The sequence below is a fragment of the Haliotis cracherodii genome, unplaced genomic scaffold, assembly GCF_022045235.1.
Source record: "Haliotis cracherodii isolate W230 unplaced genomic scaffold, xgHalCrac1.p SCAF_8, whole genome shotgun sequence".
NCBI classification, from domain to species: domain Eukaryota; kingdom Metazoa; phylum Mollusca; class Gastropoda; order Lepetellida; family Haliotidae; genus Haliotis; species Haliotis cracherodii.
Window position 1 is genome coordinate 8,066,408 of NW_027266341.1, and position 132,340 is coordinate 8,198,747.

Genomic DNA, 132,340 nt, shown 5'->3' on the forward strand with positions numbered 1-132,340 from the left:
TTCATCGTGGGACCTGGGAGGACTGTCTAGACCGGTACACCTACAGTAACATCGTAGGACCTTTGGAGGACTGTCTAGGCCGATACACCTACAGTTTCATCGAGGGACCTCGGAGGACTGTCTAGGCCGATACACCTACATGTACAGTTTCATCGAAGGACCTAGGAGGACTGTCTAGGCCGATACACCTACATGTACAGTTTCATAGAGGGACCTCGGAGGACTGTCTAGACCGGTACACCTACAGTAACATCGTAGGACCTTTGGAGGACTGTCTAGGCCGATACACCTACAGTTTCATCGAGGGACCTCGGAGGACTGTCTAGGCCGATACACCTACATGTACAGTTTCATAGAGGGACTTCGGAGGACTGTCTAGACCGGTACACCTACAGTAACATCGTAGGACCTTTGGAGGACTGTCTAGGCCGATACACCTACAGTTTCATCGAGAGACCTGGGAGGACTGTCTAGGTCGGAACACCTACAGTTTCATCGAGAGACCTGGGATGACTGTCTTGGCCGGAACACCTACAGTTTCATCGAGGGACCTCGGAGGACTGTCTAGATCGATACACTTACATGTACAGTTTCAACGAGGGACCTCGGAGGACAGTCTAGACCAATACACCTACATGTACAGTTTCAACGAGGGACCTAGGAGGACTGTCTAGGACGATATATCTACATATACAGATTCACTGAGGGACCTAGGAGGACTATCTAGATCGATACGCCTACTTGTACAGTTTCACCGACGGACCTGGGAGGACTGTCTAGGCCGATATACCTGCAGTTTAATCGAGGGACCTGGGAGGACTGTCTAGGCCGATACACCTACACCTACAGTTTCATCGAGGGACCTTTGAGGACTAGCTAGATCGATACACCTACATGTACAATTTCATCGAGGGACCTGGGAGGACTGTCTAGACCGATATACCTACATATATAGTTTCATCGAGGGACCTCGGAGGACTGTCTAGGCCGATATACCTACATGTACAGTTTCATCGAGGGACTTCGGAGGACTGTCTAGGCCGATACACCTACATGTATAGTTTCATCGAGGGACCTCGGATGGCTGTCTAGGCCGACACACCGAGTAATGTAACGTGTACCTTCCGGGTATGTAAATCTTGTTTTACCACTGCTATTTAATGTGATGTGTCAGCAGAGCGTAAGGTCGGTGGTTCGAACCCCTGGCCGCGTCAAACCTAAATACGTTAAAAGTTGGTACGTGTTGTCACCATTGCTGTCGCTCGGGATTAAGGGGATAAAACAAGGATGCGCGTCGCTATATAAGTGCACTAATGTTTAACCCATTTCCCATCACTTTTGTATGCTACCATTACCCATCTATCAGTTATTATACTCTTTTCCAAAGCAGGGTTATTTCAGGAATTTTGTTCCTGGCCGTGGGACGTCTTCGAGGGACTCTGTACAAGCAGCCACACACACGTGCATGCACGTCATTATATGAGTACAGCAATCTTGAACGCAACGTTGAACACCATTTCACCTCACCCGATGTGAAACGTTACTGAAACGGACTTAAAATGTTCATAAAAACGTCACGTGAAGACGACCTCGGCTAAATGGCTAGTCCTGGCAAGTTTGATGTACTTTGTTCGTTTGATAATAACCCAATAATATTATGTCTATTGATTTAAACAGTTAATCAACACTCTAAGCACACAGATACAGTGCCCTAGTGTAACACTTTGTACTAAAGACAACATCCAGAGAGTATTTGTTGTTTAGCGTCTCATTCCATATTCCAACTATATGATGGCGTAAATTTACATCTGTCAATAATCTAGATTGGACCCGACAATCCAGTGATTGACATCACGAGCATCGACCCACGCACCTAGTGAGTGTGTGAGTATGGTTTTACGCCGCATTTAGCAATATTCAGCAATATCACGGCCGGGGAACCAGGAATGGGCTTCACACATTGTACCCATGTCGAGAATCGAACCCGGGTCTTCGGCGTGACGAGCGAACGCTTTAAGCACTAGGCTACCCGACCGCCCCCGACGCACCTAGGTAAGATGCCGCACAATATAGCAAGTCACCCAGTCCCATTTCTCGATCCGTCCAGTAGCCAAGCATGGTTGCAGAAGACAAATTAAAAACTCAATCTTTACGGGATGCACCAGTCTAAATACGTGTAGGAAGAGATTACGTAGGTGTTACTTATATGTGTGTTATATACACAGCATTCTATACACTATGCAGATCTACACATGGATGCTAGTCCCAATTTAGTGCGAGGAGATATAAGGGAGGCTGTCAGTGAGTTGATATTTCAACTGGATCATGTATGAAACTAAATGAAATGTTACATGAACAATTGTAAATGTAAACGTTCTCCAGTACTCTCGACGAAGGAAATCTTTTGTTGGCCATGTCGGTGCCTAATCAAAGGCAGCACCGTAAAGACGTTTTTAAAATGATTAATGATGTCATCTTTTAAATCACATGAAATCATCGTCCTTGTAAAGTTTTACTTCTCAGTTTTTGAGAACAAGTTGTGTTTTTGAGTATATACGCTATATACATGTACATTGCGTGGATGTGAGTTGCTCGGAGTATTTCTTGTCACTGCGTTTATTGCATTGTTATTTGTTGTTCCATACGTTTGGAGGTTACATCTGTTCTAGCTGTTGCATGCACTGTTCTGGCCTAGTAATGATCCTGATCAGACAATGTAGTATATCTATAGGATGACATCTGATAGTGTCCCTGACCAGCCTACATGGCAGATCTCCTGTCATACAACATGCCATCTGAGAGTGTATCTGACCAACCTACATGACAGATCTCCTGTCATACAGCATGATATCTGATAGTGCCCCTTACTAGCCTACATGGCAGATCTCCTGTCATACAACATGCCATCTGAGAGTGTATCTGACCAACCTACATGAGAGATCTTCTGTCATACAGCATGATATCTGACAGTGTCCCTGACCAGCCTACATGACAGATCTCCTGTCATACATCATGATATCTGACAGTGTCTCTGACCAGCCTACATGACAGATCTCCTGTCATACAGCATGACATCTGACAGTGTCCCTGACCAGCCCACGTGACAGATCTCCTGTCATACAGCATGATATCTGACAGTGTCCCTGACCAGCCCATATGACAGATCTCCTGTCATACAGCATGATATCTGAGACTGAATCGGAATCGTACAATCGAATCAGCTTTATGAAGAGATTTCTTTTGGATTTGGAAAAGGTTGTGTCGCTTTATCTAAATTCATGAAGTTTATTGATTCCTACCTGGGTGTCCCACCTCTTTCGCAGGAGATCCCGAGTATAACTCTTGATGGTTTGTTTGAAATCACTATTAAGGATACGTAGTGTGGAAAACGATTTGTCAAGAGCTGCTTTGGCTGAAGCTTCGGCTTTTGAGTTACCAGTTATGCCTACATGACTTTGTAACCAGCAAAGGACGATGTCACATTGGCTAGTGGAAAGATCGTTATATAGTTCTAAAATGTCTGGGACAATGACGAGACACTTTTAAGTGCCTGAAGGCAAGACAACGAATCAGAGAAGATGATGAAATGTTTAGATTATTGTTTATGTTTAATACAGGTCAAAGCTGTTAATATAGCTCTGGCCTCAGCAGTGAAGATCGAACTATTATCTGGCATTTTTGAGGAGACAGTTCTGGATCCAATGATGGTGGCACTAGCAAGTCTGCCACCATTCGTGGACCCGTCTGTAAAAATGGATCTGTGAGAATTATATTTTGATCGTAATTGGTTATATGCTTGTTGATATACCAAAATATTTGTTTCATACTTTTTTAGCTTTGTTAGAGTGAGGTCTTACCCTGGCTTCACCATCTTCCAGGGAGACGAAGACAGAAGTCGGGAGGGTAATATTAAGATCTATTTTAGCTGCAGTGCTATGTGGTTGAATTCTAATTCCAAGTGGTTAGACAAATTTCGAAACAGGTTTTCATATTGAGGGTGGAAAACGCAATTGTATGCTGGATTTGATTTATTTGAATGCCTTTAAGTTATGTATTGCATTGAAAATTTGTTCGAGGGAAGGTTCATCAGCCTCCACACAAAAACTGCCCACGTGAGAGGTCCTAAAAGCTCCAAGACAGAGCCTTAGGCCTTGGTGGTATATTGTGTCTTATGTTTCTTAATTGCTTTTGCAGGCTCCACCACAGACAATGGAACCATGGTCTAGTTGTCTGATCCCCTCCCCACTCGGAATTTGAAACGACTTTTAACAAGTCGAGAGCCTTGCGGCACTTTGTCTTTGGATATTTGATGTGTGGTAAGAATGCGAGATGACGGTCAGATATGAGGCCCAGGAATTGTACATAATTTCTACTACCTTGATAGGAGTACCTTCTAAAAATAAATCTGGATCCATATGCGGTTTGTATTTACGACAAAAATGAATGCAGTTTGTTCTGGATTTAGAAAATTTGAAGCCATTCTTATCGGCCCATTTTTATAATTTTGTGAAGACAGAGCTGTAGCTGTCTTGCTGTTGTATGCACATTGTTACCACAACAAGAATACTTTTGTGAAATAATTAATTTTGATGCTGAAAAGTGTGACTGATAGTATGCCGCCTTGAGGGAGCCCTGATCGTGATCGAAATGATCAGACAGAGTTGAGCTCAATCGTACATGAAATTGTCTGAAAAATCAGATACGAACTGAGGTAATCTGCCCCTCAATCCAAATGCCAAATCTTTTAAAATACCATGTTTCCACGTTGTATCATGCGCCTTTTCATAGGTCGAAAAAGATTGATACAGCATGTTGTTTTTTTGACAATGGAAATTTTAATAAATGATAATAAAAGCCACAAAATGGCCAATGGTACTTCTGTTTTCTGGACGTCGCTGGGAGGTTATTGTTTTCCAAGTACCAGACTAACTGATTGTTGACCATGCGCTCCATGGTTTTACAAACACAACTAGTTAATGATGTTGGACGGTAGTTGGATTGACCTGTATGATCCCGTCCAGGCTTTAGTATAGGAATGATAATAGCATTGTGCCACGAAGGAGGAAAATTTCCGGTTCGGTTGTCCATATTTCATCAAATATATTACACAGCGTTTCCAAACATGAATCGGGCAAGTGTTTCAGGAGCTGATAATATATGTTGTCGGCTCCTGTTGTAGTGCCATGAGCTTGCCCTAGGGCAGTGTGCAATTCATGGAGTGAAAAGTTTCGTTGTGGTCACCATTATCAGAGTTAAATTTTACCTTTTTTTTCCTGCTGTTTTTGAAACCTCTGAAATTGAGGGTTTTATAGTTGGAGTGAGTGAGTGGGTATGGTTTATCGCCGCTTTTAGCAATATTCCAGCAATATCACGGCCGGGGACACCAGAAATGGGCTTCACAAATTGTACCCATGTCGGGAATCGAACCCGGGTCATCGGCGTGACGAGCGAACGCTTTAACCACTAAGCTACCCGACCGTCCCCGTTATAGTTGGAAGATGATGATGTTTTGCCAAAGTTTCCCAAAGTTTGTTGGCAATTTCAGATTTAGTTGTTAAAAGTGTAATACCATCTTTGAGATGGTGAACTCCAGATTTGGATCCTTTGCCTTAATCTTTTGAATCATGTTCCACACCTTGAGCATACCTTGAGAATTTATCTTTGATACATAGTTCCTGGGGGATTGGCGTTTATTTTGTTTCCTATTTTTTGTAGCTTGTTTACAATTATTATCGAACAATGGTTTAAGAAGGTGAGGATTCGCAGATGACTTACGAATGCTTTCGTTTTTCTGTACACAATGTTTAGAATAAATACCAGTTGGCCTTTGTTCGACCTGTTTGAAGGTGGTTCGTCAGTATTGTTGGAAAATGGTCACTTGCACAAAGGTCATCATGGACCGGCCATTCAAATTCGTTTAAAATATTTGAATCTGTCAGTGAAAGATCAAGGTCAGGGTATGTGCCAGTGGCAGGATGGTGATAGGTCAAGATGCATAAATCATTATTATGATTTTCCCTGACAAGCATTGGTTGTGTGGCATAGGGCCGAGGGCAGCTGGTGTTTTATTACCCAAACGGAATGTTAGTAATAAATCGCTAGTAACCGATTGTTCTTTAATATTGTAACTGTTCACATTGTCAAGGTCAAAGATCGTTTAACACAATCATCAATGCATGCAATGTGTGTATTTTTGTAGGGTTAATAGAAATAGAAACGTACATGTGTAACGGATTAGAATCACAAAATAGATAAACGCGGCAAACATCTCAGCCAATGAAACCAGTTGTCACCTCTGCGCAAGGTGGCTTCAGGCCACGCCCCGAAATTGGTTTGTTTTGCAAGCCGATTATGGAGAGTGTGATTTCGGGACTTTCAGGTGGACATTTAAATACTTTTTACGAATATTATTAATTTTTCTCCCTCGGAATTTGACCACATGTTTCCGGGAAAATTGATATTCCCAACAAAATTGCAATTTTTTTTCTAACTTTCCTTGCCTTTTACAGAAACAAAAGTAAGTGATTATAAATTCTCTAAATGTATAATGATTTATTCACATCATATTGTGTATACGTTTGTTATCAATTTAATTATTTAAAACAAATCTGTATACCATAATCCAGAAGTAAAGCTACATAATTTAAGGGTATTGCCAAAGTAAATAGCATGACAGAGATGGTATAAAACAAAGAAAACATTTCAAAGAGATATATAAAGGCAGTCATATTAGAACAGCCATATTGAAACGAAGCATTAATGTACATAATTTACATAGTTCGTGATGCCACAAATACAATAAAAGTATGATGCATTTAGCTTCTAGTACATAATACTCACCTGACTATGTCCAGAATGATATTACATGCATCTATAATGCATTTAGAATGCATGCATCCTGAAAAGATGTACATGTTTAAATAGTTCCTCACATACCCCAAGCTCAATCGGATCTAAGTTCTCGCTGCCGCTAAACAAAGATCTGAGGACATCCAATTGCAGGTCACGTCAGAACGACCTTTCGCGAAAAAGAAGTCGACATCAGCCAATTAGAAAGCAGCTTTCCGAGCCTAACGACACTCGTTTCAACCTGGTGACTTCATTTCAGACTACGCTTGAAAAATATATTGACACAGTTCTCGATTAAAATTTTGAATACTGAACAAACAAACATTGTTTATATATGGTTGAGATTGTATGGCAGTGCTTCCCACGTACTATGCAACGTCTCTTCCGTTCAAATGTTTAACCCACGGAAGCGAAAGATAGACGATGATTTTGATGGAATCAGTCGCACGGACGGTAACTGTCGTTCGGAATACCCTGTGTTAACGTTTTCGAGGTTGCATGATTAGAAAACGCATTCCGACTGTCACTTCCATGATCTGGTAAGCGACGCTTTGATTGGTCGGATGAAAGGTAGTTCTGACGTAACCCGTAATGGGATGTCTGCAGATCTTTGTTTAGCGGTTGGTTGGTTTGTTGTTTAACGCCGCACTCAGCAATATTCCAGCTATATGACGGCGGTCTGTAAATAATCAAGACTTGACCAGACAATCCAGTGATTGATATCATGAGCATCGATCCACGCAATTGAGATGGATTACATGCATCAACCAAGTCAGCGAGCCTGACAACCCGAACCCGTTAGTCACCTTTTACGACAAGCATACTCGACTTTTACGGCAAGCATGGGTTGCGGAAGACCTTTTCTACCCCGGAATCTTCACGGGTCTTGTTTAACGGAAACAAGAGCTAAGATCTGATTTTAATGAGATTGTCACATACCCTGGAAAAAAATGTGAGAAACCCCAGAGGATTCTCATAACATTGGTCATTTTAGAATCCCTTTTCATATTCATAAGAAATTGTCCATTGTACGATTCCGACAATATCATAATCATGTGTTTACGAATCACAATCAAATAGTGATGATGGGGTTCGCACAAAAGTGTGCGTATACTGCACCACAAATAAAAGTGTTCACCTGAACATTCAAGGGAGCAGAAATATAAGTAAGGAATTGCATCGGATAACATTTTGGTCACTGGAGCGTCCACCATGGAATTGTCGCCCTCATGTCTACCATGACGAAGTATCGTGATCGTTGACAATGTGTTAATGAGAACTCCCTATTTGGGAGTTGTTCTCCGTAGTTTGCATGGTTTTGGTATATGTGGAACATACATTAACAAAGGGTGCTGAGCCGTACATGATCATTTCACTAAAATATGGTGTGAAGGTTCACAGATTGTACCACTGACATAAAGTGTTGGAAAAATCAGAATGTTGTTTTAGAGATACGCATGTACTGTTCTATTTGACCCACTATTGGCATGCTTGTCACAAACAAAATCACGTCCTCTCCTCTGTTTACAAAAATACTGGAAACATACGACTTTGTAGGGCCTTACGGAAAATGCGCCATGACTATGGTGCAAGTATGTCACCAGCATCGTCAGTACTTCATGTAAGTGTTTATGAGGTGTATATATGTGAATACAGTGGGCGATATTGGGTGTAATCGTGACGGGTGTCTGGGTTTTGTACAGATAATGAACCTGTGTCTAATAAGCCTTCGTGAAGTTTGTGCGCGTTCGACCCTTGTCTGAAACCGAACAATGGGTGCGGCACATGGTTCACGAGAAGTACTGCCCATGTCATCAGAACCTGCAGGTTTCCCCATCGCCGGAATCGTTTCGTAAGAATAGCAAAGCAACCGCACGTATTCAAACACGGGGATTACTGACGATGGATGATGACCAGGTGAGCTTTCATAGCTGGTATCTACACATTAGGTATGGCCAGCTTGTTATACAAGTCTTCCTCAGGCCTAGCCCGTAGTTCCGCCAACACCCGCCTCGTCGTGTCATACTGGTCTGGGTCCGGGCACTCATTCATCCCGCTTGTCATCACCAGATGACTGTACACGCCTTGGGTCTCCGCCACCTTATACCGCTTTGGATTCCACTTCCACAACATGTCATAATCACCTTCATTAACGTCACCACCATGCTGGGGTTGTTTGACATTTGTTTGACGATCTCTATTTACAAATTCGACGTCAGCAGCTGAATAATCGTTCTTGGTGCCCTCAGGCTTCGGGTACACTGGGCGATATCTGGCAACCCTTTCTTTTGGTGAAGCTCTCTTTGCTTTCTTTTTTTTTGTAACTGAAAATAAACACAATTTAACCAATTGCTTGTATTGAAATCAAAGTGTGTTTTTAAAAATTTAAAGATGATCAACAATAAGAAAATATATATAAATTATGTATCGATTGTCATTTAAGATATTTTCTTGAAGGTTCTGCATAACGGAGACACAGGACTATGAAGAAAACTTTTCGATCCTTTGTTTTAAACTGGAAAAGGGAACACTGCTCGATTCTGACTTAAATTAGATGAATTTCCGTCTCAGAGTAGCGGCAGTAATCGTTGAATCCAGTTGAATGAATCGACGTTATCTGAGTCGTTGAATTGGGTTGAATGAAATTGACCTTCATATCTCTGTACTCATTAACACAGTCTGGCAAACTGTTACTAAAACGGATATGGATAAGCTTAGATGGCTATTCTTCCAGATATATCTCAACTTAATGCCGAATAGGAATCTTTTGTTTGTTTGTTTGTTTTTTAACGCCGCACTCAGCACTATTCCAGCTATATGACGCCTTCAGTGAATAATCGAGTCTGGACCAGACAATCCAGTGATTGACATGATTATCGATCTGCACAATTGGGATACGATGACATGCGTCAACCAAGTCAGCGAACCTGACCACCCGATCCCTTTAGTCGCCTCTTACGGCCAGCATGGGTTGCTGAAGACCTATTCTACCCCGGATCTTCACGGGTCTTCAGAGGTATTAAAATAGATAGATTGTTGCTGATCACTAAAGGTGGACCTGTGGTCTTTGGAAAGATACCGGTCAAATGAATGGAAATAAACTTAAAAAATAAGATTGTTTAGAACTTACATTTGTTTGGATGTTTCAGCATATGTACGGTACCATCGCAGTATTCTAGCAAAACTGAGATATGGCACATTTCCACTTTTCACGTCCGAAACCCCGCTTATATTATCCCACTACATGAACAATAATCAAAGCCGTCGGGCCTCAATGACGCACAATAAGCAAGGTGGGGCACAATGGCGAAAAATTAAGCGAGATGGGGCATAATGACGCACAATAAGCGAGGTGGGGCACAATGATGCACAATAAGCGAGGTGGGGCACAATGATGCACAATAAGCAAGGTGGGGGCACAGTGATGCACAATAAGCAAGGTGGGGGCACAATGATGCACAGTAAACGAGGTAGGGCACAATGATGCACAATAAGCGAGGTGGGGCACAATGGCGAACAATAAGTAAATTGGGGCACAATGATGCACAATAAGCGAGGTGGGGCACAATGATATACAGTAAACGAGGTGGGCATAATGATGCACAATAAGCGAGGTGGGGCACTATGGCGAACAATAAGCGAGGTATGGCACAATGATGCACAATAAGCGAGGTGGGGCACAATGACGCCCAATAAGCGAGGTGGGGCACAATGATGCACAATAAGCGAGGTGGGGCACAGTGACGCACAATAAGCGAGGTTGGGCACAATGATGCACAATAAGCAAGGTGGGGCACAATAATGCACAGTAAACGAGGTGGTGCACAATGATGCACAATAAGCGAGGTGGGGCACAATGATGCACAATAAGCGAGGCGGGGCACAATGATGCACAGTAAACGAGGTGGGGCATAATGATGCACAATAAGCGAGGTGGGGCACAATGATGCACAGTAAACGAGGTGGGGCATAATGATGCACAATAAGCGAGGTGGGGCACAATGATGCACAATAAGCGAGGTGGGGCATAATGATGCACAATAAGCGAGGTATGGCACAATGATATACAATAAGCGAGGTGGGGCACAATGATGCACAATAAACGAGTTGGGGCATAATGATGCACAATAAGCGAGGTGGGACACAAGAATGCACAATAAGCGAGGTGGGGCACAAGGATGCACAATAAGCGAGGTGGGGCACAATGATGCACAGTAAACGAGGTGGGCATAATGACGCACAATAAGCGAGGTGGGGCACAATGGCGAACAATAAGCGAGGTGGGGCACAAGGATGCACAATAAGCGAGGTGGCGCACAATGATGCACAGTAAACGTGGTGGGCATAATGATGCACAATAAGCGAGGTGGGGCACAATGGCGAACAATAAGCCAGGTGGGGCACAATGATGCACAAAAAGCGAGGTGGGGCACAATGACGCACAATAAGCGAGGTTGGGCACAATGATGCACAATAAGCGAGGTGGGGCACAATGACGCACAATAAACGAGGTGGGGCACAATGACGCCCAATAAGCGAGGTGGGGCACAATGACGCACAATAAGCGAGGTGGGGCACAATGATGCACAATAAACGAGGTGGGGGCACAATGATGCACAATAAGCGAGGTGGGGCACAATGATGCACAGTAAACGAGGTAGGGCACAATGATGCACAGTAAACGAGGTGGGCATAATGACGCACAATAAGCCAGGTGGGGCACAATGATGCACAATAAGCGAGGTGGGGCACAATGACGCACAATAAGCAAGATGGGGCACAATGACGCGCAATAAGCGAGGTGGGGCACAATGGCGAACAATAAGCCAGGTAGGGCACAATGATGCACAATAAGCGAGGTGGGGCACAATGATGCACAATAAGCAAGGTGGGGCACAATGATGCACAGTAAACGAGGTGGGCATAATGATGCACAATAAGCGAGGTGGGGCACTATGGCGAACAATAAGCGAGGTATGGCACAATGATGCACAATAAGCGAGGTGTGGCACAATGACGCCCAATAAGCGAGGTGGGGCACAATGACGCACAATAAGCGAGGTGGGGCACAATGATGCACAATAAGCGAGGTGGGGCACAGTGACGCACAATAAGCGAGGTTGGGCACAATGATGCACAATAAGCAAGGTGGGGCACAATAATGCACAGTAAACGAGGTGGTGCACAATGATGCACAATAAGCGAGGTATGGCACAATGATGCACAATAAGCGAGGTGGGGCACAATGATGCACAGTAAACGAGGTGGGGCACAATGATGCACAATAAGCTCGTATGGCACAATGATGCACAATAAGCGAGGTGGGGCACAATGATGCACAGTAAACGAGGTGGGGCATAATGATGCACAATAAGCGAGGTGGGGCACAATGATGCACAATAAGCGAGGTATGGCACAATGATGCACAATAAGCGAGGTATGGCACAATGACGCACAATAAGCGTGGTAGGGCACAATGACGCACAATAAGCGAGGTGGGGCACAATGACGCACAATAAGCGAGGTAAGGCACAATGACGCACAATAAGCGAGGTATGGCACAATGACGCACAATAAGCGAGGTATGGCACAATGAGGCACAATATTGCGTTATTTCTACAACCGGCTGATGTACATAAGAGCGGGCAAATGGATGAATAAAGAAACTTATTTTTGTAGCATGACTGCAATTTAGGTAGACAGGACGTGACAAACAAATAAAACAGACTGCCTTGGGTATCAGTGTTGAGGGACACCAGTAATGGGCTTCACACATTGTACCCATGTCGGGAATCGAACCCGGGTCTTCGGCGTGACGAGTGAGCGCTTTAACCACTAGGCTACCCGACCGCCCCAACAAGAAATATACAAGCTGATTAGTTAATCAGCTGTTTTACTGATTAGTTAATCAGCTGTTTTACTGATTAGTTAATCAGCTGTTTTACTGATTAGTTAATCAGCTGTTTTACTGATTAGTTAGTCAACTAGTTTAGTGATTAGTTAATCAGCTGTTTTACTGATTAGTTAATCAACTAGTTTAGTGATAAGTTAATCAGCTGTTTTAATGATAACTTAATCAGCTGTTTTACTGATTAGTTTATCAACTGTTTTACAGATTAGGTATTGAGCTGTTTTACTGATTAGTTAATCGGCTGTTTTACTGATTAGGTAATCAACTGTTTCACTGATTAGTTAATAAGCTGTTTTACTTATTAGGTAATCAACTGTTTGACTGATTAGTTAATGAGCTGTTTTACTGATTAGTTAATCAGCTGTTTAACTGATTAGTTAATGAACGGTTTCTGTGATTAGTCAATCAACTCTTTTACTGATTTGTTTATCAACTGTTTTACAGATTAGGTATTGAGCTGTTTTACTGATTAGTTAATCAGCTGTTTAACTGATTAGTTAATCAACTGTTTTACTGATAAGTTGATTGACTGTTTTACTGATTAGTTAATCAACTGTTTCAGTGATTAGTTAATCAACTATTTCACTGATTAGTTAATCAGCTGGTTTACTGATTAGTTAATCAACTGTTTCAGTGATTAGTTAATCAACTGTTTCACTGATTAGTTAATCAGCTGTTTTACTGATTAGTTAAGCAACATTTTTACTGATTAGTTAATCAACTGGTTTACTGATTAGTTAATCAACTGTTTTACTGATTAGTTAATCAACAGTTTTATTGAATAGTTAATCAGCTGTTTTACTAATTAGTTTATCAGCTGTTTACTGATTAGTTAATCAACTGTTTTACTTATTTGTTAATGAACTGGTTTACTGATTAGTTAATCAGCTGTTTTACTGATTATTTAATCAACTGTTTTACTGATAAGTTAATCAACTGTTTTACTGATTAGTTAATCTGCTGTTTTACTGATCAGTTGATCAACTGTTTTACTGATGAGTTAATCAGCTGCTTTACTGATTAGTTATTCAACTGTTTCAGTGATTAGTTAATCAACTATTTCACTGATTAGTTATTCAGCTGTTTTACTGATTAGTTAATCAACAGTTTTACTGATAAGTTAATCAGCTGTTTTACTTTTTAGATAATCAACTGTTTTACTTATTAGTTAATCAACTCTTTTACTGATTAGTTAATCAACTCTTTTACTGATTAGTTATTCAGCCGTTTTACTGATTATTTAATCAACAGTTTTACTGATTAGTTAATCAACAGTTTTACTGATTAGTTAATCAACAGTTTTACTTTTTAGATAATCAACTGTTTTACTTATTAGTTAATCAACTCTTTTACTGATTAGTTAATCAACTCTTTTACTGATTAGTTAATCAGCTGTTTTACTGATTATTTAATCAACTGTATAACAGATGAGAAATAGTTATATATGAATATATAATTCCGCTCGGTAGGGGTTTTGGAACTGATTCAGATGATGACTGTTCCTGAGATGATTCAGATGATTGTGGGGGAACTTGAGCTAGTATCGGTGCGGTAGGAAGCAGTGCTGCAGTCTGAGTGGACTGTACAGGTGAGAAAACTTGGGGAGAATCTTTGATAACCCATGTCAAGTCTGTTTGGCAGGTAATTGATAAAGTGGTTATAGGTAAAGTACTTTCGTTCGGGGTTGTTTCGGATGGAGACAACCGTAGTTTTATCGAATTAAAAAGGAAAGCATCAATATTGTTCAGTGTACGTCCCATTATCAAAAGGAGGAATTCAACACGACGCCAAAACAATGTTGTACACGTAGGTCGTAAAGATGATTCATTATGAATTGGATCAGATTCGACAATACATTTATCATTGAATGAATTATCATTTTACAAGTATAAAAACATATTACGATCTCTAAATGATAACTTGTAACGTTTGAAAGCATTTCCACGTGTCCTTTAATACTGAGTACTCGAATTGGTAGCGAGATCAGAGTCCAAAACGAAATGCCTTTCGGTGTACAAATGGGTAAACGCAATGGGTAAAAACAGCAGTAGAAATGTGATTTAGAAACTTGATAAATAAGAATTACAATCTTCATCCGAATTAATCAACAACACACTTTAAAGCTTCTACAAAAGGATAACTTCTTGACAATCAAAATATTCTACTAAAGGGGCAGTCGGGTAGCCTGGTGGTAAAGCGTTCGCTCGTCACGCTGAAGACCCGGGTTCGATTCCCGACATGGGTACAATGTGAGAAGCCAATTTCTGGTGTCCCCCGCCGTGATATTGCTGGAATATTGCTAAAAGCGGCGTAGAACCATACTCACTCGCTCAATATTCTAAAACAAGACCATGATCACAGAGTTACATTCAGTATATCTCCTTTGTCATTTGACTGTATTGAATCTTACAATTGTGTTTGAAAAAAACACAGAATGGATCTAACAGTGTTCATTCTTTTTGTATACGTGAAATGAGAACTTGAAACACAAGATATGCACGCTTAAATTAGATGCATTTGGTGTCTATAGATATATATAACAGAGACAAAATGATAATAACAAACGTACCTTCTGGCTTTTGAAAACAGCACCAGGCTGAAATGAAAGCACATTGTGTTACACAGCATGGTGGTGATGATGGTTGCGGGAGGAGATGGGGCAGGTGATGATGGGTGGGGTTGGGGGTGGGGTTGGGGGTAGGGACAGGGGTAGGGGTGAGGCCGGGGTGGGGGTAGGGGTTTGGGGTGGGGTTAGGGGTTAGGGGTAGGGGTTAGGGTTAGGGGTAGGGATAGGGGTAGGGTTGGGAGTGGGGATGATGGGTGGGGGTAAGGGTGGATGTGGGGCTGTTCAGGGAAGAGTCTGACATTTCATCGATGTATACAGATGCATTGATTTCTGACGTTATTTACTCGGTCTGATATTCGCTATTCCTGTGGCCGAACTGGTAGCGGGCTCAACATAAATAACGAAATGCCTTTCGGAAAACAAGGTATTACAGATTACCATGTATGAAGTTGTGTTGTGCAAATACTTAAAAGAGAAGAAACACGTTATTACAACGTTTGTAAAGCCCCATATGCGCGGGTGTCATGATCAGGTTATTATAACATGTTTCAACACCTGCTTCATCAGATTCGGAGGTACAGTTCATTTTCATGTTTTTGAAAAAAACCATAAGAGGCGACAAGCAATACGGATGATCTGCGGTCACCAAACGAATATATGAGCCTCCGAAAACAATAGATGAGTGAGTGAACTCGGTTTAACGACTCTTTGTGCAATATTTCACTTATGCCGTTTACAACTTTGGTGAAACCCACGAGCTTGGGTTTTGAGCTGAAAAACCTAAAAACATACTGAAGGCTAATCTGGGATTCAAACCCGCGGTCATAGGTTTCTGGCACGCCCAAGGGACGCAACTCAGCACAGCCTTAAACGACCATGACGGTTTCAGGAGTAGAACAAAAAATACTTTTACCGGAACTCACGAAAAACATTTTAAAAAACATTACATGTGTTTTATGAAAATATGATTACCGACATTTTGCGTGTAGAAGAGGTTAACACTTTAGAGGTAGCACTTTAGCAATGGCATGCAGCTGGTTTTAGTTGGCATAATCAGGTCATTGCATATTAATTATTTCGGTTACAACGTCGAAACCCGAATTAATTACTTTTTGTACATATTATGTAAGCAAATAAGACTATTTCAACAGGGAACCATGATTCTAATTTTCTCAGTGTCACAAATAATACCGGGAACCACCTTATTCAGATAGGACAAAGAATGTTTGTTTGTTGTTCAACGTCGTAGCCAGCAATATTTTAGCTATATGGCGACTGCATGTAAATAATGAACCTATATACATAGACAACTTTAATATATCGCAAAAAAAGCGAGCCAACCGAAGAACCGGTTATGACGAAACTAAACTCTCCCCATGACACCACCCAAATATAAACCCCTACACACAGAGTTCAATTACCAAACATTCTTTGGCATTTCGTTAACAGTAAATAACATACTTACAACAGCCACTCATCTTGGCCAAGCCAATTGTATAAATGGGTAGTAATATTCACTCATGCGTCATTCTGAAATGCACAGCAGCTCACAACAGAACATGTAGAAACGAATGCTACTTGATTTGATGTGGAAATGAATAAATTATCCATACAACTCAATGTGGACAGGTTTATTTCCTTGATAGCGATTACCGTGTGAATCGCTCAAACACAAGTCATCAGGGTGACACGCTGAGTTTTGTGAATGCATTCAACTGCTATTGCTTCCGGAGCACACGGAACTATTTCTAACAACCCGACTATGTGCTGCCATTGTCGTGCTAATTTCACACCCGGAAATATTTCATCGAGATCATAACTTGAATATTATCATACCTTCAGTCCTGTGTCAGGCTTGATGGTTTAATGATACCGAGGGCCGGGCAATACTCCCTCTGTCTGTATAGGTAACCTCCCAAATTGTCAGACATCCCATTTGTCAGACAGCTTCTACCAGGATTAGTCAAGGTTGGTTAGTCAAGCAATAGTTACCTGTTTACCTTTCATTTAAGTGGAACAGACCAGAAAACAAAAATTTGAGGAATTTACAGGATAGATGTACATGTATTATGCACTCTGAGATGAGGACAGCAGGAAAACGTACCATCCATGTAGACTGATAAACTTCTGCAAGACAAGATAGAGACAATTTTTTTGGATAACAACTTCTTTAATACTGTGAAAAGCGACGTTTCGGTATAGATCCTTATACCGTTGTCGAGCAAGACTGAATGAGGTTACTTACTTACTTACTTACTTTGGAGATTTAACGTGCGCTTTCCGACTGATGCGTATTTCGCACACGGGCCCGGCCAGGCCATTTAATGTGTTTCCGAAAGGGGCGAGGGTGGTCTGTGCAACCCAAGAGGGGGCTTTAGGGGTTGCTTATATAGAATTTGGGAATTTTGAGATTTGGAATAGATGCCGATGGGGTTGGGGAGGAGAACTAAGGGAGCTGGGTATGGTGGATGATTGTTTGTTTATGTGATTTTGATTTGGTAGGTTATTATGGTTTTAGATGCGTTTTATTAGTTCCGTTTTGATTAAGAATACGCCTAAGGCCTTGAAGTTTTCTAGTTTATTTTGTGGGTTTAGTATTGCTTCTAGAGTGAGAGCCTTGTTTAGATTGAGGGTGGTTTGTAATGCGGTTCGATGTGTTAGGTAGTGTGTGCAGTGGATGAGTGCGTGTTCTGGGGTTTCTGGTTGTTTGCAGTGTGGGCAGTTACCTGTAGTGTGTTTTTAAAAAAAAATTAGGTGGTTATTTAGGTTGGTGTGTCCTGTTTGGAGTTTAGTGATTACTCTGTCGATTTTTTTTGATGGATGGAGAATTTTTGGTTTGGTTAGTGGTTTGCTGAGAACTCTTTTGATTTGGCTATTTGAGTTTAGATATAGGTTATGCCATTTTTTTGTGATTTTTTGTTTGTTTACACTTTTAATTTCTGATTTTGAGATGGGTAAGTTTAAGCTTATTTCTGGGATTTTGAGGGATAGTTTAGCTGCTTTATCGGCGTTTTCATTACCGTATATTCCTACGTGGGCGGGTATCCACAAGAAGGTTATTTGTTTGCCTGCTTTTGTTAGGTCGTTGGAACTTTTAAGTATTTGATTTATTAATTTAGGTCGGTTTTTGGTATTTTTGTTTTGGAGGGCTTGTAGTCCACTTAGGGAGTCAGTAAGTATTAGGATTTTTTGGTGGTTTTTGGATTCTTGATTGTGGAGGGCTGAGGCCATGCCCATTAGTTCTGCCGTGAATATTGATTGGTTATTTGGGAGTCGGAAGGATTGTGTGGTTTTAGTTGGTTGTGTGGTATGGACTCCGAAACCCGTGTGTTTGGAGGTCGGATCTGAGGATCCGTCCGTGTAAATGTGACACCAATTTGGCCAATTTTTGTGTATGTATGCTAGTGTGGTAGTTTTAGCTATGTTTGGGTCGGTTTGTTTATTTATTTGGCTAGCTAGTGTTGTGTCTATTTTGGGTATTTTAAGTTTAGGGGTGAAGATATTTGATTGTTTGCAGTTTTGTTTAAGATTTTTAATTTGGTGTTCATTTAGGTAGTTTGTTATTCTTTGGGATATTGGGGTAAGTAAGGGGTGTTTACGAGCTAGAGCTTGGTTTTTAGGGCTGATGTTTTGGTTTATTAAGTTTTGGATGAGAGGGTTTGATTGGGACGCGGCCCAGAAATTTAAGCTTAGCTGTTCCCTGCGTAGACTTAGTGGCATTTCTCCTGTTAAGGCCTGAAGTGAGGTGTAGGAGGTGCCATGTTGGGTGCGTGTAATGAGTTTGAGAGCCTGATATTGTATTGAGTCAAGTTTTTTAGATAGAGAGTTGTTTAGGGTGTTGTATATGGCGCAGCCGTAGTCTAGTTTTGATTTAATTAGGGATATGTAGAGAGAGAGAGGAGAGTATCTTTGGAGGCTCCCCAGTTAGAGCCAGTTAGGCATCTTAGGGTGTTTAGGTCTTTACTGCATTTAGTTGTTAGGTTTTGGATGTGAGCATCCCAGGTGAGATGTTCATCGAAAAAAAGTCCTAAGAATTTGGTTTGTTTTTGAAATTTGATTGTTTGATTGTTTAGCTGGAGGATTGGGGAGGCGGGTTTCATGTTTTTATGTTTGAATACTATTCCTGTTGTTTTTTCTGAGTTAAGGGAGAAGCCCCATTTGTCAGCCCATTGTTGTATTTTATTAAGAGATTTTTGGAGTAGATTTTTGGCCATTTTCATGCTTTTTGTGCGGATCCAGATGGCTCCATCATCCGCGAATTTTGATGTGTTTACTTTAGGGGATAGACCATCGAATAGATCGTTTATCATTATATTGAAGAGGGTGGGGCTGAGGATACTGCCCTGTGGAGTGCCATTTTCTAGGGGACATTGGTCCGATAGAGTTTGGTCTATACCCACGGTTATTTTACGATTGTTTAAGAAGTCCTGGATGTAGTTTATTATCTGACCTTTGAGTCCTATTTTTTTAAGTTTTTGTATTAGCCCATCGTGCCATACCATGTCGAAAGCTTTAGAGAAGTCTAAGAAGATGCCTCTGGTATATTGTTTATTTAGTTGTCCTGTCTTAATATGAATGAGGGACATAGTGCAGAATATATATAGTAGGTGGAGGATTAACAGTAACAACAATAGTATACATGAGTCGGATAACATTGGTAGGTGTGACAACAAAGGGATGGTGCTGTCACAACACGATGGACAGAAAATACATAGCTGGAAGCCAATAGGGTCATGAAGCCAATAAACAGGATAAGTGATTATTGTTTGATGAGTTCATATTAGGCGGGTGGGACGAAATAGCCTTGATCTCTGTTGATTGATGGCTTGTGGCGGCGAATGTGTACTGCTTCTGTTAGTTTTCTTTCAGTGAAATCATGGAGGTTGTTGGCGAGGATTTGGAGGTTGTCCCAGTTGATGATGTGATTGGGACAGTTGCTTATATGGTCCGAGATGGCTGATTTGCTGTCGGATTTGATGGTGGAGGTTTTATGCTCTTTGATTCTGGTGTTGATTGGGCGGGATGTTTCACCTACGTAAGACTGTCCACAGTTGCAGTCAATTTTATAGACTACACCTTTAGCCTCTTTGGGTTTAGATGTGTTCCTGCCGTTGGCTCTTAGCAGGGTGTTGAGGGAGTTGGAGCTGGTGAAGTGGGTGTCGATGTTGGCTTGCTGTTTGAGGAGGCGGCTGATGATGTGGGAGGCTTTTCCTATGAATGGGAGGGCGATGCGGAAGGGCGCTGATTCGGGTTTAAGGGTCGCAGGTCTGGGTGTCGACGAGATTGGCTGGATAATTGCAAGACACCTCAGCTGCTCATCAGTGGAAAAGATCAGGATCTTGTCTTCGTCACCGTCTGCGCAGAGGGGGGATATTCTTCCATCCCTGTTAGTGGTCCACAGCCCCTCAAGGTGAACATCAGCTCTGGTCTGTAGCAGGACAGGTATTGTTGTTCGGCGATGTCGACAGAGGGAACTCTTCAAGCTGGGGAACGAAGGAAGATGTGGACACACCACTAATTGGTATATTGAGCAACATTGCACGCCGATGACTTAATACACCAAGACTGACAACCCAATCCATTGAGTCAGCCGCCTCTTACAATAACCATAGTGTTTTTGTGGACCGTCTTAAACCCGACATCGTCACGGGGGAATATGTAGAGTTGGTCAACATCAACTACGTATACTTGAATTTGTACTTGTCTGTAGTAATTTGGCCAACTATATCATGTCATTCTCATCTCTCTGCTCAAATCATGGATGAGCGCGTAAAAGAAACGATCTTAAGAATTGAAGATTGAACCCAAACTCAAAGTCTGTAGTTATTATATCCAGCCCAAAAGAATTTGTTACTTACATTTACAAAATATATTTACTTACAAGACTGTAATACCACATGCAGTCTTAAAATTATATATATATATATTCTCACTCTCCCACTTCATTTTCTTACTATCCCTGTCCATCTCTCTCACGATCCCACGTAATCTTCTTACTATACCTGTTCATCCTTCTCACCGTCCCTGTTCACCCTTCTCAATATCCCACTTCATCTTACTATCCCTGTCCATCCTTCTCACCGTCCCTGTCCACCCTTCTCACTATCCCACTTCATCTTACTATCCCTGTCCATCCTTCTCACCGTCCCTGTTCATCCTTCTCACTATCCCACTTCATCTTATTATCCCTGTCCATCCTTCTCACTATCCCTGTTCAACCTTCTCACTATCCCACTTCATCTTACTATCCCTGTCCATCCTGCACACCGTCCCTGTTCATCCTTTTCACAGTCCCTGTTCATCCTTCTCCTTATCCCACTTCATCTTACTCTCCCTGTCCATCCTTCTCACAGTCCCTGTTCATCCTTCTCACTATCCCACTTCATCATCTTACTATCCCTGTTCATCCTTCTCACCGTCCCTATCCATCCTTCTCACCGTCCCTGTTCATCCTTCTCACTATCCCATTTCATCTTATCATCCCTGTCCATCCTTCTCACTATCCCTGTTCATCCTTCTCACTATCCCACTTCATCTTACTATCCCTGTCCATCCTGCACACCGTCCCTGTTCATCCTTTTCACAGTCCCTGTTCATCCTTCTCCTTATCCCACTTCATCTTACTATCCCTGTCCATCCTTCTAACAGTCCCTGTTCATCCTTCTCACTATCCCACTTCATCATCTTACTATCCCTGTTCATCCTTCTCACCGTCCCTATCCATCCTTCTCATGGTCCCTGTTCATCCTTCTCACTATCCCACTTCATCTTACTATCCCTGTCCATTCTTCTCATGGTCCCTGTTTATCCTTCTCACTATGCCACGTCTACTTACTATCCTTGTCCATCCTTCTCACAGTCCCTGTTCATCATTCTCATTATCCCACTTCATCTTACTATCCCTGTCCATCCTTCTCACCGTCCCTGTTCATCCTTCTCACTATCCCACTACATCATCTTACTATCCCTGTCCATCTTTCTCACCTTCCCTGTTCATCCTTCTCACTATCCCACTTCATCTTACTATCCCTGTTCATCCTTCTCATGGTCCCTGTCCACCCTTCTCACTATCCCACTTCATCATCTTATTATCCCTGTCCATTCTTCTCATGGTCCCTGTTCATCCTTCTCAATATCCCACTTCATCTTACTATCCCTGTCCATCCTTCTCACCGTCCCTGTTCATCCTTCTCACTATCCCACTACATCATCTTACTACCCCTGTCCATACTTCTCACCTTCCCAGTTCATCCTTCACACTATCCCACTTCATCTTACTATCCCTGTTCATCCTTCTCACTATCCCTGTTCATCCTTCTCACTATCCCTGTTCATCCTTCTCACTATCCCTGTCCACCCTTCTCACCTTCCCTGTTCATCCTTCTCACTATCCCACATCATCTTACTATCCCTGTCCATCCTTCTCACCGTCCCTGTTCATCCTTCTCATTATTCCACATTTTACTATCCCTGTTCATCCTTCTCACTATCTCACTTCATCTTACTATCCCTGTTCATCCTTCTCACCGTCCCTGTTCATCCTTCTCACTATCCCACTTCATCTTACTATCCCTGTCCATCCTTCTCACTTTCCCTGGTCATCCTTCTCACTATCCCGCTACATCATCTAACTTTCCCTGTCCATCCTTCTCACCGTCCCTGTTCATCCTTCTCACTATCCCACTTCATCTTACTACCCCTGTCCATCCTTCTCACTATCCCTGTTCATCCTTCTCAATATACCCTTTCATTCTTCTCACTATCCCTGTTCATCCTTCTCAATATCCCTGTTCATCCTGTGTGAGTGTGTGTGTGTACGTGATATATATATGTACACACACACACACGCACGCACGCACGAACGCACGCACGCACGCACCCACGCACGCACGCACGCACGCACACACACTACATAATTAATAACCGCAAACCATGTCGAAAGGTATCGTTTCAGGATTTGAATAGTTACGTCACAATAAGTGAAAGATTAACTCAGCATCAAGAGAGCTTGACCACTTGGCCACAGAAAAACAACCCACCCACGATCTCATATTACATCCCACGATTTACACTTGCCAGCTTCAATTTCCGTCCGATAATGCGACGCTGGTGTTTCTCATTAACGTATGGACGAAACCTTTCGTTATGGTCCCATTGAAACTTGTTTCCATGAGGAAATATTCATAGAGAATAATATTAACATATTCTAAACATTAAACATGTCATTTTCCTGATATCGAACTATTTCTACCGACGTTTGAACAGTCAGTGTGTTTGATGAGTCATAGAATAATGCTGCTCGTATCACGGTTGGTTGATATTGAACTACTTGAAAATTGCAATTGAGGTCATGGTGACTGTGATGTCAAACGGTTAGTGATAGTGATTGAATGTTATTTTATGCTGTCGTTAGCACTTGGTCAGCCATATTAATTACTGCGGCCTGTGAAGCATATACGCGAGTGATTGTTAACATGAGCAACGACCAGCGCCATCGCGGTACGATAACACATGATGAGCCAAGTCACATATCACGAACACCCGGTAATCAAGTTGGTCGGTTGTTACGACATGGTGTTAAAGAAATTATTCAATAATAGGGACATTCAATGGAAGCTTTTTATGTTTTTATGTTGAGTATTTATGAAAATATTCGTCCTCGATAATAACTTTCGCATGGTATTTTGGAACCTTAATGTTGACAGAGTCAGATAATACCTGTCCCATCTCCTTAATAACCTCATTTTCGACCTGGATGTAAGAAAACTAACTTAGCAAGGTGAACTTTTATGCTGCGTTTAATAATTTTTTTTATATATAATAACTCTAGTATATATATCATCCAATACTTGTAGTCTGGGAATTTTGGACAGTGGATTTGAAATGCACCCTTTATAATGAATACAGCCTATTGTGTCCATAGGGCTAGCCTAGGGCTGTCTAGGCCGATACACCAACATGTACAGTTTCATCGAGGGACCTCGGAGGACTGTCTAGACCGATACACCTACACTTTCATCGAGGGACCTGGGAGGACTACACTTACACTTACACCTACAGCTTCATCGAGGGACCTCGGAGGACTGTCTAGACCGATACACCTACACTTTCATCGAGGGACCTCGGAGGACTGTCTAGGCCGATACACCTACATGTACAGTTTCATCGAGGGACCTCGGAGGACTGTCTAGGCCGATACACCTACATGTACAGTTTCATCGAGGGACCTCGGAGGACTGTCTAGGCCGATACACCTAAATGTATAGTTTCACCGAAGCACCTGGGAAGACTGTCTAGACCGATACACCTACACCATCAGTTTCATCGAGGGACCTCGGAGGACTATCTAGATCGATACACCTACATGTACACTTTCATCGAGGGACCTGGGAGGACTGTCTAGACCGGTACACCTACAGTAACATCGTAGGACCTTTTGAGGACTGTCTAGGCCGATACACCTACAGTTTCATCGAGGGACCTCGGAGGACTGTCTAGACCGATACACCTACATGTACAGTTTCATCGAGGGACTTCGGAGGACTGTCTAGGCCGATACACCTACATGTACAGTTTCATCGAGGGACCTCGGAGGACTGTCTAGGCCGATACACCTACATGTACAGTTTCATCGAGGGACCTCGGAGGACTGTCTAGGCCGATACACCTACATGTACAGTTTCATCGAGGGACCTGGGAGGACTGTCTAGACCGGTACACCTACAGTAACATCGTAGGACCTTTTGAGGACTGTCTAGGCCGATACACCTACAGTTTCATCGAGGGACCTCGGAGGACTGTCTAGGCCGATACACCTACATGTACGGTTTCATCGAGGGACTTCGGAGGACTGTCTAGGCCGATACACCTACATGTACAGTTTCATCGAAGGACCTAGGAGGACTGTCTAGGCCGATACACCTACATGTACAGTTTCATCGAGGGACCTCGGAGGACTGTCTAAGCCGATACACCTACATGTACAGTTTCACCGAAGGACCTGGGAGGACTGTCTAGGCCGATACACCTACATGTACAGTTTCATCGAGGGACTTCGGAGGACTGTCTAGACCGGTACACCTACAGTAACATCGTAGGACCTTTGGAGGACTGTCTAGGCCGATACGCCTACAGTTTCATCGTGGGACCTGGGAGGACTGTCTAGACCGCTACACCTACAGTAACATCGTAGGACCTCGGAGGACTGTCTAGGCCGATACACCTACAGTTTCATCGAAGGACCTCGGAGGACTGTCTAGGCCGATACACCTACATGTACAGTTTCATCGAAGGACCTAGGAGGACTGTCTAGGCCGATACACCTACATGTACAGTTTCATCGAGGGACCTCGGAGGACTGTCTAGGCCGATACACCTAAATGTACAGTTTCACCGAAGGACCTGGGAGGACTGTCTAGGCCGATACACCTACATGTACAGTTTTCATCGAGGGACTTCGGAGGACTGTCTAGGCCGATACACCTACATGTACAGTTTCATCAAGGGACCTAGGAGGACTGTCTAGGCCGATACACCTACATGTACAGTTTCATCGAGGGACCTGGGAGGACTGTCTAGGCCGATACACCTACATGTACAGTTTCACCGAAGGACCTGGGAGGACTGTCTAGGCCGATACACCTACATGTACAGTTTCATCGAGGGACCTCGGAGGACTGTCTAGGCCGATACACCTACATGTACAGTTTCACCGAAGGACCTGGGAGGACTGTCTAGGCCGATACACCTACATGTACAGTTTCATAGAGGGACTTCGGAGGACTGTCTAGACCGGTACACCTACAGTAACATCGTAGGACCTTTGGAGGACTGTCTAGGCCGATACACCTACAGTTTCATCGAGGGACCTCGGAGGACTGTCTAGGCCGATACACCTACATGTACAGTTTCATAGAGGGACTTCGGAGGACTGTCTAGGCCGATACACCTACATGTACAGTTTCATCGAGGGACCTCGGAGGACTGTCTAGGCCGATACACCTACAGTTTCATCGTGGGACCTAGGAGGACTGTCTAGGCCGATACACCTACATGTACAGTTTCATCGAGGGACCTTGGAGGACTGTCTAGGCCGATACACCTACATGTACAGTTTCACCGAAGGACCTGGGAGGACTGTCTAGGCCGATACACCTACATGTACAGTTTCATCGAGGGACCTCGGAGGACTGTCTAGGCCGATACACCTACATGTACAGTTTCATCGAGGGACCTCGGAGGACTGTCTAGGCCGATACACCTACATGTACAGTTTCATCGAGGGACCTGGGAGGACTGTCTAGGCCGATACACCTACATGTACAGTTTCACCGAAGGACCTGGGAGGACTGTCTAGGCCGATACACCTACATGTACAGTTTCATCGAGGGACCTCGGAGGACTGTCTAGGCCGATACACCTACATGTACAGTTTCACCGAAGGACCTGGGAGGACTGTCTAGGCCGATACACCTACATGTACAGTTTCATAGAGGGACTTCGGAGGACTGTCTAGACCGGTACACCTACAGTAACATCGTAGGACCTTTGGAGGACTGTCTAGGCCGATACACCTACAGTTTCATCGAGGGACCTCGGAGGACTGTCTAGGCCGATACACCTACATGTACAGTTTCATAGAGGGACTTCGGAGGACTGTCTAGGCCGATACACCTACATGTACAGTTTCATCGAGGGACCTCGGAGGACTGTCTAGGCCGATACACCTACAGTTTCATCGTGGGACCTAGGAGGACTGTCTAGGCCGATACACCTACATGTACAGTTTCATCGAGGGACCTTGGAGGACTGTCTAGGCCGATACACCTACATGTACAGTTTCACCGAAGGACCTGGGAGGACTGTCTAGGCCGATACACCTACATGTACAGTTTCATCGAGGGACCTCGGAGGACTGTCTAGGCCGATACACCTACATGTACAGTTTCATCGAGGGACCTCGGAGGACTGTCTAGGCCGATATACCTACATGTACAGTTTCACCGAAGGACCTGGGAATACTGTTTAGGCCGATACACCTACATGTACAGTTTCATAGAGGGACTTCGGAGGACTGTCTAGACCGGTACACCTACAGTAACATCGTAGGACCTTTGGAGGACTGTCTAGGCCGATACACCTACAGTTTCATCGAGGGACCTCGGAGGACTGTCTAGGCCGATACACCTACATGTACAGTTTCATAGAGGGACTTCGGAGGACTGTCTAGACCGGTACACCTACAGTAACATCGTAGGACCTTGGAGGACTGTCTAGGCCGATACACCTACAGTTTCATCGAGAGACCTGGGAGGACTGTCTAGGTCGGAACACCTACAGTTTCATCGAAGGACCTTTGGAGGACTGTCTAGGCCGATACACCTACAGTTTCATCGAGAGACCTGGGATGACTGTCTTGGCCGGAACACCTACAGTTTCATCGAGGGACCTCGGAGGACTGTCTAGATCGATACACTTACATGTACAGTTTCAACGAGGGACCTCGGAGGACAGTCTAGACCAATACACCTACATGTACAGTTTCAACGAGGGACCTAGGAGGACTGTCTCGGACGATATATCTACATGTACAGATTCACTGAGGGACCTAGGAGGACTATCTAGATCGATACGCCTACTTGTACAGTTTCACCGACGGACCTGGGAGGACTGTCTAGGCCGATATACCTGCAGTTTAATCGAGGGACCTCGGAGGACTGTCTAGGCCGATACACCTACACCTACAGTTTCATCGAGGGACCTTTGAGGACTAGCTAGATCGATACACCTACATGTACAATTTCATCGAGGGACCTGGGAGGACTGTCTAGACCGATATACCTACATATATAGTTTCATCGAGGGACCTCGGAGGACTGTCTAGGCCGATATACCTACATGTACAGTTTCATCGAGGGACTTCGGAGGACTGTCTAGGCCGATACACCTACATGTATAGTTTCATCGAGGGACCTCGGATGGCTGTCTAGGCCGACACACCGAGTAATGTAACGTGTACCTTCCGGGTATGTAAATCTTGTTTTACCACTGCTATTTAATTATGATGTGTCAGCAGAGCGTAAGGTCGGTGGTTCGAACCCCTGGCCGCGTCAAACCTAAATACGTTAAAAGTTGGTACGTGTTGTCACCATTGCTGTCGCTCGGGATTAAGGGGATAAAACAAGGATGCGCGTCGCTATATAAGTGCACTAATGTTTAACCCATTTCCCATCACTTTTGTATGCTACCATTACCCATCTATCAGTTATTATACTCTTTTCCAAAGCAGGGTTATTTCAGGAATTTTGTTCCTGGCCGTGGGACGTCTTCGAGGGACTCTGTACAAGCAGCCACACACACGTGCATGCACGTCATTATATGAGTACAGCAATCTTGAACGCAACGTTGAACATCATTTCACCTCACCCGATGTGAAACGTTACTGAAACGGACTTAAAATGTTCATAAAAACGTCACGTGAAGACGACCTCGGCTAAATGGCTAGTCCTGGCAAGTTTGATGTACTTTGTTCGTTTGATAATAACCCAATAATATTATGTCTATTGATTTAAACAGTTAATCAACACTCTAAGCACACAGATACAGTGCCCTAGTGTAACACTTTGTACTAAAGACAACATCCAGAGAGTATTTGTTGTTTAGCGTCTCATTCCATATTCCAGCTATATGATGGCGTAAATTTACATCTGTCAATAATCTAGATTGGACCCGACAATCCAGTGATTGACATCACGAGCATCGACCCACGCACCTAGTGAGTGTGTGAGTATGGTTTTACGCCGCATTTAGCAATATTCAGCAATATCACGGCCGGGGAACCAGGAATGGGCTTCACACATTGTACCCATGTCGAGAATCGAACCCGGGTCTTCGGCGTGACGAGCGAACGCTTTAACCACTAGGCTACCCGACCGCCCCCGACGCACCTAGGTAAGATGCCGCACAATATAGCAAGTCACCCAGTCTCATTTCTCGATCCGTCCAGTAGCCAAGCATGGTTGCAGAAGACAAATTAAAAACTCAATCTTTACGGGATGAACCAGTCTAAATACGTGTAGGAAGAGATTACGTAGGTGTTACTTATATGTGTGTTATATACACAGCATTCTATACACTATGCAGATCTACACATGGATGCTAGTCCCAATTTAGTGCGAGGAGATATAAGGGAGGCTGTCAGTGAGTTGATATTTCAACTGGATCATGTATGAAACTAAATGAAATGTTACATGAACAATTGTAAATGTAAACGTTCTCCAGTACTCTCGACGAAGGAAATCTTTTGTTGGCCATGTCGGTGCCTAATCAAAGGCAGCACCGTAAAGACGTTTTTAAAATGATTAATGATGTCATCTTTTAAATCACATGAAATCATCGTCCTTGTAAAGTTTTACTTCTCAGTTTTTGAGAACAAGTTGTGTTTTTGAGTATATACGCTATATACATGTACATTGCGTGGATGTGAGTTGCTCGGAGTATTTCTTGTCACTGCGTTTATTGCATTGTTATTTGTTGTTCCATACGTTTGGAGGTTACATCTGTTCTAGCTGTTGCATGCACTGTTCTGGCCTAGTAATGATCCTGATCAGACAATGTAGTATATCTATAGGATGACATCTGATAGTGTCCCTGACCAGCCTACATGGCAGATCTCCTGTCATACAACATGCCATCTGAGAGTGTATCTGACCAACCTACATGACAGATCTCCTGTCATACAGCATGATATCTGATAGTGCCCCTTACTAGCCTACATGGCAGATCTCCTGTCATACAACATGCCATCTGAGAGTGTATCTGACCAACCTACATGACAGATCTCCTGTCATACAGCATGATATCTGACAGTGTCCCTGACCAGCCTACATGACAGATCTCCTGTCATACATCATGATATCTGACAGTGTCTCTGACCAGCCTACATGACAGATCTCCTGTCATACAGCATGACATCTGACAGTGTCCCTGACCAGCCCACGTGACAGATCTCCTGTCATACAGCATGATATCTGACAGTGTTCCTGACCAGCCCATATGACAGATCTCCTGTCATACAGCATGATATCTGAGACTGAATCGGAATTGTACAATCGACTCAGCTTTATGCAGAGATTTCTTTTGGATATGGAAAGGGTTGTGTCGCTTTATTTAAATTCATGAAGTTTATTGATTCCTACCTGGGTGTCCCACCTCTTTCGCAGGAGATCCCGAGTATAACTCTTGATGGTTTGTTTGAAATCACTATTAAGGATACGTAGTGTGGAAAACGATTTGTCAAGAGCTGCTTTGGCTGAAGCTTCGGCTTTTGAGTTACCTGTTATGCCTACATGACTTGGTAACCAGCAAAGGACGATGTCACATTGGCTAGTGGAAAGATCGTTATATAGTTCTAAAATGTCTGGGACAATGACGAGACACTTTTAAGTGCCTGAAGGCAAGACAACGAATCAGAGAAGATGATGAAATGTTTAGATTATTGTTTATGTTTAATACAGGTCAAAGCTGTTAATATAGCTCTGGCCTCAGCAGTGAAGATCGAACTATTATCTGGCATTCTTGAGGAGACAGTTCTGGATCCAATGATGGTGGCACTAGCAAGTCTGCCACCATTCGTGGACCCGTCTGTAAAAATGGATCTGTGAGAATTATATTTTGATCGTAATTGGTTATATGCTTGTTGATATACCAAAATATTTGTTTCATACTTTTTTAGCTTTGTTAGAGTGAGGTCTTACCCTGGCTTCACCATCTTCCAGGGAGACGAAGACAGAAGTCGGGAGGGTAATATTAAGATCTATTTTAGCTGCAGTGCTATGTGGTTGAATTCTAATTCCAAGTGGTTAGACAAATTTCGAAACAGGTTTTCATATTGAGGGTGGAAAACGCAATTGTATGCTGGATTTGATTTATTTGAATGCCTTTAAGTTATGTATTGCATTGAAAATTTGTTCGAGGGAAGGTTCATCAGCCTCCACACAAAAACTGCCCACGTGAGAGGTCCTAAAAGCTCCAAGACAGAGCCTTAGGCCTTGGTGGTATATTGTGTCTTATGTTTCTTAATTGCTTTTGCAGGCTCCACCACAGACAGTGGAACCATGGTCTAGTTGTCTGATCCCCTCCCCACTCGGAATTTGAAACGACTTTTAACAAGTCGAGAGCCTTGCGGCACTTTGTCTTTGGATATTTGATGTGTGGTAAGAATGCGAGATGACGGTCAGATATGAGGCCCAGGAATTGTACATAATTTCTACTACCTTGATAGGAGTACCTTCTAAAAATAAATCTGGATCCATATGCGGTTTGTATTTACGACAAAAATGAATGCAGTTTGTTCTGGATTTAGAAAATTTGAAGCCATTCTTATCGGCCCATTTTTATAATTTTGTAAAGACAGAGCTGTAGCTGTCTTGCTGTTGTATGCACATTGTTACCACGACAAGAATACTTTTGTGAAATAATTAATTTTGATGCTGAAAAGTGTGACTGATAGTATGCCGCCTTGAGGGAGCCCTGATCGTGATCGAAATGATCAGACAGAGTTGAGCTCAATCGTACATGAAATTGTCTGAAAAATCAGATACGAACTGAGGTAATCTGCCCCTCAATCCAAATGCCAAATCTTTTAAAATACCATGTTTCCACGTTGTATCATGCGCCTTTTCATAGGTCGAAAAAGATTGATACAGCATGTTGTTTTTTTGACAATGGAAATTTTAATAAATGATAATAAAAGCCACAAAATGGCCAATGGTACTTCTGTTTTCTGGACGTCGCTGGGAGGTTATTGTTTTCCAAGTACCAGACTAACTGATTGTTGACCATGCGCTCCATGGTTTTACAAACACAACTAGTTAATGATGTTGGACGGTAGTTGGATTGACCTGTATGATCCCGTCCAGGCTTTAGTATAGGAATGATAATAGCATTGTGCCACGAAGGAGGAAAATTTCCGGTTCGGTTGTCCATATTTCATCAAATATATTACACAGCGTTTCCAAACATGAATCGGGCAAGTGTTTCAGGAGCTGATAATATATGTTGTCGGCTCCTGTTGTAGTGCCATGAGCTTGCCCTAGGGCAGTGTGCAATTCATGGAGTGAAAAGTTTCGTTGTGGTCACCATTATCAGAGTTAAATTTTACCTTTTTTTCCTGCTGTTTTTGAAACCTCTGAAATTGAGGGTTTTATAGTTGGAGTGAGTGAGTGAGTATGGTTTATCGCCGCTTTTAGCATTATTCCAGCAATATCACGGCCGGGGACACCAGAAATGGGCTTCACAAATTGTACCCATGTCGGGAATCGAACCCGGGTCATCGGCGTGACGAGCGAACGCTTTAACCACTAAGCTACCCGACCGTCCCCGTTATAGTTGGAAGATGATGATGTTTTGCCAAAGTTTCCCAAAGTTTGTTGGCAATTTCAGATTTAGTTGTTAAAAGTGTAATACCATCTTTGAGATGGTGAACTCCAGATTTGGATCCTTTGCCTTAATCTTTTGAATCATGTTCCACACCTTGAGCATACCTTGAGAATTTATCTTTGATACATAGTTCCTGGGGGATTGGCGTTTATTTTGTTTCCTATTTTTTGTAGCTTGTTTACAATTATTATCGAACAATGGTTTAAGAAGGTGAGGATTCGCAGATGACTTACGAATGCTTTCGTTTTTCTGTACACAATGTTTAGAATAAATACCAGTTGGCCTTTGTTCGACCTGTTTGAAGGTGGTTCGTCAGTATTGTTGGAAAATGGTCACTTGCACAAAGGTCATCATGGACCGGCCATTCAAATTCGTTTAAAATATTTGAATCTGTCAGTGAAAGATCAAGGTCAGGGTATGTGCCAGTGGCAGGATGGTGATAGGTCAAGATGCATAAATCATTATTATGATTTTCCCTGACAAGCATTGGTTGTGTGGCATAGGGCCGAGGGCAGCTGGTGTTTTATTACCCAAACGGAATGTTAGTAATAAATCGCTAGTAACCGATTGTTCTTTAATATTGTAACTGTTCACATTGTCAAGGTCAAAGATCGTTTAACACAATCATCAATGCATGCAATGTGTGTATTTTTGTAGGGTTAATAGAAATAGAAACGTACATGTGTAACGGATTAGAATCACAAAATAGATAAACGCGGCAAACATCTCAGCCAATGAAACCAGTTGTCACCACTGCGCAAGGTGGCTTCAGGCCACGCCCCGAAATTGGTTTGTTTTGCAAGCCGATTATGGAGAGTGTGATTTCGGGACTTTCAGGTGGACATTTAAATACTTTTTACGAATATTATTAATTTTTCTCCCTCGGAATTTGACCACATGTTTCCGGGAAAATTGATATTCCCAACAAAATTGCAATTTTTTTTCTAACTTTCCTTGCCTTTTACAGAAACAAAAGTAAGTGATTATAAATTCTCTAAATGTATAATGATTTATTCACATCATATTGTGTATACGTTTGTTATCAATTTAATTATTTAAAACAAATCTGTATACCATAATCCAGAAGTAAAGCTACATAATTTAAGGGTATTGCCAAAGTAAATAGCATGACAGAGATGGTATAAAACAAAGAAAACATTTCAAAGAGATATATAAAGGCAGTCATATTAGAACAGCCATATTGAAACGAAGCATTAATGTACATAATTTACATAGTTCGTGATGCCACAAATACAATAAAAGTATGATGCATTTAGCTTCTAGTACATAATAATCACCTGACTATGTCCAGAATGATATTACATGCATCTATAATGCATTTAGAATGCATGCATCCTGAAAAGATGTACATGTTTAAATAGTTCCTCACATACCCCAAGCTCAATCGGATCTAAGTTCTCGCTGCCGCTAAACAAAGATCTGAGGACATCCAATTGCAGGTCACGTCAGAACGACCTTTCGCGAAAAAGAAGTCGACATCAGCCAATTAGAAAGCAGCTTTCCGAGCCTAACGACACTCGTTTCAACCTGGTGACTTCATTTCAGACTACGCTTGAAAAATATATTGACACAGTTCTCGATTAAAATTTTGAATACTGAACAAACAAAAATTGTTTATATATGGTTGAGATTGTATGGCAGTGCTTCCCACGTACTATGCAACGTCTCTTCCGTTCAAATGTTTAACCCACGGAAGCGAAAGATAGACGATGATTTTGATGGAATCAGTCGCACGGACGGTAACTGTCGTTCGGAATACCCTGTGTTAACGTTTTCGAGGTTGCATGATTAGAAAACGCATTCCGACTGTCACTTCCATGATCTGGTAAGCGACGCTTTGATTGGTCGGATGAAAGGTAGTTCTGACGTAACCCGTAATGGGATGTCTGCAGATCTTTGTTTAGCGGTTGGTTGGTTTGTTGTTTAACGCCGCACTCAGCAATATTCCAGCTATATGACGGCGGTCTGTAAATAATCAAGACTTGACCAGACAATCCAGTGATTGATATCATGAGCATCGATCCACGCAATTGAGATGGATTACATGCATCAACCAAGTCAGCGAGCCTGACAACCCGAACCCGTTAGTCACCTTTTACGACAAGCATACTCGACTTTTACGGCAAGCATGGGTTGCGGAAGACCTTTTCTACCCCGGAATCTTCACGGGTCTTGTTTAACGGAAACAAGAGCTAAGATCTGATTTTAATGAGATTGTCACATACCCTGGAAAAAAATGTGAGAAACCCCAGAGGATTCTCATAACATTGGTCATTTTAGAATCCCTTTTCATATTCATAAGAAATCGTCCATTGTACGATTCCGACAATATCATAATCATGTGTTTACGAATCACAATCAAATAGTGATGATGGGGTTCGCACAAAAGTGTGCGTATACTGCACCACAAATAAAAGTGTTCACCTGAACATTCAAGGGAGCAGAAATATAAGTAAGGAATTGCATCGGATAACATTTTGGTCACTGGAGCGTCCACCATGGAATTGTCGCCCTCATGTCTACCATGACGAAGTGTCGTGATCGTTGACAATGTGTTAATGAGAACTCCTTATTTGGGAGTTGTTCTCCGTAGTTTGCATGGTTTTGGTATATGTGGAACATACATTAACAAAGGGTGCTGAGCCGTACATGATCATTTCACTAAAATATGGTGTGAAGGTTCACAGATTGTACCACTGACATAAAGTGTTGGAAAAATCAGAATGTTGTTTTAGAGATACGCATGTACTGTTCTATTTGACCCACTATTGGCATGCTTGTCACAAACAAAATCACGTCCTCTCCTCTGTTTACAAAAATACTGGAAACATACGACTTTGTAGGGCCTTACGGAAAATGCGCCATGACTATGGTGCAAGTATGTCACCAGCATCGTCAGTACTTCATGTAAGTGTTTATGAGGTGTATATATGTGAATACAGTGGGCGATATTGGGTGTAATCGTGACGGGTGTCTGGGTTTTGTACAGATAATGAACCTGTGTCTAATAAGCCTTCGTGAAGTTTGTGCGCGTTCGACCCTTGTCTGAAACCGAACAATGGGTGCGGCACATGGTTCACGAGAAGTACTGCCCATGTCATCAGAACCTGCAGGTTTCCCCATCGCTGGAATCGTTTCGTAAGAATAGAAAAGCAACCGCACGTATTCAAACACGGGGATTACTGACGATGGATGATGACCAGGTGAGCTTTCATAGCTGGTATCTACACATTAGGTATGGCCATCTTGTTATACAAGTCTTCCTCAGGCCTAGCCCGTCGTTCCGCCAACACCCGCCTCGTCGTGTCATACTGGTCTGGGTCCGGGCACTCATTCATCCCGCTTGTCATCACCAGATGACTGTACACGCCTTGGGTCTCCGCCACCTTATACCGCTTTGGATTCAACTTCCACAACACGTCATAATCACCTTCATTAACGTCACCACCATGCTGGGGTTGTTTGACATTTGTTTGACGATCTCTATTTACAAATTCGACGCCAGCGGTTGAATAATCGTACTTGGTGATCTCAGGCTTCGGGGGCATTGGGCGATATATGGCAACCCTTTCTTTCGGTGAAGCTCTCTTTGGTTTCTTCTTTTTGTAACTGAAAATAAACATAGTTAAAACAAATGCTGGTATTGAAATCATTATTTTTCAATTTTAAAGATGATCGAAAAATACAAAAATGGATATTAACCAGGGCCCACTGGCACAAAGCGATCTTAGGTATTGTAAGCCTATGTTAAAGTATGGGAGTTACGATCATCTTATCGTTAAGATCGTTTTGTGCAACTAGACCCAGGTAGCTTGGCAGATATGTAACAATATAAGGCCAAGATGTTCACTTCCGGAAGAAAGCGTGAACATTTGTACATAGGGGTTTTAGAGTATGCAGAATCCGATTTTAATGGGATCCACGCTGGCAAACCAATGGTTCCCACTCAAAATGGAGAAATCCAAGATGGCCGCCATCCGTATTACAAATTTCGATATATGGCCGTAACTTTGGATCTATTTGACATAGAAACATGATCTTGGTGGCAAATTATAGGTTTTCGGGGCCAAGGAATGCAATGAAATAGTTTGAAATAATGTAAAGTGCATCCAGAACAAGAGCCAAGATGGCCGCCATCCGGGTAACAACTTGTGTAAACGACAAATATGCTTTTTTGAAGGGTGAACTCCAATTAAAACTTAATTTATAAATCTCTTTTCATTTATTTTTCAGGAAAATCATATCCATAGTACACCTGGTGAATGCATGCATAAGCATTAATTTCATGATTTGCTGAATTTGCAGAATTTGACAACATGCATCCTGATCAGCTTTCAGCTGAAACTTTGGATATAGATTTCTGATAAATACGTCTCCAGTCAACTCAGATGAGCTGCAGCTCACATGGGCACAGGCAGTTGAGAAGCTGTTGGAGAAACCTGAATTGAAATCAGAAGATATCATCTCTTGGTCTGCACATTTTACAGCTTCACAAGATTCCTGCCCCAGACCACCGGCGATATCTGGGCTCATGCCATTATTCTGTGATAATGCACATTCTTTGGCGATGGTAAAGCATGGCATGGATGTAATCGCTAAAGCTACCGAACATGTGCATCCTGGACAAGTCGCAATATTGACTGTGGATCAGCCACTGTATGCCATCGCCAAGAAGATCCAGTGGACCTGGCCAGCTGCCTATGGCGAAGACAAGTATGTGGTGATGATGGGTGGATTGCATATAGAGATGGGGTTCCTGAAAGTTCTAGGAGATTGGCTAGATGGCAGTGGATGATTGGTTGTACTGACGACTGCGAACGTTACCACCGATTGTAGGGCTGATGCTCTTAGAAAGGGATCATTCACGGCACGTTCTCAGTGGGCTCATCAAGTAACAGATGCTGCACTGTTTTGTTTACGTAGCCAAGCCTACATTTCATACAAAGTAGAAGCAGAGGCAGGCGCGAGGCCTGTGATGCCATTCGAAAACTGGTGCACACACATGGAGACGCATCATCCGCAGTTTCGGTACTGGAACAAAACCTTCAAACTTGAGGTTCTCTTCCTCCATTTCGTGCAGTCACAGCGTGAAGGAAATTTGAGCTCTACATTGGCACACTAGGAAACATTGTGCCATGGATGTTTGCCATGGATCACTTCCACTATGCGAGGTGGTTGTCTGTTCACGTGCGAGATCTGATGCAGTTACAGCGTGAATGCCCAGCTGTGTGCAATGAGATCATAAAAGGACACTTTGTGACACAGAAACCAACTCATCGCTTCTCCATGATGGCTCTTGACCATGTACACGAGCAGCTCAATGCTGTGTTGAAAGGGGATGGTGGAATAATCGGCATCACTGAAAATGAAGCAGCCCTCAGGCGGTGGATGGTTGCAGCTCCCGAGATGGCCAGGATCATACATGAGGTTGAAGTGAGCACATCCCAGAAGACAACCCACAATGATCAACACCATGAGCAAACTCTGACCACACAAAAGAAATTTGCAACAAATGTCCAAAGTGTGATAGATGTGCTGCATGAATTGGGTAATCCCTTCACAGAAACGAGCGCTGATCTCCTCACACTGGACACGAAGGTCATCATGTCTGATCAAGTCATCTAGAACTTCTCAGAAGCCGAGGAAATAGGTAGGACTGCGAGTTGTGAAGATGGAGTAGCCTTTCAATGACACTATTCCAAAAAATAACCTCCAGTTGTTCAAGTCAGGAGAACGGAAAATCTCCTCAAAGATAAAGTCCAAAATGTCCACGAAATGGTGAAATGGATGTGTTCTTCCAGCATGAAAACCACTCTTGGCCACCGTCTCTGGCTGAAAACAACATGATGCGTCTCGGAGAAAAATCTGACTTGCTAAAGTATCTGGAACCACTAGCACCACGTCTACTGTGGACGTGAAGATCTTTGATGGTGCTGCCCTCGTCCACACGTTGGATGCGAAGACTGCCACAACAAATGTGAAAACGTTCAAAGACTATGCAGAGTATGTCTTTGTCCCGTATCTGAAGAGGCAGCTTGTACATGCTGCACGGGTAGATGTTGTATAGGATACCCACATGACTGACAGTCTGAAAGAGCACACAAGAGAGGGCCGAGGAACAGGAGAAGCTCTTCGTGTGTCTGAGAAAACACGACTTCCACACAACTGGAAAAGTTTCTTGCGAGTCGACAGCAACGCGACAGAACTCTTCAAGTTTCTAGCCACAGTTATTGAATCTGAAGCAACAGCAACAGGGAAGATACTGATCACAACCAAGGGTCAGAGTGTAACCTCATCCACACCACTAGATGCTTCTGACCTACAGCCATGCTCACACGAAGAGTCAGACTACCGAATGATGCTCCATTGTCTCCATGCGTACAAACATGGCATGAAGAAGATAATGTTATATGCCTCTGACACGGACGTACTGGTTCTTGCAATTGTGACTGCAATCGACATTGAAGATTGTGAACTTTGGTTAGCTTTCGGACATGGTTCCCATTTCCGTTACATTGGAGCTCATATTGTTGCCAGTGAGATGGGCAATGATTACTGCAGAGGCTTACCATTCGTGCATGCATTGTCAGGCTGTGACACGATGTCGTCATTCTGCTCCATCGGTAAGAAGACAGCCTGGGAAGTATGGAAGTCACATCCTCAAATCAACGACGTATTTCATTGGTTGTCAGATACGCCAGATGAGGTGACAGACGCTGACATGAAAGAACTCGAGAGATATGTGGTCCTGCTCTACTCTCGAACATCACAGCTTACTGAAGTGAGGGGGCACAGATGGCCCAGTCGTCTAAGGCGCCGCGATTCGCTGCTCAGAGTTGTGTCCCTTGGGCACGCCAGAAACCTATGATTGTGGGTTCGAATCCCGGTTCGCCCCGATTATGTTTCTAGGTTTGTCAGCACCATACCCGTGCTCGTGGGTTTCACCGAAGTGGTAAACGTCTAAGACCTGCATCACTTCGGGCTTTCCTCCCACATTAAGCTGACACGCCGTGATATAACTGTAATACTGTTAAAAGCGGCGTTAAACCCAACTCACTCAGTCACTCACTGAAGTGAACTGTTCTCCTACGGTAATCGGAAGCTGGAGAACATCCCGCCGTCATGTGCAGCACTGCTACAACATGTCAAGCGAGCGGCTTACCAAGCCGGACACATCTGGGGATTGAAACTGGACAGCGAAGGAATCTTTGTGCCGTTATGGAGTACCCTCCCTTAAGCATCAAAGGGGTGCAGAGAACTCATCGAGTGTGCCAGCAAGAAACGCTGCATAAGACGATGCCAATGCTCCAAAGCCAGTCTCCCATGCACACAGCTCTGCTTTTGTGGTGGACAGTGTACACTAAGGGTTATTGAGTGACGGACCTCTTGCAGACATCGAGTGATGGACTTCTTACAAGAAGAGAACACTTGTTTTTTTAGAATTAGGTGGAATCCAACAACTTTTAAGTGTGAAGGTTTCGTGTATGGCAGCATCATGTCAGAAGAAACAGTTTTGTTTGATTCTTGATTCTTGTTTTTTACATGTATTTGCGTCGTCATGACCACAAAATACTTTCAAAATCTTATAGTTGCAATGTGCTGATGACAGAAAAAAATAAATCAATAAAAGCTATGTTTTAAATTATGGTTCAACTTAAAACATTATATGTTCAATCTCAATTCTGAGTGGGAATCAAAATACAGTTATGGAGAGATATCGAAATTCGTAAAATGGATGGCGGCCATCTTGGATCGTGCACTTTACATTATTTTAAACTATTTCATTGCATTCCTTGGCCCCGAAAACCCATAATTTGCCACCAAGATCATGTTTCTATGTCAAATAGATCCAAAGTTACGGCAATATATCGAAATTTGTAATATGGATGGCGGCCATCTTGGATTTCTCCATTTTGAGTGGGAACCATTGGTTTGCCAGCGTGGATCCCATTAAAATCGGATTCTGCATACTCCATAACCCCTGTATACAAATTTTCATGCTTTCTTCCAGAAGTTAACATCTATTTGACATATCTGCCCATCTAAGGAATCGATTGTATATTAAGACGTTTATTGGAAGGTTTTGCATAACTGACATTCATGTACAAACTATGAAGAAGTAGTTTCGTTCTTTTACTTTAAACTGGAAAAGGGAAAACTGCTAATTTCTGACTTCATTAAATGTATTTTCCTACTGAAAGTTGTCTGAATCGTAGAATCCGACGGTAGGAAATCGACCTTAATGCCCCTGTGCTGATCAACAAAATCTTGCAAAATGTTACGAAAATGGTTATGGACAAGTTAAGATGGAACAACCTTCAGATATATTGATCTTGATGAGGAATAGGACTCCAATCCTCATTATCACTATGCCTGTAAATGCATGAGTGAATGTTGTTTTACGTTGCAGTCAGTAATATCCATGCTGCATTACGGCATGTACGACCACTGACCTACACTTTGTATTCCACTATGTATAAGAAATATGATATGAAAATTCCAACTTTTGTTTGTTATGAAAGCCTTCGATCATGCTTACAGGGAACATCTCTGGTACATGCTTGTAAATCTGGGTATAAGTGGAAAACGTAACACTGCAGTTCGATATGTGTATAGGAATAGTAGTGAGTGAGCTGGGTTTAACGCCGCTTTGAACAGTATTCCAGTTACATCACGGCGTTTCAGAAAAGTGTGGTTCTTAGACGTTCACCACTTTGGTGCAACCCATTAGCATGGGTATGGTGCTGACAATAAGAGAATCATAATCAGGCCGAACCAGTATTCGAACCCAAAATCATTGGTTTCCGGCGAGATCAAGGTACGCAGCTCTGTACAGCGACTTGTGGGGCTTTAGGCAGACTGCACCACCCGTGCCCCCATGAAGATAACATATGATGTGTATCTTTGAATGATCGATTCACGGATACGTTTGACGTTGATAACAACGTAACACAGGTCTTACCCCGGCTTTATTTTCTGATTTTAATCATCATTTAGCTCACGAAATTAACTATTGACAATGTAGCATTGATGTTGATGGCAATATGTTTAGTACACAACATGTACACAGATGATATCGCCCTTATTTCAGCAGACTTCACATTCGATAATGTTACATTGTTTTTCTGAAAGGTGACTGCGGATTAATACACGAGAAAGAAAGATAAAAAGGGTTTCAATATTGAACTCCCTCTACTGCAAGGTGCAGTTCTAATGTTTCATGGAAACATTAATGTATATAAATACCGTGGAATCTTGAGTACATGAAATTTTAAATTTACGTTTTACTGGTAAAGGAATTGCTAAATCTACGGGAAGGGCCCTTGGTTTTGTAAATTGAAACCATCGGTGGGACCGCATATGAGCGTCTTGACACTGTGCGAAATAATATGTTACTAGCGATACTATCGTATGGGCAATCTATTTGGAGAAATATGGAATTCAGTTGCATTATTGCTGTTCAAAACAGAGATTGTGTTTTTTATATTGGGGTAGGAAACTAAACCCCGAAACTCGCCATTAAGGCAAGATGAGATGGTTATTGTGTATTACAAAACAGAAATATACGATTGCCCGGTTTTAGAGAAAGTTAAATATGCCAAACAATCCAGTGATCGGTATCATTATCAACATCGCACACCGTCGGGAACGATGACACACACTCAACTAAGCCTAACCACCAAGTACATTTAAACTCCAAAATGACAAAAATTGGTTATACATCAAATACCTGAAAGTGAATTAGTTCCAATCGGTAATAATTAGGCCATCCATATTTTATCGTGTATTTCATGTCTTTGCTTAGTTTCAAATCGAAAAGGCAGGAAAAAGGAAATTAACCAAAATATCTGTAGAGCAGAGCATGCAACCGACACGTTGACTTAATATTACATTTTTTTCAAAACAAACTGATTTTGAATTTTGGAAATTTACCAAACGTACATTAGCTCCGCTAAAACAAAGGGAACATTTGATATTTTCAACAAAGGTAAATTCTTTCTACAACCGGAAGATGCGGGCAAATGGGCCTATAAAGAAACTCATATTTTTTAGCATGACTGTAATTTAGGCCGGCCGGACATGAGAAAAAAATAAAATAGACGGCCTTAGTATCAGTGAAGAGGAATTAAATTTCTCACCGCTTTATCAAGAAGTAGATGAAGATGATGAGAACAAAGACAGCTGCTTCGACGACAAAACCCCACCATACTGAAAAATAACTTATGTGTATAATTACATTTAGCAAAACAACTAAATGCGGTTATTGACACGCCAACACCAATTCTCTTACTTCTGATACTTGTACAAACTGTTTTTTGCCATATGTCTATGTTTACGTTCTAACTCCGAAACAACGACGCGCTCGTGACGTGACCACTACGTCCAATCTCTATTCTCTTCATACGGTGCTCCTGAGACCAGGGTGTCATTAAATAAAAATAAAGTAATAATAACAAAAACATGGGGTAAAAGTTTACAGATTTATTATTATCACCTAATTGTAACTAACGACAGACAATCTAAAGAATCAAGACCCCAATGGACACTGACGATCATCCCTGAAAACAAATATACAACCTGAATAGTTAAGCATTTGTACAACAGCTGTTACCAAAATAGCTAAATCAACACTCTAACAAGACAATCGACAAGACGTATAGACAATATATTAAGCCGACTGTGCCCAAATAACACAGAGATACTTAACTCAACACTGTCATGCGTGGTAAAATAGGAAGAAATGAGGGCCTATCCTTAAAACATGTCATTGGGATAATTAAGATTAGACGAATACACCTAAATAAAATAGTCTTACAGACTAAAGTCGCTTGGACTGAACAAGGAAATTCTAGACTTCTAAAATATACAGGTTCGTGACCTCTAGGGTGTCTAGATTCACGACAACAAAAAGGTACTGGACCTAAAAAGGAACTTAATTCACTACAATAAAAAAGGCACTTGACCTAAAGAGGAAATTGACTCACAACAATAGAACAGGCACTTGACCTAAAGTGGAACTTGCTTCACAACAATAGAACAGGTACTTGACCTAAAAGGGAACTTGACTCACAACAATAAAAAAGGCACTTGATCTAAAGAGGAACTTGACTCACAACAATAAAAAAGGCACGTGACCTAAAGAGGAACTTGACTCACAACAATAAAAAAGGCACTTGACCTAAAGAGGAACTTGACTCACAACAATAAAAAAGGCACTTGACATAAAGAGGAACTTGAGACTCACAACAAGAATAAGGGAACTTTTCTCAAAGAGGAACTTGACTCACAACAAAATAAAAAGGTACTTGATCTAAAGAGGATCTTGACTCACGAGAATAAAAAGGCACTTGACCTAAAGAGGAACTTGATTCACAACAATAGAACAGGTATTTGGCCTAAAAAGGAACTTGACTCACAACAATAAAAAAGGTACTTGACCTAAAGAGGAACCTGATTCACAACAATTAAAAAGGCACTTTACCTAAAGAGGAACTTGACTCACAACAATAAAAAAGGCACTTTATCTAAAGAGGAACTTGACTCACAACAAAATAAAAAGGTACTTGATCTAAAGAGGATCTTGACTCACGAGAATAAAAAGGCACTTGACCTAAAGAGGAACTTGATTCACAACAATAAATAAGGCACTTGACCTAAAGAGGAACTTGATTCACAACAATACAAAGATACTTGACCTAAAGAGGAACTTGACTCTAAACAATAAAAAAGGTTCTTGACCTCAGCTAGGTAACCCGAAAAAATTAGTTATTCACGGATTGCTGGACAAAGGGGAATAATAAATAACGCCCTACCTAATAAGATAGCTCAGTAACACAAGCAGTGTGTCAGTACAAGATCAAAATCGCCCAACATTGCCTACTAGCGAAACTCATCCTCGACCTGACCACCCAGTAACGCTACGACCCATGTATGGTCTAGCAGATCCTGGCGGTATTGTTATTGTTGCTTTAGCAATTTCGGCTGACCTGCCCCTCTTTGGGACTCAAATGTGTGAGCAGGGTACACGCATTTAGTGTGAGATTTAGTTGAAAAAATAGCTGATTTTGTATTGATAATATTTCTGTTTTCGTATTGATATGATTTCATTTCTGGCTTGTTATAAATACATATATTGTTTCCTTTAGCTGCTCTCAGAAATAAAATTATTTTGGCTGTCGCTATTGCATATACAACTCACAAATTGTGCCCTACTGTTTGGCGAGCAGGCGCCCTTGACACCAACACAGAAGTACAAGATATTTCATCACAATTCAATAATAGCTAAGCGGAAATGTGTTTTACAAAAATGTTCAAATGTAAATGTAAAAGTAGTAAAATAATAGTAAGGCGAATTCATCAACATTACACGTTAAACCCTCTAAAAAAGTGAAATAAACTCCTGAAAATCACAACATTCTAACATAAGACAATGATCAAAGTTGCGTTAAGTATATTTCCTTTTTATTTGACTGTATCATCTCTTACAATTGAGTTTGATAAAACGGAGGCTGATCTAACAGAATGTATCCTTATCTTTATTTGAATGACAATCTGAAACAAATGCACACTTAAATTGAAAGCATTTGGTTAGATATATATATATATATATATATATATATATATATATATATATATATATATATATATATATATATATATATATATATATATATATATATATAACTGACAGATAAGAATAACGACAAACGTACCTTTTTCCAAGGCCTGAGCTGAAATGAAACCATTGTTCGTTATACAGGATGGTGTTGGTGATGGGAAGGAGTGTTCAGGGAGGAGTCTGACGTTTCATCTATATTCCCAGAATGGCCATACAACGCATCGACGTTTATTACTCAATCTGATATTTCTGGCATCCATGACCAGACGATGACGACCATATTTTTTATAAAATTAAAAAAGAAAGCATTGATATTGTTCAATATACTTTCCATTATCACAAAGAAGATTTCAACACGGCGCTAAAATAATGTTGAATGTTGAAAAGATCATGTATTATGACCTCAATCATATGCGACTACAAGTTTCAGTGAATTATCTTTTTTCAAGAAAGGAGCGTATTACCTTCTCGAAATAATGACTTGTAACATTTGAAAACATTCCTTAGAATGTGTCCTGTTATAATGAAGCACCGGCGGCCGAATTGGAAGCGATATCAGAATTTAGAACGAAACGACTTTCGGAATATAAATGGGTAAACACTGAAGTACAAGATATTGTATCACAATTCAGTAAAAGCTAAACGGAATTGTAATTTTGTTCAAATTCATATGTATAAGAATTAAAATCTTCATGCCAAATAAATAAACAAGAAACTTGAAACCTTCTAAAAGGTAATAAGCTCATGAAAATCACAGTGTTTTAAAACAAGACCGTAATCACAGTTTTTTTAAGTATATTTCCTTTAATTTTTGACTGTATAATCTCTTACAATTGAGTTTAATAAAGCAGAGACTGATGCCACGGTGTTTATCCTTATGTTTATTTGAAATGAGAATCTGAAACGCACTTAAGATATGCACACTCAAATTGGACTCATTTGGTTTCAATATATTCTACCGAGACAAAAGAATAAGAACAAACGTACCTGTTTCACAGGCCTCGGCTGAAATGAAACCATTGTTCGTTACACAGGATGGTGGCGGTGATGGGAGGGGGTGTTCAGGGAGGAGTCTAACGTTTCATCGATGTATCCAGAATGGCGATATAATGCATCGATTTCTGACTTTATTTAATGCTTCTCACGTCTTCCCAGTTCAGATGTACACAACCATATTTTTTTTATAAATGCATCGACGTTTATTACTCAATCTGGCATTACTGTCATCCCAGACAAGACGAAGACTACCATGTTCTTCTCAAATTACAAAAAGAAAGCTTTAATACTGTTACACGCCTCATGAGGTGATCATGAGGTGAGGTGAAATGGGGTTTAACGTCGCGTCCAAGATTATTGCACTTATATAGCGACGTGCATGTACGTGTGTGTGTTTGTGTGGCTGCATGTACTAGTCCGGACTGATGCCGGTTTATAGTGCTAGCTCACTGAGATACCATGCCACAGTTTAACATGAATTCCCCACTCAGACACAGTATACTGACACAACCAGTCCTTGTTTTAGCCCCTTAATGCCGAGCGCCAGACAGGGTAACAACAAGTACCATCTTTTACCGTCTTTTGGTATGACGCGGTGGGGGAACGCCTCATGAACACAAGCAGGTCTTCAACACGGCGCCAGAACAATGTTTAGCTGCGACTGTAAATTTCAGTGTATTATCGACCCGTGAAGATTCCCGGTTAGCATATATAGGTCTTCAGCAACCCATGCTTGTCGTAAAAAGTGAGTATGCTTGCCGTAAAAGGTGAGTATGCTTGTCGTAAACTGACTTGGTTGATGCATGTCATCGATCCCAATTGCGTGGATCGATGCTCATGACATTAATCACTGGATTGTCTGGTCCAGACTCGATTACAGACCACCGTCATATAGCTGGAATATTGGTGCGTAAAATAACATGCATTACATTCTCCAAATAACTTTTTTCCAAACCATGACTTCTTTATATTGAGACGTCATTGGCCAAATTGGTAGCGAGCTAAGAATCAAAAGCGAAATGCATCTCGGTACACACGGTATTACAGGTTAATACACGAGAAGAAACAGGTTATTACAATATTTGCAAAGACCTGTATCAGCGGATGTAAAGTTATGATAACGTTTGTCAACACCCACATCAGGAGAATCGGATGTACAATGTATTGTCAAGTTCACGAAAAAATATCAGAGGCGTCGAACAAAGTTAAACCGGCAATACAGATTAGAGATCCCCATTCGAATATATGAGCCTCCGAAGACAATAGATTAGTGACTGAGCTCGGTTGAACGCCGCTTTGCAAATGTGCAGTATTTCAGTTACGTCACGTTTAAATTTACAACGTGGGAAGAGCCCACGCGCCCGTGTATGGTGCTGCATGACAAGCTTAGAAACATAAACAGAGCAAAGCTGGGATCGAACCCACGATCACGTCAACCCTGCACAGCGTCTTGCGACGCCTTAGACGACCATGGCGTTTCACAGTGCACTACAAACAATTATTCTAAGAATTGGTTTAGGATGGTAACGTCTGGGAACTATCTTTAATGATATACAATGTATGTTAAGTCCTATAACAGAAAATACCAGGTTATGGTGTTATATTGCTTATATTGGGTCAATGGCGTTTCAGAGTGCACATCAAACATCACTCAGACCGAAATACATTAAATCTTGTTGGTAAGTATGTGATTACCGACCTTTGAGTACGGCAGAAGCTAACCGTTTGAAGGAACACTTGCACCAATGCATGCAGCAGCAGAGGCTAACCGTTTGAAGGAACACTTGCACCAATGCATGCAGCAGCAGAGGCTAACCGTTTGAAGGAACACTTGCACCAATGCATGCAGCAGCAGAGGCTAACCGTTTGAAGGAACACTTGCACCAATGCATGCAGCAGCAGAGGCTAACCGTTTGAAGGAACACTTGCACCAATGCATGCAGCAGCAGAGGCTAACCGTTTGAAGGAACACTTGCACCAATGCATGCAGCAGCAGAGGCTAACCGTTTGAAGGAACACTTGCACCAATGCATGCAGCAGCAGAGGCTAACCGTTTGAAGGAACACTTGCACCAATGCATGCAGCTACATACGGCGTATCACGGGTCGTTATTTGCATGGTTAAATCACTGCATGTCTGTACAAAAAGTAGTTGGAGAACGTTTGTCCAATCCCGTTGACCATATATGTCAATAAAATAAGTAAAACTGTATGTTCCTTATCTAAGTAACGCCATCGGAACCCGAATTTATCAAAATGCGTATATATAACGCAAGTATATAACGTACAAATAAAGACAGCTGAACCCATAATTCCAACACAAACATAACCAGGTACAACCAGTATTCGGTTCGGACCAAGATTGTTCAACGCCACAGTCGAAACTATCTCTGCTTTATAACGACGGCTTGTACAACGTCGAGTCTGGACAAGACAAACCAGTTTAGATACATAGATGGTTTTAACTTTAAAAAGCAAACTCGAATCTAGACGATCGACCCGTTATGAGGACACTAAAATCAGTAATACACGTCCCATGCTCGACACTGACCCCCAATAAACATTTATATACACAGTGGAATGATCCAACATTCTTTGGCATTTTTAAAACAGTAAATGACATACTTACCTACTGTAGCCGAGCTAATCTGGGTGAAAACCCATGTATAGAAGGGTAGTAGTATCCTCTCAGGCGCCATTCTGAAATGCACAGCAGCTCACTATAGCACATGTAAAAACTAATGCTAGTTGATTTAATGCGAAAATGAATAAAACACTCGTTCGTTTGTGATCTCATATCAGTGTTTACCGGACAATTTCCTTGATGGCGATTACCATGTGTATTGCTCAAACACTACTCAAATGTGACAGGGTGACACGCTGAATATTGGGAATGCATTCAGATGCTATTGCTTCCGGAGCACGCGGAACTATTTCTAACAACCCGACTATGGGTTGCCTTTGTGCTGCAAATTTTATTTGAAACTGATAACTAACACCCGGAAATATTTCCTCTCACCGAGATCATAACTTGAGGATCAACATGCCTGCAGTCCAGTTTCAGTCCATGATAAGCGGGTCATTCAATAACTTCTCTGCGCGTGTGTGTACGTTTGTGTGCGTGCGTGTGCGTTCGCTTCCGCTTTGTCTGTGTCTCTGTGTGTAAAGTGTGTGTATGAACGTGGGTGTGAATGTCTGTTTCTGTCTATCTATGTGAGTGTGTGTGTGTCTTTCTGTGTCTGTGTGTGTAAAGTGTGTGTATGAGCGTGGGTGTTGATGTGTGTGTTTCTGTCTATCTATGTGAGTGTGTGTGTCTTTGTCTGTGTCTGTGTGTGTAAAGTGTGTGTATGAGCGTGGGTGTGAATGTCTGTTTCTGTCTATCTATGTGAGTGTGTGTGTGTGTCTTTCTGTGTCTGTGTATGTAAAGTGTGTGTATGAGTGTGGGTGTTGATGTGTGTGTTTCTGTCTATCAATGTGAGTGTGTGTGTCTTTGTCTGTGATACAGTGACTTAAATCAACCACACCACTGAGCCTGGCAGCCTGATCAAATAAGTTGCCTTATACGATAAGCAAAGGTTACTCTGGCCCGAAACCGTCACGTAGGTATGTAGAGTCGGTCTACAGCCACTACGTACTGCTGGTACATTAGTCTCACACCTCAACTCTATATGACCTCACCAACGACCACCCCCCCCCAGCCCCCCTTCCCCCCCCAAATAAAAAAACAACAAAACATTTTATGATGATGTATCTTAAGTAAGGACATCTCAAAGTATATTTGACCGCGTCTGTCTAGTGGTAGAGCGTCCACCCGGACAGCGGAAGGTCGGGGTTCGATCCCCGGCCGCGTCATACCAAAAGACGTTAAAAGATGGTACTTGTTGTTACTCTGTCTGGGGCTCGGCATTAGGGGGCTAAAACAAGGACTGGTCGGCTCGGAGTCATTATACTGTGTCTAAATGGGGTATTCATGTTAAACTGAGGCATGGTATCTCAGTGTGCTAGCACTAATGAATCGACATTAGTCCGGACTGGTACAAGCAGCCACACAAACACACACACATACATGCATGTCGCTATATAAGTGCAATAATCTTGGAAGCGACGTGAAACCCCTTTCACCTCCCCTCATAGAAGTACTTTGTAGGATAATGTATGAAAATACCGGTGCTTCTCACGGAGCCTACGCTACACGTTATCCGAACTAGTATATTACAGCGTATCTATTTCAATTTAAACTCCGTAAATACTACGGACTACGGGACTAAATCGTTCAATCAGTTTACTGTGAGCAGGTAAACGAAATGTCGTATGATACAAACTATAATCGGTCTTGCGCTGAAGGGACTATGTTCGTAAAGAGCCAAAAACACGATATGAAGATTGTAGTGATCAGATTGTATTTTCAGTTTCACTATGGAAAGTTTACCTCATGTACTTGAACGCAACAAGATACGAAAATAGATTGGATGTTGAGTATAGAAAAAGATGTCCCAGTTTTGACTGTACTTATTATCTTAGTACTTTCGTTGTCAATGTACGAATCACGTATATGAGCGTGATGTCCCTTGTCTACCTCCGTTTATTTCCTTCATTCTTTGTATTTGTATCGGCTATCTGCGAATCAGGCGATATACCTACCGGAAGAGTACGTTCAGTGTTAATTCTCATAACAATATGTGTTACGAAAGGCGATGTGACAAATCTATACGGAAATAAACATTTGTTCGGAAATAGCACCTTGTTCTACTTAGATATTTCTATGTAACAATAAGTCAAAGCATGACAGACCACGTCCACGTAGTTGTCAACGCTCGCAGCATGACCTTGTTGTAAACTTATATTTCCCCATATGCCACAAGCCTCGTCTTTCAGTTTCGTATCTATTTTGACCGGACCTTGTCGAAACAGTTCTTATTTGGGCTGGTTCAAAACGTCCGGTGAACGTGTTTTAAGTTATCAAAAATGTCTTTGAGGGTGACAGTTTGGTCAAATAAACATAAACGGTTGTGTCTTTACAAAACTTATACATGTTTTTACATTGATTATTTTTTTCATTGTGATTTTTTGCTGATACATGAAAGAGGTAGGAGTACCTATCTTTTCACGAACTGATATCAAACTGACACATGAAAAGAACACAATAAAACACACAGACAACAAATTCGTTAGCGGAAGACTGAGGACCACAAAGACGGAGAGGGGCGAGTAGGGAGGCGCTACTATCACTGGAACGTGACGAGCTTGGTTTTACGCCCCGGTGGCATTGTTTTTATTTTGCCAAAAATAAATCATTATTTACATTCTTGTGTATGCTTATTTCAATATACACCTCGACAATGTTGATGCTGAAGAACCACAAGCCCGTCAAGCGAGCAGGGGACTTTGAGAAATGTGCCTTCAAAATGTGAGAAACAGAAAACACTGACAGACTATTTTAAGTAGATGAAGCAAGTTGTTAAGACAGTAGCACTTGCATTTACACGAGGAAACGCGTGTCGTTAATGTGATAAATTCAGTGAGTAATGTCTCTATTGTTATGTATAAATGGGAAAATTGTTATTATTTTTGCAATGTCATTAATTATGAATTAAGGAATGAATGCATAAACAACATAACACTATAAATATTTCGTTTTTAATAATTTTATTACAAGGTACACACGGTTATTATCTATCGTGAAGACGTCCGATTTTCGATCACAAATCACTTAATTTCGTTAATCCGACGTACTCGTTAATCCAATCATGTGAAACCAACGATGTCGGATTAACGAGACTTGACTGTACTAGTATATTCATGGGTCTATACATCCACTGTGGCATAGTGGGCACTGCAACCCTGATGGTGATACGGCCTAATCCCTTAATCCTTTGTCGTTATAAGATCCATATTCAAAAGTGGACACAGTGGGGGTAAACAGTCCAGACTAATTATGTCGTTATAAGCATGTGCTTGATAAACGTAGTTTATTGTATAGAAGCGAGTAAACTCATCAAGGACCCTGCTGGCTAAAGGCAAGCACATAATCAACTTCAGGGAGAACAGTACGAGGGCTGGTCAAAAAATTCTAAGCCTGACTAACTTTTAATATGGGCCATAACAAAGTGAACTAGTCAATGTAGTACATTGTTTGCGTAGTTCATTGCAAGTGTATTTGGTCTGTTGAGGCCGTTTGTATAATAGTGGCAGCCAGTTTAATGTGAAAGGGGTCCAAATGGACATAGAAATGGAAAAGAACGATTATTGAACAGTCATCAAGTTTTTTTACTTCAGAGAAAAGTACTCCCCAAACATTCATGACCGCATGTCACAAGTGTATGGGAATTAGTGCCCTAGCTATTTCACTGTTAAACATTGGGAAGCTGTGTTTAAGGCCGGCAACTTTCCACTTCTTCAGCACCAAAGAAGTTCAAGTCTTCAAGATCAGTGAAGAAAGTTACGGCCACTGTAGTCTGGGATGCAAATGTTGTGATCCTTGTTGATTACTTAGAAAGTCAAAAGACGATTACCGGTGCCTACTATGCTGAATTGCTTCATCGGATGAGAGATTCTATCAAAGAAAAGCGGCGAGGAATGCTGACTGTTGGAGTTCCAATTATTCATGACAATGCCTCTTCTCGCACCTCTCGATTTGTAATGCTTGCTGTGAGACAATGTGGGTTCGAAGAGGTTCCTCACGCTCCATATTCGCCAGACCCGTCACCAAGTGAGTTCCGCCTGTTTCCTAAAATGAAAGAACATCTTCATGGAAAGTGCTATGACGACAACGATGACCCCAAGCTGCTGTGAATGTGTTTTTCAGAAATCTTTTTCCTGACTGGAATTGAAAAACGATATGATAATTGTATTGAAAAGCAGGATGATTGTTGGTTTGTTTGTTAGGCTTAGAACCAGCCCTCGTATATCTATTCCAGGCGTATGATGCCGACCTGTAAATAATCAAATCTGGACCAGACAAGGAGATAGATTAAGCAGCGGGGCACGCCGTCAGGGTAAGATCGATGACACGCAATCAACCAAGTGACCGAGACTGATCCCCCGATCTCGGCAAACTGGGATTCGAACCCACGATCGTGCGTGGAGGCCAAAGGGACGCAACTCTATACAGCTAATTGCGGCGCCTTTGACAACAGGGCTAGGTTGATCTGGGATGTTCAACGTTCTTGGGACCGTACTTGTAAAATTCACAATTTGACACGTACAGTGTAAATAACAATAAAGTCTCACTGACTGAGTGAGTGAGTTGTTAGCGCGGAGAAAATCTTAAAATGAAGATAGATTTTTAACCACGAACTCGGTAAATGATGATTGTTTGCTTGTTTGTTGTTTAACGCCACACTCAGCAATATTCCAGCCATTCGACGGCAGTCTATAAATAATCAAGTCTGGACCAGACAATCCAGTAATTGACATCATGAGCATTGATCCACACAATTGGGATACCATGACATGCATCAACAAAGTCAGTGGGCCTGACCGGATCCCGTTAGTTGCCTCTTACGCCAAGCATGAGGGCGGTCGGGTAGCCTAGTGGTTAAAACGTTTGCTCGACCCGGGTTCGAATCCCGATATGGGTACAATGTGTGAAGCCCATTTCTGGTGTCCCCCGCCGTGATATTGCTAGAATATTGCTAAAAGCGGCGTAAAACCGAACTCACTCACTCACTCACTACGACAAGTATGGGTTGATTAAGACATATTCTACCCCGGATCTTCACAGGCCGAAAAATGATGATTACAGGTCAAGGATAATAATGGCAGCATCCAGAGAATTGAACTCATGAGCCGCGGACGGCGCTTTAAACCAATGGGCCACGCAAACGTTTTGATGAAACCCATAAAAACATCACACAGTTTACATTAGCCAGATACTATTTCTGTCTCTTGCTGCGACGCTAGTATTTTTTCTTAACTTATCGACTTAACGTATCGTTAATGTCCTGTTGAAACTAGTTTCCATGAGGAAACATTCAAAGGGAATACTATAAACAATACGATTCACGTTTCATTTTCCGAATACTACACTATTCATTCTAACGTTATAAATTAAGTCATAAATTAATGCTGCTTTGATCAAAGATGAATGTTATTGAATTACATGTATGACACAATTAGCAAGGTCACTAAAAACGAACACCCGTAATTAAGTTGATCGGCTGTTACGACAACCATAGGGTGTTGGAAGTTTTTCAGTTACGGACACATTCATTGGAGGCTTTTTTAAATTTCCATGTTGAGTAATTACAACAAATTTCGGCCGTGATAAATCATTTCGCATGAAATTGAAATGATAAGATATTAAATGTTTTATAGCGTTAATTACCTTATGTACGACTTTGATGTTACAAACTTGTCTTATAGTGAAGTGGAACATACAACGATAAACAATATTCTCTAAATTATTGGGGAGGTCGGGTGGCTTAGTGGTTAAAGCGTTCGCTCGTCACGCCGAAGTCCGGGTTAGATTCCCGACATGGGTACAATGTGTGAAGCCGAATTTCCGGTGTCCCCTGACGTGATATTGCGGGAATTTTGCTAAAAGCGGCGTAAAACAACATTCGCCCACTTATTCTATACTTAATACTAGTTTACATTGTATCGATTATCTGTAGAAAAATAAATCGTCTTCTAAAACCGTGGATTTCAAATGTTCTCTGTAACATTATGATATCATATAGTTTCCATCTTCTTGATGCAACAAGAAAACACCGAGCAGACCTATATTGTATTGTCTGATGATGGGACCCTTCTCTGCTCATGTAAGACTTTTAGAGGATTGTAGAGGTTGATACACCTACAGTTTCATCGTGGGGCCTCGAAGGATTGTAGAGGTTGATACACCTACAGTTTCATCTTCGGGCCTCGGAGGATTGTAGAGGTTGATACACCTACAGTTTCATCGTGGGGCCTCGAAGGATTGTAGAGGTTGATACACCTACAGTTTCATCATCGGGCCTCGTAGGATTGTAGAGGTTGATACACCTACAGTTTCATCATCGGGCCTCGGAGGATTGTAGAGGTTGATACACCTACAGTTTCATCATCGGGCCTCGGAGGATTGTAGAGGTTGATACACCTACAGTTTCACCATGGGGCCTCGGAGGATTGTAGAGGTTGATACACCTACAGTTTCATCATCGGGCCTCGGAGGATTGTAGAGGTTGATACACCTACAGTTTCATCATCGGGCCTCGGAGGATTGTAGAGGTTGAGACACCTACAGTTTCATCATCGGGCCTCGGAGGATTGTAGAGGTTGAGATACCTACAGTTTCATTGTAGGGCCTCGGAGGATTGTAGAGGTTGATACACCTACAGTTTCATCATCGGGCCTCGGAGGATTTTAGAGGTTGATACACCTACAGTTTCATTGTAGGGCCTCGGAGGATTGTAGAGGTTGATACACCTACAGTTTCATCATCTGGCCTCGGAGGATTGTAGAGGTTGATACACCTACAGTTTCATTGTAGGGCCTCGGAGGATTGTAGAGGTTGATACACCTACAGTTTCATTGTAGGGCCTCGGAGGATTGTAGAAGTTGATACACCTACAGTTTCATCATCGGGCCTCGGAGGATTGTAGAGGTTGAGATACGTACAGTTTCATTGTAGGGCCTCGGAGGATTGTAGAGGTTGATACACCTACAGTTTCATCATCTGGCCTCGGAGGATTGTAGAGGTTGATACACCTACAGTTTCATTGTAGGGCCTCGGAGGATTGTAAAGGTTGATACACCTACAGTTTCATCATCGGGCCTCGGAGGATTGTAGAGGTTGAGACACCTACAGTTTCATTGTAGGGCCTCGGAGGATTGTAGAGGTTGATACACCTACAGTTTCATCATCGGGCCTCTGAGGATTGTAGAATTTGATACACCTACAGTTTCATCATGGGGCCTCGAAGGATTATGGAGATTGATACACCTACGGTTTAATAGTTTGATCTCCGAGTACTGTCTAGGCCGGTACATCGATGAATTTATGTAACGTGTACCTTCCGGGTAGGTGAATCTTTATTTACCACTGCTATTTAAAAGCCGGTGGTTCAATCCCTGGCTGCGTCATCTCTCTTTACACACCCATTCGTGTCGTGTGGCTATATAAGCGCAATAATTTTGAACGCGACGTTAAACACATTTCAACTGTAACGGACATAAAATATTCATAAAACAATAAGTTTAGTTTGTTTGTTGTTAAACGCCGCACTCAACAATATTGCAGCCATATGACGACGGTGTGTAAAACATCGAGTCTGGATCATACAAACCAGTGATTGACATCATGAGCATCTGGGATACGATGACATGCATCGACCAAGTCAGCGAGACTGACCACCCGATCCCGTTAGTCACTTCTTAGCATGGGTTGCTGAAGATCAATTCTCTAACCCGGAATCTTCACGGGACCCATAATTTTAGTATGTGTATTGATTCAAGCATTTAATCAATACCTTTGAGTTGGTTTGTTGGTTGGTTTGGTTTGTTGTTTAACGCCGCACTCAGCAATATTCCAGGTATATGACGGCGCTCTGTAAATAATCGAGTCTGGAATAGACAATCCAGTGATTAATATCATGAGTATCGATCCACGCTATTGGGATCGATGACATGCATCAACCAAGTCAGTAAGCCTGACCACCCGATCCCGTTAGTCGCCTTTTACGGCAAGCATTGCAACTGTTTGCTGAAGACCTATTCTACCCGGATCTTCACGGATCTCTATGTATTATGTTTCTGGTCCCCGCCCGCGACATTTTATAGCCCCGCGTCGGGCATTGCTATTTTCTGGATTTTTATCCAAGGGCAGGAGGGATGAGTTAGGAGGTCCAATTTGTATTTTATTTACTATTTATTGTTTCTTTCTGGGGAAGACTACTCTTTGCAGATACATGTATGAGACTATGGCTTGAATGAATTTACACACTCAATATTCCAGCTATTAGACGGCTGGCTGTAAAAAATAAACGAGCTCGAGCCTTGACCCTTTGGGTAGAATGTACCCAAGCATCCCATTGCTTGTGTTTAAAGGCGCCAACATTATAAACAAGAATACAATCAATTAAGAAACACATATTTACAGACAGATCCAAGGATGGTGGCACAATTGCTAGTACTATTGTCATTGCATCCAGAACAATATCTTCAAGGTTAAAGCTCTATATATTCACAACAGAAGCAAACGCAAGACTATTTCTTTATTTTGTATATTTGTTGTTTGACGCCGTGAGAATTGATGCTTATGATGCCCATCACTAGACTGTCTGGTCCAGACTCGATCATTTACAAACCGCCGTCATATATCTTGAATATAGGCAAAGGCGGCGTTAAACACCAAACAACAACGAATGCTGTCAGTTTACAAAAAAGCTGTCTTGTGCACTAATCGGTAGCCACTGTTCAATTAAATGTCGCCACTGTTCATTTATTTTTGCAGTAAAAATCGAGTCATGGACACATTTAACACTCTGTGCTTTTCAAACAAGTCATATATTTACAATTGATCTTACCCCACGAGGTTGACAATTCAATAGGTTACATTTACGTAACATCTTAGGCATAGGTAGGTAGTGGCAAATGACAGCACTTTGCGCACAATGAACATACAAAACATAAGTGTCAGACATTAATGAACGGCAGCTTGTGTTCCAGCAGTAATGGAGAACTGAATCCCTAAAGTACTCACGGAAATGAAAAATAACTGTTTTTCTAAATTTAAAAATCGACACAAAGTGTTACATAGCTGTAAATACGAAATACCAAAACAACTCGAAAAGTACTAGTCTGGATTTGCTAGTTTGATCACAGTGAACAATATAAAATGTACATTACAGGAGGTAATTTGTCGGCACTTTCAACATTCAAAAATAAAACTAAGTCCAAATTGACATAGCAGAAACAGACTATAGGCATTATGCACCTGTTCTCACCTGTCGTCAAGGTGTCATAGGTCACCTTGATCTACTTACACCTGGTAATGCCCTGTTTCACAATAGTCTGTTTTATTCACATTTATACACACTTTTACGTGTAAAAGGGCATTAAAACATTTGATACGCTGTATTTGTGCCACGGCCCAATTAGTACTAATTTAGTTGTTTGAATATTTACATATTTTGTATATTAACTGCATTTATTTAAGATCTGAGGTCGAAAAAACAGTTTTTTTTCATTTCCGTGAGTACTTAAGTTCCCATGCTGTAAGCAGGTATCCCGCGAGATCCGGGTTGTCGTGTGAACGTCGAATTGTATACAACCTAGTTACAGCTAACTGCATTCAAGTTGTACCAGCCAGCTGGACCGGGAGAATGTCCCATAACCGAACATGTACAATCAATCGCTCAGGTCTTCATTGGAGCACTTGATTTGAAATATGTTTTGCTCATTAATAGTGCGAGGAGAACTGCCACGTAATCATATATATACATGAAATATAATAGTTAAGGGTCATGTATCTAATTCTTATGATATCTGATTTTTTACAAATATTTCAGCTTAAGGAGAAATCTTTGGTTCATATGCTGATCGAAATAAATACGGGGACACTTAGTTTAAGGCACAATAAAATGATATGCTATGACATTGGTTCCTAGCTTTGTCTACCTTATACGCGTTGGAAACATACACACAAACACATCTCAACATTTGATAATGACGTGTTGAATGTATGCGCGCTAGTTCAAATGTACCGACAGCAAAGCTACATTTCCCATTGTTCGTTTTCATAAGTATTATTTGTGGTGTAAAATAGATTTAAAAAACAACAATACGAAACCCATTATATATAAATGATACACAATACACAATATTTGCAAATACGATGATACACGCATGTTAAAGAAAGACACTTAAGAAGCTTGCTAATATCGGGTATCTTGATAGTGATGGTCAGTAACGTGAATTAAGATTTGGAAACCGATGAAATGATCTGATGCGTACAACGCGATCAAGTAAAGCTGTATTTTGTTTCATCTGCACACTAACTGTTAATTTATCCATATGTTGATTAACTTTTAAATTATCCTGACGAATAATATCTATCTAGTTTTTTTATAACACGTAAAAGTTTCATTCACTGACCATCAGGGTCTGAAGGTTAGATCGAATAAATACAACTGCATTAATAATTATAGGCGGACATATCATTAAACATCTACATAAAAGTCATGTTATTCACACGAAGTGACAATTGTCGCCAAGATGGTTCTATGTACATATACAAGCAACCACTGAGTATATATTTATATTTAAATAGCGGTGATTAAACAAATACTCTCCAAAAAAAGTAGAGGAACATGAAATATCAATGTTTTTTATCGGTCGTCAGAAGAAAGATCAGCTTGGAAAGATGACCCCAGGGGATAGAACGGTTTCGGAACCAGAACGCCTCAACACATCCGAAACATACCACGTGGACCATTCAGTTCCTCCGTGCACGTGGGTAAAGGGTCATTCATGATTTTGACACTTCAAAGAAAGGTGAGTATTGCCGATTTTATTATCCACAGTAGCACGTGATGTCTCTATTCTTGCTTCAATGCTTTTATTCATGATCAGGACAGGAGTTCCTCGTCAACAACGTGATGAATGCCTAAAGGCTGTTGGCATGCTTCTAAATGGTAGAAGTCAGCGACAGGTAGCCAATATGTTCAATGTGTCTCATTTGCAGACGTTGGAACAGGTTGCGCACCATGCTTGTCTACATCGTGTCCTTCCAGACGATAACATCCTTGCCCACCGTGCGCGTATCGTACCTGACTACCACCAAAAGCACTACATCACCAGAATGCAACAAGGGCCAGTCCTGCCCTTTTCATATAGAGCACACCTGGGACATCGTTATGTTTTAATTTCCCCTACTTTCTTTGGGGAGTATATACGTGTAGCTTCTCTTTTGACCCACGTGTAAATTCATAAGCTAAGTGTACATCACATCTATTTAAAAAAATCAATAATACTTTCCCCAGAGCTCGTAACAAATAATTATGTAAACACATAAAAACTGATGCATCTCCAAAAATAAAACAGAACTATTGAATCTCCCATGAAGAAAACATGATGCATCTCCTATAAAACATAAAACATCTCCAACAAATAAAACAAAATGCTTCTTCCATTATGTAAAACAATGCATCTCCCATAACACAAACATTATGCATCTCTCTTAAATCCAACATGATGCATCTCCCACAAATAAAGAATAATGCATATTCCATACATAAAACCATTGTTACTTTCCACTGTCTTACCGACCACGACTAAAAAAAAGAGACCAGAGAATTTAGATCTGTACATAAAGATTCAGAGTGACAATACGGTGTCCACAAGACTGTATGATTTCAACTGTCCCTGTACGTCGAGCAATATTCCAGCAGCTCCAGCGCTTTGCGTGTACATTTCAAAACCTTTGTGATACAATCGAACATGATCTTTCTACAAAGATTTTAAAGAGCTTCACATGAATCTTGTTCAAATATTGTTTGATCAGGGTTTCAGCATTTGATGACTCAGTAAGGCTTTCAAGAGGTTTTGTGGTTGACATGTTGTAAACATGTTTATTCGAGTGAGCACTTGATGTGCCTTTGCATGTGTTTGTGAAGCTTGCAACCGGTGAGGCTAACCTTTTCGCGAACATATAATATCATCACAAACTGATGGTGATTCATAAATTCAAAACGTCAATGCCAAAGAAATATCCGTATCGATCAAATAGTGATGAAAATTATATGAATGGGTCACTGAAAATCTTTTGTTCGTGAAAAGGGTTCTGCTCTACCGGTAGCAGCCATCACTAACAATTTTTTCACAAAAAAGTAAGTTTTTGCTTTTGAAACATAACGCGGCACCCAGCAATACTCCTGACGACCGGCCCGTAACCAACTGAGTCATGACTAGACAATCCAGTGATTATTATTAGTAAACAACCAAGTCAACAAACATGACCACCTGATCCCCAAAAGTAAGTGAGTGAGTATGACAGTCCCTGGGAAGGTCATTGTAGGCACATCATATTGACAACCAGCATAGCTAGTAAATTCCTCTGAATGTCCACTATAAGATTTCTATGGAGGATAGATGAGGTGAGGATATTCATTTATGTTGGTAGTGTTGAAGGAGGCGTGGTCATCTATATATCGGAGTCTCGAGTATAACGTCTAGGCAATGTGTGTATTGTTTGATTTAACGAAGTAGACAAACATATGTCATGCAACGAGAAACAGATCAACTGGGAGAGGAGCAAAGTTAGTACCCATTGGGATATTAACTACTTGTTTAGTAAGTAGTTTTGAAAATCGTTTTGGTGATACATTTGTTGGAGCCTGCAATTCGTATGAACCTTAGGAATTCAGCGTATGGCTGAAATTGGTGAGTGAGTGTTAACAGTATTTTAGTTATATCACGGCGTGTCAGCTTAATGTGGGAGGAAAAACCGAAGTGATGAAGGCCTCAGGCGTTTACCACTTTGGTGAAACCCACGAGCACGGGTATGGTGCTGACAAACCTAGAAACATAATCGGGGCGAACCGGGATTCGAACCCACGATCATAGGTTTCTGGCGTGCCCAAGGGCACAACTCTGCGGAGCGAATCGCGGCGCCTTAGACGACTGGGCCACCCGTGCCCCCGGCTGGAATGAACTTATTCTCAGATGTTATAGAAATTCCAGCACATAAAAACACCTTTCCTATTTAGACAAAGGACTGGCTTGTACATTGGATTAGACATACCAGCAATACCAAGGTCCTGTACATGTAGTCGGAATCGTACAACCGACTATTAGACCTCCACAGTCAAGCAATCATATGTCAGAATGTTCATCTAACTTAAAGGTATATTACTTTCCTAAGTACAGCGCGAGAATCCGATCATTATATTTTTTTTTCCAATGAAAAGTTTAATTATTCTTTCTGATTTTTTCCGTCTTGTCAAATATTTTGCTTTTCGGTTGTTTTTTTGTTGAGATAAACTGAATGAAGTTTAAACAATCAACGAACAGGAAAAACCCAAATGCTGCAATAAAGCAAGCGATGCCACCTAATCCAATCCCTGTGGAAGATTTGCGATCATCCGGTGCACTTGTCTTTTTCCGTATTGTGCTGGACAGAATAGACTTGTCGACAAGTAAAATCGATCGTAGTAATGCCACTTTTGCAGCCAGTTCTGTCTTGTTGCCATTGAAAAGGCAAGGACACCCACAAGCAAGTACAAACTGACAAAGCAAGCCACTGTACTCAGCCGGACAGAGGCATTCAAAGGCGTTGACACGATCAGAGCAAGTCCCGTTGTTTTTACATGGACTGGAGGCACAGTCGTCGATGTCTGAAATAGATAAATGAGGAATACAATACAAAACGTATCATCGTTTACGGGATTAAAGTAAATGAAAGACTGTTTTACGAAATAGAATGACTGACCAACACAGACTGACCTTCAATTACTCTGAATCGCCATCGTACCTGTATACCTTACTTACCTGTCTCGCACATGACCCCTGTAATTCCAGCCGGACAGGAGCAGGTAACGCCAGCATCTGTTTGAGTACAGATCCCTTTGTTATGACAGGGGTTCGCCGCGCAGGGGTCGAGAACTGGATAACATAGACATTAAATTAGGTTGATGATCAACCTACCATACTTATGACCATTGACATGTTGTATAGTGTATATTTTATTATATTTAAAATGTATTATCGCCATATATTATCTCCAATAATCTTGTATGCATCTAACTTGGTTGCCAGGATCCTTGTCATTCATACAAATAAACCACGAGGCTGATACCTCACTATCTATAACTTAACGTTTGGACCCGTGAAGTTCCGGGGTAGAATAGGTCTTCAGGAACCCATGCTTGCCGTGAAAAGCGACTATGCTTGTCGTAAGAGGCGACCAACGGGATCGGGTGATCAGGCTCGCTGACTTGTTTGATGCATGTCATCGAATCCCAATTGCGTGGATCGATGCTAATGATATCAATCACCGGATTGTCTGGTCCAGACTCGATTATTTACAGCCCGCCGTCATATAGCTGGAATATCGCTTGGTGCGGCGTAAACCAACAAACAAACAAAACTCAACTTTTGCTACACACACTTCGTTTTTGTTTGTTACCATCGACATGTTTGTACAATTTATTTACGGTCCATTTCTACATTCTTAGGATCAGCATCAGTTGCTTGAGATCAGTTCTCACCCAGCATCCAAACGAGTGGGCTGAACTGAATCTGGACAGCCAAGTCATTTATGTTATGAGCAATGATCCCCGAACGTGGCCATCCGATCCATTAACTCGCTCCTTACGTTGAGCCCAGGTTACTAGGATCAGTTATGACCTGTAGTTCCAACGGGGTTCAATGGAAGAGAAATACCTGTTTCACAATTGGTGCCGTTGGTGCCATGACTACAGGTACAGTTGTATCCATCTATCATGTCTGTGCAGCTTCCGCCATTGAGGCATGGTTTGGTGGCGCATTCGTCAATGTCTGTGATGATGACAATGTAAATCAGTTTACACTGTGAATGGATCATATTATGGTCTAATCGTACCACCTTATCTTAAAACATGAAGTGATACTGACATTATTCCCCCAAAATAACCAACAGCCCTATTACACAAACAATAAAAAACAAAACAAACAAAGAGCACTGATGCCCCAAATGTAATGCCATGCAGATGTACATTAAAAGTGGCTTTAAAGGTACTTTAAAGACTCCAGCAGTACATAATGCAGTTACGGTTTACATAGAAGTATTCTTACTATGTTCATACAGGGTTCCGCGATTGCAACTTAAAGGGGAAGTGTACACACAAAAGTTACTTTCTTTCTTTTTCTAAACAAAACGGAATTTTAGAATTAGTTAGTATCTGTGTTTGAAAATATACACTCATTTTTTCACAGGGAAAGTAGGAAGCTCACAATAGTGTGAAAATGCTATGCCGTTATGAGGCCTTCGTTTTTCGAGCTAAACAGGCCTGAGTTATCCCCCTTAGATTATGTGGTAATTAGTGCCAATTCAACTGGGTCCCTGTCTATTCTCAACGCAAAAGATATCAAGTACCAGTTTGCGGTAAAACAACATGGCCTACGACACACTCCGGCGCAGTGGTGACTCAGCATAACACTATGTTAGCTGGCATCTGAGACGCAAGAATCACACACCTGTACCTACACCACGTGAAGCATCAAAGCATGATGACGTCATAATGTTTATCAACTGGCACCAATGACGTCATATTGCAAGGGGCATAAGCCATGGTGTTTTTGTTATGGAAATAGAACACTTGGTAAATGTGAAAAATATAAATAGCTTTAATGCGAAAAATATGTTGATTAATTGTGATATTTTTATATTTTTGTCTATGACACTTCTAGGTTAACACTTTTAATGTGGAAAAAGTACAAGAAAAATATGCTCATTTCCGTGTGAACTTGCCCTTTAACAGGTAAACTCAGAGACACGAGTAGGCCATGACATGAACATGTTGGGCATGTCACTGCATGAGTTACTGGAATATTCGTTTATATCTGTTATATAAACTGCTGACGAAAAGAGACACGAATGATTTCAATGTAACTGTTGTTGAGGTGTACATTTACAATATCGTGGCATTTCATCTAATCACAAGGAAACTTCTCATCATGCATGTACGCGCACACAGAAGCCAAGTGTTTGCGCCTATTAATATTGTTATATGGCAGTGATTTTTATTGTCAAACAATGATTAGTCGTCAGGAATGTAGTACTATTTAATGTAAGCAGTGGAGAGGAAGTTACTATATGTAGATACAAGTGTATTAGATACTAGATGTTTAAACTTCCGGAACAGCATGGACTGGGATGGAGCGCCCAAAAATATTTGATAGTTGACAGTTCTGTAAGGTTTTGGGGCTATATAAGAGGGTGAAGGCGTGACTAGTGAGTGAGTGAGTCACTATTTAACGTCAAATCGGCAATATTTCAACCACATCGAAGACGTGACTAAATCAACTCTCACATTTCATTATATCAAGACCAGCTTTCACGTGAAGATCACTTATCATCCCTGACTCCTTGCTTAAGCCTTTCTCGGATGTTTGACGACTGTCGCTACTGCATGAATATATTATTATCACTGATTATCACCACTGTATTTGTATTTGATACTGACCACTGCCATCATATTATATATTGCCATTAAATATTGCACTACCACTCTATTGTGTACCACCATTGCTATGCAGCATTTTGTATTGATTTGGAAACCTAGTGATCGAATTTTAAAATAATATTTTTTTATTGTATACCATTTGTTGGTTTCACAGACACAGATTTCTTGGTAAACATATTGTTTCAATTTCGGAATCGATAAGTAATGCGGTATAAGAACTCATAATCACTTGTGCAATTGAGCTAAGCACACGCTTATAAATGTCTCAGTGGACAGACGAAATGGCGAATTGTGGGTACGATAGAGCGAGGGCATCAATATTCTAAGTTGCCCGAAAGTTTCGCAAATACAAAAGTGTAATGTCTCAACTGTTACCGTCAAACGGTTGTACCAAGCAAAAGATTCAGATCTGCTCATATTCTCAATGGAGAACTCCGTACAATAACAGGAAGGTTAATTTCAATGTCCACCGTGAAATACCAACGCTATGCAGCTCGCCAGGCGTCCTTTGATGGGAGTTACCTCAGCACTTTCCAAGGTGGCAAAGATTTGGGTGGGCTGGGCAACACAAGGGACGAGCTCTGCGCCACTTGCGTTACACCTTGTTCACGGGCGGTGTTGCCTCCGATTTACAGATGCCAGGAAACGTTGTTAGCGACGTAGCGGCGAGCTGTATGGCAGGGCAACAATTGTTGACCATGATATGGGGGTAGTTGTGTCATGGTGTGGGGTGGTATCACAAGTGACAGGCGAACTGATTTGTTTATTTGTTAACTGCAAGACCAGGCCGTCAGCGATTGGACTGGCCCGCTAAGTCCCTAACACGTCCCCAAAAGAGCATATGTTGGATGTTCTGGTGTGGAGAGAGACCCAGTACACACTAGCGTGGCCCAAATTTCGGTAGCTCCTCAGGCGGAATGGCGGACAATTCCGTGGGCAACCATACGCAAGTTTATTAATGGTATGCCAAGGTGGACACAACAGACATTTACATTGGTCAACACGCCCGAAATAATTTTCTGACACTTATATTAATTACACATTCACTATCATTCCATCACTTCCGTTTATTTTTCGTCGGTAGTATATTTAAACCTTTCCTCCATTTATATAACAAAAAAATGAAGATGTTGCATCTTGCCTCGCGTGTCTTTCCTACTGTTACAACGAGGAATCCACATGGAATGTGTATAGCAAGGTTCTGTTGCCTGAGGGAATTGCACCTAATGGGTGTTGATTCTGAAGGATCCTTGACAACTTTGTGCATCGGTGTAACGTTCAACCGCAAAGATGTATAACTTTATCACAACCCTGTCGCTTGAATTCTTTTTTGCATGAGGTAGCCATTATTCCAACATCAACTGCATAAAAAATCATTGGTATCTGTTGAAACTGATCATGAAAGGGAATTATCGAAGATATTTCAGTGGTTCATGAGGAAGCCACAGGTGAAGTTATTCCTGAAAACTGTATAAGACGGAGTACATCTCACCTGTGCTGCAGTTCCAGTCTGTATACCCAGGTACACAATCACAGGTGTAGTTGTTGACGTGTTCGACACATGTACCGTTCACACATGGGTTTGTTGCACACTCGTCGATATCTACAAACATGTATATAAATCGGTTATTATGAATTAACCCAAACGTACATGTATATTTTGATTTGATTTTGAATGTAGACCAATGTAGGTTATATGGTCAGCTTGTGTTGACCGCTGGGTTGTTGAAAATGAAGAGATGACGTTCAGATACAGATTGTATGGTCAAGTATAAACTGTAAACATGATGTTAAAATATATAATAGCAGAGGTTCGACCCTGCACTGGATCAGCACCTGGACAAGCAGTGAGGACTGCACTGTGTCAAAATCCGCTTGGTCACCATTTTCGTTTTAAGCCACAAACTTAAAAAGCTCTTACAGTTATAATATTGAATGCTAGCCCATTAGACAGTTCTTATGGGCAATAGAAAATATTGTTCCTAAACGCCATTGGCGAGGTAGATATTGTTACATCGAAAATAGTTAGAAGTAAACAATTAAAGAAGACATTATGTATGGATATAGAATAGAGATTAGTCAGTTTCTGATTGAAAGGGGATAGTAGGAAAATTTAGCAGACAGTAGAGGTATCAGTAAATGCGCCAACGTGCCACTTAATGTTCTGGTCAATCACTTGTTGGTCTCGTTTGTTAACAAGCTGGCGTCGCACAGCTTAGCTTGTGTACTGCCATGCGACGCCAGGAAACAAGCACTTACATTTTCATGCAATTTGTTTGAGTGGCGAGTTCTACCTGTAGGGCAGGACATACTTGCCCTTTTTTCGATCACCTGGGGCTATCACTGATTGTCAGTGATCCTTCCATATAATTGTCATTGCCATATCTTGTCTCTAATGCGCAATGTAATCTGTTTCTGCGGATAATCGAGACAGGGGTTGACGTTTTACATCACTACCTTATTGCAGGACTTCATACACGTAGTATTTCCTGAGCAGTTATGATAATTCGATTCTAACAACTTTCAAGAATATTTGACCCGTGAAGATCCGGGGTGGAATAGGTCTTCGGCAACCCATGTTTCCGTAAAAGGCTACAATGCTTGTCGTAATAGGCGATCGGATCGATGCTCATGATATTAATCATGGGACTGTCAGGTCCCGACTCGATTATTTAGAGTGCGGCGTTAAACAACAAACAAACAAACATTCAAGAATATTTAACAATGATGTCCTGGTGCATTGTGTAATGTGATGCACTTCCATGGTGTCCGAACTGACAAGGTCCTATCTGTCAGGGTTATATTGAATATGAAACCTGTGTGAGACAGGGGAAAACTTCTCACCTGTGCTGCAGTTCCTGTCTGTATACCCAGGTTCACAGTCACAGGTGTAGTTGTTGACGTGGTCGACACATGTACCGTTCACACATGGGTTTGTTGCACACTCGTCGATATCTACAAACATGTTTATAAATCGGTTATTCATTCATTCATTCATTCATTCATTCATTCATTTTATAAGTAAATGGGTTAAATAAGTAAAAAAGGGTTTGGGTGATCCTGGCACAGTCATCAGGTTGGTTAGTCTGATCATCAGTTCAGGGCACTTGGACCCTCAACACGCACCCTAAACAGCGAATGGGAACTTCTCCCAGGAAGCAAATACATAAAGGGTATGTGGTGTCTTTTTTCACGTACTACATGAAACTACATAAATGAGATGAATGGGGAGATAAATCCATCTGTCAGCACCTTCGTCAACGTCACATCATACAAAACATAACTATGTAAAGCATTGATAAGAGATGCCTCTTGGGGAAGAAGGGGTATTAAGGAGCATTAGGAGCATGTAGAACAAGAAGAGATGGAATGTTTCAAAATGTCTTTATTGTTTGGAACGACGTTTCAGCACTACTACTCTCGCCTTCATCATTCACATGATGCATATAAAGGGGCACCATGTTGGACGTAAACGTCGTTGCAGACACTAAGAAATTTGTTATCCATAAACGTTTCATGTCTCCATATTTCATTGGTAAGTGAAACTATTTCGAGAAGCTATTGAATTCCGAATAATACGAGCCTACATTTTCAACAATATTTAAAACGACAATGTATTGGCTCGATGTACGTGTACAGTGAAGTCGCCCTCTAAATAATCACCGGACACATCGTTGATCGCCCGGAAAGCATGGTGTCCGAACGGATGGGGTCCGGACTGTCGGAGCCATATTGAATACAAAACCTGTGTGGGACAGTGAAGGACCTTTTCTCACCTGTGCTGCAGTTCCTGTCTGTATACCCAGGTTCACAGTCACAGGTGTAGTTGTTGACGTGGTCGACACACGTACCGTTCACACATGGGTTTGTTGCACACTCGTTGATATCTACACATCAAGAATTAAACAAAATGTATCTGTATACGTTGGTTTGATTTTTTTTGAGTTTATGTATATTAATGTCAAAGTAGGTTACTTGTGTTGATCGTTGGCTTGCTGACATAATGAAAATAAAGATAATGATATGCTGAAGGGATAGAGATTATATACAGTATCTACATTGTGTTCTATATACATGTAGATCTAGACTTTCGACCCTTGCACTGGAGCAGCACAAGGACCAGCAGTACGAATTGATCAGTGTCAAAGTACTCTAGTTCCCTAGTTTCTTCAAGTTTTCCATTTAGATATTGATGGTTGGCCCATAACGTAAACATGAACACATGGAATAATTAAATGTGAGCAATAAACAATGAAGGAAGACACATGACACTTAATTATAGTTGTGTGGACTTAAATTAAGTATGGATAATAGAATGGGGATTAGTCAGTTCCTGTTTCGCCACCTGGAGCCCCGCCATGTATTAAATATGCAACATGTTTCCCCATGACTCTGGTATGCTCCCGTGGAATCTTGACTATTGCATGTCATTCTTTTGTTGCGAACGAGGGCTAGTTGAGGATTGAATCTTCTGAAGGATTGTCCAGAATAGGCACTCGATGCAGAATGCCTGACTGATGCGAAGGTATACAGTGTAACAGACGAAATGACACTCCATAGTCAAAGTTGTTTTTTTTAATTCTTTTGTATCGTGCTTTTGAGAAATGAATAAGTTTAGTATCATTTAAAAGTAACAGGAAATACATGTTAATCACACCGGAAAATACGTGAGTCACCAGGGGAGATAAGTATCAAAGGAAATCATATTTTGACCCTTTTAAAGTTTCAATTCTTGCTACGTAGGTTAGTTTACAAAGTAGGAAAAGAAGCTTTTCCAATTCGCTTTTGTTAAAAAAATGATTTTAATATTTTTGAACATATAAATGATAAAGTAAGTATGTCCTTTTCCAAGGTAACACTAGAATTATACATTAACTATTTCTAAACAGTAAATAAATTTAAATACAGATTTTACAAAGATTTTTCTTATTTGACATGCAGAATGAGTTCATGACGTAGAAAGGCAGGATGAAATAGCATCAGTAGCAATAGTAGCAGCATTAATACAAAAATATTTAAATGTCATTCAAATGTTCTAGTTTTCCCTAAGTTGTCTTGCTTTCGTGTTGTCTGTTCCAGTTAATAAAAGTTGGTCAGGAAGACTCCTCACCTGTGCTGCAGTTCGAGTCTGTATACCCGGGTTCACAGTCACAAGTGTAGTTGTTGACGTGGTCGATGCATGTACCGTTCACACATGGGTTTGTTGCACACTCGTTGATATCTACAAACATGTATATAAATGGCTTATTCCTTTTCTTCATCTTTTTCATATTATTTACAGATTTAAAATGCAACAAAGAGGGTTTGGATGATCCTGGCACAGTCAGGCTGGTTAGGCTCATCATCAGCTCAGGGCCTTGCCCCCTCTACATGCAGCCCAGACAGCCAATGGGACTTCTCCCAGGAAGTGCTGCCGATTCTAAGGCAACCAGATCCTTTCGGAGAATGTGAAGACCCCAACACTGCAACCTCCTGCATTACCCAGATTGTCAGAAGTGCTGTATTCCTGGCAGCAAACACTGATTCTCTCCCAACATTATTCCAGTATCCTAGTTTTTAAAGCGATCGGTCGTAACGCCGAAGACACGGGTTCGATTCTCGACATGGTTTAAATGAGTTAAGCCAATATCTGGAGTCCCCCGCCGTGATTATGCTGGAATATTGCTAAAAGCGGCGTAAAACCATACTTACGCACTCACTCACTAAGTCAGTCAACAGATTAGGAGGTACCAAACGTAAGGCACTGAGAACAATGGAGAGTCGTACAAGTTGGTACTTGGGTTGAAAGCGTGACATTTTGTAAGCGAGGTCCGAATTTTTGCCATGTTTTCCCTGAACTTTGTCAATCATATTTGTGTCAAAAAGGAACAGAAAATTCTACGATATGAATGATTTCATGGGATTTATCAAAAAGGGACAAGGTATGGGTTGTTGGTCTGGATAGGTCTGAGACTGTATACAGGCCTATTCCAAAGAATTTTGTATTTATCATTTACCTTGACGCCCTCAACATATACCGCTCCATTATGTCATCTAAGATAATGTGTTTGTGCCAAAGCTGGGTGTGAGTGAGTGAGTGAGTTGGGTTTAACGATGCTTTTAACATTATTCCAGTTATATCACGGCGTGTCAGCCTATTATGGGAGGAAAGCCCGAAGTGATGCAGGTCTCGGTGAAACCCACGAGCGCGGGTATGGCGCTGACAAACCTAGAAACATAATTGGGGTGAACCGGGATTCGAACCCACAATCACAGGTTTCTGGCATGCCCAAGGGACGCAACACTGCACGGCGAATCGCGGCGCCTTAGACGACTGGGCCCCCCGTGCCCCAATCAAAGCTGGGAATCCACTGACAATGTGTTGGACAGTCTCATTAACTTCATTGCCTAATCTACATTTCATATTTACTTTTGGATGCAAAATCCCACATTGACGATTTCGAGTGGGAGATGACTGATCCTGAGCAGAAAACAGAAAACTTTCTGTTTCAGTTTCCAGGCCAGCCCACTTCATCCAATTGGAGGCGTGGTTTCTGTTCTCAACACACTGCACATAAACCTGATGCAGTCGTCGTTCAAACAGCATCTCCCTTTTGAGCCGATTTGATGTGGCTCTTCGCTTGTTTGACGCTCATATCTGTTCTGTCTAGCAGTACAGAACCATCAATAAAATCAACATTGACATTGTCCCACGTCCTCAGCCCGAAAACTGTGGAATGCCTTGTTTTCATCATGAATCTTGACATGTTTTACAAGAGGATCACCAGACAAATAAATATGTGCAAAAGTACACAATATCACTCCATCACGATGAGCCTCCACGTTATCAAACCACGCCCTCCCATTAAAATTGGTAAATATAATTGATCGAGGGAAGAGCATGGGTGGTTTAATCTATTGTCAGACATGATTTTCGTGTGAATTTGTTAATATCCCGAATTTCTTGTTTTATCTAATCAACACCACAAAAGAATACGAAAGGATGGTTGCAGCATAAGCATTTGTATGCTTAACCTTTTTGCGAGCGTTCAGCTCTGAACTCCAGATTTTCTTGGGTCTACATTTTGTATTCTGCCCTAAGTTTGTCTTTGATATTGTCTTTGTCACGGTGTCCGAACTGATGGGGTCTGGACTGCCGGAGACATACAGAATATACAACGTGTGTGAGACAGGGAAGGCCTTCTCACCTGTGTTGCAGTTCCTGTCTGTATACCCAGGTTCACAGTCACAGGTGTAGTTGTTGACGTGGTCGACACACGTACCCTGCACACATGGGTTTGTTGCACACTCGTCAATATCTACAAACAGTTACATGAAGAATTAATAGTAGATTACTTGTGTTGACCGTTGGCTTGCTGACATAATGGAAATAAGGATAATTGTAGAGATGTACAAGTAGATATGTAGAAATCGCCTTGTAAATACACTCCGGAAACAACGGTGATCTCCCTGAAAGCACTGTGTTCCAACTGATTGGGTCCTGACTATCGGAGCTATATTGAATATAAAACCTGTTTGAGACAAGGAAATAATTCTCACCTGTGCTGCAGTTCCAGCCTTTATACCCAGGTTCACAGTCACAAGTGTAGTTGTTGACGTGGTCGACACACGTACCCTGCACACATGGGTTTGTTGCACAGTCGTCAATATCTACAAACAGTTACATCAGGAATTAATGTCAAAGTAGATTACTTGTATTTACGGTTGGATTACTGACATAATGAAAATAAAGATAATGATAGAGATATAAATATACTCTTCAAAAGAAGAAAGTATACATCATGATTGCTTGGTTTATGTGTCGAGTTTAGATCTTATACCATTATAAATAGTGGAATTTATAGGTAAATTATTGCGGTACCATATGCACTTTACAAAAAACAGGTGCAAAGACGTCCGTGGTAGGTGGAAAATCGGTAACGATCATGGCCTGGTCGAGCTGCTATCACCGCATGGCAGCGACTGCCCATAGACGCGATCAAAGTTCGAATAACAGCCCGGAATGTTCTGTTACTCCTTCTCTAGCGCCACAGAAAGTTCCTGCAGTGTTTGTGACGCTGGTTGACGTTGACGGACACGACGATCAAGAAGGTCCAGCAGATGTTCAATAGGGTACAAGTCTAGCGAACGAGCAGACCAGGGTAGCGTATCAGTGCAAACTCTATGCAAACAAGTGCGATGTGGGGTGTGGCGTCGTCCTGCTGACAGATATACATACAGGCGTTCGACCCTTGTACAGCAGTGGAACTCCATCAATTAAGATTGGTCCGACTAAATTCCCCGGTAGATACACTCCGGACACAACGGCGAACTCCTGGAAAGCACTGTGTTCGAACTGATGGGGTCCGGACAATCGGAGCCATATTGAATACAAAACCTGTGTGAGGCAGGGAAAGAATTCTCACCTGTGCTGCAGTTCCTGTCTGTATACCCAGGTTCACAGTCACAGGTGTAGTTGTTGACGTGGTCGACACATGCACCATTCACACATGGGTTTGTTGCACACTCGTCAATATCTACAAACAGTTTCATCAGTAATTAATGTGTTGACCGATGGATTTGCTGACATAATGAAAATAAAGATAATGATAGAGATGTATATATATTCAAGTATATAGTAGCTTTACTTTGTTAAATAAACATACAGACGTTCGACCCTTGCACTGGAGCAGCACAAGAACCAGAAGTACGAATTGCTGTGTCGAAATCCTCTTGTTCACCATTTCTATTTAAATATTGATGGTTGCTCCAGGAAGACACATGACACTTTATTACGGTTGTATGGACTTAAATTAAGAATAGATAATAGAATGGGGATTCGTCAGTTCCTGTTTCGTCACCTACGGCACCAACCTGTATCAAATATGGAAAATGTTTCCTCATGACTCTGGTATGCTCTCTAACGATATAAGAGGGGTCGCCCTAAGACTCCCTTGGAATATTCAATATTGCATATCGTTATGTAGTTGTCATTCGAGGGCTAGCTCAGAATGATCGTCCAAAATAGGCACTCGATGCAGAATGCATGACTGATGCGAAGATATGCAGTGTTACAGACGAAATGTTTTTGGATTCTTTTGTATCATGCTTTTGAGACTTTGATGAGTCTACCATTTAAAAGTAACAGGAAATACATGTGTATCATACCGGAAAATACGTGACTCAGAAAAAAATAGTTTGTCCCTTTTAAGGTTATATTTGTTCCTACGTAGATTAGTTTTCAAAGTAAGAAAGCAATCTTTGTCAATTCTTTTTTGTTTAGAATTTAATTTTAATGTTTTTGAATATTTAAATGATAAAGCAAGTATGTTCTTTTCCCAGGTAAAAGTAGAATTGTACATATATGTACTATTTCTAAACAGTAAATATATTTTCCAACAGATTTTCCAAGGATTTTTCTTATTTGACTTGCAGAATGAGTTTACGACATAGAGGGCAGTACTGAATGCCATTAATTGTAAAAGTAGTAGCATTAATAAAAAATATTTAAATGTCATTCAAAGTTTCTACTTTTCCCCACGTTGTATTGATTTAGTGTTGTCTATTCTAGTTTAAAACACTTGGTCAGTTGGACTCTTCACCTGTGCTGCAGTTCCTGTCTGTATATCCGGGTTCACAGTCACAGGTGTAGTTGTTGACGTGGTCGGCACATGTACCGTTCATACATGGGTTTGGTGCACACTCGTTGATATCTACAAACATAAATCTATTATTGTGTACTGATGAAAATAAATAATGCAAAGAGGGTTTGGGGGATCCTGGCACGATTTGGCTGGTTAGGCTCATCATCAGCTCAGGGCCCTTGTCCCCTCTACATGCAGCCCAGACAGCCATTGGGACTTCTCACAGGAAGCGCTGCCGAGTCGAACCCAACACAGGACTTTTTGGTGAATGTTAAGACTCCCCAACACTGCAGCCTTCTGCATTACACATGCTGTGGCAGCAAACCTGGGTACTCGGCCAATATGTCAGTCAACAGATTTGGAGGTACCAAACATAAGGCAACGAGAACAATGGAGAGTCGGACAACTTGGTACTTGGGATGCAAGCGTGACATTTCGAAAACGAGGTCCGCATATTTGCCATGTTTTTCCTGAATCTTATCAATCACATAAGTGTCAAAAGGAACAAAACATTTAACAACATAAATTATTCCAATGGATTTATAAAAAAGGAGTGAGTATGGTTTTAGGCCGCTTTTAGCAATATTCCAGCAATATCACGGCGGGGGACACCACAAATGGGCTTCACACATCTACCCACGTCGGGAATCGAACCCGGGTCTTCGGCGTGACAAGCGAACGCTTTAACCACTAGGCTACCCGACCGCCCCTTATCAAATAGGACAAGATCAGGGTTGTTAGCCTGGAGACGTCTGAGGCTGTATACGGGCCTCTTCCAAAGAATTTTGTATTCATCATTTACCATGACGCCCTCTACATATTCTGGGTTATACCATGGATGGACCACTGTGTCAAAACCACAAGCATTGCGAAGACGGTAATAAAATGTTCGAGCCACACTATGATGTGGCTTAAGATACTGTTTGTGCCAAAGCTAGGCATCTACTAACAATGTGTTGGACATTTCTCATTAACTTCATTGCATAATCTATATTTCATATTTACACGTTAATGCAAAATCACACATTGACGATTTCGAGTGGGAGATGACTGGTCCTGAGCAGCAAACAGAAAGCCTTCTATTTCACTCTCAGGCCAGCCCACTTCATCCAATTGAAGGACTCTGCGAGGTTTCTGTTCTCAACACACTGCGCATAAACCTGATGCTGTGGTCGTTCAAAAAGCCTCTCCCACACATTGGTGAGTGGGACGTGGCTGGTCCTGATCTGAGCAGCAAACAGAAAACCTTCTGTTCACTTCCAGGCCAACCGATTTCATCCAAGCGAAGGACTCTGCAGTGTTGCTGGTCTTCTCAACACGCTGCACATAAACTCGATGCAGTGGTCGTTCAGAAATTTGAAAGTTGACGCTCTTCAACAATTTGCACGATATATTTTCACAGTTAACCTTTGATAATTATACTTAGATGTATTTTTAATGAGATATGTCCATATATCAGTACCTGTCAAACAGTACCTGGTACAAAACATAAGTATGTAAAACATTGATGAGAAATGCCTCTTGAGGATGATTACGTCACTTCCTCTTAAACCAAAAGAAGAAAAACGTCTCAAGTTGGTATTAGGAGCATGTAGAACAAGAAGAGAATGTTTCAAAATTCTTTATTGTTTGGAACGACGTTTCAGCACTACTACTCTCGCCTTCATCATTCACATGATGCATATAAAGGGGCACGATGTTGGACGTAAATGTCTTTGCAGACACTAAGAAAGTTGTTATCCATAAAAGTTTCATGTCTCCATAAAGCTATCTTTCATCAATAAGTGAAACTATTACGAGAAACAATTGAATTCTGAATAACACGAGCCTACAATTTCAACAGTATTCAAAACGACTCTGTTGGTTCGATGTACGTGTACAGTGAAATTCCGTCAATCCACGTTAATCCTATAGAAATTGCCCTGTAAATACACTACGGACATAACGGTGTGATTGCCCAGAAATCATGGGGTCCGGACTGTCGGAGCCATACTGAATAGAAAACCGGTGTCAGATAGGGAAGGACTTCTTCTCACCTGTGCTGCAGTTCGAGTCTGTATACCCGGGTTCACAGTCACAGGAGTAGTAGTTGACGTGGTCGACACATGTACCGTTCACACATGGGTTTGTTGCACACTCGTCGATGTCTACAAACAGTTACATCAGGGATGGAACAAAACGTATCTGTACTTGTGTTGGATTGCTGACATAATGGAAATAAAGCTAATGATGAAGACACAGAGATTACATATATGTACAAGTATACAGTATCTACATTGTGTTCAATATACATCCACACGTTCGACCCTTGCACTGAAGCAGCACAAGAACCAGCAGCCCGAATTCTATTTAAATGTTGATGCTTGGCCCATAAGGTAAACATTAACACAAAGAATAGTTACATGTGAGCAATAAACTATGAGGTGAGGTGAAATTGGGTTTAACGTCGCGTCCAAGATTATTGCACTTATATAACGACGTGCATGCACGTGTGTGTGTGTGTGTGTGTGTGTGTGTGTGGCTGCTTGTACTAGTCCGGACAGAATGCCGATTTATAGTGCTAGCTCACTGAGATACCATGCCACAGTTTTACATGAACACAGTAAACTGACTCCGAGCCGACCAGTCCTTGTTTTAGCCCCTTAATGCCGAGCGCCAGACAGGGTAATCTTTTAACGTCTTTTGGTATGACGCGGCCGGGGATCGAACCCCGGACCTTCCGCTCTCCGTGAGGACGCTCTACCACAAGACCACGGAGGCGGCCAATAAACTATGAAGGACACATGATACTTAATAACGGATGTGTGGAGAATTGAATAGGGATTAGTCAGTTCCTGTTCCTTTGAGACATTAATGAGTTTAGTGTCATTTAAAAGTAACATGAAATATATGTGTATCACACCAGGGGAGATTATGAAAATAACCTTTTCCAATTCGTTTTTGTTGAGAATTTAATTTTAATGTTTTTTAATATCTAAATGATAAAGCAATTATGTTCTTTCCCAGGTAACAGTAGAATTATACATTTACTATTTCTAAACATTAGATTAATTTCACTACAGATTTTCCAATGATTTTTCTTATTTGACTTGCAGATTGAGTTCACGGCATTAGAGGGCAGTACTGATTACCGTTCGTAGTAATAGTAGTAACATCAATAAAAAAACTATTTAAATGTCATGCAAACGTTCTACTTTTTCCCCAAGTTCATATGCTTTCATGGACAATAGGAGACCACATATATTATATATGTACTAAATTTGATCTTTTGTGTTGATATATTTTAGAAAAGTAAGGCACCCAGCTATAGATGAATATCCTCAAAAGTTACCTGCATTTATAATATCCTTCTGCAGCTAGTGTGATAATTATTATAGACGTTCGGGTCACACTAGAATACCTCGTGGGACTGCCCTAGACATTACTTCCCATGCGGTTTCAGGGGAGCATAACAGTAGGTTTTCCGTCTGAATTTTAGCGTTCTGGCGCCCTTATATTCGACTTGCAACTATAGACACTGGTACGCTTAGGTCACGCGTATATATAATACCTCGTTGTCAAAGAACGAAACATGCAAACGTATAAAATTCCGAGTTGCAGCATAAGGGGGGAGGGGGTTTGGTTTTTTTTAAATAGAAAAAAAGTTTTATTTGAATCAAGTTGGGGACGAGTGATACTTGTACAAATACTTGCCCCCCTGTCAAAAAAGTTAACTGCGGCCTGTCCCGTGAATATCCGGGGTAGAACAGGTCTTCAGAAACCCATGCTTGCCGTAAAAGGCCACTATGCTTGTCGTAAGAGGCGACTAATGGTTGATGCATGTCATCGATCCCATTTGCTTGGATCGATGCTAATTAGATTAATCACCTGATGGTCTGGTCAAGACTCGATTATTTACAGACCGCCGTCATATAGCTTGAATATTGCTGAGTGCGGCGTTATACAACAAGCCAACCCACCAACAAACCAACTTACCTATCTCGCAGAGGCTGCCACTGTATCCAGCAGTACAGTTACAGCTGTACGACTCCAGCTGATCGACGCAGCTGCCGTTTGCACAACTGTTGTTGGCGCAATTATCTATGATGTCTGCAAGAAAGCAAAGTTATTGTATCTGATAATCTTGCGTTCGGTATTTTCGTGCTTTTCATGATATACATGAACGTGTATGCAATAGCAAGCGCAATTACACTTGTGAGATGTGGTCATGAATTTCTTGTGGAGTACATTTCTCTAAAGTCATAAATTTGATGACTGCTCGATAATGTTTCTTTTCCATTTGAACTCTTGTCACATTCAACTGTCAGTAATATACAAACGGCCTTACCAGATCATATACCCTTGCAATGAACGACTAACAGAATGAACTACAATGACAAGTTCACTTTGTTATGACCTACAGTTGAAAGTTAGTCAGGCTTATACCTTTGACCAGCCCTCAATGCTAATCTTAGCCTTACCGGTGTCACAGTGAGCTCCTCCCGATCCATTGGCACAGTTACATTGGTAGAGGTTTGTTAGGCTTGTACAGGCGCTGGAGAACTCGCATGGGTCCACGCTGCAGCCGCCTGAAGCTTAAATAGATACAACTCAATAACACATGCTAGTTCTTTTATTCTCAGCAAAAATCGCGTGTTTATTTACAGTTTTGTCTGTTTCTTTGTTGTTTAACGCCGCACTCCAATATTCAAGCAATATTCCAGCGATATGACGACGGTCTGTAAATAAACGAGTCAGGGCCAGACAGTCCAGTGATTGACATTATGAGCATCGATCCACGCAATTGGGATACGATGACATGAACCAACCAATTCAGCAAGCCTGACCACCCGATCATGTTAGTCGCCTCTTACGACAAGCATAGTCGCATTTTACGGCAAGCATGGGTTGCTGAAGACCTATTCTCGCCCATGATGTTCACGTGTCGTTTATTGCAGTACCGATGGTGGCATACATATATCCAAATAAGGCAGACTGAAGGATGCACGTCCGGCAAGTATGTGTAGGCGTCGGGAGCTCACTTCATTTGAACCAAGTTACTTTGCTACCTGACCTGACATTAAAAGTTTATATAGTTTCGTGACGTTTTCAAGTTGTCAACACCACCAACGGGGTCCTCTTCAGGCTATGAAATAAAATAGAGATGCGATACATGATTAATCAAGAACGATTACGGTCGTTCAATTTTATGTGCAACAATAACCACACACTTAACATTTAAAGTCATTGTGGTTTTTTGCATGAAAAAAACATTTATCTGCTCGCCCTTGTCTATCGGCGATCGAGTCAGAATTCTCCATAGTTTTGTTAAGCATACTATTACGTCATACATGTCTTGGTGTCTCAAAACACGTTTTATTTGTAATTCTTCTGTCTGTTTGCGTTGAGTTTGTTACGTAATATATAACAATCGCATATTCTTGCAAAACTTGCAATGCTAACGTACGGTAAGTTATATGTAAACACTATGTATTTAATTTAGTTAAAACCCTAAGCCTTATAGAGAACAGGTACCATCCAAACACACTCTAAGATGTAGGACTCGTTAATTATTTGAATATATCATTGTGCAACGTCATATTTACCGATAAAGTACGGCGTGTTTATGGTAACTTAAATCATATCATTATATACCTATCGATGATGGGACAATTTGCGTGTGCGACAGAGCCAACATATATAGAGACGGTCATATTACTCAGTTGGCCAGGGGTGCAAAACAAGATTTTCGTTCCATTTTCCTGTATACCCTAAACCTTTTCTATTGCATAAAGGAGGTATCTGTACACAATTTTCATTGGGTAGTAAGCTTGCACAGGAGGTGCAAAAAACATAACCGTATTGCACCCCCTGCCGAGCCAAAGGAACTCGAAGACAGCGTGTATATAGCGTAATATATTCGTACAGAAAAAATACACCCCTCTATATGCATGTAGACAGAGGGGTGTGATTTTTTTTCTATACGAATATATTACGCTCTGCACGCAGTCATCGAGTTCATGTGTGCCCAGCCCAGCAGCCTCCGTGGTCTAGTGGTAGATCGTCCGCCCGGAGAGCGGAAGGTCCGGGCTCGATCCCCGGCCGCGTCATACCAAAAGACGTTAAAAAATGGTACTTGTTGTTATCCTGTCTGGCGCTCGGCAGTAAGGGGCTAAAACAAGGACTGGTCGGCTCGGAGTCAGTATACTGTGTCTGAGTGGGGTATTTATGTTAAACTGTGGCATGGTATCTCAGTGAGCTAGCACTATAAATCGGCATCAGTCACAAGCAGCCACACAAACACACACACGTACATGCACGTCGCTATATAAGTGCAATAATCTTGGACGCGACGTTAAACCCCATTTCACCTCACCTACCAGTCCATTCAGAATGGGCAGTCGTTAACAGCCAGGTTGGTGAGAAATTGGAGTTACTTCCCTTAGTGTGTCGTCTGCTCGTGTGATAAATGTCGGCTATAGCTTTCCCGTGACAATGTTCTTCGGACATACACGGACGTCATGGGTGTTTTATAAATAGATATATTTTACAATTTGAAATTACGTTATTATATGGCAGTTTTCATATCATACCCCATCTCAACCTACGACCCCGTTCGACCCTCAGGTTGATAGGGTGTGAGATATAGAAATATCATATGTTAACCGGCCAGGCCATCACCAGATGATGGTGGTAATAGCAGGGAACAGACACCAGTATCCCATGTCATGGGCGGATACAGAGGGGGTGGGGTGGGGTGGGGGCAACCCCCCTTTTTATTTCGAAAAAAATCTTTATTTCAGTATAAATTACCACCAAAGACAATTAATAGATCTTAATTGTGCACCCCCCCCCCCCCCCCCCCCCCCACCCCCCCCCCCCCTTTAAAAAAAAGCTGTATCCGTCCCTGCATGTTATTGGAGCCGGACGATGATGGTCGGGTTCGGTCACTTGACTGATTTCGTTTCATTGAGCCTTACTGCTGTGGATCGTGGCTCAAATATATCCTTCAAATGAGAGAGTTTTTGTAAGGCATTTCAATTATGACTTGGGAAGTCAGCCTGATGTGGGAGAGAGGCCCAGTGTAATTCTGGTCTTACAACCAACGAGGTATGGTATTTGAAAACCTAGAAAGAATCAAGGCGAATCCGAGGTTCCCACCCACGATCATAGGTGCCTGTTACGCCTATGGGTGGCAACTTGGCACGGTGAACTGCCGCGTCTTGAACAACAGGCTCATCCGTCCCCCCCCCCATATTCGTCAAAGTCGAGGTATGTTCGGGATTCGTTTCATACAACAAATCACGCGAAGAACTTTTTTTTGTTTTTTTTGTTTTTTTTGTTATTCCATTCCATATATATTGTTACAAGTGTAGGTATTAACATGTACATATAAGACAGAATTAACACAAGTTATAGTTTTCATAGGTGAGGACAGGCAGGTTGTGTTGGATGTATCGTTTTCTCAAACTGAGAGGGAGATTATAAATATTTGTTTACAAGAAATAAATGATTACTAATTAACAGGAAGTATGATTCAACTGCTTCGTTAGATTATGAATTGTAAGTTTTGCCATTTCTGAGCATACTGGTTAAATTGATTATTTTTTTTAGCGATAAAACTTTCCAAACAAATTGTGTCTTTTAGTAGTGAAAAAAATTGCTCGAAAGATAAATCTTGTTGTTTTATGTTTGATATGTAGATGAATCTTTTTGCTAATATAATAATATGATTTGTTACATGGTTTTGAGTGGAAACACCAAAAAAGATATTAACTTTCGAAAGGATAAAATTTGTTTGCAGGTTGTTATTTAGGAAGTTTTCAACTTTAAGCCAAAATTGTTGAACAGATTGGCAATCAAAATATACATGAGACATATCTTCAGAAGCAGTTTTACAGAAAGTACAAATATCTTCATCGACAAGTTTCATCTTGAATAATTCTTTCTTAGTGTAAATTATTCTGTTTATAAATCGATATTGAAAATCTAAAAGTTTACAGTCGCGTGTGCAATTTCTATAACATAGAAGTATATTTTCCCAATCCAAACCTTGAGGAAAAACCATATTCCAGTATTCTAATGATTTCGGTATGGTATCCTTCCTAATCAGTTCATCATAAAAAGTCCTTGATTTTTTAACGTTATTAAAGAAGTGTTTACATACATTGTTCAGCTGAACTACATTAACATCAAGGGTTTTGTCTCTGATTTGAAATCTCCAACTCTTTGGAATATTGTTCAGTAATTTTTGAAAGTCTAGAAAAGTTCCCTGGATCTTACATTTTTGTTTGAAATTTTCAAAAACTAAGAAAACCGTTGTTGTCGCAAAGGTCTCTAACACTCTGAACACCTCGAATAAACCAGTTTTTTATAATATAAGATGAATTAAAAAAATGGTTCAGCCAGAGTGGTTGATTCAGAATGTGGTCTAAATCATATTCATACAAACTCATTTTTTGGTAAAATATCTTCCAAGCAGACAATACATCTCTCCAAAAAGGGTTGTCATGTTTAGATAAACATTCTACAGCATTAGAACCAAGTTTGAAAAGATGTTTTAGAGGGAAGATTGTTATAGAATCTTCATACTTTTTTATATACTTTTGTAATGAAGATAGTTTGAGAGCATTGATAAAACATTCAATATCTATCATCCTTAGACCTCCATCTTCATAATTCCTGCTAATAGTTGATCTCTTAATTTTGTCGTTTTTGTTATTCCAAAGGAATCTAAAAATTAATGTGTTTAGGTCGGTAATAAAAGCTTTGGGTGGATTGGGTAGAGCAGAGAAGATGTGTACCAGAGTTGATATAGCAAGAGTTTTGATAACCGTAATTTTTCCAATAAGAGTTAAGGTTCTTCTGCGCCAATTAGCTAGTAGTCTATTAATATGTTCTATTCTTTTTCTAGTATTGATTACCCAAAGGTCGTTCAATGAAGCATTTAAAGTTATCCCTAAAATTTCAAAATCTCCCTTATACCAATCAAGTTTAAAGTCATGTGCTAAAACTAGAATACTTTCAGACAATGATCCTATCCAAATTGCTTTTGTTTTTTCTACATTTGATAGAAGTCCTGACATTTGATAGAATTTGTTGAGGGTATCCATTGAAGTATTAAGGCTTTTTTTCAGATCCATCTAGAAATAATTGAGCATCGTCCGCATACTGACCTAGTTTACTTTCCTTATCGTTAATTGTTATACCTTTTATATCTGGATTTGTTCTTATCATAATACCTAGAATTTCTACAGCGATAATAAATAAGACGAACGAAGAACGCGAAGAACTTGCTTGTGCTCGTCGGGAATAGCAACAAGATTGTTGATGGGGCGTCAATCAATAATAAACCGCCCCCACTCTCTTACTTACTGTTATGACACTGGTATTCAAAGTATCCCGATGTGCACGAGCATGGATACGGAGTCCCGTCTGAACACACTGTTGATGCAGGACATGTTGTCTTGTCTGAAACATAACCCAGTAAACCATGGAACACAACACACAAAATGAAGTCAGGAATGCACATTATCCAAAAAAAACTAAAACTAACTTTGAATTACCTTGAAAAAACTGCCACATACAGGTCGTGGTTATATATACCAACAAAGGGACATCTTACAACTTAATCATATACAAAACCATGTCTGTTGTAGTGTACAATGAAACAGCATAGGTAGTAGTATGCAATCTGTTTTCCTGTTTTTCCTGGTCATAATGAAATGACAATCCAGTGATTGACATCATGAGCATCGATTAACGCAATTGGGATAGGAAGGCATGTATCAACCAAGTCAGTGAGCCTGACCACCCGATCCTGTTAGTTGCCTCTAACGACAAGCATTGGTTGCTGAAAATCAATTCTAACCCGGATCTCCACGGGTAGAATGCGTGTGTACAAAACTGTGTAGAGCAGCGTTAAAGTCAAAATGACTTTCGTGAGTTAAGGATATACAGTACCACCCCTTCCTTACCTTACCCCTCTTGTTTTTTGCTTCCACATTTCGCTAACACTCTTGTCATCACTACTTTCAGTGATCTATTCATATAAACCTCCGAGGTATTTTTGCCTTTTGCGCCTAATGGTTCGGCTGATAATCTGGACGTGTTATATTTACATGAATTCAACAATAGTATCGTCTCAATCATTAATCCCATGTCGTGATTAAGCAATTTATACGTAATATATAGATAGTCATGCTGATGCTCATGGTCATGCTCGGTGACTTGGGTGGTTGGATGCCATGCTGCTGATGATGTCAAACACTTGTTTGCCTGGTCCAGATCCGATTTTCTACATAACGCAGTTACACTGCTGGAGTAGTGCTGAGTAGTGGTGTGTGACAACAAGAAAAATACTTTTTCACAATCACTGTAATGTCTGGCAACCGCAAATTATGATCGCAATGTGAAAACGTTATATGCCCGGAACGTTCAAGCAGTGTAAACGTTTGCAGTTACAGTAAACTACGGTTATAACGAACACGCTTATAACGAACTGACGGATATAACGAACTTCTTTTTTGGTCCCGACTATTTGCTGTAGTTATGCTGTATATATGCTTATAACGAACTACGGTTAAAACGAACTAAAATTAATAGTCCCTTTGAGTTCGTTATAACCGTACTTTACTGTACGTGGTGTCAACTTAACAGGCAGGTTAAAATGATAACTTGATAATGAATAGGCATAAACGTTGACACTGTACTTACGAAGATCATTTGTCAGATTCAGTCCGGCCGGATGGGTAAACACACACTGACTGTCACTAAACGGAAACATGTACATCATAGCGCCAAATGGAACATCATCTACGTGAGTCAGACGGTAGAATCCTGGTGATGTCAACTCCACTGATGCCTCTGAGAAACAGCTTCCTTTAATTACTTTGAATTGTGGAAATATCTGTGGTCGTATTCCTAGAACCTTGTCAGTGGGAACAATGACTGTTATATACACCTTCTTCAGGTCATATGTCGCATGAAGAACGGGTTTTCCAATGTCATAAGAGCTGGAGTATAGACTAGTCGGTGGAACGATTGCCAGTGACGGTGTGGTTATAGTCATCTGCACAACAAGAACTGGTTTGTCGGCTTCAATGTACACTGGACCTGTGGTAGAGTCAATAGTTATGTCATGAGACTCCCGTCCACCCACGGAGAAAGATATGCCACTAACGGACGGGGAGCGTACGGAGGTCGACGCTGTTGATCCTACAACTCTGTATATTGCCCCTCCAGTAGTAGATGGCGGTTCTGGCAAGTAAAAACTTCTTCCAAATGATTTCACGGGCAGTAACATTTCTTGCATGCCATCTTTAACGCTTGTAGTATACTTCATGTTATGCCCACTAATCACAGCCACGGGTTTGTCACTGGTAATCAGTGTTCCAGTAATATCCTCTGCACAGTAGGCACCAACTGTCTGATACTTGTTGAGTGTAAATGTTCTGCTCTCCCCATTGAAGAATGCCCCATTGCCACACCCACCTGCCATAAGGGGTCCTTGTATCTTAAGACTGATGACCACCTGGGTATTGTCCTCCGTAGAGATGATGAGGAAAGCAGTCTGTGTCTTCTTTGTGTAGGGAAGTGAAGTCTCATCAGTTGTAACTGAGTGATTATCAATGTGTGTCACTACAATGTACTCCGTGGATAAAGTCTCAGTCGGCAAGGCAAGGTATCCTTCTCCTTTATTAGCAAGAACGTGGTAACAGAACAAGGTTATTTCCTCAGTGGATGTAAAGTAGAATGACATGTCAGTCACCTGAAGGTTGGCTTTGTAATAAAAACTTTCATCAACTTTGTACTTGTAGTCCACCATGCCTTGGATGTGTAAATCTTCCGAAATACCGAATCCACTCTCAACGTGAACAGTGGCATTGAACTCAGACAGAATCACAAAGAACATGTTTGGAAAGCTTGAACTTTGGAATGGTTGTTCAAAGAACGCTGCAACGAATTGTCGTCCCTTTGGCATCGCTGAAGCACCTGAAGACAAACGAGCAAAATGAGTTGAATATGGGGGGATTAACTAAAACAAAACGTTAACATTTAATACGGGACCAGCACATACAGTTGTGTATCCATATGTGTTAGTGTTCACGGTGGAAATATATAAAATGTACAATCCAGAATTGTACGGTTGTTCAAATAACGAGGCATCAAATTGTCGTCCCTTTGTTATGGCTGAAGCACCTGAAGACAAATGTGCTACACCTTGGCAATAAGGGGATTAACATTAATCAGGGAACCTGACCACCCGATCCCCTTAGTTGCCTCTTACGACAAGCATATGGGTTTCTTAACACCTATTCTACCCCAGATCTTCAATGGTGCATTATATTTGTCACGAGACAGTTCGTCTGCCCGGAGAACGGATGGTTCGATCCTCGGCCGCCTCATACCAAAATTCGTTAAAAGATGGTACTTGTTGTTACCCTGCCTAGCATTGGCAATATGTGGCTAAAACAAGAACTGGTCGGCTAGGAGTCAGTAAATTGTGTCTGAGAGGGGTATTCATGTTAAACGGCGTTAAACAAACTTTTTATGAAGATGTTTGTTTTGACAGCGCTGTAACACCACCACATTAAACATTTACCCTTCCTTGCCCTTCCTCACTCTGTTCTCTCCCTTGCCCTTCCCCATCAGTAACGACATTTTAAGAATGAATTGCTAATAATTTCACAAGGATGTAACACAATCATGTATTGTGCGTTTTCTTTCTTTGGTACAATATGGTAAAGTGGTCAGTAGTTTAAATAGGGAATACCGCCCATCTGTAACAAACAAATGTTTCAGGAGGTCATTGCAGTGAAAACATATTACTAGTTTTGTTTTCATAATATGTTTTATTTTCAACTTTTATATCATACTCCATATACAGTAAACTACGGTTATAACGAACTCAAAGGGACCATTCATTTTAGTTCGTTATAACCGTTGTTCGTCATAAGCATATATCGAGCATATATAAACAAATGCCCGGGACTAAAAAGTAAGTTCGTTATATCCGTCAGTTCGTTATAAGCGTGTTCGTTATAACCGTAGTTTACTGTACCCTTGTTCCTGATTCTGAAGGACCGCATGCAAATTACAATTTGTTTTACCTTCTGAGTTACACGTGCGCTTAATGACAGTACAGGTACTTGCATCACTGTCACGCATGCTACAAAATGTCTTTGCGCCGTGTTGATCCGCTGGATCATAGTGATATTGTAAGACAATAGTTCCATCAAAGTCGGGGCACGGGTGGCACAGTCGTCTGAGGCGCCGCGATTCGCTGTGCAGAGTTGCGTTCCTTCCCTTTGTGGGTTCGAATCCCGGTTCGCCCCGATTATGTTTCTAGGTTTGTCAGCACCATAGCCGTGCTCGTGGGTTTCACCGAAGTGGTAAACGCCTGAGATCTGCATCACTTTGGGCTTTCCTCCCACATTAAGCTGACACGCCGTGATATAACTGGAATACTGTTAAAAGCGGCGTTAAACCCAACTCACTCACTCTCACACTGCCTTACCCCAAGTCATTCGTGTTTTATATTTTGTATATTATTCCAGGTAAACAATTTAACATATTTATAGATTTATTGACGCCGACTAATGATGTATGTCTACATGTGAAATTATCAATAAACAACATCATCCATCTTATTTATGAATGCAAATCATATTAATCGATCTTTGTCGTTTATGTTTTGTACGTATATTTACCTACATTCATATTTAATGTAGCAATTTTAGCGGATGCATGTGGTGTGTACTGTGAAAGAATGTTGACAATAATTGTCATTTTTCCTTTACTAAAATCCTTTATTCGTTATTATTAGCTATTGTATAATATTTTTGTGGCTGTTGTACAACGCTGCAGTCAGGTGCATTCCATCTATAAGTTCATCTTCCCGAGGCAAGGGAGTTAACTGACTATAAAAGTCCAGTTTCCACCATTGCCGAACTAGGCTTGTATTTATGGAGCTACATTTTGGCTGGGCGAACGAGTCTGTGCATTATCCACGAACTAGACATCCGGTTCGTTAACAACAGGAATTTCAACGTGCATATGTCGGTCGACTGCAGGATTTGCGAAGCATGTGTACCGCAAAATTGGCGTCGACAGATATTTTGTAAATTCTTTATGCATTTAATCAAGGTGCTAACTCGATTTGATGCACTTCGCGGGGTAAGACCCGTTGTATTACAATATAGATCTAGATTATCGAGCAGATCGTCTTGCCTTGGTGTCGCCCGTTTGTAATATGAGAGGTGGAATCTGATTGGTTAATAGAAGGAACATAGAAGGGACATAACTGGTAATAGCCACTGGTGGCGCTACGATCGATCCTGGAAATTCCAGCCTTGTTCGACAAGGGTGGAAACTGGACTCTTATAGTCAGTTAACTCCCTTGCCTCGGGAAGATGCTACATGTTACGTCGTCTTATATTATGTGTTAACACCCCATGGAACTAAACTCAGTTATGCTTGTGCAGTGTACGACCACAGCCTTCACAGGACGCTGAATTAGTGATACTTAATTGAAGCAGGCTGCTGATGTTACTATGTATACCCTAGAAAACAGGTATGATGTTGACATACCAAGAATCACAATCATGGCAAATCGGGGATTCGAAACAACGATCATCGGATTCTAGCACGACTAAGGGACGCAACTCTAAAAAGTGAACTTTCGCTCCTTGGGCGATTGGTCCATCTCTGCCAGACTTATTAGTTGGGTATATAATTATATAATTGTAATTTGTGCTTGATCATGACCATTGTATGAAACTTAAGGAAATCGTACAAATGTGACAAAAAGAATATCGAACACATAATTACTTAGTTATTGAGAATAGAAAATACTGCTGTGATGAAATATGGATCCCTTTCACCGAGTTATGTGTCGAAAAGAGTGCTAAAAGAACATCCCATATCGAGAATGACCTGGCTGACACGCATTCGTGATGAAAATATTGAATTATGATACGCTTTCACTATCCCTGGAGCACAGTTATTTATTTCATGACAACACTAAAACACTAATCAATACCAACCGTTCAGAAACAGATTCTTCAAATTTCATGTACAACCTTGTTCGTTTTACGCTCATGATTTTGTTATTAAGACTATTTTTACATATATTACATCTTACATATTTTAATAGATAAGACAATACAACTGTCATTGAGTGTTTATTTACATCTGAATACGGCTATAAATGGCATCGATCACTTATGTCCAACGATAAACACAATCGTTCACAGGCAGCCCGTCATAATCGATCTGTGAAGCACATGTAATATTTAAACCACGTCCTGCTGTCTGAACCTTTCAGCCAATACATGAGCGTGATGCACTGTTTGGTATGATGAACAGTAGCTTTCTCCCAACATTGAGGGGATCGATGGAATAATCACGCTATGGTTGCTAGGTGTATCAGCAAGACATACTTCTTTACAATGACGGAATTGTGTTGTGGGTCGGGTCACAACAATAGTATGGGACAATCGCAATTAGAATTGGCAATAACAATGTCGACTGGCTTTCTGAATACATGCAGGGAAGTTGACACAAATGTATGTTGCTCTTTCATACTGCTTCCAAATATATATAACCTTACAAAGAGATATATTGCTGGGTCAGCAAATGTATCACCAAATTCGTGTCTCAAAATTTGCCCGTGATCGCTATTACGTAATGAAGAAGGGATAGGTTAATTCTACAAATGATCGATCTTGCTCTTTCTACGAAGATTTCAACACGATGTATGGTAGACATATGTTGACGTTTCCAAATTTGGACCACAAGTGACTTAGCTTATGGCCAGTGCAATTCCCAATTTTGATTTGTACCATATGTTCCAGTGTGTTGTTTCAGATGAACCATTAACTTGTCTTTGCATGTGTTTGTCAAAGGGCAATATACCCAGAAATGGGGCAGGATACGCTCACCTTTTCACGAACACCTGGTGTTATCACTATTTGATGGTGATAATTAAACACATGCTCTCATAAAATAATAAAATGGACTCTGCTATTAGCAGAGATGACTTATGAATCGGGAAAGAGTTTCGTAGCTTTTATTTTCACCAATGTGGAATAGGGTCACTCTTCTATTCGTACGGCTGTATGTTGAGGAACTCCGGGTTCGATGCATTAACATACAGTAATGCATCCTTCAAGTGTCAGTGGGGCGGTCGGGTAGCCTACTGGTTAAAGCGTTCGCTCGTCACGCCGAAGACCCGGGTTCGATTCCCGACATAGTTACAATGTGTGAAGCCCATTTGTGGTGTCCCCCGCCGTGATATTGCTGGAATATTGCTACAAGCGGCGTAAAACCATACTCACTCACTCACTCACTCAAGTGTCAGTTGAACACAACAGATGTTAAAAATGCAAAAGACATATGATCGATTCAAGCCCCCCGTTGGGAATCCGCGACAAAAAGCGTATGTAAGAGCCGACTAAAATCAGCATTGGAAGCATGGCTCAGATCGATATGTGAGCTTGATCAGTGGCTGTCATCAATGGCCACTGTCCCGCGGGGATTCGGGTTGGAATTGGTCTTCAGGAACAAAAGCTTGTCGTGAGAGGCAACTTACGGGAAAGGGTGGACAGACTCGCTGACTTGGTTGATGCATGTTTGTGTGTACAAATTGAGAAGTTCGATGCTCATGATATCAATCACTGAATTGTCCGGTTAATATTTGATTATTTAAGGACCATCGTGATAAAGCTGAATTATTGATGAGAGCGGCGTTAAATAACACACTCACTCATTCACACGATTGCAACGATAGGAAGAGAAGTGAAATAAAGCTTAACGTCGCGTCCAAGATTATTGCACTTATATATCGTCGTGCATGTACGTGTGTGTTTGTGTGTCTGCTTGTAATAGTCCGGACGAATGCCAGATTTTACAGTGCCAGCCCACTGAGATACCATGCCGCAGGTTAACATGAATACCCCACTCAGACACAGTATACTGATTCCGAGCCGACCAGTCCCTGTTTTAGCCCCTTACTGCCGAGCGCCAGACAGGGTAAGAAGAAGTACCATCTTTTAACGTCTTTTGGTATAACGCGGCCGGGGATCGAACCCCGGACCTTCCGCTCTACCATGAAACGATAGGAAACGAACCATGGTAATAATACCAGTGTCCGATACAGATGATCGAAAAAGCATAAAACTACAATGATGGAGTATCACCCAGGGGAACACAAGACACGGTTTAATGGACAGGAACTATTCAAAAAGGCAATACCCTTTCATGTATTTTATTATAATAAAGTGCCTTTGGGATAAAGAAGCGTGTTGTTTATTACTTTCATTATGATTGGATGGTAAAGCTGCCACAGTGGAAATAGGTCACCTACAGACATGAAAACGAACGTCCACAAGGTGTTCAACGATGCGTGTGTTTATTAGTATAAATGAGTTGAGGTGAAGTTAGTAAAGTTGGTCGCGGAGACACCTGGGATCGGTGGCCGTGTTCAGTAGCTCCTGAGTTTCTGGAGCTCCGGTCTTGCCCCACACTCAAGCACATGTGAGGTGAGGTGAGGTAAAATGGGGTTTAACGTCGCGTCCAAGATTATTGCACTTATATAGTAACGTGCATGCACGTGTATGTGTGTGAGTGGCTGTTTGTACTAGCCCGGACTGATGCCGATTTATAGTGCTAGCACACTGAGTGAGTGAGTGAGTATGGTTTTACGCCGCTTTTAGCAATATTCCAGCAACATCCCGGCGGGCGACACCAGAAATGGGCTTCACACATTGTACGCATGTCGGGAATCGAACCCTGGTCTTCGGCGTGGCGAGCGAACGCTTTAACCACTAGGCTATCCGACCGCCCCTGCTAGCACACTGAGATACCATGCCGCAGGTTAACATGAATACCCCACTCAGACACAGTATACTGACTCCGAGCCGACCAGTCCCTGTTTTAGCCCCTTACTGCCGAGCGCCAGACAGGGTAAGAAGAAGTACCATCTTTTAACGTCTTTTGGTATAACGCGGCTAGGGATCGAACCCCGGACCTTCCGCTCTACCATGAAACGATAGGAAACGAACCATGGTAATAATACCAGTGTCCGATACAGATGATCGAAAAAGCATAAAACTACAATGATGGAGTATCACCCAGGGGAACACAAGACACGGTTTAATGGACAGGAACTATTCAAAGAGGCAATACCCTTTCATGTATTTTATTATAATAAAGTGCCTTTGGGATAAAGAAGCGTGTTGTTTATTACTTTCATTATGATTGGATGGTAAAGCTGGCACAATGGAAATAGGTCACCTACAGACATGAAAACGAACGTCCACAAGGTGTTCAACGATGCGTGTGTATATTAGTATAAATGAGTTGAGGTGAAGTTAGTAAAGTTGGTCGCGGAGACACCTGGGATCGGTGGCCGCGTTCAGTAGCTCCTGAGTTTCTGGAGCTCCGGTCTTGCCCCACACTCAAGCACATGTGAGGTGAGGTGAGGTAAAATGGGGTTTAACGTCGCGTCCAAGATTATTGCGCTTATATAGTAACGTGCATGTACGTTTATGTGTGTGTGTGGCTGCTTGTACTAGCCCGGACTGATGCCGATTTATAGTGCTAGCTCACTGAGATACCATGCCGCAGTTTAACATGAATACCCCACTCAGACACAGTATACTGACTCCTAGCCGACCAGTCCTTGTTTTAGCCCCTTAATGCCGAGCGTCAGACAGGGTAACAAGTACCATCTTTTAACGTCTTTTGGTATGACGCGGCTGGGGATCGAGCCCGGACCTTCCGCTCTCCGGGCGGACGCTCTACCACTAGACCACGGTGGCGGTCTCTCAAGCACATGTAACACGTATGGTGTCACCTTAGACAAGGACCTTGTTCGTAATGTGCCTCTGTTCACCCAGCAGATGGGTGCTCAGTGGTATGAGAATAAATGGTATGGTAGATATAAACAGTTAACCTTCTGGCACCTCACAGGGAGCTGAGAATGAATACCGAGTGCATTGACCAAGGTTACAATGTAAGCGCTTTGAGCATACACATTGTACGGAAGCGTAGTAGTGCCACGGTGAAATGTTTTTTGTCTAAGTATCTCTTACGTAGGACTTATTATCTCCTACGTTGAATGATGTGGACTATTGATACTCTCTTAGGGGGACTATTTAAGCTACTTCAACCCCCTTCTATCGTCATTGTAAATTACAATATTTGGCAGTACTTTTCCATAGCACTCTCTCCCTCAGTTGTGAGACCGGTATGACATCACTTTGAAATGTCATTACGTCATGATACAACTGATGACGTCATATGCTTACGTGATAAGTGACCACGCAAAAAGCAAGTCAAGGTTGCTCTGATAGCTATTGGTCTAACATAATAATCTCATAAGTGTGGTATCTATTTCGGATAATAGTACCTATATTTTGCAAATATGGGATTGAGACAAACAGATATGCCTTATGGAAACTATTCCCACGAAGTGAAAAGTCCGAATGACTTTCGAGATCCGTTCCCACTTAACATTAAAAACAAACAATCGCGATCATTTTCGCGTTTTGGACACTGTCCACACGCATCTGCAGTATCATAAGGTCAAGGCGCATGAGCATTTGTAAGTCCTTTCGGAATACTTCTTGATCAACCTTCTTTCCCCAAAGCTAAGACTAAGCTAGCAAATGCTTAACTTTAAACCACAGTGAATATTTTTTTATCTACAGAAGAAAATCAAGAAACAAGCACCAGCACTGCAGTAATAAATAGCTCATGCGACATTTTACATCATGTCAATATTTAGCATTTTCGAAAGTGTTATGCACGAAAAACATTAGAATGCGCGATCTAAGCAAATCTCGCACGTTTTCACCTTTGGCTTGTTTGCGAAGGTCGATATATGGCGAGAATATCCATTGTAGTATTTATTTTATATGTATTCAGTGTTTGCTTAAATGCACAGCAGTATTATCTTATCGAATATGTTTTTATGTTGTAGTGTTACTTTTAATTAACACTTGGTATTACAGGACCTGGTAACTGTGTACTCACCTGCACATAGCAGAAGAACCAGCCAGAACGACGTCATCTGGAAGAAGAAATTAAAAGTCGGTATCAATCAGTCCTAGGAATACGAATATCGATAACATAACCCTTATCCTCATCTGTGATCATGACTCATATGACGTATGAAGAAAAAAAAACTGATGAAAGAATGATGGCTGCATATGCATATAAAGCGCTAGTTAAACAATGAAGGAACCAAAAGCATTAGTTTGGTGGACGATGGTAGCCCAGTCATCTTACTCGACGCCCATATGCTGCATCCTAGTGTGACCCTTTGTGCTTTCCGCGGATTTTACCAAAGAGGTAAACATTTCCGTTGTTTCACCAAATTAGTAAACACTTACAACCTGCATCACTTTGTTCCTTCTCATGGGTTTCACCAAAGTGGTAAACATCTAAGACCTCTGTTGCTTTGTGCTTTCCGTGGTTTTCACCCAAGTGTTAAACATCTAAGGCTTATGTCACTTTTCTGGTTTCCGTGGGTTTCACCAAGGACCTGCATCACTTTGTGCTTTCCGTGGGTTTCACCAAAGACCTGCATCACTTTGTGCTTTCCGTGGGTTTCACCAAAGACCTGCATCACTTTGTGCTTTCCGTGGGTTTCATCAAAGACCTGCATCACTTTGTGATTTCCATGGGTCTCACCATCTAAACATCTAAGACCTGCTTCACATTGGGCATCCCTCCCTCAGAAATGAGAGTGAAGTATTTGCCTATCTAAGGAAGGCGTAGAGTGTACGTGTACAATGGAGGACTCCCGTACTAATTCAGAAACCAAGACGCTGCACCCACTGGCATGATCATAAACCTAAGTTATCCGATGGTAGTCTTTCTTACAAACATGCACAGGCATACTTTAAAATACTATTCCCGGGAATGGTTTGTCCAGCACCTAACTATGGCATTCCGATTTCCACGAGACGAACAGCTTGGCGCGATGAAATGAATAACTGGCGTTGATTGTGTTAATTTCAAATAATTCTCGCAAGGGTGTATTAATAGAAACAATCAGTCGCTTCGATCAACACAGATACTCCTTTGGGAAAAGCTGCTACTTTGCTACATTGAAACATCGTTATCATTTTGAAATATATCGACGGCTATTGTACACTCGCATCCCACTGTTACTCGTCTTGACATGTAACTTTATTATTGGACTTGGTAATATTGAATTCTTATTCACTCTTTTTTCATAAAATGGTTACTTGTCAACGTTGCATCATAATATGATTGTCTTTGAATGGTGCCATGTTCGCACGGACATGCAGCTTTGCACCATATTCCAAATTTTCAAAGAATACTAAATGTTGAAAGACCAGCGTTAAATGTGTGTGGATAAATACAATACTACTGTTACACTTTTTTTATATATAACTTGTTTTAGTGGCATTTATAATGTGAGTGTGTAATTAACAAGATTAATGAGTAACAACTGTTCAGCAATTATAATGACATGTAGATTCGAATACCATTATCATTGTTTTGTATGTTGTTTAACGCCACACTCGAGTCTGGCCAGACAATCCAGTGATTGACATCACGAGCATCGATCTAAGCAATTGTGATACGATGACATGCGTCAACAAGGTCAGCAATCCTGACCACCCGATTCCGTCAGTCAACTATAGTCAACTATTACACAATTCTAACCTAGAATCTTCACCAATACAATTATCAAGCAAATGTTGCGGTGTTAGGACCTACAACGAATCGTTGCTGCGATTGTATATATTAAGAAGTCAAGGTGTGTGTTGGTAGTTTCAGTTAGAGCATGACCTGTTTGTCCGGAGTGCTTTGTGCTTTCGTCCCACCAATGGCCCTTGGTACAAGAGCGGGTACCTCCCTTAACAATCTACTATTACTTACAGACAATACCTTATCCCCACTCAGTCGTGACCACGTTAGTCTTTACTACTGGGCTGGTGCACAACAAAACCCAATCTACAAATTAATCACACAACAATTCCAAAACAGAAAACCAGCAACATATAAACACACATTAATACGAACACACAAACTAGACACACAGGAACTCGATGATAGCGTGTATGACATAATATATTCGTAAAGAAAAAAATCACACCCCTGTATATACATATAGATTTTTTTCTTTACGAATATATTATGTCATACACGCTATCATCGAGTTTCAGTGACTAGACACTACGCACTGAATAAAATTTTATGGATCAAGGGCCTCAACTCTATACAAAAATTATTTACCTGACCAATTTTCGAACATAGTCCTGACAAGTATCTCTTAGATCAGCATGCAAATGTTCATTCATGTAACTTCAGTAGTTGCTGAGAAAACCTGTTCCAATTGCACACACTATGCACTATGTGTAATAACATGGATCAAGGGTTGTAATTAAACACTTATTGACGGGACCAATTTTCGAACTAAGTCTTGACAAGTATCTCTTAGATAATCATATAAAATATCATTCATGTAACTTCAGTAGTTTCTGAGAAAACGTGTCCCCATTTCACGCAGTATGAATCACGTTGAAAAGCATGAAGCAAGGGTCATAACTTTGAACTCATTCGAGATCATAACCACTACATTAGTGTGTAAAACGCCATTTCTCTGAATTTAATAGTTTCTGGTTCTGCCTCCTGGTGTTAGGTTTGTCTCTAGAGGGTGCTTTGTTTCATGACTCTGGTAGATTTTGTCCCTAAGCTTTCTTTCTGTTGTTAAGGTGGAAAGATGTGTGGATAGGCTTGAAGTCTTGATTAAGTTGGGCGTCAATGACGTGATGATCCACACGATAGTCAAGTAGTGTCTCCACAATGGAGACAAGGTCCCCTGGTAGGGACTATGAAAAGTGTCTGGGCATGCCTGGCTATTGCTGTTCATGGACGCGTAGCACTGGATAGCGTGTTATCACTGGGGAGCGTGTTGCACGAATCAGTGAATGAAATGTAGGGATGGCTAACGAATCTTCCAAAACAATCCAGTGTAAATACAAATTCCAAATCAGTCGCTTCGATCAACACAGATACTCCTTTGGGAAAAGCTGCTACTTTGCTACATTGAAACATTGTTATTATTTAGAAATAACTCTCCGGGTATTGTACACTCGCATCCTACTTTTACTCGTCTGGACATGAATCATAATTATTGAATTGGTAATATTGAATTCTTATTCACTCTTTTTTCACAAAATGATCACGTGTCAACATTGCATTATTATAAAATGCAAGTAACCCTTTGATTGTCTTTGAATGATGCGATGTTGGAACAGACATGCAGCCTTGCACCATAACATATCCAAATGTTCAAAGACTGTCATAGCGACTGATTTACGACACCCATTGTCTGAAGAACATTTAATTGCAAAGGCTCATTACCCTGGAGCCATGACATCTTTATGCCTTGAAACACTTAATTGCTGTTATTTATAAGATGCTAATCCTATTTGTTAATCCCCATTTTTGTGTACATTGACCGTCTGCCACCCTGAACAAGATGTGCAAGTATGTCACTGATGATTTACTGTTTACATTTATATTTATTACTTACTAAATGTCAGGTGACCTTGGCTATATATAAATGTAAACAGTAAATCATCAGTGACATACTTGCACATCTTGTTCAGAGTGGCAGACGGTCGATGTACACAAAAATAGATAAATTAATGTTAATTATAAATGAAAAAAAATAGCGTAGACATAATTACCGTATTCGACGTAATAAGTGCCCAGGGCGCTCTAAAGAATAATATTTTGGCGAAAAAGAAAGGTGGGTTGAAAGATAAATTTCGTGGTTTATGCTGACAGCCTGAAATGTTGATATACGACAGATATATTTTTCCCAAATTTAATTGTCCATAATTAAGTGTGCATATAACGCACGAGTGCGTATTATACGCGAATAAATAAGTCTGGTGTAGATTAATCAATCGCAAGGGGTGCTAATTGGGATTGTTCACTAGCCAATATTTTAGCAAAAATAGCGTTGATTAGAGCGGGGCGCTTATTACTTTCGAATAAGGTATTTATACTTTGCATTTATGTCTCAGAAATGACTGTTGATAAGACGGCCTCACTGAACACTTTGAATAGCGGAAATACCAACTTGAATATAAAACCAATCAAATATCTATTTCCACATTACGGTTACTGAGAACAATATGTCATCCAAAAACTAGAAATTACATAAAGGACATCCGGTAGTATTAACCATTGCTGGGGTGAGGACTTCCACTTTGATGACATCTACTCCGCAAACAGAATAAACGTTGATATAAGCGTTGTTTTTAGGAAAACACTATTGCTTTTTAGGAAGTACGTACTACTCAGCGCTATTGAGCGGTGTTATTTGCTATTTGTTTTGATAACTTGGCCTGGGGGCGGGGGATCCAATAGCTAAATAGGGTCATAAATCAATCAAATTCTTTTTTACGCAGAAATACGTGGATTGTTATAAAAGCACATATGTCTGTACTGTTAAATTATATTTCAGTAGATAGTGAGAAAATTTCAACATTCCGTCCATATGTATAATTTGAAATGCGACTGGAAAAATCTCAGCTCTCTTTTATGATTAAAACCCACAAGAGGGAATATTGCTAAACCGCGAGAGAGCGATAGAGCGATAAAGCGATAGAGCGATAGAGCGATAGAGCGATAAAGCGATAAAGCGATAGAGCGAGAAAGCGATAAAGCGATAGAGCGAGAAAGCGATAAAGCGATAGAGCGAGAAAGCGATAGAGCGAGAAAGCGATAGAGCGAGAAAGCGATAAAGCGATAGAGCGAGAAAGCGATAGAGCGAGAAAGCGATATTTCCCATAATGCCGTACATTAAAACGTTTTTTGCTGATATTTAGTGATCCTGTAATTCTCACCGCTATTTTGCCTCTTATGATTATATTTTTTAAACATCTTGCAGTAGATAAATATGTTACAAAATACACACGTAATCTTTTCTCGTTTAGCTTGCATATTTTCTTGTAGTGTAATAAATAAGCAAGATTCAAAGAATACAGATAGTCACTGTTCATATTTTCATTTTGTTCCGCCCCCCATTCCATCAGTATGGATGTTAGGGTACGCGACTCTAGAGTCTTGGGGGAGTCGTCCCTAGGGGAGGAAGGTTTTCCTTCTCATTTCTTTACCCTCTTCCTGGGTGGTGTCTTAATTTACAGTTCAACCAGCCACAGGGGGGCACGGGGGGCCCAGTCGTCTAAGGCGCCGCGATTCGCTCTGCAGAGTTGCGTCCCTTGGGCACCGAAGTGGTAAACGTCTGAGACCTGCATCACTTCGGGCTTTCCTCCCACATTAAGCTGACACGCCGTGATATAACTGGAATACTGTTAAATGCGGCATTAAACCCAACTCACTCACTCACAGTCTATGGGATCAGATGTTGTTACCCTGTTGACTCATTTTCCAAAGCTATTGCGTCTGAAACGGTCGTTAAACACCAAGAACTCTCTTTAGTTAAGTATTCATTGTCAGGTATTATCCGAACTTAAGTCTGCCACACCAAGCGTGATTAAGAGTTATTCATGAGTGGAGCCTTCTCTTCGACCACAGTTCAGTTCGTCCACAGTCAGTTCAACAACAGTCATTGTGGGAAGATGGGGTGATTCGGTTACACTCAGCTAACCTCATCCCTCACATGATAATGGGCAGGTCCTAATTCGATGATACCAGAGTCGAGAAAACCTTTATACAATTAAATCTTGAAAACGGAACAATGAAAAAAGGTATGCTGAGGAGTGGTACAAAACTGATTCTGAAATGGACAGCGGGGTCAATCAATGTTCGGTTACAACAACTCAGGTATATGAGTGTTTTGTTCACAATGTGCGCACATTGATCTATAATAGTGGCCAACCCTCATCGTGTAGAGTGTTTTGCGTTCCGACGAGGTGGAAGACAGTCATTCTAACGGGCGTTATTTACAGGCTAAATCATACGCGACTGACATGTTTGTTTGTTTGTTGTTTAACGCCGCACTCAGCAATATTTCAGCTATATGATGGCGGTTTGTAAATACTCGAGTCTGGACCAGATGGACATCATCATGATCAGTATCGATCCACAATAATTTTAGCAATATTCCAGCAATATCACGGCGGGGGACACCAGAAATGGGCTTCACACATTGTACCCATGTCGGGAATCGAACCCTGGTCTTCGCGGTAACGAGCGATCGCTTAAACCACTGGGCTACCCGACCGCCCCTCTACTACTTGTATGGTTGGAGGCAAGATCGAAAGCGCCGTCCATCATGCATCAGACTGCAGACAGTGTCGTCCGTTTTGCTTTGACCCACAACAGGTGTAATCTTATCTTCACCTCATCCACCATCCACCAGACTGAGAAATTAAGGAAACAATTAAGAGGCCACAGTCAATGTCCTGTCTAGCCCTGTGTATAGAAATTCAAAATGTTTGCAACCTTTGTACCAAGCTGAACGACATGGGGGTTGATTTTGATTTTCCAGTTTTGAACTTCAAGTCGAGCTATATTCACCATCAGCTCAAGTTCATGGCGTCCACTTTTCTCAATTGCTAATGTGCTTTATGTCATCATATTTAATTAAAATTTCACGGAAAGATAATTAGTTTTTTCTTTCCCCATCAAAGGCCTGGTTCAGACATTTCAGAAAGTTTATAGAACGCATTGAGGGCAAAATTTATTCAACATGACAAATCGCTTAACAGAATGCGCGAAACTATCCCTAACTTCCATTGTGTCTTCCCCTACAGCGTCATACCAAAAGACGTTAAAAGTTTGTACTTCTTCTTACCCTGTCTGGCGCTCGGCAGTAAGGGGCTAAAACAGGGACTGGTCGGCTCGGAATCAGTATACTGTGTCTGAGTGGGGTATTCATGTTAACCTGCGGCATGGTATCTTAGTGGGCTGGCACTGTAAAATCTGGCATTCGTCCGGACTATTACAAGCAGACACACAAACACACACGTACATGCACGACGATATATAAGTGCAATAATCTTGGACGCGACATTAAACCACATTTCACCGCACCTCACCTCCATTGCGTCCTTCTGGCCTTCAAGATGTCGGTATTTAATACAGTGACATAAGTGACGTTTTGGCATTCAGAATATTAATAGTCAAATACAAGGACATCTATGTTCTTTCCAGAAATGGGCTGCACACATGATACCCATATTGGGGCCGTTGGAGAGAAGAAGGGGACATCTTTAGCAAGTTATAGTTTTTGATGCAGCAAAATGACACCGATAAATGCTAAATGTCCACAGAAAGTAAAAGTTTTTGTTTGTTTATTTAACGCCGCATTCGGCAATATTCCAGATATATGACAACGGTCTGTAAATAATCGAGTCTGGACCAGACAATCCTGTGGTTGACAATATGAGCATCGATCCACGCAATTGGGATCGATGACATGCATCAACCAAGTCAGCGAGCCTGACCACCCGATCCCGTAAGTCGCCTCTTACGACAAGCATCGTAGCCTTTTACGGCACGCATGGGTTGCTGTAGACCTATTCTACCCCGAATTTTCACGGGTCGTAAAAGTGATTGATATTTGAAAAGTAATATCGTTAAAGTTGATAAATACCCCTATCATCTTAAAAAGGGTGTCTGAGAAACTATTACATAGCAAAGAGACTACAGACACAAATATTAACAACTTTTTTATGCATCGATGTCATTTTGCTGCCAAAATGTAAGTCAGGTGATCTATCAAATTGGAACTGAAAATAATCTATACATGTTAAGTCAAACTGTCGGTAACTGTTACATAAAAGACAATTGCACAAATATGTTCCTATAAACAATAATAGATGTGCTTACCATGGCCATGTTTTCACCACCTGAGTGGCAGACGGCGAACTGACGTCTTGGCGAAAGTGCCGATGGTGTTTACTCGAGTGTTTGCGCGAAGGTCTTCTGACGCAAACGTGGCTACATAAGGGATCAGGTAGCTCTGCTGCTTAAGAAACAAATCAAATATATAATTGATGCCTTTGCTACCATCAACGCAGGTGAATATTTTATCAGCAACAAAGAAAAGAACTGGTGCTTTGTTTAGGCTTGCTGAAGACATTGCAGCTCAAAGGAGTCACTCAAAGGAAATGTAAATGAACAGCGATCTAAAATGTACTATCAAATGGACTGAACCCATGAGAGTGACACTTTGTTTGGAGTCTTTGTTAATTTATTATTCAACGCTCATTTTAGGTACGACAGGAAATTACGGTTTCCTTTGAATGTTTTAGTATCTGACTGAATGTCTCGGTGTTAGGTTGATATTTTTTATTGTAAGTCAAAATGGATCAGGGATATTTGAATGGGTGTGAGTGTGTGACGGTTTGTGTGTAAGTGTGACGGTTTGTGAGTGAGTGTGAAGATAAGTGAGTGTGTCTGTGGCGGTGTGTGTGTGAGTGTGTGACGTTTGTGATTGTTTGACGGTTTGTGAGTGAGTGTGATTGTGTGACGGTTTGTGAGTTAGAGTGACGGTTTGTGATTGTGTCTGTGACGGTTTGTGAGTGTGTGACGGTGTGTGTGTGAGTGTGTGACGGTTTGTGATTGTTTGACGGTTTGTGAGTGAGTGTGAGTGTGTGATGGTTTGTGAGTAAGAGTGACGGTTTGTGATTGTGTCTGTGACGGTTTGTGAGTGAGTGTGACGGTGTGTGTGTGAGTGTGTGACGGTTTGTGATTGTTTGACGGTGTGTTAGTGAGTGTGAGTGTGACGGTTTGTGAGTAAGAGTGACGGTTTGTGATTGTGTCTGTGACGGTTTGTGAGTGAGTGTGAGTGTGTGACGGTTTGTGTGTGAGTGTGACGGTTTGTGATTGTTTGACGGTTTGTGAGTAAGTGTGAGTGTGTAACAGTTTGTGTGTGATTGTGACGGTTGGTGAACGTGTCTGCGACGGTTTGTGAGTGAGTGTGAATGTGTCAATGGTTTGTGATTGTGTGAGAGTGACAGATGTAGGAGCCCCATTGAAGACATCATGCTATATAACTGAAGGCAGTGTTTTGATACCATCGATAGTATCTGTGAAAACGTTTACATCAGCTATTGTATAACACTAGTTACAGAATATCATAATACCATCTACTGACACTGTAGTCACAGATATCATATGCAGTGTCTTGTTATTGCACAGGGCCGTTATAAAGGAATGTGTTTCAGGTGGACCGTCCTATAATGGAATGGTTGATTGTTTCAACATATATCTGGGGATTACTGTTGTCCAAGGCCTACACCGACATCCGGAACCAATGTCGCCTGAAGTATGAAAACGGTATGAAGTAAAAACAACTAAGACTTCGTGACTGATGAAGTCGTCAATCGTTCGCAAAATCCAGATTATGATCTTTTGATCGGATGTCGATCTTGAATCAAGATGCTGTGTCGTGAGTGACACTGTACCGACTTCCGTATGCGTGACTCAGCAATCTTTTTTAGGTTTGTCACAGGTGGTCAATGTGAGATTTGATGCAGGCGGGTACTATGAGATTAGATTGAGGTTTGAGATAGACCGATAATATGAGTTTTGATGTAGGCTGGCATTGTGGGGTTCGCTGAAGGCGAGTACTGTGAGGTTTGATGTGGATGGATAGTGTTTGGTTTAATGTAGACGAGTACTGTGAGGTTTGATGTGGATGGATAATGTATGGTATAATGTAGGCGGGTACCGTGAGGTTTGATGTAGGCGGGTACTGTGCTATTTGATATAGGTTCGTACTGAGATGTTTGATTTAGGCGGGTACTGTAAGTTTTCATGAGGTTTGGTGGTAATGTACGCGGGTAAGGTCAGCTTTGATTGAGGCAGGTACTGTGAGATTTGATGAAGGTGGGTAATGTGAGGTTTCAAGTGGGTGGGTTTAAAAAGACTGTTTCGTTGAGGGTTTCATGTGGATGGGTACTGTGGGGACTGACGTAGGCGGGAAATGTGATGTTTGATCTACGTGAGTACTGTGAGATTTGAAGTAGACGGATACTGTGAGGTTTGATGTAGGCAGGTACTGTGAGGATTGAGGTACTGTGAAATTTGATATAGGCCGGTACTGTGAGGTCTGATGTAAGCAGGTACTGTAAGGGTTGATGTAGGTTTGCATTGAGTGGTTTAATCCAGGCTGGTACAGGATCAATGTAGGCTAGTACTGGGAAGATCGATGTGGATGGATACAGTGAGCTTTCACGTAGGTGATTACTGTGGGGTTGGATGCAGGTGGGTACACAGTGATGTTGGATGTAGAAGGGTACTGTGAAGATGGGTGTAGAGGGGTACTGTGAGGTTGGATGTAGAGGGGTACTGTCGGGTTGGATGTAGAGGGGGACTGTGAGGTTGGATGTAGAGAGGTACTGTCGGGTTCGATGTAGAGGGGCACTGTGAGGTTGGATGTAGAGGGGTACTGTCGGATTGGATGTAGAGGGGTACTGTGAGGTTGGATGTAGAGGGCTACTGTGAGATTGGAAGTAGAGGGGTACTGTCGGGTTGGATGGAGAGGGGTACTGTGAGGTTGGATGTAGAGGGGTACTGTCGGGTTGGATGTAGAGGGGGACTGTGAGGTTGGATGTAGAGGGGCACTGTGAGGTTGGATGTAGAGGGGTACTGTGAGGTTGGATGTAGAGGGGTACTGTGAGGTTGGATGTAGAGGGGTACTGTCGGGTTGGATGTAGAGGGCTACTGTGAGGTTGGATGTAGAGGGCTACTGTGAGGTTGGATGTAGAGGGGTACTGTGAGGTTGGATGTAGAGGGGTACAGTGATGTTGGATGTAGAGGGGCACTGTGAGGTTGGATGTAGAGGGGCACTGTGAGGTTGGATGTAGAGGGGTACTGTGAGGTTGGATGTAGAGGGTTAAGGTGAGATAAGATGTAGAGGGGTACTGTGAGGTTGGATGTAGAGGGGCACTGTGAGGTTGGATGTAGAGGGGTACTGTGAAGATGGATGTAGATGGCTAATGTGGGGTTGGATATAGGTTTGATATAGTCGGGTACACTGTAGGTACTGTGAGGTTGGGTGTTGGTAGGTACTGGGAGGTTGGGTGTGGGTAGGTACTGGGAGGTTGGGTGTAGGTAGGTACTGTGAGGTTGGGTGTTGGTAGGTACTGGGAGGTTTGGTGTGGGTAGGTACTGTGAGGTTGGCAGTGGTAGGTACTGTGAGGTTGGGTGTGGGTAGGTACTGTGAGGTTGGGTGTGGGTAAGTACTGTGAGGTTTGGTGTGGGTAGGTAATGTGAGGTTGGGTGTTGGTAGGTAATGTGAGGTTGGGTGTGGGTAGGTACTGTGGGGTTGGGTGTGGGTAGGTACTGTGAGGTTGGGTGTGGGTAGGTACTGTGAGGTTGGGTGTGGGTAGGTAATGTGAGGTTGGATGTAGGTAGGTACTGTGAGGTTGGGTGTGGGTAGGTACTGTTAGGGTTGGGTGTGGGTAGGTACTGTTAGGGTTGGATGTGGGTAGTTACTGTTAGGGTTGGATGTGGGTAGTGGGAGCTAGATCTAAGTTTCGATACGGTATACGTTACATATAGGTTGCTCGGGAAATGCGAATCCCCAGGGTGTGACTGTAAATTTTCTAAACGTTTTGAACTTGAAATATGTCAAATGTCAATAACGTAAATTAATTTCTCTCGCCTATCTATGAATGCATTTTTAACAATTCATATTGGCGTTTAATGTCTCGTTCAACAATTTTGCACTAATATAGCGACGTGCATGCACGGGTATGTATATTTGTGCTTCCTAGTCAGGACTAATGCCTATTTTATAGTGCTAGCTCACTGAGAGTGGTGAAAATTTAACAAATGAATCACTGAAAATCAGTGATAAAACCAGATTTGTATGTTTGTCATGTTATATATAGTCATCGATCTATAGCTACGTCTCTATTCACAAGGGAGCACGGGGACCCAGTCGTCTAAGGCGCCGCGATTCGCTGTGCAGAGTTGCGTCCCTTGGGCATGCCAGAAACCTATGATCGTAGGTTCGAATCCCGGTTCGCCCCGATTATGTTTCTATGTTTGTCAGCACCATACCCGTGCTCGTGGGATTCACCGAATTGGTAAACGTCTGAGACCTGCATCACTTCGGGCTTTCCTTCCACATTAAGCTGACACGCCGCGATATAACTGGAATACTGTTAAAAGCTGTGTTAAACCCACCCCACTCACTCACTTCCTATAGAAGATTTGGTGTCACACCTTCGACACTGTTATACGTTTTGTCTAGGTTAAAAATAGTTATTCTAAAAATAGAAGCTTATATGATAGGGAGACTTTCGGATAAACGTGGAGGAAAAAATTCATATAATTGTGTTTTCGAAACAAAGGTTTGATCAAGTGTTTTATTTTTCATAATTCCCCTGTGTGTTGTCAGTTGGGTTAATTTTGGTCGGCCATCCAGGAAAATAGATTCGAGGTCAGCCTCGTCTATTGTTGCGATACGGCCCCGACTTCCCCCAGAAGTAGTTTCTTTTGTATTTCTTGTGTCTGTGGGAATAAGTTATTATTTTGTTTTGGAGAAAATTTTGTTTCACGAGATAAATTAAAAAATATTATATATCTAGACCCTAGGCTATTTATTCAGCTGGTTAATGACAGGCCTCTTTGCGAAATTGTAAACAATATTTGGATGATCATGTTAATAACTTGTTTTCGTTTTTTCAGTAATTCCAGACGTTTATCTTTTTTTTATCAATTGTAGTCGCACTAACCAGTTTATTTTTCATATTTCTATCAACGCCGATTAATGTTGTTTCTTCCTTCATCGACATTGTTGGTGCAGATATAGGTTGTTCATACTCTGGGATGGAACTTTCTGTGATTTCGGATAATAGCGAGTGAGTATGGTTTTACAGCGCTTTTAGCAATATTCTAGCAATATCACGGCGGGGGACACCAGAAATGGGCTTCACACATTGTACCCATGTCGGGTATCGAACCCGGGTCTTCGGCGTGACGAGCGAAATCTTTAACCACGAGGCTACGCGACCGCCCCGATTTCGGATAATGAATGAGCTGAAAAATGATTATGTATGTTTGTTACCTTGTAATGAAATATTACAACTATATTTGAAAAAGAGATGTGTTCATAACATAGGCCTACGCATTTAAGCTGACGACATTTTCGTTCGATTTATGGTTAGGCTCTCTGTTATCGCGGTATCGGTAAATCTCGTTATCCACACACCCTGTGACTGTTTACTTATGCAAATCTAAGCACGATATTTCACCGCTTAATCGAATACAGGAATCGTTGGGGTATGTCACGGCAACTCATTAACTTTTTTGTGATAGTTTTTTTCTGGAATGCAGTGGAATTACCCCAACCTCAATTCGAAATTGAGTAGAACAGAACCCATTTGTTTGGACGAAGTCCCTTGACCCTACCCGGGTCATATGACCACTAATTATGCAGAATTATGCACTAAATATTATATAGAGTTGCCCGCCTGGTCTCTGGTTCACCCAGCTCGGTAAAGAAAAACAGCATCGATCAATCCTAATTGATATGTCAAAAAAGTTGAACAAAGAAAAAGATACATGTTAACTACCGCGATAATCCAGCGTACCATCGTAATTATTTTCACGATGTTAATTATGCTGAAGTTTCTGGGCCAAATTCACCTGAACTGTTTTAGTTGGCGATGAGTGTGTTAAACTCATCCTCACTAAATTCTGCCAAGTCCGGATCATATACATCGGCAAAAATTGTCGACTTCAAAAATTCCGAAATCCACCACGTCTCCTGTGTTGTGTTGACATCAGCCATGTTGGTGGTTAAACTAAACGTAAGTAGTTGCGAACGTGTTGCACAAATGCGCGGTGAAGCGTTTATAAAATCAGACCCAATCTAATTTTATTGATTGTCCAATCAGGTTAGAGTATTTCACGTTGTTGCGGTTTAGAATTATATATATGCAATTTGTTTGGCATGGGCCCCTGCTAAATGGGGCCTTTACACAGGATGGCGACCTTTGTACGACCATACAATTTGCCAGGTCGTCGTTGGAGGCTCAAAGGAGGCAGAATGGTTGCCTAGGTCGTTCCAAGGTGGCACACATGAGGTTCAGACATCGCCATGGACGCCATGGTCGCCGTGAAGTTTTGACCATGTTCAAAACAGTCGCACAAAGGTCGCCGATGAGGTTGGTTGCTCAAAGGTGGTTCAAAGGAGGCAGAAGGAGGCCCAAGCATTGCCGTTGTTGCCTCCTTTTGGCGTGCATTGAACGATGAGTATGGCGATCGCCGTGCATCCATTCGGCGACCACGGCAACACTTGAGACACCATGGTAATGCTTCTGCCTCTTTTCTGCCTCCTTTGAGCTACCTGTAGTGCCTCCTCAGCCTGCCTATAACTAGAGGGCTTGTACCTGCAGTGTTTCATTGTGGTTGCAGACGTTGACCAACTCGAGCAGTTACTGCTGAACAACTGCTGGAGCAGTTACATAGATACATGATTTTCTGGGTTCAGGCGACCATTGAGCGTCCTGGACAGTTTTTGATCGCTCGAAGGTGGCACAAAGGTTGCAGCCCTGTGTAATGGGGGCTGAACCGAACAGTAAATGGGTACCCGGTAGGATGAGATGGTAATGTGGTTGTTTACCTTTTAGGGCCTCACAGGCAGCTTGGGTTGTATACTCCTCAGGGAGCGGAGAATTAAAATGGAGTGCACACTGATCTATTGTCTGGGGTAATTATAGTGTAGCGCAATGCGCATCCGCTTGGTGAATGGAATCTGGCACATTATTAATGCAGATAAAACCCTGGCGCCGTATTAGATTTGGACTTTTTAATAACATGTTACGGGAAATCAAGTGAAATGAAACACAATGTTTAATGTTCAGATTAAAATTTAAAAAATGCAGCAAACAGGGTTTGGTTGACAGACAGCCTGGTTAGGCTCACTATCACCTCAGGGACCACGTCCCCTCTACACGCAGCCCAGACAGCGAATGGGACTTCTCCCAGGAAGCGCTGCCCAGACCAAGCCACTTAATGCAGTGGTCGTTCAGATAGCCTCTCCTTGAAAAAGGAGTCTGGGCCGACTTGATATGGCACTTCGCTTGGTTGACACTCATTTCTCTAACGTCCATCAGTACAGAACCATCAACAAAATCAACACTGACATTGAGATTATGTCCCACATCCTTTGCGCGTTTAGGAAAACTTGTTTTCATCATGAGTCTTGACATGCTTCACAAGAGGGTCATCAGACAAATAAATGTGTGCAAAAGTGCACAAAATAATTCTACCATGAAGAGCCCCAACGTAAATCAAACCACGCCCTCCCATAAAGTTGGTGAATATAAGCGATTGAGGGAAGAGTGAGGGTTGTGGGATCTATAATTTTGATTATTATCATTAACAGATTAAAATAAATAATGCAGCAAAGAGGGTTTGGCTTATTATTATTATTATTATTATTATTATTATCATCATCATTATTATTATTATTAAAAGAAAGGATATTTTGTTGTATCGAAATAACGTAACATTCATTTTTTTAACCTTTTCTACTTTTCTATACTGTGAAACAGGGAAAACTTGGGGTTGCAGTATGCATGTTATAAGTCAATGTAGAGATGTTAACAAATGGATTTAATTGTATAAGATAGATTGTGATTGTTACCAGCATCAATATTACTTAGTTATCTTCCGTTGTATACGTACTGTGTCATGTTGTATTTTTGTGTTAGTCGTTTCAACAAAACAGATTCTTGCACAACATCTATTACAAACCAGTCTCATATCGTCAATCAATTTTACACATCAGGCCCATATTTCAATACGAAACATCAACGTTAAAATGCAAAGTAAGAGGTACATGTAGGCCAATGGCTGCACGACCACAATTATCGCACAACTAACACAAATATGTGTGTCAGAATATTAAACCAGCAGCCAATATTCCGGCGGTAATGATGAACTGAATCGCAATTTTCCCAATTTCGCCCAGCTAAAGTCAGAGATATCGCGAGATCCGAGCTGTATGCAATTCGCCACAGTGTGAACTTCAGTTAGTACAACTAAATGTACATGCGTTGTACGTACTAACTGTTTGCACCGTGTTAATGCCGAACATGTACAGACGTCAACGAAAAGCAAAAGGTCTTCCGGGGTAGAATAGGTCTTCAGCAACCCATGCTTGCCTTAAAAGGCAACTATGCTTGTCGTGAGAGGCGACTAACGGGATCGGGTGGTCAGACTCGCTGACTTGGTTGATGCATGTCATCGAATCCCAATTGCGTGGATCGATGGTCATGATGTCAATCACTGGATTGTCTGGTCCAGACTTGATTATTTACAGACCGCCGTCATATAGCTGGAATATTGCTGAGTGCGGAGTTTAACAACAAACAAACAATCCTTTGAAGCACAACTTTATTTGACATATGTTTTGTACATACATAACGTGAGCAAAACCGCTGAGTAATTAGTTTTTTAAGAAACATATTATATTAAAGGCCACATGTCGAGTTTGTAGGTTAATTAATTTGTTACATTAAATCAAGCTTAGAAAGAAATATTTGGTTTATATCTATGATGAAAACATATAAAAACATAAAATACAATACACATCATTTGAAAATACTATAATAAATGCATGTTAAAGAGAGACGAATAATTAAGAGCTACTTGCAAACATCGGGTATCACAACATACCGATCTTTATGGTAATGGTCAGTGATATGACTTTATAAAATGAAAAGTGAAACTGATTAAATTATCTGACATCTGATGTATATGTAATACAATTAAGTATTGTTTTGTTTTTTTACCTGCACTCCAGCCTTTTTGTTCCATTTTGATTAATATCATAAGTTAATAAACTCGTAAATTATACTGACGAATAATTTCAATCCATTTCTCCATTCTTTAGATTTACAAAACGTGTAAAAGGAAAACAAAATTATAGATTTTATATCAGAGCAAAACAGATATGCCCCACGTCAAATAACTAGAAAGAGTTTTTGTTTTCATATATTATTGTGGTTTAAACGTTAGATCAAATCAATAATTATTGCACATAATGGACAACATTTCTGAATATATAACAATCTTCAAATTTGACTAATTAAATCTTAAAGCAAATCTTAAAGTGACAAATTACATAATGAAGCACGATAAACAGTACTCATTCGTCCATGATTCAAAATTGATGGCAAACAAGTTTGTTCACATGTCCAACTTCTGAATCTCGCTGTTGCCCAGTTACTGTCGGACATGCCTGCACGATTCATACCATTTTCTCTCTATTTCTGCATGCACTGAAAACGTTAATGGTCAACACCTGATAAACTAGCTGTTTCCCCTAGAAACATGCACGGCTAACCATACTTGACTAACTGACTTGATTATAATTGACCTCTCCGATACTATCTACATGTATATCAAATATATTAATTGTTCATCCCATATGTATCAGTCAGTAAAACTCATTTCTATGCTTCGATTTACGCTACACTCAGCAATATTCCAGGTTTAGCCGGTGGTCTGTAAATAATCGAGACTGCTCCAGACCATCGAGTGATTGACATCATGAGCATCGATCTACAGGATACGATGAAATGCATCAACCAAGTTAGCGAGCCTGACTACCCGATCCCGTTAGTCGCCTCTTACGACAAGCTTTGGATGCTGAAGACTAATATAAAGCCTATGCCTCTAGCTACCCTAAGTGAAAGATTTAATGACACCTCTTTCGGTATGGGAACACAGGCCCAGTGCAGCACATCTTTGAAGGGAAAGTTCATCTCGCCTACCTTAATATCAAAGTTGCATCCATTGGTTTTAGAAAGCATGCCTAATGCAGCACTTCTTTGCAGGGAAAGTTCATCTCGCCTACCTTAATATCAAAGTAGCTTCCATTGGTTCCAGAAAGCATGCCCAATGCAGTATAACTTTGAAATAGATATTTATATCCCTCTAAATATCTTAAGAACAAATTTAAACGTACTTCCAGTTTGGAAAAACATATGCCCTAAGTATTACAACTTTCAAACAGAAAGTTCCAGGCCTATAGCTACCTTAATAATCACTAACACTTGATGTAATATATATGCATTAGTCACCACTGTATCTAACCTTTTTTCCATATCACCACAGCATAATTATTTGTTATCTGAGGCAGATAATGTCAATGTGCATTCCAAGCCAATTCTAAATGGTGAGAGGAAGCTACAGTTTACATAAAAGTAATCACTGGGACTACAAGTCTATAGAAAAGCGACAAAGCCATTTCATAATCTTTGAGTCCATAAGCAGAGTCCATGTTTGGTTTCCGACAGTGTTATATAAAGTAAAGCCACGGCCAGTGGATAAAGTGTTGAGGAGGAGAAGTAGCAACTCTACAAAGAACAATTGGCGAGGGAAGGGGCATGGAAGGAAATAGGTAGTGAAGTAGGTGGTAATATACAGATGCCCTGGTTTGAGAACTTAAATTACCATGATGTTACCGATCTTTCTTCCTGATTATTTTCGTCATCTGTATTATTTTGCGTTTCGGGTCCTTTTTTGTTGAAATAAACTTAACAAAGTTAAAACAATCAACGAATAGGAAAAATCCAAATGCTGCACCAATGCAAACTATGCCGATTAATCCAATCCCTGTTGAAGATTTGCGTGTATCCGGTGCACTCGTCTTTTTTCGTATTGTGCTGGTCAGAATCGACTTGTCGAGGAGTAAACTCGACCGCAGCCATGCAATTTTTGCAGCCAGTTCTTCATCTGTCATGTTACCCTTGAAAAGGCAAGGGCACCCACAAGCAAGTACAAACTGACAAAGGAGTCCACTGTAGTTAGCCGGACAAAGGCATTCAAAAGCGTTGACACGATCAGCGCAAGTCCCGTTGTTTTTACATGGACTGGAGGCACAGTCGTCGATGTCTGAAATAGATAAATGAGGAACGATTATTGTTACAATTCTTATACCCAAAACATGCTTCCAGATGTCACCAAAACGGCCTGACTTTCAGTTCCTCTGAATTGCCATCGTTTTGTTTTTTTCGGCACCTGTACACCTTTAACGTCACTTATCTATCTCACGGTTGTCCTCTTTAATACCAGCCGGACAAGAACAGGTAAAAGCAGCTTGTGTCTGAGTACAGATCCCGTTGTTCTGACAGGGATTAGTCGCGCAGGGGTCAAGAACTGGATAACAGAGAGGTTACGGGAGGTTATATCACAGCGTGTCAGTGATATAGGTCTTAGTCGTTCACCACTTTGATGAAAGCCAATTGTCTTGTGCTGGCAAATCTAGAAACATAATCGGGAAGTACCGGGATTCGAACCCACAATCAAGTGACGTGAATGTGCTAATGTATGCCTATGTCAAAGAAGTTTCATGGTCGACTTGAGATGAAAGTTGAGTTGTTGACATCGATGAAAATGAAATAATGATAAAGAGAGGACGTTCAGATAGAGATTTCATATGTGTTCAAGTATAAGTATGGTGTTCAATATACATCATCGTAGATGTTCGACCTTTGCACTGCAGCAGAAAAAGAGCCAGAACTCGGGACGACTTTCAATTTCCTTTTGGTCACCTTGTCTAATTTAATCCACAAGATCTAAAAATTCTTACAATTTAAACATTGATGGTTAGCACATTAAGCAGCTATTATGAGCAACACAAGACACGGGTCTTAAATGTCGCTGACCTACTATTAAAGCATAGACATATTTACAAGTGAGTTATAAATAAAATTGTCTATCATTAATTGACATGTGACACTTAATGATGGTTATACTGACATAGGTCAAGTGCAGATAATAGAGGTTTAAGTAAATGCGCTAACGTGTCACATTCTGGTCCATCAATTGATGATTTGGGTTGTTTACAGACCGCCGTGGCACTGCATTTGGTGTGGCTTCAGGTAAGAAACACGTAATTTTTATGCAAATTGTGTGAGTGGCGTGTGCTATGGGTAGCGCAGGGTATGCTTATCCTTTTTGCAAACACCTGGTGTCAGCACTGATTTTCAGCGATCCATTCATATACTTTTCACAGCTATATATTGAATTTTACGCCCAATGGAATCTGTTCCGGCGGATAATCGCGACGGGTTACTCTGCGGTCTTTTATATGAACTGACGTTATATTAACACTGAACTTATTGCAGGGTTTGTCTCATCTGAACAGATATGAAGAAGTAAACTTCAGGAATATTAAACAATGATATACTATCATAATGAGCACAATGATATGTACATGTACTTTCCTGGTTTCCAAACTTAATACTACATATCGGCGTTACACTGATTATGAATACAAAAGGTTGTGAGATATAGGGACATATTTCTGACCTGTGTTGCAGTTCCAGCCTGTATACCCAGGTTCACAGTCACAGGTGTAGTTGTTGACGTGGTCGTAACATGTACCGTGCACACATGGGTTTGTTGCACACTCGTCAATATCTACAAACAGTTACATAAAGAATTAACCAAAACTGTCCAAATACATATTAATGATCCGAACAAACGAATTATCGTTACTAAGTATTTTTCCTTGTGTATCTTCAGTCGCCAAAAGGCGTAATCACCTGGAAAGCATGGTGTCCAACCTAATGGGGTTCGGGCTAATGAGGTTATAATAATGAAATAAATAAAACCTGTGTGAGATAGGGAAGGCCTTCTCACCTGTGTTGCAGTTCTTGTCTGTATACCCAGGTTCACAGTCACATGTGTAGTTGTTGACGTGGTCGACACATGTACCGTGCACACATGGGTTTGTTGCACACTCGTCAATATCTATAAACAGTTACATAAAGAATTAACCAAAACTGTCCAAATACATAATTTTATTGATTACCCGAACAAACGAATTATCGTTACTAAGTATTTTTCCTTGTGTATTTTCAGTCGCCAAAAGTCGTAATCGCCTGGAAAGCATGGTGTCCGACCTAATGAGGTTATAATACTGAAATAAATAAAACCTGTGTGAGATAGGGAAGGCCTTCTCACCTGTTTTGCAGTTCTTGTCTGTATACCCAGGTTCACAGTCACAGGTGTAGTTGTTGACGTGGTCGTAACATGTACCGTGCACACATGGGTCTGTTGCACACTCGTCGATATCTACAAACAGTTACATAAAGAATTAACCAAAACTGTCCAAATACATAATTTTATTGATTACCCGAACAAACGAATTATCGTTACTAAGTATTTTTCCTTGTGTATTTTCAGTCGCAAAAAGTCGTAATCGCCTGGAAAGCATGGTGTCCGACCTAATGAGGTTATAATACTGAAATAAATAAAACCTGTGTGAGATAGGGAAGGCCTTCTCACCTGTGTTGCAGTTCTTGTCTGTATACCCAGGTTCACAGTCACATGTGTAGTTGTTGACGTGTTCGACACATGTACCGTGCACACATGGGTTTGTTGCACACTCGTCAATATCTACAAACAGTTACATAAAGAATTAACCAAAACTGTCCAAATACAGATTAATGATCCGAACAAACGAATTATCGTTACTAAGTATTTTTCTTTGTGTATTTTCAGTCGCAAAAAGGCGTAATCACCTGGAAAGCATGGTGTCCAACCTAGTGGGGTTCGGGCTAATGAGGTTATAATAATGAAATAATTAAAACCTGTGTGAGATAGGGAAGGCCTTCTCACCTGTGTTGCAGTTCCAGCCTGTATACCCAGGTTCACAGTCACAGGTGTAGTTGTTGACGTGGTCGACACATGTACCGTGCACACATGGGTTTGTTGCACACTCGTCGATATCTACAAACAGTTACATAAAGAATTAACCAAAACTGTCCAAATACATAATTTTATTGATTACCCGAACAAACGAATTATCGTTACTAAGTATTTTTCCTTGTGTATTTTCAGTCGCCAAAAGGCGTAATCGCCTGGAAAGCATGGTGTCCAACCTAATGGGGTTCGGGCTAATGAGGTTATAATACTGAAATAAATAAAACCTGTGTGAGATAGGGAAGGCCTTCTCACCTGTGTTGCAGTTCTTGTCTGTATACCCAGGTTCACAGTCACATGTGTAGTTGTTGACGTGTTCGACACATGTACCGTGCACACATGGGTTTGTTGCACACTCGTCAATATCTACAAACAGTTACATAAAGAATTAACCAAAACTGTCCAAATACAGATTAATGATCCGAACAAACGAATTATCGTTACTAAGTATTTTTCCTTGTGTATTTTCAGTCGCCAACAGTCGTAATCGCCTGGAAAGCATGGTGTCCAACCTAATGGGGTTCGGGCTAATGAGGTTATAATAATGAAATAATTAAAACCTGTTTGAGATAGGGAAGGCCTTCTCACCTGTGTTGCAGTTCCAGCCTGTATACCCAGGTTCACAGTCACAGGTGTAGTTGTTGACGTGTTCGACACATGTACCGTGCACACATGGGTTTGTTGCACACTCGTCAATATCTACAAACAGTTACATAAAGAATTAACCAAAACTGTCCAAATACATAATTTTATTGATTACCCGAACAAACGAATTATCGTTACTAAGTATTTTTCCTTGTGTATTTTCAGTCGCCAAAAGTCGTAATCGCCTGGAAAGCATGGTGTCCAACCTAATGGGGTTCGGGCTAATGAGGTTATAATAATGAAATAAATAAAACCTGTATGAGACAGGGAAGGCCTTCTCACCTGTGTTGCAGTTCTTGTCTGTATACCCAGGTTCACAGTCACATGTGTAGTTGTTGACGTGGTCGACACATGTACCGTGCACACATGGGTTTGTTGCACACTCGTCGATATCTACAAACAGTTACATAAAGAATTAACCAAAACTGTCCAAATACATAATTTTATTAATGATCCGAACAAACGAATTATCGTTACTAAGTATTTTTCCTTGTGTATTTTCAGTCGCCAAAAGTCGTAATCGCCTGGAAAGCATGGTGTCCGACCTAATGGGGTTCGGGCTAATGAGGTTATAATAATGAAATAAATAAAACCTGTGTGAGATAGGGAAGGCCTTCTCACCTGTGTTGCAGTTCTTGTCTGTATACCCAGGTTCACAGTCACAGGTGTAGTTGTTGACGTGGTCGACACATGTACCGTGCACACATGGGTTTGTTGCACACTCGTCGATATCTAAAAACAGTTACATAAAGAATTAACCAAAACTGTCCAAATACATAATTTATTGATTACCCGAACAAACGAATTATCGTTACTAAGTATTTTTCCTTGTGTATTTTCAGTCGCCAAAAGTCGTAATCGCCTGGAAAGCATGGTGTCCGACCTAATGGGATTCGGGCTAATGAGGTTATAATACTAAAACTAAAACCTGTGTCAGACAGGGAAGGCCTTCTCACCTGTGTTGCAGTTCTTGTCTGTATACCCAGGTTCACAGTCACAGGTGTAGTTGTTGACGTGTTCGACACATGTACCGTGCACACATGGGTTTGTTGCACACTCGTCAATATCTACAAACAGTTACATAAAGAATTAACCAAAACTGTCTAAATACATAACTATCCGAAGAAACGAATTATCGTTACTAAGTATTTTTCCTTGTGTATTTTCAGTCGCCAAAAGTCGTAATCGCCTGGAAAGCATGGTGTCCGACCTAATGGGGTTCGGGCTAATGAGGTTATAATACTGACATAAATAAAACCTGTGTGAGATAGGGAAGGCCTTCTTACCTGTGTTGCAGTTCTTGTCTGTATACCCAGGTTCACAGTCACAGGTGTAGTTGTTGACGTGTTCGACACATGTACCGTGCACACATGGGGTTGTTGCGCACTCGTCTATGTCTACAAACAGATACATAAAGAATTAACCAAAACATAACATAACATAACAATTAATGTTTCACAGTAACTAGCCGCAGAGAACCAAACATTAAACTCCGTAGCTTTAGAAGTTGAGTTCTTTCAGAGTAGCATCCACTTCTTCATGTCATTTTTATATCTTAGTTTGGTTTGTTTGTTTATATCTACTTTACATTTATTGTAAATATAGGTAATAAAAAGGCTCCTTAAATACTGAAGGTCGGTTGCAGTATTCTAAGGTTTGTGGTATTTAGCACATGTCAAAATGAATTATATTGGTAGTTGGTTATATTTGTCTGTTATTTCATATGAATTTCATTTATCTGAAAGGGAATGCCGTCGTAAAGTGTGATGCTTGATCAAGAGTATTGTCTCATTCTGAAACTAGGATAAAACTTGTTTATCACCTGACCATATTTACTATCTACTCATGGCTAGTTTCAAAACTAAGATAGTCCCCCTGCATCAAATCTAACCACCTAAGTCACAGCACAGCACAGCAGGCAACAACACGTTATGTGACAGCACGATAAAACAGGTCAGAAAAATACTTCAACACTAAATTATGTTCATGTTTTTTAGTTCTTTTGTATGATCACAAAATCTGTTGTTTCTTAAACAATAATGTTCTTCGGTAACTTGTTACATATGGTAATATTGAAAAAGTATCTAAATTATTGTTGATCGATTACGTTAAAGCTAAAGTTCATTTGGTAATGTAGGCAATTGCAATAAAAGTTCTGATTAAAGTCAGAGTTAAATAATTATTAACGTTAGCTTTTGTCAGTTGGCTATGAGCATATATATGCAATGGTTTTGTTTGAATTGTGTGAGAGAACATCCTACGTCATGATGAGTGCACTGTCACAATGTTCAATGATGGTGTTTGTAAATTGCAGGCAATCCATGGTCTGCCTTTATTGTAAGTCATCATGTGTTTTCATATGGCTCAAGTCCACAAATACGTAAGGTTTATTATCATGGATAAATAGATTTGATCTTTATGTTACAACATGTATGGTACGTTACTTGTTGGGTGATGCCGGTGTTAAGTATATGTGTAAATACTGTTTTCATTGTGATTATGTGGGCAAAACATGTTATTTGGTGGTGAATTACATCCCTTGGCGTGATATTATCTCACAGCTTATGTCATGAGTGTTTATTACCTCCCTTGATGTGACAAATTTATATATTTGTCGGACAATTGTTATGTATAGTTATTTTACGATGCCATAAATCCCGTACATTTTTTGTGATGTGATACTACATGTGATATTGATACATATGATTTGTGGCTGTTACTACACTGTTATAATTGTTTCAGGGCCATGACTACATGAATACCTGACATCTGAAATAAACCGATCATTACTCCACAGCGAGGCACGGTCATACTTTGCGACCAAAAGCATCTCTATCATTAATAATAGGCTTTACATCAGGGCTTTAAAAACCGAACTGAACATTTGTAGCAGTTATATGTGTATATTCTGAAACGAACATCTTCCAATAGCATCCATTTATCTGATGAAATGGACTTCTTCCAATAGCATCCCTATAATCTGATGAAATGGACATCTTCCAACAGCATCCCTATATCTGATCAAATGGACATCTTCCAATAGCATCCGTATATCTGATCAAATGGACATCTTCCAATAGCATCCCAATATCTGATTAAATGGACATCTTCCAATAGCATCCCTATATCTGGTGAAATGGAGCAAGGGAAGAACGCCACTTTCACCATTATTTCTGTTATAAAACAGTGGTTATCATTATCATACGTAAAGGTAATTGTTTGATAGACATTGTAGAAAATTGGTATGGTAAAGGAAGCAATTTTAATGGATTATTTACTTTCACTGTTGCCAAGGAAGTCAACAAAACACCAGTGCATAAGTGTGAGATGGTCTAAAGTTTTAATAGTCATTTGTACTTCCCTCGAATAAGTCAGTCAGAATCGGTGGCATTGATGATTGCTTTTCATTGTAACCAGACAGTGTGTGCCATTTGCTCTTGGTTATTACCCCCTGGATTAATCATGTCCAGAAAAAAATTCCAAATGTTTTGTATAATCCATTTTAGTTTTAACTTGCTAATTAGACGTAATTGGTTACCAGCAATAGTGTGAATGAGAGACAGACAGAGAGAGAGAGAGAGAGAGAGAGAGAGAGAGACAGAGAGAGAAAGAGAGAGACACACGGAAACACAGAGATACACACAGAGACAGAGAGATACACAGAGAGTGGGACAGACAGAGACAGACACACAGAGAGACAGACATAGAGAGACACAGAGATACACACAGAGCCAGACAGAGAGAGACACAGATACACACGGAGACAGACAGATAGAGACACAGAGAGTGGGACAGACAGAGAAAGACACACACAGAGACAGAGAGAGACACAGAGATACACACAGGGACAGACAACAGACAGAGAGAGACACAGATACACACGGAGACAGACACAGAGAGAGACACAGATATACACACAGAGACAGACGGAGCGACACACAGAGATCCACCCCGAGACATGTACAGAGAGAGGCACACAGAGATTCACACAGAGACAGACAGAGAGAGACACAGATACACACGGAGACAGACACACAGAGAGACACAGAGATACACACAGAGACAGACAGAGAGACACACAGAGATACACACAGAGACAGACAGAGAGACACACAGAGATACACACAGAGACAGAGAGCTGCAAAGCGAGAGGGACAGACAGAGAGAGACTGACACAAAGAAAGACTGACACAGACACAGAGAGAGAGACACACAGAGAGAAAGTCATGGAATGAGGTAAAAGAAGAAATTACATACCTTTTTAGGGGGGTGGGGACAATTATGTTACGTTACATCAACCACCTTTGAGGGTGATATCAGTACATTTTGTGTACAAAGACAGTGCGGGTGCTCTTGAGGAGGCAATGTCAGAGGCCAGACATCTTTTACTTCATCAATCACTTGCAGGATGAATGTATTCTAGCAACACTTACCTATCTCGCAGAGGCTGCCACTGTATCCAGCAGTACAGTTGCAGCTGTACGACTCCAGCTGATCGACGCAGCTGCCGTTTGCACAGCTGTTGTTGGCGCAACTATCTATGATGTCTGCAAGAAAGCAAACATCAATATATCTAAAAACCTTGTAATCGGTATTTTCGTGTTGTTCATGATATACATGTACGTGTATGAAGTCGAATAGAAAAAGTGAATATTACTGGATCAAAACATTCTTGCTTCTGTATATAAGAGTCGTTTTCTTAAGCTACCAGTTATACCAGTGACAGGCGACTCTCAAATTATGTGATAAGACCGAAGCTGTTAGGTGTCCACAGATCGACTATTGCAGGAAACTATCAAGTCATTGATGACTGAAAACAAACTCATAAAACAGGAGATAGTGGCTGTATGCTGGTGTAAGAGGGGGTTAACTGGATTCTTAGTGCCAGCTCCCATATTGTAATCTCTAAATCAGCGAATGTCTACAGGTTCATCTCGACAGCGCATTATAGGCTGGCACACATGTACACTGAAGCAGGACTTTCTTTAAAACCTACATTCAGCCAGCCAATCAGAGCAGAAGCTCAATATGAATCCTTCTATTGAGTTTAAGTTATACATTCTGCATACATTGCATACATTCCATTCTGTTCACAAGCAGAAGCTGATCATCTCATTCCCAGTACCCGTTTTTTTCTAAAATGCGAAGACGATCGAAACTCGCATCGATTCCTTTAGTCGCGTCATCAGGATTTAGAGCAACTCCATTGTATACACAACACAACAGCTCGTACACTATTTATATTAGCGTGTGTGCTCAAGAAGGATATGTATATCTGCAGGTCCCGAAAAGGGCCAGATCTCGTAGAAGCTGTTATTTCAGACCCGATCACAATGAACATACGAGGGGCGTTCAATATGTTTTGCAACTCCAATATAAGACCAAGTCGCAGAATATCTTTTGCACAGTTAAATAACCCACCCTACAGCCCAGACTTAGCCCCAAGTGACTATTTCCTGTTCCGGCAAATGAAATCTGCCCTTTGTGAAAGGCACTTCCAGGATGACGAGGACATAAAGGCTGCCACAGAGGCGTGGTTAGAGGGCGGATTTCTATAAAAGTGGTATAAAAGCTTGAAGTGGATTGAGGTGAATGGAGATTATATTGACAAATAAAAGTGCAAAAGATATTCTGCGACTTGGTCTTATATTGAAGTTGCAAAACTTATTGAACGCCCCTCGTATATATTGTACAAGTTGTTACGTCGTTACCCATCGGACATGTGCATCATATTTATATTGTGCAAGCCGTTACCTGTCGGATATATATATGTATCATATATATCATATTTACATAAATGTCCAAGTCATCGTGATAACTGTAATCTCAGACGAAGATATCCCATGATAAGTGTTATCTCAGACGAAGATATCCCATGATAACTGTTATCCCAGACCAAGTCATCCCGTGATAACTGTTATCCGAGACCACGTCATCGTGATAACTGTTATCCCAGACCAAGTCATCCCGTGATAACTGTTATCTCAGAAGAAGATATCCCATGATAACTGTTATCCCAGACCAAGTCATCCAGTGATAACTGTTATCCGAGACCAAGTCATTCCGTGATAACTGTTATCCCAGACCAAGTCATCCCGTGATAACTGTTATCCCAGACCAAGTCATTCCGTGATAACTGTTATCCCAGACCAAGTCATTCCGTGATAACTGTTATCCCAGACCAAGTCATCCCATGATAACTGTTATCCCAGACCAAGTCATCCCGTGATAACTGTTATCCGAGACCACGTCATCGTGATAACTGTTATCCCAGACCAAGTCATCCCGTGATAACTGTTATCTCAGAAGAAGATATCCCATGATAACTGTTATCCCAGACCAAGTCATCCCGTGAAAACTGTTATCCCAGACCAAGTCATTCCGTGATAACTGTTATCCCAGACCAAGTCATCCCGTGATAACTGTTATCCCAGACCAAGTCATCCCGTGATAACTGTTATCCCAGACCAAGTCATCCCGTGATAACTGTTATCCCAGACCAAGTCATCCCGTGATAACTGTTATCCCAGACCAAGTCATCCCATGATAATTGTTATCTCAGACGAAGATATCCCATGATAACTGTTATCCCAGACCAAGTCATCCCGTGATAACTGTTATCCCAGACCAAGTCATCCCGTGATAATTGTCATCTCAGACACGATGATGCCATGTTATCTGAAACTTTACCGGTCTCACAGAAAGCTCCTCCCGTTCCATTGACACAGCCACATTGGTAGAGGTTCTTCAGATCAGTACAGCCACTGGAGTACCGACAGGGCTCCACGGCGCAGCCGCCTGAAGCTTAAATAGACACAAATCAATTACACATGCAAGTTCTTTTATTCTCAACTTTAATGCAACACTTAGTTTCTAACGTTGACGTGTTATGTTTAATTACAATACCGACGATATAATATGTATACTAGTATGCATGTACAAATAAAGCATCCTGAAGGATGCACTTCCGCAGGTTTTAGTGTCCCACCTTATCTGAGCCAAGTTACTTGGCTATCCGATCTGACATATATATTTTATCTTTACTCTTTTCTATGAAATCCACATTCTGCCCAAAGCCCTTGTCTATCGGCGAACGAGTCAGTTAAGCATACTATTACATCATACCATGTCTTTGTGTCACAAAACACGTTTCAATAGGAACTATATTGCCTGTTGACATTGAAGCTGTGACGTAATAAACTCTTCATAAAAAGAAACGCAAAGCCAGATTTGTGTGAGGTAGGAAAATACATTTATACGAGGAACCGCACAAGGTATTGAGCCAAAATGTCGTGGAGAGAACACTTAATTGTAGTCATCTCAGTTATCGGTACATAGGAAAATTACAGGGTGAAGGTCAGCGACCATCAATAACGCGTATGTCCCCCGTTGAAATCGATATGGGCCTGACATCTCCTGCCCATGGAAGAGATGAGTATGCAAATCACATCCTGGGGAATGGTAGCCCACTCGGCCTGCAACGCAAAAGCCAACTGCTGCAACGTCTGGGGTTGTGGTTGACGTCGGCGTAGCCGTCTATTCAATTCATCCCACAGGTGCTCTATCGGGTTCAAATCCGGGGAGATCTGGACGCAAGGGGCGAACATCAACATTGTTGGTGTGAAGACGGGCTCTTGTGATCCGTCCTGTATGCGGTCGAGCGTTGTCCTGCTGGAATACACTGTTGCAGTTGGCTGCAATTGGGAGGACGTGTGGTAGAATTTCGTTGATATATCATTGAGTCGTACGATTGCCCTGGATATGGCCCAAACCTGTCGTGCCATGATGAGAGATAGACGCCAACAACATAAAGCTACCCCCTCCAAACCTGTCCACTTCCTGTACTTAGTTTCCGGCGTAACGTTCTTCCCAATGTCTGTAGACCCGTGCTCTTCCATCCCCTCGACGGAGGAGAAATCTTGATTCGTCGCTGAACCAGACATCTCTCCATCGCAGTTGAGGCCATACCCTGTGTTTACGACACCCATGCAGTCGCTGTTGACGATGTTGTAGACTCAATATGACGCGTCGAACAGAACATCTTGCTCGTAGACCTGCTGCTCTGAAACGGTTTCGTACGGTCTGGTCGGAGATTCTGCGGGTAATTGGGATGCGGTTGAGGTGGCTGTGGTCGTCCTTTCACGTAGGTGGCGCAGTCGGATGTAGCGATCTTTGGGGGGGGGGGGGGGGGTTATTACACTTGGTCGTCCCGACCTTGGCCGATCACGTGTTGACCCATGCTGTTGAAACCGATCCCGTAGCCGTGTGATGGTGCTGGGCGCTACATTGGAAACCATGGCTATAAGACTGCTAATGTTAATCAATAATCACCGCCTCACTCTCTTACTTACTATTGTAACACTGGTATTCAAAGTATCCCGATGAACACGCGCATGGATACGGAGTTCCGTCTGAACACACCATTGATGCAGGACATGCTGTCTTTTCTGGAACATAACCAAGAAAACCATGGAACGCAACACACAAAATCAAGTCCACACTTTCCAAGAACATAAAACTTACTTTGAATTACCTTGTTTGTATATGACGACAAACCTTAGATATACAGATCATGATCGTGACATTATTCGTTATCTTAACTTAATAAAGATTATGATAATCAATAGAAAAAGGCCTAGAAAATAGGTATACATGTATGTATACAGTAGACTGTTTTGGCACAGGTAGTCTGTCTTACAGATCCTGATACAAATATATATCAAATACAGCCCATGCAACCGATGTGTGCTTATATAAGTAACTGCATGGATTGTCCGGTCCAGTCTTGATAATGTACATTTTATGTGTAACATTGCTGAATACGCATATAAACAAAAATCATAATGCTATCTAATCATGGGTTAGCAACAGTTTCCTCACGATTAAAAATGATCCTTGGTATGAACTCGTCCGTCTCATTATAGTAGTGAAGACATGTACATTATGTTTCAGTCAGGATTCAAGTAGGCACAACAGAAAGGTCCCCAGCAGCCCATGCTTGTCATACGAGGCGACTTAATATTAATCATCAGACTCGGTGACTCTTGAGGTTCTACTACACCAAATCAGTACCAGTTTGGACAGTGCGGTTTTCGTAGGGACAGTGCGGTTTTCGTAGCCTTCAGTGCAGATCGAGAGATATCTGCAGGCTGTGATTGGAGAATATTCTGTAAGATTTTTATGTCTTTCAAATGTACATCCATCCAGTTATTAAAACTGACCATGTTTTTCTATATTTAGTACTGTCTTTTTCAACATGATGACTTATGCTGAATGTGACCACAGCTATTTTCAAGTAGGTGACATTTGGTGCGAAACTGGGGGTGGTGTGTTTAGCTTCCGGTACTCGGAAAAGGAGCTGGCTAAGCTAGTCATTTTTTATTTTTTTATTGCTGCTCTAAGGCCAAACTGTGCACACACGTACAGGTAATAGCTGTTGAATGCTTAGTTATTTAAAAAAAAATTATAACGTTACTATAGAACTCTATGGGAAAACATTTGGTTGTGTGTAACCTTGACTGCGTGTGTACAAAACTGAGTAGAGCAAAATTTAAGTCCAAATGATTTTCGTGTTTTATGGACGTACAGCATCAACCCCTTCTTACGTATGTTCAACAATATTATCGTCTACATGGTCCAAAGGAAATGTTTCCCAAACTACTGGTTTTCTCCGTATCTGTGCTGTTAATTGCAACTATGTCATAACATAGAATAAATACAACGTTACTAATATAAACGCAGAAATATACTTATAAACATTTGATAAATAATCAGATTAAGAAAAAATACACACTTATGTTTACAACCAATGAGCCGACATTTACTCAAAGAGCAGTGCCGTAGCCAGCCGATGAGAGATTATGACATTTCTGTCAAGTTATGCATTCATTGAGATGTACTGATACAAAATCCCGCTGAAATTGTCAGTGTTCTTCTAAGTCAAAACAAAATTGACGGAAGTGGTCGTGATTTGTTCATTCGCAGACTGTTTCATAGATTATGTTATAATAAGAATGACAGTTAGGAATATATCGATATGAAATAAAACAGTCTACACGATCTTACACAAAGTGACATTGCTCGATATTGGACATCATTATTATTTCTTAATAATTAACAAGATTATACTAACTTGTTATCACCCAAGACTACGAACACGTTATTTCAATCAACGTTGTCATTGGCACCAAATGTATTCAATGATCGTCTAAGGCGCCGCGTTTAGCTGTGCAGAGTTGTGTCCCTTGGGCACGCCAGAAACCTATGATTGTGGGTTCGAATCCCGGTTCGCCCCGATTATGTTTCTAGGTTTGTCAGCACCAGACCCGTGCTCGTGTGTTTCACCGAAGTGGTAAACGTCTGAGACATGCATGATCACTTCGGGCTTTCCTCCCACATTAAGCTGACACGCCGTGATATAACTGGAATACTGTTACAAGCGACGTTAAACCCAACTCACTCACTCTTTTGAAAGCAAAATGTAATACATTTTGATATTTTGGACCCCTCCCTTTCAGAAATTCTATATCCGACCTCGCTGCCGGTTACTTTTGGCTCACGTGTTGATCACGAACTTCCTGCCTATGAACGTAAAACGTGTGCCACATTAATATGAACTATCATAGCTGTCTTTCCATATTTTAGATTTGAATATTTTATATCAGTCAGTGTCTCAAATAGAATGAAAATCTGCACTGTTGCTTCAAGTTACACTAGGCAGAAATAGCTCGCGAAGCACCGGTGACGGTGACCCCATTTACTAATATAACCATATTTCCCAATCCGTAGCACTGTATAAAATATGAAACTGAAGATGTTAAAGCTAAGATGATTGGGGTGATGATAGTTATGATGCTGAATTTAAACTAAGTGTTTGAAATCTCAATATTCACAGTTGAAAAGGAAGTTTTATCGAAACCAATATGGTCCCTTGGAATTGAAGGGGCTGCAGAGTGAGGAACCAAGATGGTTATCCCCACGTGTTTGCCACAAAATGTTTGCCACTAAATGGATCGGGTGGTCAGGCTTTGATACTTGATTGATAGGATGTAATCGTGCCCCATATGCGTTAACCGATGCTCATGATGTCAGTCACTGGATTGTGTGGCCCAGGCTCGATTATGTCCATACCACAGTCATATTACTGGAGTACTGCTGAGTTCGGCGCAAACAGCAAACAAAAAAACAAACACTACTTCACAATCATTGTGATGTATGTGTAGATGACAGAAAGTCACTGTTCTTTATTTAGCGGTATGCGGTTGAATGGCTTTGCTTGGACAGGGGTGATAACTGTGGGTGGATGGTATGAGAGAAAAAGCATGCGGGGTGGCGTGAAATTTGAAAGTGTGCATCGCTGTGAGTGATAACCTTATGTACGGCTGTTGTCAACGCTATGATTCTGCCAAGAAATTTGTAAGTAATACATTGCATATGCATGCATGATATATTTATTTATGAAAGGGGTGTAATTTAATATATTGTTCGTTTAAAGCCAGAATTATTTGAGAGTTACCACCGTGTTGTGACGTGTGCATGTTATTACCGTATTGACCGTATTGTTTGGATTATTACGGAGTGAGTTTGTATTGTGACAAGCTAGCTGTGTTTCGGACATGGGGACATGCAAGTAAGTTTGTTGTTTGTATGGTTTCAGCTTGAACCTGCTTCGTATGGTAAACGTTGAACATTGACTGTTTGGATACATCACAGAATAAAGCAGTGTGTGAGAAAATGCAGAATCTGATGTTAATTGACTTTGTAACCTACAATATGGTTCATACAACATATGATCCTAATGTGAAAACGTATATTTCTCAATATCCCCAACGTTCAAGCAGTGTTTGCTGTTATTAGTTTTCAACGTTAACTGACAGGTTAAAATGATAACTTGATAATGGACAGGTAGCTATTGTGAACATTGATACTGTACTTACCAACATCATTTGTCAGATTCAGTCCGGCCGGATGGGTAAACACACACGCGTCTACAAACGGAAACATGTACATCATAGCTCCAAATGGAACATCATCTACGTGGGTCAGGCGGTAGAATCCTGGTGATGTCAACTCCACTGATGCCTCTGAGAAACAGCTGCCTTTAATAACTTTGAATTGGGGAAATATCTGTGGTCGTATTCCGAGAACCTTGTCAGTGGGAACAATGACTGTTATATACACCTTCTTCAGGTCAAATGTCGGATGAAGAACGGGTTTTCCAATATCATAAGAGCTGGAGTATAGACTAGTCGGTGGAACGATTGCCAGTGACGGTGTGGTTATAGTCATCTGCATAACAAGAACTGGTTTGTCGGCTTCAATGTACACTGGACCTGTGGTATTGTCAACAGTTATGTCATGCGACTCCCGGGAACCCACGGAGAAAGATATGCCACTGACGGACGGGGAGCGTACGGAGGTCGACGCTGTTGATCCAACAACTCTGTATATTGCCCCACCAGTAATAGATGGCGGTTCTGGCAAGTAAAAACTTCTTCCAAATGATTTCACGGGCAGTAACATTTCTTGCATGCCATCTTTAACGCCAGGAGTATACTTCATGTTATGCCCACTAATCACAGCCACGGGTTTGTCACTGGTGATCAGTGTTCCTGTAATATCCTCTGCACAGTAGGCACCAACTGTCTGATACTTGTTGAGTGTAAATGTTCTGCTCTCCCCATTGAAGAATGTCCCACTGCCACACCCCTCTGCCATGAGGGGTCCTTGTATCTTAAGACTGATGTTCACCTGGGTATTGTCCTTCGTAGCGATGATGAGGAAAGCAGTCTGTGTGGTCTTTGTGTAGGGAAGGTCAGGGTCAGCAGTTGTGAGATTATCAATGTGTGTCACTACAATGTATTCCGCGGATAAAGTCTCAGTCGGCAAGGCAAGGTATCCTTCTCCTGCATTAACAAGTACGTGGTAACAGAACAAGGTTATTTCCTCAGTGGATGTAAAGTAGAATGACATGTCAGTCACCTGTAGGTTGGCTTGGTAATAAAAACTTTCATTAACTTTGTACTTGTATTCTACCATGCCTTGGATGTGTAAATCTTCCGAAATACCGAATCCACTCTCAACGTGAACAGTGGTATTCACCTCAGATAGAATCACAAAGAACATGTCAGCAAAGCTTTTAGCTTGGTATGGTTGTTCAAAGAACGCTGCAACGAATCGTCGTCCCTTTGGCATCGCTGAAGCACCTGAAGACAAATGTGAATGAAGACAGATTGAAGGAGTATACATATTGAGTCTGTTTGTGTTGTTCGTTTGTTTGTTTGTTGTTTAACTCCGCACTCAGCAATATTCCAGCTATATGACGGTGGTCTGTAAATAATCGAGCCTGGGCCAGACAATCCAGTGTTTGACATCATTAGTATCGATCATGCAATTGGAATACGATGACATGCATCAAACAGGGGGGTCTTTTACGGTCGCTTATTCTATCCACAACCACACCCAAGTACGTACACCATGCGTAAAACCCGTGAAGATCCGGGGTAGAATAGGTCAATCCAGTGATTGACATAATGAGCATCGATCAACGCAACTGGGAAATGATGACATGCATCAACCACTTCAGCGAGCCTGACCACCTGATCCTGTTAGTCCCCTCTAACGACAAGCATAGTTGCCTTTACGGCAAGCATCTATGGGTTGCTGAAGATATATTCTAACCCGGATCTTCACGGGTGTACAGATTACATTTATTGATGAAGTCCATGAAGCTTACTTGTTTCTGGTAAAACCTGTGTTTTATACTTTAACGAAAGGATAGAAAATGGACTAATCGACCAAGAAGTCTAATAAGCAATCCCTAGACCTTCCAAAACGTAAATATGATCAAATTTTAGTAGTCTTTCGGAACACTTCAAACCGAGCTCTTTGTAATTCTGTTGTCCCCCGCTGTGATATTGCTGGAATATTTCTAAAGGCGGCGTAAAATCATACTCACTCACTCACTAAACATATCGCATAAAACAATTGTTGTTAATCTATTTTTGTGGTGGAAACGAATGGACTCAGTGTCTGTTCATGAATGTCGAATCTCTACAGATAAAACGCTACACTTGTGCAAGGAAACCATTCCTGTCATTCCACGTCATGTTCAATTATATTAAAAACAACATCCTCCAAAATGCCTGTTAACTGGTAAAATGTCTGCAATTTGCATTATTAAAGATGATGACCCCATATCAGGAGCAGAATATAGCTTATGCTTCTCTTGGCGATACACAAATGTATGTATGTACAAGTCATGCGCCAGTGGGGATTCTAAACAATCGAGGTCGCATTTATCATCGCCATACATTGGCAATACGCGGGTTCATGTTACCCTTGCATTCTGCATTACTTTGGGTTTTGTTATAAATAATATGATCTTGAAGATTGTATTATTTCTGGCATATCCCCTCTGACCCCTCGTCTTTCTCAATACCCACTTTCCTCTCTGCCATTTCGCCTTCCCCCTTCCTCTCCGCTGACCTCACCCCTCTCTCCTCTGACCACACCCCTCTCTCCTCTGCCCTCACCCCTCTCGCCTCTGACCTCACCCCTCTCTCCTCTGACCTCACCCCTATCTCCTCTGACCTCACCCCTCTCTCCTCTGCCCTACCGTCTCTCACCTTTCCCTCTGCCATTTCGAATGTACCCTTTCTCCTCTGCCCTCTCCCCTCTGCCCTCTCCCCGCATCCCCTCTCCTTTCCCCTCTCCCATTTCGCATCTCCCCTTCCCCTTGCCCCTCCGGCCTCACCCCTTTCCCCTCTGGTTTCATAAGAACATATATAAGTTCAATGGACATGTCCTGAGAGAATATGTTCTGGTTCCCCCAAAGTAC

At 41.3% G+C, this 132,340-nt stretch overlaps 3 protein-coding genes across 3 annotated transcripts; all 3 read right to left on the bottom strand.

Moving 5' to 3' along the window:
* Nucleotides 1–7,974: 7,974 nt before the first annotated feature.
* Nucleotides 7,975–16,881, bottom strand: LOC139449483 (uncharacterized). Its single transcript, XM_071230901.1, has 3 exons — nucleotides 16,792–16,881; nucleotides 15,330–15,356; nucleotides 7,975–9,173 (listed from the first exon to the last, which is right to left on the bottom strand). Exons 1-3 carry the CDS (start codon nucleotides 16,802–16,804, stop codon nucleotides 8,788–8,790), a joined length of 426 nt encoding a protein of 141 aa, XP_071087002.1. The 5' UTR covers nucleotides 16,805–16,881; the 3' UTR covers nucleotides 7,975–8,787.
* A 45,410-nt stretch (nucleotides 16,882–62,291) lies between these two features.
* Nucleotides 62,292–103,062, bottom strand: LOC139450345 (fibropellin-1-like). The gene is made up of 18 exons (XM_071232026.1): nucleotides 103,003–103,062; nucleotides 95,188–95,224; nucleotides 85,864–87,141; nucleotides 84,523–84,618; nucleotides 79,629–79,742; nucleotides 79,144–79,257; nucleotides 77,205–77,315; nucleotides 75,127–75,237; nucleotides 73,951–74,061; nucleotides 73,085–73,195; nucleotides 72,733–72,843; nucleotides 70,656–70,766; nucleotides 69,322–69,432; nucleotides 68,390–68,500; nucleotides 67,038–67,148; nucleotides 63,765–63,878; nucleotides 62,871–62,984; nucleotides 62,292–62,716 (listed from the first exon to the last, which is right to left on the bottom strand). Exons 1-18 carry the CDS (start codon nucleotides 103,009–103,011, stop codon nucleotides 62,292–62,294), a joined length of 3,300 nt encoding a protein of 1,099 aa, XP_071088127.1. The 5' UTR covers nucleotides 103,012–103,062.
* Nucleotides 103,063–113,432: 10,370 nt separating this feature from the next.
* LOC139450347 (fibropellin-1-like) lies at nucleotides 113,433–132,219 on the bottom strand. The gene is made up of 17 exons (XM_071232028.1): nucleotides 132,129–132,219; nucleotides 129,438–130,706; nucleotides 125,853–125,948; nucleotides 124,192–124,305; nucleotides 121,935–122,048; nucleotides 118,788–118,898; nucleotides 118,458–118,568; nucleotides 118,123–118,233; nucleotides 117,784–117,894; nucleotides 117,445–117,555; nucleotides 117,112–117,222; nucleotides 116,773–116,883; nucleotides 116,440–116,550; nucleotides 116,116–116,226; nucleotides 115,792–115,902; nucleotides 115,459–115,569; nucleotides 113,433–114,039 (listed from the first exon to the last, which is right to left on the bottom strand). The coding sequence occupies exons 1-17, from the start codon at nucleotides 132,217–132,219 to the stop codon at nucleotides 113,606–113,608; spliced, it is 3,339 nt and encodes a 1,112-aa protein (XP_071088129.1). The 3' UTR covers nucleotides 113,433–113,605.
* Between the last annotated feature and the right edge of the window lie 121 nt (nucleotides 132,220–132,340).

Bases quoted from the DNA above. Each gene is read 5' to 3' on its own strand.
- LOC139450345 (XM_071232026.1), bottom strand. The intron at 79,258-79,628 runs GTAAGGCTAAGA...GCTTTCTTGCAG, and splicing joins AGGAGCTCACTGTGACACCG to ACATCATAGATAATTGCGCC. The intron at 62,717-62,870 runs GTAAGTAAGGTA...TATCTATTTCAG, and splicing joins AGGGGTCATGTGCGAGACAG to ACATCGACGACTGTGCCTCC.
- LOC139449483 (XM_071230901.1), bottom strand. The intron at 9,174-15,329 runs GTACGTTTGTTA...GTTTATTTTCAG, and splicing joins CTGTTTTCAAAAGCCAGAAG to TTACAAAAAAAAAGAAAGCA.
- LOC139450347 (XM_071232028.1), bottom strand. From the start codon at position 132,219: ATGGGAGAGGGGAAAGGAGAGGGGATGCGGGGAGAGGGCAGAGGGGAG. The intron at 117,223-117,444 runs GTGAGAAGGCCT...AACTGTTTGTAG, and splicing joins AGGCTGGAACTGCAACACAG to ATATTGACGAGTGTGCAACA. The intron at 116,227-116,439 runs GTGAGAAGGCCT...AACTGTTTGTAG, and splicing joins AGACAAGAACTGCAACACAG to ATATCGACGAGTGTGCAACA.